Source organism: Heterocephalus glaber, unplaced genomic scaffold (genome assembly GCF_053883595.1).
Source record: "Heterocephalus glaber isolate CG9 unplaced genomic scaffold, H.glaber_assembly_v1.0 deba00001764, whole genome shotgun sequence".
NCBI lineage: Eukaryota > Metazoa > Chordata > Mammalia > Rodentia > Bathyergidae > Heterocephalus > Heterocephalus glaber.
In genome coordinates, this window is record NW_028258461.1 from 10550268 (window position 1) to 10672163 (window position 121896).

General features: G+C 38.0%; 1 protein-coding gene, 1 non-coding gene and 1 pseudogene across 2 annotated transcripts; all 3 read right to left on the minus strand.

The window, feature by feature from the left end:
* Positions 1 to 7656: 7656 nt before the first annotated feature.
* Adgrg4 (adhesion G protein-coupled receptor G4) lies at positions 7657 to 121407 on the minus strand. The gene is made up of 22 exons (XM_087202093.1): positions 121327 to 121407; positions 103867 to 104481; positions 80607 to 86594; positions 75991 to 76085; positions 74093 to 74157; positions 72272 to 72311; positions 71096 to 71148; positions 69213 to 69376; positions 67636 to 67768; positions 65780 to 65898; positions 52668 to 52884; positions 51156 to 51318; positions 41556 to 41690; positions 37585 to 37704; positions 36343 to 36388; positions 34573 to 34676; positions 32485 to 32606; positions 30017 to 30285; positions 25236 to 25314; positions 21875 to 22155; positions 16387 to 16488; positions 7657 to 7823 (listed from the first exon to the last, which is right to left on the minus strand). The coding sequence occupies exons 1-22, from the start codon at positions 121394 to 121396 to the stop codon at positions 7660 to 7662; spliced, it is 9144 nt and encodes a 3047-aa protein (XP_087058219.1). The 5' UTR covers positions 121397 to 121407; the 3' UTR covers positions 7657 to 7659.
* LOC147821105 (U2 spliceosomal RNA) lies at positions 99280 to 99458 on the minus strand (annotated as a pseudogene).
* LOC147821106 (U6 spliceosomal RNA) lies at positions 117882 to 117988 on the minus strand. The gene has a single exon (XR_015447685.1). It is a non-coding gene; the product is annotated as a U6 spliceosomal RNA (small nuclear RNA).
* Positions 121408 to 121896: the final 489 nt, after the last annotated feature.

Below are 121896 nucleotides of genomic sequence, written 5' to 3' on the forward strand. Positions count from 1 at the left end.
TTTAAGCCCATCTTGGTTAATTGCCCATCAGATGGTCAAAACTTTTCAAGTGACAAAGATGCATTAATGTATGTACTACAATTATTTATTGTACATTGAGTCACATTAGCTGAAACTTTGTTATCTAAATATTGTTTAATTCTAAAGCTGATCTAACTGTCCTATTTAATTACAAACTGCTTTTATCTATACCAATATTCTTCTTTGTACTTAAATTGCCCACTCATTTGTTGATGTAAGCAGAAATTGTTTTTTAAAATAATTTTTAAATTTTTAGTTTATGACTTTTGCTTAAGAATAGCATTTGTTGCTGGCGGGGCTGTGGGGAAAGAGGAACCCTGCTCCACTGCTGGTGGGAGTGTAGACTGGTGCAACCACTGTGGAAATCAGTGTGGAGATACCTCCAAGAACTAGGACTGGAAGTCCCATTTGACTCCGATATTCCACTGCTGAGGATCTTCCCCAAAGAATTAAAAGAATCATACCACAGTGATATATGTGCACCCATGTTCATAGCAGCGCAGTTTGTAATAGCTAAAACTTGGAAACAGCCCAAATGCCCATCAACTGGAGACTGGATAAAGAAAATTGTGGTTTTTTAATAAAATGGAGTACTACTCAGCCATAAAAAATGAGAAATTAGAGACATTTATAGCTAAGTGGATGCACATTGAGGCCATACTCTTAAGTGAAATAAATAGGACACACATGTATAAATACCGAATAGTTTCTCTGGTGTGAGAAACTGAAAGTGTAAATAAGGACTAAAATGTATAATAGATAATGTGAACTAGGAAGAAAAGGGGCAAAGGGGAAGGAAGTGGGAGGGCTAGGGGAAAGGAAAGAAGGGAATGCGATTAATATGAGAAAATGGAAAAATAGGAACAAAATCTTTGTAAATAGGGAGGAATGGAGGGGTTGAAGGGAGGGCTGGGCAAGGGTGAAAAATAAGAAGCAAGAGAGACTATGTAAAGGTGCAAATTTCCAATGATGAATGTCATTATATTGTATACCTAAAATGTACCAATGATTAGAATGAATAATCGATAATGCAAAATAGGAAGAAAAGGTCCAAAGGGGTAGGGGTAGTGGGAGGGGCAGGGGAAAGGAAAGAAGGGAAAGGAAAAATGATGAGAAATGGAAAAAATGGAAATAAAGTCTTTGTAAATAGGGAAGGGTGGAGGGCGTGATGGGAGGGCTAGGAGTGGGGAAAAAATAAGAACCAAGATGCATTATGTAAAGGTACAGTTCCCAATGGGAAATGTAATTGTGTTGTATACCTACAATGTACCAATAAAAGAATTTAATACAAAAAAAAAAAGAATAGCATTTGGCAAGCAGTTCCCCAGTACAACATCTGCTTTCTTGTGAAAATGCCAGAGAAGACACTGAAAAGTGAAAGTGTCCTCCCAATTCCAGCTAAGGAGAGGGAAATATCTGTCCATTGACAGAATTTGGCAGGAATTAGTGAAAATAGTGGTTTCACCTTGCACCCCCTCATTGAAACGCAGCAGCAAAGAGAGTATTAAATGTCATGTGTCCCTACCTCAGAAAATGTCACAGGTCCCAAACTCCAGAATCTGTAAAAAAAAAAACAAAAAACCCCAATAGCCTTCCCACTTGGAGAAATACTGCTTTTTTGAGATAGCGATAACATTACTATTTATTCTTCCCAGGAGTGGTACACTTATGAGAAGTTTCCCTGCTAGGAGACTTCTAGCCTTTTAAAACCTTGTTCTACTCTCTCCCCTCATAATTTTGAACTATTCCTTCACTCATGCATATCTTGGTATCCATGTGACAAATATGGAGTGCCTCTGAAGTGCCAGGTGTTAAAAATATGAATTTCATCCATGTTCACTTGTGTTGCCTGATAAACTAAGGTCTTTCTTCCATTGCCTCAAACTCCTTCTGTCCCCTGAAATGCTTGAAGGCTAAGACCAGGAGTATACCAATCAACCATAGGCCCGAGCTATGAAGATACGAGCCATACTTCCTCTGATCTTTTCACCCTCTCCAACCTTCCATAACCCTGGGTGCAGGGGAAGTGGGACATCACACATGATCACGGTCACCTTTGGTATTTCTGATGAAACTGTAAAGATTAGGAGCCTCTGAACTGCCTTAGAGAAAGTTTAGTACGATTCAGTTTGGGCTGGCTTGCCAAAGGACCATCAGAGAATAAAAAGCCAGAGCTTGAGCCTGAAAGGCCCAGCAGGTTTTGTAAATTTGTTGAGCAATGCTTAATAAAAAACTTTTACCTGTGGTATTGAGAAATGGATTTCTGCCTTACCCAAGCTGCCTCCCTCGGTCTCACTGTTTCCACCTGGAATACCACACTTCCTGCCTAAGTTCTGCTCAGGAAGCCTTTGCCTTTCTCCATATTTTTGTATTCATCATTCACTAGTTCAGTGTGTGTACCTGGTCTTCTCAGCTAAACAGTAAAGCTGCTGGAGGTAGTAGACTAAAAGTGATGTGTCTATTGTCTATCTTTCCCTTCATGTGGAAGCTTACTGAATACCTGGGTATTAATTGTTTATTGAAAACAGTCCAAAGACATTAGGGTTTCTTTTCCATAATTACTTGGATCTGTCTTCACAAAAGTGTCAACCATTTTGAAGGACCAGGAAGAATAAACCAGAGGATATCCTAAAGGTATTTAATTTCTGCTCTCCCTGCAATTTCAAACTGTCATTTAATTTGAAGAAACCCCATGTTTTACTAATTAACAGGAGGAGTTATGACAGGAATCATGAACTTTTCCATAAAATAATGCTTTTGTTCATGACAGCATGTCAGGTCACTAGAGACAGGCTGTACATGCATCACTCCAACAGCAGCAGAATAATCAGGGTCCTGCTACTTGTTGAAAATGAAGTCATGAGCATTGTAACAGCCAAAATGATCCCCCCAAATCAAGCCATTTGCAGAAGGCATATTTGTAGATTTGCCAATTACAAGCAAGTCTTGTTCTTAAATCTTTTAAAAGTGATGGTGACTTAATGGTGTTAGTTCAAAGACATGTAACATTCAAGACACTTTGGCCATAATTTATGTTAGTACCCTTCACACACAAACACACACACACACACACACACACACACACACACAACTTCCCCTACAAAAAAGTGCGCATGAAACCATATGGGTTACAATGGATGTGGGATTTACATAAGATAAAATTTCATAGGAAAGAATATTAACTCTGATAGCAGATATTCTACGACTTAAGGGCCTACCTACTTTTTAAAATATTAGATGAGCTCATAGAAGAGATATATTATGGTTTAGACATAACATACCCCCCCCCCAAAGGTGACACACCTTGGCATCATCCACATAGTCCTGGTTCTGGAAGCATACAGAATGCAAGAGTTATGGGGTCATAGAGGCTTCCACAAAAATTTTAGAAAAAGATCTAGGAAGTCAGACAACGTTGAGTGACAGGGTGACAGACCCTGCAGAAGCCCAAGAGAGGGCAATACATAAAGCTGTAAGAGTGAAACCAAAACTGCCATGGAGACCCCAGCAAGTTGAAGTTGAGCCTGTGCTGTAGAAAGCCACGGGCAGTGACTAGAGTCAGCTCAAGAGAGGCTATGTGGGCTGCAACCAGCAAGGCCACAGGGGCACAGCTGTCCAAGCCCTTTGGAACTCACGTCACCACAACCTGTTGCAGGTGTGGACATGAAGCTACAGGATTTAAATTTTGCACTGCTGGGTTTTGGTTCTGCTTTAGCCTGATTCCTTTTGATCCCCCTATTCCACCCTTTTGGAATAGAAATGTTTACCATGTGTCATTGTACATTGGAAGTGTTGAACTTTCATTCGATCATTACAGGGGCTCACTGCTAAGAGTTTGCCTTGAGTCTCAGAGGAGACTTTGGACTTGGACTTTTCATCAATGCTGGAACTGTTAGAACTTTGGCAAGACTTTGGGATGAACTAAATGCATTTTCCATAATCAGATGGATAAGAACCTTTTAGAGGCTCAGGGGTAAAATGTTATGTTTTAAATTTAAAATGTCCCCCAAAAGTCTCATGTGTTTTGATGTAGGGCTTCTGGAAGGTGATTGGATCACGGGGGTGCTATACTCATCAGTGGATTAATCCATTGGTGAATTCATGTGCTGTTAGATGGTGGGGCCTGGTTGGAGGGGTGGGTCACTGGGGGCCTGACCTGGAGGGGATATTCTTATCTCCAAATCCTTCTCTCTCTGCTTCCTGGTTGCCATGGCTTGAGCTTTGCTCCACCATACCCTTCTAGCACACTGTGGTAGCTGGCCAAATTCACTTTTCTGCCTTGCAGCTGACCATGGTGGGTGGAGCCAGCAGACCATGGACTGAACCTTCTGAAACTCTGAGCCAAGATAAATTTCTCCTCCTCTGTGTTGTGGGGGTTGGGTATTTTTGTCTCAGCAATGGGTAAATGACTAATACAGGGCAAAAAGGTCCTAAGAGTTTTATAACAGGGACTGGCACCAGCTAGTCTGTTTAATAGTTAGCATTAAATTTTGCTTAAAGGATTCAATGTGATACCTTTAATAGAGTAGACATGGAGCTGAGAGGTGAGGAGTAGAAAGAAAGAAGTTAAGCAGTACTGTCTTTTACTGCGCTAGAAAACATTCAGATCTCATCTCCTATAAGCTTCATTTTAGTTACTTGATGAGTGTATGATTATTGTTACTTCTCAAGATCACACTTCTAGGAAGTGAACCCACTCTGCTGTCTCCACAGTTCCATCATACACATTCACAAGGGTAATAGGGAACTTGACTTATGGTCTTGAAACCTGTTTTTCTTTTACATTGGAAGGGCCAGATTAACTTTATTTATGTCTTCATTTATTTATTGCTAGAGGAGGTAATACATTCTCTCAGTACAAGTTTCAAAAGTTACAAAGAAGCATAGAATGAAAAGTAAATCTCTCTTTCTCGCTTACTGCCAGATATCCAATTCCCCTTTTTGAAGGCAATTGCTGGTATTAGTTACTGTGTGTCCTTCCAGAACCTTCTTTTTTCTTTTTCCTTCCAGAATCTTCTTTCTTTACTCATTTTTCCACAAGGCCAAATTTGAGCAGCATTGCTTGGCTGAGAAAACTTAGTGGTGACATTTGGAATGAGATTAAGATGGTGTATTATGCTTAGGCACAGAAGGCAGAGTGGGCCAAATTCATCTTCTTTGCTCACTCCCTTGCCTTTGAGTGATCCTTCTCACTCCTGTTCCCTTACTGTCCTGCTTACCCTGACCTATCCTTCCTTTCACCTTAGCTCCTGTTCTGATACATTCTTCAGAAACTTCCTTGCTGTTTCTGAGGGGCTGTCTCGACTGAGAAATTAGTCCCCACTAAGGCATTCAAGTGTATCTGGGGATTGATGAGCCACTCTTTTCAGAAAACATGTTTACATTTTAATAAAGGGCTTCAATCAAAAGTATGACTTGAATAATGGGGATTTGGGGAACTTTGTTGTGACAGGCAAACAGGACGATTTTTTTTCCCAAAAAGTATAACCTTGTGGCTCTTCCTACTTACTTCTCCTGTAACTGTCAGGCCAGTGGGGATCCTGAGATTTTGGCCACCTGTAATTGTTTGGTTTCAAGGACAAAGCAGTAAGATCCTTTGTCTTGGTTTTGTTTTTCTTCTAAGATGTGTACACTTAGAGTTTTTGAAACAAAACCTCCATGTATAGACCTTTCTCCCATGGGGTAACATATAGGCTGTGATCTTACCAAAAAAAAAGAAACTGTGAAAGTGAATAGAAGGATTATTTGATTTTAATATTCACTAAATATTATCTCATTCTTTTCCTTCCAAAACAATACTTAGAATATGAGGTTGGAGCAGATTGTTTCAGAAATTCAACATTTTCTCCAATCCAGGGGTGGGGGGCGGCAGGCATCTCTGCTGAGACAGATTGAAAAGAAATTCTTGTTGTTGAATGAAATTCACTTTGATTTCTGCAGGTAATATTCTTCTTACACAATTAGGCATAACTTTGCAACTCAAGGAAGATGAAGAGTAGGGATCTTCATCAAAGTCATCAGCATTAAAGAAAAAAAAAGAACATTTTCAGCTGGGGCATTAAGAACTTTGCATATACTGGAAGCATAAGAAAATTGTGTCAAGTGATGGAATGAATAATTAGAAAGGAAGTGAAGGTTGTGCTGCTTCCTTTGCATAGCTTAATATAAATCTGAGGTGAATTAATTCATTCTGACAGCACTGCCTAAGCAACAAGTTTGTATGTTCTTCCTGCATTGTGAATAGCTGGCAGTGTTACTGACCTTAATCTAAACCTAGGGGAGGATATTCATGGCCAAATGAATGGCCATGGAGGCTCTCAGGAAGAGGAATAAACATATCTAATATCCCCTGTAGATTTACGGTTCTTATACTGACAGTTTGGTTGTTTCTCCAGGTTGAGAGTGTCTGGTGGTACAGAAAGCATGATGCTTCATTCTGAGTTAATGGAACCAAGCTTCTGGCTGCCACAAATCTGATGATAGCATCCAGATTTCAGTTTTAGAAACTGTGGCTCTCGACTTGCTCCACTGGCTGAGTTATAGCTACAACTCACGAGATCTTCGAGACTAGCCCCAGTCCCTTGGCTCTCCAACATCTACTGCTTAGTACAACATTAAAATCTTTGACACATATTTGTTACTGCTTCTCTGGAAAAAATATACATATTTGGGCTGTGTGCTTGCTAATGAAATGGTATATGCCAGGGATAGTAGACAAACCAATATGACTTAAACCCTTTACAAAAATGATACTTCCAAATCATCCCCAACTAGTATCTACTAAGGAGCTTCCACAACCTAGGCCTTCTCTATGCCATGGCTCCCCAGTGCCTTCATATAAGCACTAAAACATATCTACAAATTAGTTGGCTAATCCAATAGATGGTGGTTGTGGCCAGGGAAAGTTTTTTTTTTTTTTCATGTATATCACTAACTTCCCCATATGGAAAGATGGAGACTGAGCAACTCCTTACACTAATCAAACAGCCTTAACTGGAAAGATACTTTTGCCTCACTCAGGCTTGAAGTTGATAGGCCACTTGGAGAGTATCAATTCTAGCCCTCTTTTATTAAAGATAGAGAGAATGTAGCTCTAAGCAGGGAAGTGAAGTGCCTGAGATCACAGAGTCAGTGATAAAGTTAGGACTTGAGCCAAAGCTCTTTGACTCCAAGTTTGGCATTTTTTTAACCCACCATGCTGTTTGAAGATTGCTTCAGTCCTGAAAAAAAGAAATGGTTTTTGCATCAACCATAATTAAAAAAAAGTACAAGTCAATGAGGCAGTTGACTTTGGTCTTTAAGAAAGCGAGAGAGGAATAAAGGAATGAAAAATTGTGAAGATATTTTATATAAGTGTACCAATTTACCAAAAGCAGCATCACTGTTATGTACTATAAATAGACACTAATAAAGTAAAAAAAATACAATTAAAACACCATATGATTTTAAAATAAAGAAAGCCAACCAAAGATAATTAATAATAGCTCAGACAAGAATGAGCCTAGATGTGTGTGTGCAGGCACTGGTGTGTTTGTGTGTACACAAGTGCATTTGGTTTTGAGAGGGAGGTATTGTTCACATTAATTCAGTATCTCTGCCTTGTAAGTGTAGGCAACACAACATTTTTTTCTCACCATTTCAGAAGCTTATTTCTGAAGGAGTGCCTTGTCCAGAGCCTAAAGATTTGAGAGTGGAGCTAGTTGCAGTTGACTGGAGGGATGGCGTCAACAATTTGTGCTCAAAGGTCTTCTTCAGTTGCTCTTGTTTATACCCAACATTTATCCCACATCTGTTGCTCCCATCTGAAATGACACCAAAAATGTTACAAATACAAAACTCATCAAATTCTATACTTAAAATGAGTGAACTTTATGATATGTAAATTATGCTTCAATAATCTTGTTAAAAATATCAAGCTCAATGTGCAGAGTTAGTTCATTCTGGGAGTCACCTTCTGCGAAGTCATGAGAGGTAAGTTTGGCCTGTCATATGTGGTCCAGGAATAGCCAGTGCCCTTCCCAAGGATACCTGCTTTCACTACAGTATAAAGACCAGCATGTTACTGATATACCCAGCATAAAGGAGGGGAACCTTGGTACTACTTACAGACTCTTGTAGTTGAAACACTGCCTTTCCTTAAAGGAAACAGACTGGGCTTTGTATTGAAACTGAGTAAAGGTGCCTGAATTGGATGGATGAACTGTTTGATATTGAAGACCTTCTCAAGGGAAGCACCAGTGTTAAGAGGTACCATTAGAGTTCACTAAATCATCCACTTTGCAGAGAGGGCCATCAGTAGGGCTGTCCAGACTGTATACCAGCCAGACAACTTAGGAATGCTGGTGTGTTCTCTCCATGGCCTCCACCACTCCTTGCTTTTCACATTGACTCAACCTACTATTGGCTACTGGCCAGATGTCTCTGAGACCCAGAGCCTGAAACACAGTAGGGAATCAATCAATGTTCTTTTGATTGAATCAAAGGTGAGGTGACACGGGAAAAAAATCTATCTGGTCCCATCCCCATGTGAGAGAGCAGACCCATGCTAGTGGAGCAGTGCCCCATGCCAGAGGAGTGGCACCTGGACCACAGGGGAGCATGGCAAGGAGCAGCAGAGGGAAAGACAAACCAACCAACTTGATCCTGATCGAGAACAACACCTGGGGAGAGAAGGGAGCAACCAGACCTCACGACTGTCTACAGAAAGTCCAACAGCCCACTCAAACCCCTACCTTGAGACCTACATCGAGCAGAAAACAGGGGGATGATCATGTTCTCCATCCATCTTCCAATAGGAGCAAGGAGATATCTTGGCTTGAACAGTTACCACAGTCTGGGTGAAACATAAGGAGGGACCTCTATTGCAAGGGGTGCATCTCAAAGAACTCTAGGCCTCAAAGCTAGGCAAAGAAAATCACGCCTGGCTGGATCCCAACACTGCATATCATGGAACGAAACCACTCATTCAATAACATAGAAATTTTTTCTTTGACTAAATCTTTTTTTGATTTTTCTATTTTGTATTATTTTTATCTTTGTTTCATTGGCTTTTTTGGAGTTTGAGGTTTTTCATCCACTTACATTCTTTTTTTGCCTATTGTATTTTCCCCTTCCAATATTTTTCCCTTTCTTATTTTTCTATTGTCTGTTTTTTCTCTTTATGGTTTTTCTTATTGTTTTTGTTTATTCTTTCCAATGACCATTCTCTATCATTAATTTCCTTCTACTCCTCAAGAGGACACTATATCTTACTTTTCTGTCCTCATTTGCATACCCCATCAATTAAATTTTCAAATTTTGCTTTTTCCATTCTCCAGTTCCCTATACTTTCCACTTTTACTAGTATAACTATTAAGCTTTATATATCTCTAGATAAATAGTTAACTTTATGCTATTGCTGTTGAATACTATCTTATTGTTAGTAGAGGTAAAGTTGTTCCACTTAGTAGATATTTACTATAATTCAATATTTGACCTGTCTTGGTCTTCATATTATAATAGATCTCTTTTGTAGACAGGGGTGGTACTTTATCAGCCCTTTGGATTTGTCAATGTTCAGTTTATATTAATGCTATAATTGATACTGCTTTTATTACTATAGCCAAGGAGACATAGCTGCTGCTGTTAATTGGTTTTCTTGAGATCCAAATATCTAGATCTCCTTGAGGTCATTAACAATACTATAGCCCATGCCTTTCGAACAGGGTACTGAGCCAAGCACAGTGCAACCTCCCATTTGAAGTAATAAAAGGATGGGGTTGGATCCCGGGACAGAGGCAAAGGCCAGCTGTTAGCCATGCCCAGAGCACATCACTGAAAAGTAGACATTAACTAAAGATGTCTCCCCTCTAGAAAGAAAACTTTCCGCTACAATAAGCTCACAAGCTTCAATACAAAACAAACAAACAAAAATAGCAGCTTTAGAAGACAAGCCAACAAAATTCCTCCAGAAACTCCCAACTGCCCCAAAGCTGACTCGTGGAGCATTGAAAGGGAGAAAGTCAAAAGCCTCACACCTGAATTATTGGAAATGGTACCAAGAAAGATAACAAAACAGTTCAATAAGGCAGTTGAAAAGCTTACAGAAGATATACCTAATAAGATATTTGGCCAAGGGCTGGGGATTTAGCTCAGTGGTTCCACAGCCTGCCCCGCAAGCACAAGGACCCGAGTTCGATCCCCAGCACACACAAAAAAAGATATTTGGCCAAGTAAACAAAATCATCAGTGAGTCTAAATATTACACTAATAAAAAGATAGAAGAGCTAAGCAAAATTATGCAAAACATGTATGATCCACATAGAAAATATTTAGAGTCCATAAAAGGACTCCAAATAGAAATTCAGGAGATTAAAAATTCTATTGAAAGTTTAGGCAGCACAGTTGACCAATGTAAAAACAGAGTCTCAGAACCTAAGACAGGACTGTGTTCAATGACAAATTAATGAGAGATACCTTCAAAACAAGAGAACATGAAAAATGGATCCAATTGGTCCTAGATGATGCCAAGAAGACTAATCTAAGATTAATTGGAATCAGTGAAAAATGAGAAGATAGCACAAATGGTATAAAATACCTGTTTACTGAAGTAATAGACAAAAATTTTTCAAATAAAAGAATTTAACATATAGATAAGTGAGGCATATAAAACCCAAATAGCAACAATCAGAAAAGAACCTCTCCACAACACATTATAGTCAAAATTCCAGAAGTGCAACACACAAACAGAATCTTAAAAGTGGTTATAGCTAAGTGGATGCACATTGAAGCAATACTCTTAAGTGAAATAAATAGGACACACATGTACAAATACCGAATAGTTTCTCTGGTGTGAGAAACTGAAAGTGTAAATAAGGACTAAAATGTATAATAGGTAATGTGAAATAGGAAGAAAAGGGGCAAAGGGGAAGGAAGTGGGAGGGCTAGAGGAAAGGATAGAAGGGAATGGGATTAATATGAGAAAATGGAAAAATAGGAACAAAATCTTTGTAAATAGGGAGGACTGGAGGGGTTGAAGGGAGGGCTGGGCAAGGGTGAAAAATAAGAACCAAGAGAAATTATGTAAAGGTGCAAATTTCCAATGATGAATGTCATTATATTGTATACCTAAAATGTACCAATGATTAGAATGAATAATCGATAATGCAAAATAGGAAGAAAAGGTCCAAAGGGGTAGGGGTAGTGGGAGGGGCAGGGGAAAGGAAAGAAGGGAAAGGAAAAATGATGAGAAATGGAAAAAATGGAAATAAAGTCTTTGTAAATAGGGAAGGGTGGAGGGGGTGAAGGGAGGGCTAGGAATGGGGAAAAAATAAGAACCAAGATGCATTATGTAAAGGTACTATTCCCAATGAGAGATGTAATTGTGTTGTATACCTAAAATGTACCAATAAAAGAATTTAACAACAACAAAAAAGTGATTGGAGAAAAGCAATGGATTGCTTATAAAGGAAAACCCATTAGAATTACAGCGGACTTCTCAACACAAAACTCAAAGGCAAGAAGGGCCTACAGTGAAGTGTCTCAAGCCCTAAAAGAAAACAATTTCTAATTCGGGGGAACTTATTCTACAAAACTTTCTGTTGAAATTGATGGAGAAATAAGATACTTTCATGATAAAGAGCACAAAAGAAATTCATGACCACCCAGCCAGCACTCCAAAAAATTCTCATGGATACCCTAGAAAGAAACAATGAAAGTAAAATGACAAAAGATCTAATAGAATGAATAAAACCAGTTAGGGTGAGCAGTTAAGTAGAAGGGAAAGACAAGGAAATCAACAACAGAAAATTAAGGCAAGTATAGGAATAGGTAATAGCTATCAGTAATAACTCTCAATATGCATGATTTCAATTTCCCAATCAAAAAACAGACAGGCAAAATGAATCAAGAAACAAAATCCAATGGTATGCTATATAAAAGAAACACATTTGACCCAAAAAGAATCTCATAGACTATAAATCAAAGGATGGAAAACAATACTATATGCAATAGAAACCAGATAAAAAAGCATGTGTGGCTATTTTATATTCAGACATAGTAGACTTCAAGCCAAAATTGATCATAAGAGGCAATGAAGGTCACTATACGTTGGTTAAGGGATCTAACAGGAAGACGTAGCAATTATTAACAAATATGCACCAAATAAAGGTCCACCCAACTTCATAAAACAAGTGCTACTAGACATAAAATATCAGATAAACATAAACACAATTATAGTGGGAGCCCTCAATACCCCACTATCAAAAACAAACACATCTATTAGAGAAAAAAAATCAACAAAGTAATATCAGAATTGAAGAAAACCTTCAAAAATGGACTTAATAGATATATACAGTGTTCCATCCAACAACAAAAGAATACATATTTTTCTCAGCTGTACATTGAACTTTCTCCAAAATAGACCACATACTAGCCAATAAATCAAACTCAAGTAAATATAAATGAACTGAAATTATATCATACATGTTATCAGGCTATATTACAATGAAATTACAAATCAAGAACAAAAGAAAACAGAAATTATGAAAATGCATAAAAACTAAACAATATATTAACTAAACAATTGGTTACAGAAAAAATCAAGGAAGAAATAAGACAGTTTCTGGAACTAAATGGCAATGCCAATGCAACATAGCAGAACTTATGGGACACAAGGAAAGCGGTCCCAAGAGGGAAATTTATAGCTGCAAATGCCCACATCACAAAAACAAAGCAAGCCCAAATAAATAACCTAACAATGCACTTCAAGGTCCCAAAAAGCAAGAATAATCCAAACCCAAAGCTAGTGTAAGGAAGGAAATTTTTAAAAGCAGAGCAAAAATCAATAAAATTGAGACAAAAAATACAAAGAATTAATGAATCTAAGAGTTGGTTCTTTGAAAAAACTAAACAAAATGGACAAACTCTTAGACAATTTAACCAAAAAAGGAGAGAAAAGACCCATACAAATGCAATTAGGTATGTAAAAGGAGAAATCACAGCAGAGTCTACTGAAATAAAAAACATTATTGGGCCGGGGATTTAGCTCAGTGGTTCCAGCGCCTGCCTTGCAAGAACAAGGACCGGAGTTCAATCCCAGGTACCAAAGGAAAAAAAAAATTATTAACAACTATTTTGTAAACCTGTATGTCAATGAATTGGAGAAGTTAGAAGAAATGGATAGATTCCTAGATACATATAAATTACCAAAACTGAACCAAGAAGATTTTGAAACCCTGAATAATCCAATAATAATCAATTAAGTTGAAGTAGCAATAAATAACCTACCAACTAAGAAAAGCCCAGGTCTGGAGAGGTTCACTGCTGAGTTCTAATACCAATGCTCCTCAAGCTCTTTAATGCAACTGAAAGGAAAGGCCTACTCCCAAAGTCATGCCTGGAAGCTACCATTAAACTGATTCCAAATCAGATAAGGCTCCAATCAGAAAAGAGAACTATAGACCAATCTCTTTAGTGAATATAGATGCAAAAATCCTCAACAAGATACTGGTAAACAGAATGCAGTGCATCATCAAAAAGATCATACACCATGGCCAAGTAGGCTTCATCTCAGGAGGGATGCAGGGATGGTTCAACATATGCAAATCAATAAATGTTATATATCATATAAACAAAAGGACAAAAATTACACAATCATCTCAATAGACACAGAAAAGGCCTTCGACAAAATCTGACATTCTTTCATGTCAGAAACACTGAAGAAAATAAATATAGAAGGATCTTATTCCAATCTGATAAAAGCCATTTTGGGCAAACCTACTGCCAACATTGTATTAAATGGGGAGAAACTGAAAGCTTTCCCTCTAAAGTCAGGAACAAGACAAGGATGTCCACTATCACCACTCCTGTTCATCAGAGTACTCAAAATATTAACAAGAGAGTCAGGGATTTAGCTCAGCAGCACCGCGCCTGCCTCACATGTGCAAGGTCCTGAGTTCAATCCCCTGTACCAAAAAAAAAAAATTTTACAAGAGCAATTAGACAAGAAAAAGAAATAAAAGTGATATGATAGGAAAGGAAGAAGTTCAAATTATCATTATTGACAGATGACATGATCCTCTACATAGAAGATCCAAAAAAAATCCACCAAAAGACTCTTAGAATTAATAACCAAATTCAGTGATGTAGCAGGATACAAAAGCAACACACAAAAACCAATAGCGTTCCTGCACACTAAAAATGAACCCACTGAGAAAGAAATTAGGAAAAAATACCATTTATGACAGCACCAAAACAAATTACATACTTAGGAATTAACCTAAGGAAGTGAAAGACCTCTACAATGAAAATTATAGTACTCTGAATAAAGGAAATTAAAGAGGTCATCCGAAAATGGAAAGATATTTCCTGTTCCAGGATAGGCAGAACCCATATAGCTAAAATGGCTATACTTCCAAAACTATTATACAGATTTAATTCATTCAACTTCAATCAAAACTTCAACAGCATTCCTCACAGAACTGGAGAAAACAAACCTAAAATTCATATAGAATCAAAAGAAATCGAAAATATCCAAAGCAATTCTGGGTAAAAAGAGCAAAGCAGGAGGCATCCCCATACTGAACCTGAAATTATATTACAAAGGTACTGTGATAAAAACAGGATGGTATTGGAACAAAAACAGACATGAGGATCAATGGAACAGCATGGAAGATTCAGAAACAACTGCAAGTACATTCCACTATTTGATCTTTGACAAAGGGGCCAAAACACACACTGGAGGAAAGAGAGCCTCTTTAATACATGGTGCTGGGACAACTGGCTGTCCACAGGCAGAAGATTGAATCTAGACCCATATCACTCAACGTGTATTAAACTAAAATCAAAATAGTTCAAAAAACTAAATGTTAAACCAGAAACACTTAATCTGATGGTAGACAAAACAGGTAAAACTCTTGAAGTTATAGGTATAGGCGGACTTTCTGAACAGAACCTCAGTTGCACAGGAAATAGTACTGAGAATAAACAAATGGGATCATATCAAATTAAAAAGCTTCTAAAAAACAGCTTCTGTACAGCAAAAGAATCAACCAACAGAATGAAAAGACGAGCAACAGAACATTAAAAACATTTGCCAGAGAATCCTCAAACAGAAGACTCATATCCAGAATCTATAAGGACCTCAAAAATGTGACCTCCTCAAATAAATGACCCAATCAAAAAATGGGCATGTGAAACGATTAGATACTTCACAGAAGAGGAAGCACAAATGGCCAATAAATATATGAAGAAATTCTCAACATTGTTGACCATTAGAGAAATTCAAATTAGAACAACACTGAGATTCCACCTTACCCCAGAAAGAATGGTCATCATCAAGAAATCAAATAATAACAAATGCTGGTGAGGCTGCAGGAAAAAAGGAACCCTTCTACACTATTAGTGGGAAGGTAAACCAATGCAACCACTGTGGAAATCAGTATGGAGAGTCCTCTAAAATTGGAAACTAGAAATTCCATTTGGCTCAGCTATTCCCTTTTTAGGTATCTTCCCAAAAGATTTAAAGGCATCACATTACAGTGATACATGCATACCCATGTTTATAGCAGCACGATTCATAATAACTAAATCTTGGAACCAGCCTATATTTCCATTAGCAGATGAATGGATAAAGAAAATGTGGTATTTACATACAGAGAAGTACTACTGTGCTATGCAGAAGGATAAACTTGCATCATCTGTAGGAAACTGGATGCACCTTGAGATCATAATGTTAAGTGAAATAAATCAGACACACAAGCTTAAACATCACTTGGTTTCTCTTATATGAGAGACTCGGAGTAAAAATTAAAGAGCAAAATAAAAGATAGATAAGAGGAAATAGGGAGAGAGATCTTTCTCAAACGGGAAGGTGAAAGAGATGGAAGGAGCAGGGAAGGAAGGTAGTGTTAGGGGATAAAAAAAGGCATTGGGATGTGTTGTGTACTCCACATGTGGAAGGTAAACATTATGTACTGCAAACATGTACAAAAAAAGGAAAGGGACCAAGAGATGGCTGGAGGGGGTAGAGAGGGAAGGAAAAGCAGAGGAAAAATAATTAAGATGTGTTATGTACATCTGCCAATTTCCCAGGAGGAATGTAAATAGTATGTACTATACACATATACTAATAAACTAAAATAAAATTTTAAAAAACAAAGAAAACAAGCTATCCAAGGAATTTGGGCCAAAATAAAAGCTCCACTAGGTTCAAATATAGCCCAAGTCATTCTTCATTTAACTTTATTCACCTTGGCACAAAAGCACAAATCATTTCCACGGCCTAGAAACAGACTATACATTGATACTGATGCTGTATAAACTCAGATAGGTGAATCTGGTCAGCTTTGTATAATGTGTAAAATTCAAAACCTTACCCACACTTACCAGAAAAGTTATCCAGGTGCAACCACCCACAACGGAGGTGTATGTGCCACTGCTCCCGCACACTCTCCTTCATCACGCAGTAAAACACAAAAATGAGGAATCCTAAGCCAGGAGAAGGAAGTCAGTCTTTTTGAGTTCTTTCATCAGCTGTCACCCAATGCCCAGATGCAGGCCTGCTCTTGTCGCCATAAATACCACTTCCAAGGAACCGCAGGGTCTTTCTAGCCTCCCGAAGGCAGTGATAGCAAAGAGGTCTGTGTCAAAACTTCATGGCCACTACTGTTTTCACTCCTGTCTATCCTAGAGCATGACAAATAAGGGCTGCAATGGTAATCCTCCAGGATCATTCATACCCTTGTGCTGTCTCCTTTCACATTGTACCAATAGAATGTGACAGAAGTTGTGGCATGTCTCTTCTAAGATTAAGTTATAAAAGACATTGAGGGCCAGGGATTTAGCTCAGTGGTTCCAGCACCTGCCTTGCAAGTGCAAGATCCCGAGTTCGATCCCCGATACGAACAAACAAGAAAAGATATTGAAACCCCCCCCCCCGCCTCATTACTCATTCAAGCATTTTTTTCTTCAGGAGGCCTACATAGTGAAGAATTGAGGCTTCCAGTAGAAGCCTGGAAAAAGATCCTCCAAGCCCACCCAAGTCTTCAGATGACGGGGACCTAGCCAACAGCTAGACTCCACTTTATGTGAGTCTCTAATTCACAAACGCCCAGCTAAGCAGCTCCTCAATTACTTACCCTCAGACACTGTGTGAGACAGGAAGTGTATGTTGTTTTAAGCTGGTAAATGTGCTAGTAATTGTTATAGAGCCATAAATAACTAATGCCAATGATCATTAGCACAATTCCATTATGTGAAAATTATGTACCTGGTGCCATCAGTTTCCACTGCCAGCCCTGATTTTATCCTGAACAGGGATGAGATTGGGTGCTAAAGGTATCTATCAGCAATATGGGCCATTTTTTCCTCCCAGTCATCTAGATATATATCCCTGGGAGTTAACAGTAGGACTCATGATGATTCTGATTGCAGGTTCCCTGGAGGACCAATTGGATTTTCACAAGTTAAGGGTAGAATTGGCAGAAATAACTCCTGTTGATAATCTGACTTGTATTTATAGTCCACGTGAAAAGACTTTACCCATAAAGCCCTACAAATGCCTCACACTGAAACTCATTTTCCCACTTCTGAATTCACATATTTGTTTCTCATAATATTTGCCATATTTAGCCATATAATTCTCTATGTATTGCCCATCTCACTACCCATCTGTCAAAATCTTTGAAAAGCTGACCTAAGTTTTCTTTTCATCTTTATATCAACTTTCCCTTTGTCTCCAGTATTATGTATGGCAGCTCAATAGGTGGTTATTGACTTGAACTCCAGGACACTTGATGCATAAACTCTCATAGTCTCCTACAACCTTAGAAATACCTGCATCAACCTCATAATGAATATCCTGGCCCAAATGCAGCTTAGGAACCTTTGTTCCCTATACAAGGTTCAGCCTCTACATTGGCAAGTTGTCCTGTAGAACAAATAAATGATTAGTAGCAGAATGATCTTAACTCATTGCAAATTGAGCACAAGTCAAAATAGTAAATGCCTTTAAAGCTAATTTCAGCTATGGCCTTAATGGGAATAGAGAATCTTGACTGAGTTGTGTGAGAGTCTCTTGCTATCTTCCCTGGTTTGACCATACCTTTCACAAGTTCATTTTGGGTGGCTTTGTTTTAAAAGAATGATGACAAACAGAAGTATTGAAGAACAGAGAAAATAAGGATAGCAATGAACTTGACAGAAAACTGGGATGTTGTAGCTGGATAAGAGAAAACTTGGAATAAGAAATATTCAGTGAGGAGAGGTGGTAGCATTAGTCACAGATCTGAAAGAGTTGTCATGAAAAGGACAAAATACTCCTTTTCTGTATGGTTGCCAGGTTAGAATCAGAAGCAATGGGGAGAAGCTACTGAACAACTGTGTAGTAACAAATCACAGCTAGCAATGACTATGCAATGATTCCTGATAGGCATTGTGTATTAATCTCATGTTTATAGATGAGAAACCTCAGAGTCCAAAAAGTCTAGTAAACTCAACCAAGGTCGCAGAGCTAATATTGAGCCGGCAGCACCAGGATTGAGCACAGTCAGCTGGCTATAGAGCCTAAGATCTTAACCATAGTACAGTCTTACTATCAGGTAAGGAAGACTGGTATAAGAATCAGAGCTGACTAGAAGTTAAATTCTTGCTTTGCAGAATGGTAAGCATCCTGTTCCTGGAAAGTTTCGGGCATAGGCAAGTGACTGCCTGTCACCTGATGAGTGGGGAGTTGCTTAGGGGAGATCTTGGTTCCCTGGTCCCAGCCATGAGATTCTGACTTCAGGTGAGAAGCAGCAGTCAGGTGGCTAAAAAAAAAAAGCACGTTCCAGTAATTCTCCGGAGGGCTTCACCCACGTGTGTAACCAAACAACTGTGAGAATCCAGCAGTGTTCACTCTTTCTTGGCAGCAGCCGCCTGGAAGGTGGTATAGTAACCCGAGGGGCACAAGTCCCAGTCTCAGAGCAGGTAAAACTCCTCTAGATCCAGCACAAACCAGGGATAACAATGATATCAAGCACTTATTGCTGTTCCCATTTCTTGCATGGAGTTTAGTTACTTCTCAGACTTAAAGGTTATTCTGTGAATTCCAATGAGCTGCCTGCCAGCCCTTCCTCGCCTCCTGACAGCCTTCCTTTTTCTTTCCAATAACAGATTGATCTACTTACTCACTAGAACAGAAGCATGAAGGAAGATGTCAGGTTTTTGTCACCTGCATTTTTATTTGTATACCCTTCCTTCACAAATGGTGCATCATGGGTGTAATTTTGTCCCACTTGACCACAGGGCAGCCCCCTTTGTGCTGAACCGCAAACTTGTCGATTTGTCATTTAATAGTTCACTTGTTACATTGCATTCTTGTTTTGGGGTTATTTAGTGTGCGTGTGTGTGTGTGTGTGTGTGTGTGTGTGTGTGTGTGTATGTGTTTAAAATTTGAGTTTGAAAATAGGGCTCTGAAAATGTCCTTGCTACAACATGGCACATTCCATCTTGTAGACAGCACTGGGAATGCTTGGTGCTTGATTGACACAGCATTTCTGACAGAGACAGCTTGTCTCTATTGATGCTGGATCTATGGAACTTCAGTTTTAGTCTTTAAGAACACAGCCAATTACATTCTGGTTCTACCCATGTAGGCTTCCTACTTAGATAATGAGTTCCCCTTCCACCATAGGAATGGAGTACTTGTTCTGAAAACACCTCTACCCTTTTCAAGTTCAAGACTGCTTTGCTTTCTTGTTCTTTTGTCAGCTTTCTTTTAACTCCTCTTTGGATAGAGTTAACGTATTTCTCCTCACATTAGTGTGCCAAAGAGAAGCCTGGAGTTAGCACCGAGAAAGAAGTCTGTACAGGTGTCTGATTCCTAAACTACTTCTGTGGACATTCCACAGCAAGACTGACTAGTTCTTGAGGTTACAGCATCATGGGAGAGATCGGAGTGCGAGTACCTCAGTGTGGGCCAAGTGGTTTTGTTGAGAATGAAAGTGGAGGACCATCACTAGGGCTGCAGTCAGCATTGTAGATTATAGCCAAAGGACGGTAGCCTCAAAGGGTACCAAGGGATAGTGGTGTGGAGAGCTCCTAAAAAGTCCATCTATATTACCAGACATGATGAAAATGGCACATGGAGGATGAATAGCATATTTTGTGTCTTTACACATCCCAGGCAATACATGTCTGTATAGTATTCCCCCTTATCCAAGGGGAATGAATTCTGAGACCCCCAGAGAAGGCCAGAGAGTACCAAACCCTACATAGAATATGTTTTTTCCTGTACATGCAGACCTGTGATAAAGTTAAATTTATAAATTAGATACAGCAAGAAATTAACATAACTAATAATAAAATAGAAAATATGACAATATACTATAACAAAGTTGTTTAAAGGTTGTAAATAGTTTACTTCTGGGGTTTTCCATTTAATATTTTCAAGCCATGGTTGACCAGATGTAGCTAAAACTATGCAAAGTGAAGCTCCAGGTAAGAGAGTAGGGAACTACTATATAAGGTTGGCAGAATCTGGTGGGGCACAAAATCCCATTTGATTCACTTTACTACTATAAAGTAAGATGGTTTCTTAAGACATGAGCACAAAATTATGCTTTCTACCACATTTCTACCTGTCTCATGCCTGCACGGGTTTGCATGTGCCTAGCACATAATAACTACACACCCAATTCATATTTCCAAAGGTTTCTTGGAGGTTAACAACCACAATAATAAAAGGTCCAGAAGTTTTTTAAATGCTAGGGTAAATAAAACTTTAAATATTTTCCCAATAGTTTTGAGAATTTTTTCTATGAGAATATATATTTCTGAGAATGAGGAAATACGGTTGGCCATATTTCCCCACCTTCTTTGACTATAGTGAACTTTTCTTGCTGGAGCATTCATGGAAACACCAGTGGACTGCATTTTGGAAAAGAGAAGTTATTGAATGAAAAAATATAGAGAGCAGAAAAGGAGACCTTAACTCAAAGGAATGCCAAGTTGACTCCCTACCTGCCCCATTGGCCCAAATGGACTAGGTCAAAATTGAGGATAAAAACATGGAATGGAGTTTTAGATTCCCATAAAATTATTCTCCCCATCAAGATTTCTTAACAAGAAAAACCTGATTAAAATGAACATCAATAAATACTCAGAGGTATATTAACCAGTTTCTATGCCATCTTTTGTCTAATTAATTTAATCATTTTATTGATGATTTGTTCCTTTTCCCAGAATATAAGAAAGACATAAAAAGCTATAGAGTCCTTAGCTTGGGATCATCCAATTCAATCAGCTGTGGTGAATTTCCTAATGGGATTTATAGCAAAACCAAGACTAGAACATTGGCCTATTCCCTTGGCCCATAACTCTGCTCTTAGCCGTCATTCCTGTATGGCTCTACAATTTCCTAGCCTGGATCTTTCCCCAGATATTAAGATGTATGATGTAAATAGAGTTTTGGGGACTAAAAGTTTAATGTTTGTACAGTGCAGTAATTGCTATGTTCAACCAGATTATGAACTTTAAAATGTCAATACAAGTGTGAATCTATACATTGACAAGTACAATGTGTTGATGCAAGGAATACGTAAGAAGGATTGCCAATCCATGTGTGATACAGATGTTGCCAACTAGATAAAGTTAGGTTACCTCACCAGGGCTGCTACTTACATCCCTGAGGAAGAGAGTGGGCTGGGTATTCATTCAGAGGGATAATATCTAGCTAATATTTCCAATGGTTCCTTGTCAAGTCATTGTGAGCAGAGGCCTCCTGTAGTATTTTCTCTCCCTTCGTGTCTCTGATACATGACATTATTTTACAAAGCAGTGACAGCTTTGCTAGACATCTAGCTACCCACAGAAAGGTCAAAAAAACAGTGGTTACCTTGCAAAGTATTGCAAATGGCAAAAAGATACAAGAAAAAGATCCTCACAGGTCCCCAGGCAAAAAAGGCAAACCCCCAGGTGAGGCCAAGTAAGAATGTCAGGCTTAGTGTGCCTTTGAGGTCACGTAGGATCATCTTCCGCCGAGTCTTCTGCCTTTGGGATTTCATGGAATTCAGTTGAGCAAGAACAATGCAGAACATGGAGAGATTCACAAAAAATATGAGGCAAAAATAAGCCACTACCGAGATGTAAAAGACAGAATCATCCTTAATCCAACAACTGTAAGAAAGAAAGAAGAAAAGACTATTGTGAAGCAGGGAAACAAAACTCCTATTTTACAGACTCTGAGGATGAGCTAGTCAGTTTCATTTAACCCAAAGACACCTCGATCCAGAGAGATGAACCAACTTGACAGAGCTCATTCACACCCACTGGAGGCAGAGCTGGGACTAGAACTCCAAACTCCTGAGCCCCATATCAGGGCATTTCCAGGTGCCAACTTACAAATCCTGGAGGATATTTCTGCTCTACATATGCAGAAACCTCTCAGTCTAATTCCCTAGGAAACGATTGCGTTCCTCAACAACAGAAAAGCAAATTATGCATTTTCCCCCAAAGTGGCTCTCCTCCCCCCACCTTACACCTGAGCTCATATTTGCAGGATGAATTCTGTGTTGCATAATGAATATCACAGTCCAAGGAGAAAAGCAATGAATAGCTTTTCTGAATGCTATATCAAACAATGATGAGATGATCAGAGTTAATGAAAATGCAACAAAAAGAGGACAGCTCTAGTTGTACTGCTTTAAAATGTGAGGTATTTGGGTTACAAAAGGCAACCTAGCCACGGGATTGATTAATGTCTCTACATTTTCTATTAAAGAAGAAATATACAGGGTTCATATGAACAGATACTTCACTTAATAACATTTCCAATTATGGAAGGCATTGTCTCTGGTTTTTCAAAACACACAAGCGACTAATTCAACTGTGTGTCGACTTAGCTAAGACCTCTTTTCTAACAGCAGGAAAATACCTTTGGGGCATGATATTGATGTGGATAGTTTCATGTCTGTGTGTGTGTGTGTGTGTACATACATACATGCATGTGTGTGTACATGTGTGTGTGTGTGTGTCAGAGAGAGAGAGAGAGAGAGAGATGGAAGGATGTGAAAAATTTCTTAATGGAGTACAATACTTACGGTTTTCTGAATATCATCTTTAGCCTTAAAGAAAGCTGCAGAATTCTTTCTTTTCCCTTTCTTCCCCTCCTCTTCCCTCCCCACCCCTTCCCCTCTCTCTCCCTCCCTCCCTCCCTCTCTCTCTCTCTCCTTCCCTCCCCGCCCCAAGGCCTCAAAGCCTTCACACTGAACTTTATGCCCAGCCCCCCTTTTCTATTTTGAGATAGGTTCTCACTAAGTTGCTAAATTGTGCAGGCTGTGCAGGAACTTGCTATCCTCCTGCCTCAGCCTCTGTAGTAGCTGCATTTACAGATGTGCACCACCACACCCAGCTACAAAATATTTTAAAATGGAGCAGCACTCTATGCTTGGCTAGAAAGTCATCTCAAAGATCAACTTAAAAGTTGATCTTGTAGAAGCAGAGAGTAGAACAGTAGTTATCAGAGGTGGGGGGGAGTGCTGTGGAGGGAGAGGTGGGGAGAAGCTAGTAAATGGGTACACAGTTACAGACCGGAGGAGTAAGTTCTGAAGTTCTAATGCACAGTAGGGTGACTATAGATAACAATGTATATTTTAAACTAGCTAGAAAAAAAGGATTTTGAATGGTCTCACCACAAAGAAATGACAAATGTTAGAGGTGATGGATATGCCAAATACTCTGATTTGATTATTACATGATGTATCCATATATCAAACCATCTCAGTGTACCAAATAAATATGTGTAGTTACTATATGCAATTAAAAATAATTTTAAAACAAGCACATAAGAGATTATCTGTACAAATTTGATTATTGCCTATAAGAGGTACCTCAAAGAAGAGAAACTAACTAGCTGAGGGCTAGGGTGGGGCTTACTTTTTATTTTGCTCTTTTGTACATTTGCATTTTGTATCACGCAGTGAATTACCTTTCCAAACATGATTATTTAAAAAACAAAACCCTTAGAGCCATCTGTTTCTTACTAACAAATTCACAGGTGAAAAGGCTCTTTTAGGGGAGAATGGAGTTGATTTTGTTCTGGTTTTACTTCCGTATTTGATCACTGCAGAAGAATCACCGTTAGATAGTGGGACCATTTGAGTCACAAAACAGGCAAAGAGGGAGGACAGAGGGGAAGATGAGAAGGGAAGGGAGAGGAAGGAGAACAAGGAATTTTAATTAGAAAGCATCTGCTGCAAAGGGCAATATAATTCTGACCCTCTGGAAGCTGTCATCTTAATATGAAAGAGAGAGGAGCCTGGGAGCAGGACCTCCCACATTTGACCCCAGTCCGGTTGGAGAGGCAAACCATAGAGGGTGTGAGCTCTTGAGGCAACGCTAAAGAGAAAGGCTATGGGTAAGTAAGTGTGAAACGAGATTGCACCACGGAAAGGACCACAATGTAACCACGTACATGGCTGTAAAAGAAGGTTCAAAAGAGATGGGGTGGAGTGAATGGCTACTCCAGTGGCTGTGCTTGAAAGCCAAAGAGATGGGCTTACACCTCAATTGAAAAGATATGGAGGAAGGAAAGGAACGGAAAAAGGGAGGAAAGGAGGAAGGAAGGAAAGAAAGGAGGGAGGGAGGGAAGGAAGGGAAACGAAACTGAGCCAGTTTACAAAAGAAGGTTTTGCAATCTTATTCAGGGAAGACCTTGGTTGTTAAAAATGTAGAAAATGTGGCCGGGGATTTAGCTCAGTGGTTCTGCCGCCTGCCTCGCAAGTGCAATGACCGGAGTTCGATCCCCGGTGCCAAAAAAAAAGAAGTAGAAAATGTTTTCCAGTTTATCTCAGTATTTCCTTATATTGCTCACCAACTGTTCTAATGGTCTCTTTGAGATTTGTAACATTAATGGCCTCCAGTAACATAACATTTGCCATGGACAAGGCAACAGACCAAACACTTTATATACATGATATCATTTTAATTTGCTCATGACATCAAGAGCAAACATTATTATGCCCATTTTCCAAAAGAAGAAATAACGATTGAGAGGTAAGATACTTTGCCCAAGTTTAGAGAGAGCCCAGACACCTATCCATTCCCTGAGTGTAGCAGTGACTGTGTTTAGGGAGAAAATCTGAGGCTGAGCTCTCCCTGAAACCAGTATCTGGACCAAATCCCTGGCCAGGAACACTCCACCAAACCCAGCCCCACCAGAGCCACACCGCCTGAGAAGCGGGGATGCTGTTACTTACAACAGAGTTGTTGGGCTCAGCGTCCCATATAGATCTTTTCTCACACTGAGTATGACTGCCACGGTGATCGCTGGGACTCCTAGAGCGGGAAAGCGAGCCAAAAGATCCCATTACATGGTGGGAGAAAGATCTCTGTCAATGACTGTGGCGCTGATACATTAAGATACTGTCGAAATGAGCCACAGATGTGCGGGCATCAAAACACCATTGTTTGCAAAATGTTTGTGCATTCTTCCAAGTTAAACATTTCTAGGAGTTCTCCAATCTGCTAAACTAAGCAGCATGCCAATGGCTCCAATACAACACCCACTGGTTATTAAAAATAGCTCAAGTACCAAAAAATCAACTTGGCAATAGAAGTGTCTAGTTCATCACAATGCAAGTTTGTATTGAGCATTTCTTCTTAGATGATGAGCCGCCGGTATTTTTCTCCCTTTCAATACTGACCCTTAGTTCCCACTATCCTTTTGTCTAGGTCACCTTGGAGGAAGAGCACAGGCAATCAGTTGCAGCTTTCAGTGCTCTTTTGACAGGGAAGCTTTTTCCGAACTCGTTACTAGTTTGACATTTTGACTAGATCGACCAGTTAACGACCAGTCAATTCAGCCAGACTGTAATAAAGCAATCAGTTCAGTCCAAATGGTCAAACATGATGTGAGCATAGACATAGGGCTTAAAAATCCAATTTCATGTACATTTGCAAAACTTAAATGATTTCTTTATTTCTAAAACTATGTTTCTCTTAAACTAAGAGCATACGCCCATGCACATTTTATGGTTCTGTGAGATACGTTCCAAAGTTGTTCCAAACCCTAGAATGACAAGCATTTTGGAAAGTCCTCCATTGTCTTATTCTGTGATAAACATCAGTCCCTTTAATCATACAGCCTACCCCTAGCACAGTGCCTAGCATAATGAAGATGTTTCCCACAGAGACCCCTTGGAGGCGGAAAGCAAGGCAGGGAAGGAGGTATCATTTAAGATGGAATTTCATGGCAGCCATCAAATTTACATGTTCATATTTTTAAAAAATTACCCCTATTGGTTATTTGTTCTTCTTAAAAATGTGACAAATCTACTGCCTTGAACGCGGATTTTAAATAAACCTTTACAACAGGCTGCTTTGGCATTAGGAAGGTAGAGTTTCAAACCTAAACAGATGCTAATATTTATTTTCCTTACAGTTGATTGCATTTGTCTAATGGTTAAATGCTCCGAAAGTCCCTGCAGCAGCTCAGCAGTGGCTCCCTGGTGGCCTTGTGTGTATCCACATAGGCCACACAAACAAAGGCTTGGATCTCTGCTTATCTGCATTTTGGCAGAATGCCCTGTGGATCTGCAGGAAGGGGAGCCAGCGGGAGCCCTGTGAGGAGGTGTTCCAGCGCTGTCTCTTACTCCCCTCCCAATGTCCTTTGGGAGGCTGTCAGGAAGACTGTTTTCATCATTTCCCCGAGTTTTGCGGAGGTGTGGGCTTTTCACCCTGCCCCTTCAGAATGGAGCTGCCTAGCATAAAACCACACCACTTCCCTTTAGAACTGGCTCCTCAGCAACAGGGAATCCCACAACTCCTGCCACAGTCATCTATTCCCTTTTGTTTTGGCGTCATTCTTTTTAGCATGCAGGGCAAGAACTTGGGAGCTGGCACTTTTAGCTACTCTTCTTTTAGCTGCTGTCTTTGTAAGTAATAAACTGAATCTAGGAGTGGTTCATTGCATCTTTCTATACTGGTCAAGGTAGTCAGGCCATGGCCGTGGCTTTGCCTTGGCTGGTGTGTGGACTTGATACTCTTCAATACTTTCCTGTCTCCAAGTTCCAAACATTAGCCTTCCCTGCCGATCCCTCCACCCCAGTACTATGTGGGAATGAGAAAATCAGAGAGACAGGAAGCAAGCCTGGGGAATACCACCATGTGAGGAGCAAGTGAAGGAGGAAGAATCTGCGAAAGGAGCAGAGAATGCACGGTGATGAGAAAGATGGAAAGCCAGGATGGAGTGACATTTACAACCCTTTCACAATTAGGCATATGTGGGTTATCCAAAGCCTCTTCCTCAGTATCTTTCACTCCTCTGGTTGAATCAAGATGACAGATGAGAGGGCCAGGGATGTAGCTCAGTGGCACCGCGCCTGCCTGGCAAGCGCAGTCCTGAGTTTGATCCCCATGACAGGCACAAGGGGAGTGTATTGATTGCTTTGGGCACTGTGTTTCTGATAATTCTGAATTGTACTGAAACAAGTTTTTGGATTATGCTTTGTTTAATATTGCCTTCTCTGCTCCTTACAATAGCATATTTAATAACACTGACTGTGTATCCAATAAAAGCATGTGTTATGTTAATTAACTCATTAAAAAGATGAGTAATAATTAGGAAGCTATTGTCTTCACAAAGGCAGTGAAAGATAAATTCTCTCTTCCTATGTATCCTATTTCATACATGTCTCCTACACATGCAACACACTTCCTAAACCCCAAATCTGCTTCTTTTAATTTTTATTTGTATTAGTATAGGTTTGCAGCACATAATGATTATACTCATCATGGGGAGTTGGTACATGTGCATAACACATTTAATTCCCTTAGACAAGGGAGGGAGGGAAAGGAGTTGAGCTGGCCGTGTCAGTTAGAAATATCGGAAAGCAAAACAATAAAGTGGCATTTATGTTAGGAAATTCTCCTGCCTTCCTCCAAAAGCAAACAGTTCTGAGGTTTGGTGAGAGTCAGGTCATGGCTGAGCAGACATGCTGTTATAGTTTGTGTCTAGATCCCCCCCTCCGAGCCTCATGCAGTCATAGGTGGGGCTTTTCGGAACTGGCTGGAAATAGGGTGTGTGATGCTGGGATAAGGGGTGTGATACTAAATTTGTCCACTGATTAGAATTAGCAAAGTTCTGGGTATGGCTGAATGGATTTACTGAAGACAGAAGTCCTTCTCTGGGTGTGTCTGGAGCCAACCAAAAGGCTTGTAGCCTGGATGGAATAAAAGAGAAAGGCAGGTTTGCTGCTGCTGCTGTTGCTTGCTGACTCCTACCTGCACTGCTATGAATGGTATCTCCTCTGTGATGCTTCTCTGCCATGCCACCCTGCCTTAGAGCCAGCTGACTATGGACTGAAACTTCTACAAACTGTGAGCTAGATAAAATTTCCTCTTTTAACTTGTGGGTGCTGGGTATTTTTCCTCAGCAACAAGAAAAGTAACTAACACACACCCTTTCACCCATTTTAAATTCTCTCCCTGTTCCTTAAGCAATATGGCAAGATCATAGAAAATGAAAGTCCTAGCTATGGAGACAGACACTCTGGTTCAAGTTGCAGTTCCTACTAGCTGTGTAAGTTTGAGCAAATTATCTTCTCTCTGAACCTCAGTGTCCTCTTCTATTAAGTGGGAATATCTCCTATAGAGATACTATAAGGACAAAATGAGTATATTAAACACTTAGAATAGCATCTGTCACATGTAAGGACTACCTAAGTATTAGTTGTTATATCAGTAAGTATGTGTTGTTAACTGTAACTTCTGTAAAAGAAGAACTAAAAATCTGACAGGTTCACTGGTATAGATCTAGAATTTCACACAATGAAGTGTTCAATAATTATTTGTGCACCAACTCTGCATCACAAAAATTAAAAGTTAAATTTATAGAGCAATATATAACGAGACGATGCATACCTTAACACCAGCAAAGCAATGAATTCTTTACCTATGATATTAACAGATTTTGGTCCCAGCCAATTTGTCTAATAGAGCTTGCTGTAGGGTAAATGTGCTCCCCAATGTCTTAGCTACTTCTTCGTCACTGAGACACAATGTCAGACACCCACAGCCCTAAAGAGGAAAGATTTATTTTGGCTCAGAGTTTGTAGAGGTTTCAGTCCATAGTCAGCTGGCTCCAAGGCAGGGTGGCATGGCAGAGGAGAAGCAGTCCATGGCATGGCAGGCAGGAGGCAGAGAACATGTGAAGGAAGAGGGAGGGAGACAGACCCTTCCAGGCCATACCCCCAGTGACCACCTCCTCAGACCAGACTTCACCTCCCAACATCACATTTAGCTATAAATTCTTCAGCGGATTAACCCACTGATGAGTATCTACCCCCATGATCCAATCCCCTCACAAAAGCCCCAATTATGAGCACATGAGGCTTTGAGGGGACATTAGATATAAAACAAAATACCCAAAGTCCATGTGGGGCAACTTAATTCTCAGTGCAACAGTATTGATAGGTGGACTCTTTATGAGTTGATTAGGTAATAAAGGGCTCTGCCCTCATGAATTCATTAACATAGTAATACATGAATGCTTCTGTTTGCAAACAAACAGGTTCACAAAGAAAAGCATTGGGCAACATTTTGCTTCTGTTCACAAACTCTGCATTGGGTGACAAACAACCATGGCCACCTTCCCCACACAAACACAAGTGCAGCCCTCTTCCCCAAAATCATAAGACAAATTAAGTTCACAAACTGAGGCACCACTGTACAGTTATTGCAGGAGTGGTTCATTTTTGCAGAAGTGGATTTCTTATAAAAGGATAAGTTCTGTCCCCTCCCTCTTATCCATATGATGCCTCCCACCATATTATGACAATGCAAGAAGGCTGACAACAGACGCACGTCCTTAATCTTGACCTTCCAGCCTCCAGAATTTTAGAGATAAACCTCTCTTTATAAATTACCCAGTCTCTGATATTACGTTATAGCAGCACAAAACAGACTAACATAGAGCTAAAATTAGAAAGATACACAGGCTTAAAACAGAGACGTCAAGGACAACAGCAGATACACTTACCCCAACCAACCAGGCAAAATTTAAAGATATAATTTGGAATGTACATGTTGAAGACTTTGACTAGAGCAAAATACATGTGGACTGCCTCCAGGCCCATCCATGTTAAAGAAACAAGCAGGAAGTAATGAAGTGCCACTGCGGCTGTGATACAAAGGCCCACATTCTGAAATGACGACAACCACGAGTTGATCAGAAATGCTAGGTTTAGCATCAGTAATGCTGTGCACAGGTTGATCAGGATTTTGGAAGGATAATCTTTTCTAAGTTTGCTGGAAGAAACAGCACAATGTTAAGTTAGCTTGGGTCTCTTTTTAAATTAAATATTGCCACATCCTATCTGTGTAATACAGGAATAGAGAACTGTCTATTAAGATTACTCATCAAACTTACATACGCTGAAGGGCCGGGGATGTAGCTCAGTGGCACCACACCTGCCTTGCAAGCACAAGTCCTGAGTTCGATCCCCGGTACCAAAAAACCAACCAACCAAACAAACAAACAAAAACAACTTACATACACTGATATTTAGAGTCTCTCCACCATCTTTCCAGGTAGAGTCAAAGTATTCCAAGCACAGTGACCTTCACTAACAATATTAGTACTGTAATAGCCTCTTACAATTCTATCATCAGTTTAACAGGCTGGATCTACATATTACCAAATGGCAAGGTGACCATGGAAACCACTTCAAGTAGCATTACATGGATTATTTCCAAAGATTTCAATGTTTGGGATCGTGGAATTATGACCTAAAGTTTCACTAATTGACTACAATTTGACCTTGGGGAAACTGGCCTCATGTTTTCCAAATTTTAAAACATATATTTTTCTCTTTGATTCTTCCACAATTTTGATTCAATTTTTACTGATTTAAATTTTGCAATGTTCATGCTGTATAAATGCACAGTTTTTAAACTGAGGTAAACTGTAAGGTGCACAGGTCTTACGGAGGTACTAAGGGGTCGTTATATGTCTACACACCTGTGGGACTTCCACTCGGATCAACCTTTTAGCATCTCAGAAGGTTTGCTATGCTTCTCTCCCAACAACCCCACCAGAGGTAACCAATATTCTAACTTCTATCCCCACAATTTCCGTTTTGCCTGTATTTGGAACTCAAATAAATGGAACCATATAACATGATCTCCTCCTCCTCCTCCTCCTTCTCTCCTCCCTCTTTCTTTTCCTCCTCCTCCTCCTCCTTCTCCTCCTCCTCCTCACCCTTCTTCCCTTCTCCTTCTTCTCCTTCTTCTCCTTCTTCTTCCTGTATGTGGTACTGGAGATTAAACCCAGGGCCTTCACACTCAGCTACATTCCCAGCACCTTTTATTGTTTTGAGACAGGGTCTTGCTAAGTTGCTAAGTTACCCAGACTGGGCTTGAAGTTGTGATCCTCCTGCCCCAGCCACCCAGAGTGCTGAGATTACAGATGTGCATCACATGCCTGGCTATGATATTTTTTCTGGCTTCTGCTCAATTCTATGTCTATGGGATTTAGGTATCATGTTGCGCTGTATAAAAGTAGTTCATCCCTTTTTACTGCTGTGTTCACTCTATTTTACAAATATATCCCAGTTTATTCAGTCAGACAACTGGTAATATATATTGGGGTTGTTTCTATAACTGAAGTTACTATGAGTATTTTTGTATATATCTTTTGGTGGACACAGGCACTCATTTCTCTTGAGTATACATCTAGGAGTGAAACTTATGAGTCAATGTCTAGATATACATTTGTCTTTAGTAGGTATCGCCAAATAAATTTCCAAAGTACCTGTGCCATTTTATATTTTCATCAGCACTATGTAAGAGGCCCAGTTGTTTCACTTCCTTGCTAACACTTGCTATCATCAGTATTTTTAATTTTAGCCATTTTAGTGGAGACATAATGATATATAATTGTGGTTTTGACTAGCATTTCTCTGGAGAGTAGTAATATTGAGAACCTTGTCATGTGCTTATTGGCCATCTAGGTAAAAGTTGGGTTCAGGTATGGATAGCCTCTTTTGTGAGGTGCCTGTTCAACTCCTTTGTCTATTTTTCAATTGTATTGTCTGTCTCTCTTGGTTTGTAGGAGTTTTTTATATACTTGTAAAAATCTTTTGTCAGATATGCATTATAAATATCTTCTTCCAATCTGTGGTTTGCCTTTTCACTATCTTGTGTCTTTTGAAGAAAAAAGTTCTTATTTTTAATGAAGTCCAAATTACAAATTTTGTACGCTTAGTATTCCTGAATCTTGGTAGAGAAGTCTTTTTCTATTGCAACCCCTTGCTTTTAAAAATCCAGTTAAAATCATCTTTTAGAGGTGACAGTTATTTTGTTTTGTTTTAACTTGACCATTTCATAATCTAATGGATCTGACATCCTCTTATTGTGATTTTGTTCATAAAATTAACAAGGTTACAAGGACAACAACATCCATCAAACCAAATTAAACTTACTCAGAGAAAGGTTGTATCAACTTACTAGAAAGCTATGTATGTCACCATTGCAATTCCCAGGAAAACGGAGGAGATGCCACATCCAGTGTATGTTATAATCACTAATATCTGTTCATTCACTGGATCCACTGTTGACCTGGATAAATCCTAGGGAATGTAATGAAATGTGTTGTCTTTTTCTAGTTACCAGCACAATTTAATGGGAAAATATTGCCAGTGCTAACAGGTGGTTTTTAGGACTTATAACATCTCTGCTTTAGCTCTTGCAAAACCAGATTATGTGGATGGATATAGGATAGGACCATGTTTTGTTTGTTGTCTATGTCTAATACAACCTCCTGTGTAAAGGACATGGAAAGCACTCAACAGCATCAGGAGAACATTTAGTCCTTGGTTTTATTGTCGTTAACTTAAAATATAACCAAGCTAATAGATATGAATTTGGGATGCAAAATGAATCATTATCTGAACTGAGCGTCAAAAAATATTACGCAGAACATCAAAAATGTTCCTTCTCCTTAGACCTTAAATAACTTTCACAAAATTAAGTGGACCTTAAAGATTATATCATCTACTAATGTCTTAACCTGAGGACCAAAAAAGACCTGAAATGTGATGCAAAATTATTTGACTATGTAAGTGTACTGGTTCTGGAAGAAAGCCCATAACTTGCATCAGATGGTTATGGAGATTTATGATTAGGAAGTACTGGTCTACTCTGGTAGTTCTCAACTGGAAATAACTTGTCCATCCCTCTGGGACATTTGGCAGTATTGGGAGACATGTTTGGTTGTCACTGCTGGGCCAGGTGCTACCAGAATGTATTGGGTCTAGAGGCTCAGGGTGTTGCTGAATATCATATAATGCACAGAACAGTCTCTCAAAGCAAAAAGTTATGGGACTACAAGATCAGTAGTGCCAAGATTGAGAAGCCATGGTCTTCTTCAATCGTTCACATCTCATTAAAAAAAAAAACAACCTATGTTTCAAAAAAGTAAAATAACCCAAACAAGATCACAAAGCTAGTTACTGACAGAGCTGGAACATGAACCCTTTTGGCTCCTATGTAGTGCTCTAACCAGTTTGGAAGGAGCTAAACAAAATCCTCACAATGTGAGAAGTACTAATTGAGCACCTTTTTGTTTGTTGAATTGGTATTTTTAAAGAAAGAAGTAAAAGAGACTTTCAGCCCTCAAAAAGCTTACCATTACTTGGAGAAACAACTCACACATGGCATATTCAGATAACAGTATATAATATAGTAATTTAAGAGAACTAAGAAAGTATTCATATGTGGGTAGAGAAGCCATCTGGTCGAGACCTATTTGAAAGGAAAACTCAGCAAATCCTGACGCTAAGGAGAATCTCAGGGAGTGCAGGAACCAGGAGAAGTTAACAATGATGCTGAGCATTTAAGCTTGGGTATGCAAATTGATCAGATAATTTTTATTAGGTTAAACACTACAAGAATTTAAACAATGTATCTTTCACATACTGCAATTTTAAAATACCAATTAACATTTTAAAAATTTAATATCATACCCTTTATTACAGCAATTCTGCTTCTGTCAATTAATCCTACAGGAATAGTCACAGTGGAGGTAAGCAGCTAAAATGTTCACCTATCAGAAGGGGTTGGTTCAGTTCATTGTGTTACATCCACATAATAGCATACCACCGAAGTATTTTTAGAATTGAAGTAGATGGATACATATTTAACATATTTTAAGAAAGTTGTACAATTTATATTGTTAGGTGACAAGAGTAAGAAAAATTTAATTTCATTTTATAAAACAAAAACTTATACTAATATACACATAAGAAAATAATCTTGATGAATATATATCAGACTGTTAAAGGTAGTGATCTCTCAGGAGGAGATTAAAGGGACCTTTCCTGTATTGCTTGAAATTTAAGAAGCAAGCATTAATTTTATAAAAAGAAAAATCAACATTTGCTTCAACTTGCTCTGCTCTGGATGAAGACAATGGGATAAAGAGCTTTTTTCCACATCGTCTCATTTTCCATGACTTAGTTCACATATATATGTTACTGTTCCAAGTCTCATAAAAGTTTTCAGAATTGTTGGAGGAGTGATGAAGATACAACTCACCATTAAAACTCCAAAGTGGGTGAGATGGTCACAGTGACAGATTGTGTAATTTACGTTTGTTTCTTTTACTTTGCAGCCGGATGAATTCCATCCACCTAGCCCATCTGCAGGAAACAGAAGGGAATTTCAATGCAATTTTGCTTTTCTCAGAAATGTTTAACTTTTCATTACATGCACCATCCAAACGTGTATCATAATTAGCATTGTCTGTTAAGACAGCAAGATAGAGGTATAACTGAACACCAAAATTAAATTAAATCTAATACACCAAATTGACGTTGAGGGAACTTCATGAATGGCATAACTTCTTTGATTTTCACTTTTCCTGTTTTTGTAACATACCTCTGTGGATGGTGACATACTCTAATCATGAGCAATAGTTCTGCCACCCTGCTGGAGTGACGGCTTTTTGTTTTTAAGTAGTTAACAGACAGAACAGGCAGATCTAGATTTTTTGAAGGATATGGACCTGAGGAATATACACTGATATTTGAACCTACTTGGTGGGACTGTAGTAGATATCTAAAATGATCAGTTCAACACAGTATTTAGATGGTCTCAAATATTTTATGCCCAAGCCAGATCATGGACTGGAGCTCCTTGGGGCAAATTAGAGCATCGGGACTACTTGACACATACCCACTTTCTCCTGAGCGTGCTCAGGGTTCTGGAACCTATTCTCATTGGCCATAATCTATAGATCTTGGGCCCTACAGCAGATTTGGGGTAGAATCTCTAGAGTGACATTAGAATGGAAGGGTTATCCCAAGGCAGATAGCCAAGTGTAGTCAGAATGTGTCCATCTGGAATAACTCCCATAGACTCCAGAAGTTCTAGATCAACGAGGCCCAGAGGCAGGGGCACAGGGTATCCTGGGGGTATCCCAGCAATTGGCATTAATGACCACACACAGAGATGAACTGATTAAAGCTGTGGAGAACAAAGCTCATGGCTTCATAGGATTCCTTTCCTGAGAGACTTGGAGGGGACCAGCAAAGGACGTGTTTTTTTGGTTTGTCACAGAGGAAAAGTCTTCATTCTTGCACCCCAGAGAGCCACAAAGGAAGAGGATTTTCCTTTTTTTCTGAAACCCTGAGGATATTGAAAAAGGGAAAGTTCTCATGTAGAGCTTCCACAAGTCGAAAGACTTACAGCCAGCCCTGGCATTTCAGGGGAAATTGATTCCATGTGGGAATTCTCTGAAATTGGTTTTATCTCTAGAGATTCCAGTGGATTTGGCAAGCCTAAGAGAAACCCAGTCAGCAATAATCATCCCTAATATCTTCTCATACTGTAATCAAAGATTCATACTTATGCAGGGAGGAAGGGCCCATAGGTATCAAACAAGAAGTCTCATTTCTTCAATGAAAGATAAAAAAGGTTGAAAGAGTAAATGGTCGATCCAGGTGAGGAGAAAAAAGAAGGAAATAGTTGACATTGTAAATCCCCATGAGAATGCACAGATTAAAGAGCCAGGGATTATTCTTCCACTTGCTTTAATCAGCTCAAAACTCTGCACCTGGCCATCCACATTTTTTTCTTCTCACTTCACTTACCCCTGAGTTGCATGTTTTTTCTGATCTTCCCAATAAGTCTTATGAAAAAGGACTTTTTTCATAATTTCCATGCCCTAACCTGATATAAAAATCATATCCTGTATCTTGGTCATTCAGGGTGCTCTGTAGAATCTGCTAAGGCTGGAGCTTCAGCACAATTTCCCATTTCAACTGCCAAAAAGGAAAATTATGGGGGCAATTGAAAAATACTTACTGTTAGTCTCAAAATCCCAAAAGGCACAGTGAACCTGATCATAATTCTGGAAAGAAGAAATCAGAGGTAAAGCAACTTTTCTTGTGAGGGTTGCCACACCATAACAAATACACATAAGATTTTTTCAGTATTTTTTCAGACAGTAGATACACACACACACACACACATACACACACAGACCACAGTAAATTGGTTGTAAGACTAACTCCATTTAACTCAAGTGAAAAAACAGCATGTTGCTGCATGATAATCTGGTATATGTTCTTTTCAGATATTTGGTAGCATGTAATTTTGCCATAGTGGCCTGGTGCAAGGCACAGGAGGAGGCTGTGGATAGTCAGTGCAGGGCTGATGTATAGTGGGTGTTCTCCTTGGAGCTTTGGAATTGAAGGCTCATAGCTGAGTACATGCCTTATGGACACAAGACTGGATTGCCTCCTCATTAGTCCTCAGTAGAGCATTCTTAAGACCTCATCAGCCCCTACAGTGTCCAGACACTGGAGGCAAGAAAGAATTGATTACTGGGGATGGTTTGAGAGCTGTAGCTGTAGCCTCATTCCAAATAGAGAGATCTTATCCATCTAACACTGTTTCATTTGGTATCTGTATTTTTTAAATTCCTTCTCCCCCCTTTCCTTTTCTTTTTCTCTTCTATAATCAAGACTAGTGAAAAATATGTTGTACCATATGGTCTTTAAATTAGGAATGAAGGAAGATATTAAGACTTCACACTGGACACACATTAACATCAAAGAATGGAATAGTAATTCATTCTTATACTAAGGCTAAATTTGATCATTTAGTAATATATGCCTTATGTTATCCCATATGACTGTGGTTTTGGTCCTTTGGTGATAATTAATACACATTTTAATGCTCTTCATGGAAATTCAAAGTACACAAATGTTCAGTTATTTTGAATGAAGTTGCTTGCCTCGCTCAAAAAGAAATGGAATTAAATGTCATTTAGTGTGCTGGGACAACCAAGAGATCCATCCGCCTATGTTCAGTCACTACCTTGCCAATCTGTCACAGCACTGGAATGCTCACCTTTCACTATGCCTTTAGCATAAGGAATTATTTCTAGAAGTCCCCAGTTACAACACACCCCTGCTACATGGAGTAGGACAATCTTCATTAATTCTTTGACTCACATCTGTTAATAAGCCAATTATTTTCAATAGGAGAATCAAAGAGGGATTCTGAGGCCACTGGATTCTGAGATAAAAATGGATATGTTACCCAGTTTCCTTCAATATGCTGCAGAGTGATAACCACTGGATCAGCCAAATTTTGAATGGATGTGTCTGAAATGCTGGCACTCACAACATATGAGGTTAATGCTTTAGTGACATTTTTGGTCTGTAGATGAAACACAAAGGAGTTCAGGTTCTAAATTTCTCATTTCTTATATGCTTATTTTCAATCTAGAATTTCTGAAATGTTATACATGGTATTAGGTAATGAAATGTAGAAAAAATTCACAAGCTAAGAATGAATTTTCAGAGATCATTCAGCTCATCTCCTGTCTTTACATAATGTCTCAATTACACCGAGTTAAAACAATTCATTCATCCATCCACATCCAAATATCTATCCAACCAGCAATGGTCTTGCACATGTTACTCAGCACTGCACTAGCAACAAAATAAAAATAATTTTCTACCTGATAACTCTCCAGATCCTGACAATGCAGGGGTAAGGAATCTAAATCTATCATGGGTTAATTATAAACCACTTCCTCTTCTAGCCTCACGGGGAAAGAAAGAAAAAAAAAGCAGGTTGCTCAACAGTCAGCTTGGAAGAAATCTGTAAGGATAATCCTCTCCTCTCTAGAAGAACATGAGCTCTGAGGCCATAGTCCCAGCCTGTGTGTCCTGGTGTTCACTGCACAGCCTAGCACACAATAGGTATTTTATCTTGTGCTCACTGTAAGCCAATACTTTGCAAAATGCTTTCAAAACAGATACTGCCTTGGTCCTCACTGATATCACATAGACATTTTTCAGATAAACTTAAGGCTTTAACAAGCTCAATGCCTGTATGCACAAAGATCACACAGCTAGAGAGTGGCAGGGAAGAGATATTTAATGAATGTTGGTTTAAAGGCAACAACAAGAATACACCTGTCAAGATATGGGACTTTCTAATTGTAGTACCAAAGGCAAAGCCTCTAGAAGGTGAGCCAGCTGAGAGCCAGCCTCTTCTTGGACACACATAAAGAGTCCAGAGATAGGAGTGGCATGAGACAGGAGGGAGAAGAGGTGAATCTGCTAAGGGCTTGCCAAGTAAGCCTGGAGGATGTAAACCTAGACAACATCCTTTGAAGAGCCTGATAGCCACTTTTAGAAGATGCTGCACCTTCATATTCCTGAAGAAATAGTGTGTAGCCTCCACTCCTTACCCCACTTGAGCCCTGCAGTCTCTGACCTGGGGGAATTGTGAATGTAGCTTGCAGACTACTAGGAAGCTACTCAGTTCCTGTTCTGGACCCACTGTGTTCATGCAAAACCAACCTGATGACTCAGCGCTCCCTTCCCAGTGGAATTATCTGAGACAGTGTGATATAGAGGTGAAATCAGCAGTTGGAAAGGGCCCTGGCTGATGCTCAAAAGACCAAGTGCTCGACAGAGTCCTCTTGTTTCTTAAAAAAGTCTTCTCCCCCCCAAAAAAGTCTTCTCCACCTTGGTCATTGATGACATCAGGAAAGAGAGTGTACTATGTCTCCACTGAACCTCCCAACTTAGTCTAAGAGAAACAGTTTTCCATGGTGGAAAGGCCAAAGGTGGAGACATCCACGATGGTCCAGGGTTTAATTAATCTCTTCTCTGGCTTCATTTCTCTTATTTACAAATGGTTGCCATGCTGGGGAAGGATCAAAACCATTCCTTACCCCTCCACTCTTTTTGCTCTAGGCTCAAGTTTTTCCTGTTATGCCTCTGACCTTTACAGAAGCTGTTGCCTCCGCCTGAGCCCTCCTGCTTCTTCCTTCCTCATCCTCTCCCATCTTGCAACTCCCTCAGGCCCTGTGGAGTCTGCTGAGAATGCTCTTACACAAGGCCACTGAAGCTCTACCAGTGAGAGTAGAGACCCTCATCTACAGTCCCAGAGCCCCTATGAACGTTGCTCTTGCCTTGTGTCTTTTCCCCTTTCTGAGAACTGCAGCTGGTGGAGGAGTACAAGAGAAGGTACAAGATGTTCAAGAATGGTGTCTCACCAACAGTTCCTAAGGTAATACATTGTAATGACAGTTAAGATTTTGATGAAAAGGTGTTAGAGGAAGCAGTGTGAAAGCAAGGCTGTGAAACTCAGAAAATGAAAAACAAAGGTAGTTAAAGGGCGGCGTATCTTGTTAGCACTCATTCCTCAGCAGTCAGTAGCACAAATCCAAGCCTCAGGTCCACCTTTAAGTGTTAGAGACTTTAGGTCTCTACTCTCCCCCATCACTCTGCAAGTTCCTTGATGACAGGCACTGTATTTTCCTGGCTCAGCATTGGATCCCCAGCATTAAACACAACATAAGACACAGTAGGAATTCAATAAATATTTGCTGAATGAATAAATGATTAAGTGAATAAAATATGCCACCTTCAGCAAGTGCCTTCCTCTGTCTGGGTGTCAGTGTCTTTCTTGGTACCATGAGGAGATGGGGCACTATGAGTTATGAGAGACTTTCCAGCTCTGAATTGGATGGCAGACTAGTTCTAATCCTTCTTCATCTGGCACTATGTCATCCATAGGCTAGTTTTGGCAAAGATCTTTAATCTATTTTAGTGCAAGGCGTTAGTGAATGAAAATTACTTATTAAGTGAGAAATCTATGCAAAGCAAGTTTATCTCTTATTCCAAGAGACAAACACAACCCTCTGAAAAAAAGGAAAGCAATTAAGATCAAAACAATGGCATCTCAGATGTTTACAGAGAAATGACAAGACTATCAAAAGGGTCAGACAGCTATAAACCACATTTTTAACTTTTATTAAACATTTTTGTCCACTAAAAATTATTTTCTGGGGGGCTGCGAAGAGAGCAGGGGCTTGCTAACCACAGGTATGCACCTTGGATAGAATTTAAACTAAGCCCACAAGAATAAATTTAGATAGAAAAGTGGCTAATGGAATGTGAGGGGAATATCATATGAACATAAGTGGCAAGGAAATGTGGTATATTTTAAACTGACCCAGTACAATCTCCCCCAAATAACTCTGTGAATATTTGACCATTAAAAGTTCTTCTGTTTGGATCACCTCTTTATAAATGCAACACATCTGAGAAATTAGCTCTTAAATACACGAACCTTGAAGTCAGATGGCCTGGGTTTGATTCCTAGCTAGGCCACTTCCTAGCTCTGTGACCTTGCGTAAAATTACTTAACCTCTTACAATTATTGCGTTCAATATCATGCAGGCATTGCTGTCTTCCCAGCAGCTAGTGGTCTGGAGGAATGGGCCTTTTGGTAGACAGAGACCCCCAAAATATAATTAAAATAGCAATGCAAATATTCATTGCAAGCAATTAATACATATTGCCTCTTTTAGTCTTTGAAAAGCTCTATAATATACTATTCTTATCCTATTTTGCCTAAGAGGAAACTAAGGCACATGGACATTGAACAGCTTGCTCAAGTTTGCACAGGTAGAATATGGCAAAGCATCTTCAGACTCCCCCATCCTGACCCCTGAGTCTGTGGACTTCATCATCATATCATACTGCCTATTTTAGAGAGGGTGAGGGATGGAGTTCTCAGAAAGGGTTCTGTGCAGGTGGGGAGAAAGAGCAAAAAATGTTCACAGGGAAGTGTCCTGCTGGACCCTGCCTAGTTTCAAACGAATTGGCCCACAAGAGTGTGCATGTTGGCTTTGATGAACCAGGACAGAATTGGGGGGAAAGCACTGGCAAGCCCAAAGGGCATTTCATCAGGAGAACATGCTGTTCTTTTTTGGCTTTGAAACATTTTGAGGTCTCTGTTTGGTCACTGGATAATCCTTAAGTCCCCATCCAAAGCTGAGAAACTGTAAAAATTAAAAACTGTGAAACATCATTAAAGTAGATGATGGTTCATGTTGCAGGGCAGGGGTTGTGCTGGGAGACTTGTAGAATCAATCAGAGAGTGTCTTCTAAAATAAACAGAACACCGTGAAAATAGCAGGAACTCATAATTACAGTGAGTCACCATATGTCGGTTCGTGACAGCTATTAGAGGCAAGAACTTACCTTAAAGAGTGAAGTTTGGCCAAAAAAACTAAACAAGATGGTTTGTAAGTTGTTAAGAGGAATTCTCTCACTCAGTGACTCGGGCAAATATATGGAAGCCAAGACCCTCCCCAGAGGGACAGCACCTAGGTAAATCTGCCAAGAAAAGCCAAGAAATGAAAACTGGAGTCTTCATGCATCAGCATGAAATTCTACCCCCCACCCCAGAGCATCCCACTCAGGACTGAGGGCTGGAAAGTAACTTCATAAAGCTATCATACCCCTTTTGCACATTCTCAGAATTACAGGCCAAGACATTGTCCTGGTGCATATAGACACATACACACACACACACACACACACACACACACACACACACACACACACACACACACACCACCTCTTCCTTTCCAAGCCTATATCTGAGGTTCTCTTCCTTTAACCTGGTTCTACCTGGTTAATAATAGCTGTCAGAAGGGGAATGGCAAATTAGACAATTTTCCCTAATTCTCAGAAATAAAGGCTAGTCTTGGAAATCATGCTACCTTCCCCTCATATAGTTCTGAAAGTGGGAAAAAAACCAAACTAAAACAAAAACAATTAAAAACATGCAATAAACTTACCTCACATTTTATTGAGCAATGTTTTCATTAAAAGTAGGGCAAGGAAGTGAGGCATTGGTCTTTAATAATTCTGCTAAAGGCTCATGAGCAGAAGAATTTACTCATTTGATTGGTAATATTATTTGATGTTTACTGGAATATTTTTGAAAGTGGAAGGTTATTTTATCAAAAACTACACTGGGACCAGAGTCATAACCTGGCCAGTGCCAGGCAAAAACAGAGTATAGAAGCAGACTTCCCTACATTCTCTCACTTGGTCCCTTTATTAACCTTGAGAATTGTATTGTGATACCAGGAAACAGAGGCTCAGAGAAGTTAAGTGATTTATCCAAGGTCACCAAGCCAGGAAGCTAAACAAAGATATCTGTGGCTTTGGTCTATGCTTTTTCTATTACCCATGTTACCTCTCAAGGAGCTATTACTTAGTTAGGTGTATGGTGAGGGGATGCAAGTTTATAATATTTCTAAAAATAACTTGTAAACCCCAAAACCATGTGGCATTTCTCCTAGTAAAAATGAACTTCGCTTGAGCAACTGAGTATCATAAGAAAGGTCATGATTTAGTTTCAGTATGCAGACAGTTTGGCAACAAGAATGTAAGTGAGGTTAGTTGGTTGGTTGGTTGGTTGGTTGGTTGGTTGGTTTATCCACCAATGTTTATCACAGAAAACCCCATATGTAAACAAAATACAATAGGAAGTCAACATCTGCTTCAAGTACGCCTAAGTTTCTCCTGAAGAATTTGACCTCCCTGCACATAACAATAATATGAGCTAACAATGACTTGAAGACACTGAAAAATGAATGAAAGTGGACAGATTCTGGTGAAGAGTAGACATCTGGAGAAAGGTAACATCAAAGGGGAGTTACCTGTTTTATAACTGTTAGTCGAATGGTAGGCTGAAACTAATGCATTGAAGGATATCTAAACTCTAAAGGAGAATCTGCAGGCTTTCTTGTGTGAAGAATCAGAAAATTAAGGTCAGGAGACCCACAGCTACTGGAAGGAGAGGGTAGGGGCATCTGGAATGGAGAGAGCTAGAAAGGAAGAGCCCAAATTCTAAGTATAAGCTCTGCACAAATATCTGCCTGACCTATTAATCATGTATGTATAGTACAGACCCCTACTAAGAATAAAGGAACTTAATTGAGATTTTAACTGCCACCCAGGAAATGGAGTTTACAGTGTGATTCCAGCCAAGTTTATTGCCTAGTAGAGTAAAAATCAATAGTCTTCAGAGAAATTGAGTCCCCACAATACAAAATTCACAATATCCAGAATATAATCCAAAATCACTTGATATGTGAAGAAGGAAAAAATTCTGACACATTTTAAAGTGAAAACAATCAATAAAGATCAATCTGAGATGACTCAGATATTAGAATTAGCAGGCAAGTATTTTAAAGAAGTTAGTATAACTATACCTAGGTATCTAAAAGAAAATACACTTGCAATTAATGCAAAGTGGAGAAACAGAAGTGGAGAAACAGAAACCAAAAAAAGGAGGAGGAGAAGGAAAGGGAGGAGAAGGAAGAGAAGGACAAAGTAAAAGAGAAGGAAGATAAGGCAAAAAAATTCTAGAACTACAAATACAGTATTAGATTTTTTACATTGCATTGGATGGGTTCAATCGCAACATGACGATGACAAATGTCAGCAAATTTGAAGATAAATTAATAGAAATCATCCCACCAGCAGAGTAGAAAATAAAATAATTAACATTATGAACACAGTCTTAAGGACTGGTGGGGCAGTGTTAAAAGGTCTTATATACATGAAATTGGAGTCTCATCAAAGGTGAGGAGACAGAATGGTGAAGAGATAGTATTTGATGAAATAATGGTGGAAATACATATATTACAAGTTCAAGAAACTCAGCAAACCCCAAACAAGATTAAATACAAAGAAAAACATGCTTAGCTACGTCATAGTCAATCAGCAGTAAATTGAAGCACATACGAAAAGCAGTTGGAGAAAAATGACACATTACATACCACACACAGAGAAATAAAAATTCAAATGATTACTCATTTCTCACCAGAAAACATGGAGACCAGAAGAGAGTAGAAAATTTTCAAACCAATGCGGGGGGGGGGGGGGGGTCATGCCAATCTATAATTTTATAGCAAGCAAAAATATCCTTTAAGAATAAAGAAGAGAGCCGGGGATTTAGCTCAGTGGTTCCCCCACCTGCCTTGCAAGCACAAGGTTTTGAGTTTGATCCCAGGTACCAAAAAAAATTTTAAAAAGAATAAAGAAGAAATAAAGACATTTTCAGGCATATAAAACTAAGAAAATTCATTATCAGACTTAACTATAAAAAATGCTAACTGAAGTTCTTGAAGCCAAAGGGAAATGATACCAGATGAAGGAAAGAAATCATCAGAAATGATGAGTACCTAGATAAATATAAAAGACTATTTTTCTCTCAATTTTAAAAAATTACATAGTACATTTAAAGCAATGATTGTAACACTGAATTTGGAGATTTATGATCTTAGATTAAAAAATATGAAATTATAGCCTAAAGAAGAAGGGGTATAAACAGATATTTATGAGTCAGAATTTCTACATTTCATATGGAACAGTAGAATATTACTTCTGAGTAGACTGTGAAAATACAGTAAGCATTAAAAGACAATGTAAATAGACATAATTAAAGGATCTGTAAAATATAATTGTAATAAATATTAAAGTAAAGCAAAAGACAACAGGACAGGAGGAACAGAGAAGCAAAAGACAGAGGGATAGACAAAAATTAAATAAGATGGTAGTCCTGACTCTACCCATATCATTAAGCATTATTTGACTACACACTCAAATTGAAGATAAATATTATCAGGATGGATAAAAAAGTGAAGCACAAGCAAAAGCTTGGAAGCAGCCCAAGTGCCCATCAACTGGAGACTGGATATAGAAGATGTGTTTTTTTAAATAAAATGGAGTATTACTCAGCCATAAAGAACGAGAAACTAGTCATTTATAGCTAAATGGATGCATATTAAAGCCATACTCTTAAGTGAAATAAATAGGACACACATGTGTAAATACCTAATAGTTTCTCTAGTGTGTGAAACTGAAAGTGTAAATAAGGATTAAAGTGACTAAAATGAATAATTGATAATTTGAGATAGGAGGAAAAGGTCCAAAGGGGTAGGGAAGTGGCAGGGGAAGGAGAAAGGAAGGAAGGGAAAGGAAAAATTATGAGAAAAGAAAAAAATGGTAACAAAGTCTATGTAAATAGGGAAGGGTGGAGAGGGTGAAGGGTGCACAGGGAATGGGGAAAAAATAAGAACCAAGATACATCATGTACAGGTACAAGCACCCAATGATAAATGTAAACGTATTGTATACCTAAAATGTACCAATAAAAGAATTTAAGAATTTAATTTTAAAAAAAGTGAAGCACAAACTACATGCTATCTATAAGAACTATGCTTTAAATATGAAGCCACACAAGTAATTAGAAAATAGCAGATACATATAGACAGCAAGCATAAAACAGCTGGGAGGGCTATATTTAAGTCAGAGAAAATAGTCTATAAGACAAACTATTGTTGCAGATAGGGATATTTATATATATTTATATATAGTATTATATATAATATATATGTTATATAAGTATTTATATATGTATATATAAATATTTATATATAAGTATTGTTGCAAAGAGGGATATTTCATAATGACAAATAGATTAGGATTAGAGTTCAGATTAGAAAGACATAACATTATAAATGTTTATGCTCTTAATAAAAGAACCTCAAAAGAAACAAGGCAAAATTTGAGAGGCTTAAAGGGAGAATGATAATATCACAATCAAAGTTAGAGATTTTAGCAGTCCTCTCAACTAGGAAACAGCCAGGTAAAAATCAGTAAGGACAAAAGATGACCTGAACAACACTATCAGCCACCCTGACTTAATTAATAATTATAACACATATCAAACAGCTATAAAATGCCCACTTTCAATAGCTCATACATTGTGTCATAAAACAAGTTTCAGTAAATATAAATACACTGAAATTATACCAAGTACTGTATATTTTGTGATCAAAATAAAATAAGCAAGAAATCAATTGTAATAAGATATTTCCAAATATTTTGGATTTTAACAACACACTTCTAAGTAACCTATGCCTTAAAGAAGAAAGAAAATATTTTGAACTGATAGCTAATGAAAATACAAAATATAAAACTTTGAGTACTATTGCTAAAGGAGTGCTTAGAGCGATATTCACAGTTTCTTGTGATAATATTAGAAAAGAAGAAAGGTCTAAATCAATGGCCTATGGATCACATTAAGAAGCTAGATAAAGAAAAAAAGTAATCCCAAAGGAAGTACAAGATGGAAAATGAAAGATAAGATTAGATATCAACAAAGTAGAAAACAAGCAGTAGAGAAAATTAACAAGGCCAAAATTTGGTTCTTGGAAAGAATCGATAAAATTGAAAAAATCCCTTGCTATACTGACCAAGGAAAAACAAGAAAAGAAATGATCGATATCAGGAATGAAAGAGGAGTTATCATATAGATCAGAGGTGGGCAAAACTAGTCAGCAGACCAAATCCTACTCAAGGCTTGTTTTTGTATTCCTCTGAGGTAAGAATGGATTTTACAATTCTTTTTTAAAAGGTTGTGCAAAAGAGAATTAGGAGAAGAAGAAAAAATGAAAACAAAAACACAAACACAAGAACATGCAGCACACAGACATCTGTGTCTAAAATATTTGCATCTACCCTTTAGGGAATAAGTTTGCTAACTTGTGTTAAAACTCCTGTAGATGTTTTTTAAAAATTAAAATATATGAACCAACCATCAACAAGCTTGATAAGATAGATGGAATAAATTTTTAGAAAAATACAGCTAACCAAAACAGATACAAGATGAATTAGAAAAATGGAATACCACAATATTTATTAAATAAATTGATTAGCCATCCCATAAAGAAATTCCAGACCCAGAGGGTCTCCTAATGAACCCTATCAAGCATTTAATGAAGAAATAACATTAATGTTACACAGACTCTTTCTGAAAGTAGAACAGGGACCATTTTCCAACTCATTTTTATAAAGTTGGCAAAATCTTAATCTAAAGCCTGACAAAGAAATGACAAATAAAGAATATTGAGACCAATACGTTTCATGAAGAGAACTGGAAAAATACTCAATAAAATTTAAACACAATGAAAATAGAAATATAAAAATTATACCATGACCAATAGTTTCTTACAGAAATGTAAGAGTGTTTTAATTTAAAGTGGAAAGACAAGTGATTATTTCAAGAGATACAGAAAAACCACTTGGCGAAGTTCAACAATTCAGAACAAAAATTTTCAGCAACTAGAAACAGAAGGTATCAGAGCATGTGCCTGAAATCCCAGTTACACAAGAAGCTGAGGTAGGAGAACTGCTAAAGCGCAGGAGTTCAGGGCCAGCCTGGGCAACTTAGTGAAAAGCTATCTCAAAACAAAACAAAACAAAACAACAAAAAAACAATGTATCTTCCTCCAATTAAAGATTTCTTAAAAATAATATGGCTAACAATAGTAATGGTAACTAGTGAATATTTTTCATGTAAAATCAAGAATTGGACAAGGATGCCTACTTTAACCACTTCTATTCAACATCTTACTGGAAGTATTAGACATCAAAATAAGGCCAAAAAAGAAATAAAAGAAATAAAGATCAGTAAGAAAGACATAAAATTCTCTATTGTTAGATGATAATGGCTTATACAAATTCCTAAGGGATTCCCGAAACAGCTAGTAGAATGAATAAGTGAATCTATCATGGGCACAGACTGAATAGCCCTTATACAAAATGCATGGAACCAGAAGTGTTTCAGATTTTGGAATGTTTGCATAGACTCCATTAGTCAACCATCTCTAATTCAAAACTCTGAAATCTGAAATGTGCCAAAATCCAAAACTACAAAGCAATTTGGATTTTGGATGTTTGGATTAATCATGCTCACTCAGATATATGTTATATATTTTATATATAATCAATTTTATTTGTACATGCTAGCAACAAATAATTTTGTGTTTCCTCCCAAATAAGACCTAGCTGGAAAATAATCAACCATGCAAACTAGAGATCAAAAATGCCAGCCCTCGTCAGCCTGTCCTTGCCTTACCTGCCTTACAGAGTAGCCACCAACCAAGAGAACAGTGATGGGGGTGGTGAGATAGGCCTACTGGGGCTGGCAGTTTTGATCTCTAGTTTTCAAAGCTGATTAGTTTCCAACTAGGTCTTATTTTGGGGGGAACAGGGTTGGAAAATCAAATGTAAAATCTATTCCATTTGCAACAGCATCCAAAAATATAAAATACTTGGGAATAAATTTATCAAAATATATACAATAGGGGCCGGGGATTTAGCCCAGTGGTTTCGCCACCTGCTGTGCAAGTGCAAAGACCCAAGTTCGATTCCCGGTACCAAAAAAAAAACAAAGAACTTATCGGGGGGCCGGGGATTTAGCCCAGTGGTTTCGCCACCTGCTATGCAGGCGCAAAGACCCGAGTTCGATCCCCAGTACCCCCCCAAAAAATATATATATATATACAATATCTCTCCAACTATGAAACATTGCTGACAGAGATGTAAACAGATACAATAAATGTTATTGGATTAGAAGGCTCAGTATTGCTAAGAAAGAAATTCTCCCAAAATTGATCAACAACTTCAATCTTGATCATAATCTCAGCGAAATTTCTGCACAAATTGATAAGCAGATGCAAAAATTTATGTGGACATAAAAAAGGCTTAGAATAGCTGAAGCAATCTTGAAAAAGAATAAGTTGAAAGGCTCACACTGACTAACTTCAAGACTTCAGCACCAAGACAGTGTAGTAACAATAGAAGAATCTACAAAAAAATAAACAAAACAGTGGAGAAAGTTTAGAAACAGACGTACATTATACAACTATTTTAAGTTTTAAAATTTTATTACTATTTGATTGTCAAGGGTACCAAAGCAAGACAATGGGAGAGGGAAAGTCTTCAATTTCTGGAAAATCTAGAAATCCACATGGAACAAAATGACTCTCAACGTCTACCTCATGCCATACAAAAACTAATTCAATTAATTTGGATTATCTTCCTAAACATAAAAGGTAAAACCAAAGAGCTTTTAAAGGAGAGCATAGGAGAATAGCTTAATGGCTTTCTGGTAGACAAAGGTTTTTTTAGACATGCTATATATGGTTATTCATAAGAGATAAAACATAAAATAGATCTCATGAAATCTCAAATCTTCTGCTTATCAAAAGATATCACTGAGAAAATGAATAGGCAAACTACACAGAAAAGATTTTCAAAACATGTATCTGATAAATGACTTGCATCTAGAATATATAAAGAATGCTTACAACTCAATAAAAAGAAAACATTCCAATTTAAAAATGAGTAAAAGATTTTTAGCAATTCATTCACTCAAGAAGATAAATCAATGGCTAATAACATGAAAAATTATTCCATATCAATAGCTACTTTAGGGAACAATATGACAGTTTCTATTAAATATATATCCTATGAGCCAGTCATCCTAAATCTGGGTATTTGTCCAAGACATACAAAAAGATATGTCTGCATGAGAATTTTACACAAATGCTTGTAGCAGCATTATTCATAATACCTAATAATGAGAAACAAACTCAAATGACCATCAACAGGAGAATAGACAAACAATATGTGATACGTGGAATATTATTCAGCAATGAAAAGAATAAGCTATGAAAACAAAAGGATGTATCAAAAAAACCCATAATGCTACATAAAAGAAGTATTACACAAGACAGTACATATTATATGATTCTATTTGTATAAAGTTCTAGAAGAGGAAAAAGATACAATGGAAAATATCAGAAGCATGATGGCCCTGGTGGTAGTAGTTTCAGGGATTGCCTGAGGGAGCTGAGGGAGTTTTTAGAGGTAGTAGAGATATTCCATATCTTGATAAAGCTTGGGCTTATAAAGGTGTATGCAGTTGACAAAACTCAGAACGTATAGACTTGGGATTTGTACATTTTCCCATAGGTAAATTTTATAATTTTTTAATTTTAAAAAGACTGTATAATTAATTTTGTGAATATTCCTTTTGTGAAATTGGGAGGAAATGTTCAAACGGGAAGGGGAACTAGGAAGAGGGAGAGGGAAAGGAAGTAAGGGAAAAGAAAAAATAAGAGAATGCAAGGAATAGATGGCAACAAAGCTTTTGTAAATAAGGGAGGAGGAGGGGTGGAAGAAGGGGAGGAGACTGGGAAAAAAAGAAGAATACATCATGTACAGGTACAAATTCCCTATGATGAATGTGACCATTGTGTATATCTAAAATGTACCAATAAAATTAATTTTTAAAAGAAGACTCTGGACCCCCAAATTGATCAATGTTGGTAGCCTATGATCTGCTAAAGTCTGAGGTGGTGTGACACAGTGGGAAAGGATCAGAATTCTTTTTATAATTGATATATAGTAAGTGTACTTGTTTATAGGGAACAATATAGTTTTGTAAGTGTATAATAACCAAACCAGGATAATTCCCATATCTATCACCTCGAACATTTGTCATTGCTTTGTGCTAAGCATTCTGGGCTACAACTTTAAAGCCAGCCAAACGTAAGCTTGAATTCTGGCTTAGGCATTAGGCAGTACGTCCTTGGACAAATTACTTAACTTCTCTGTTTCCTTATCGGTACAAAGGAGACAGCAGCACAACACCCAACATACAATAAGTGCTCCAGATGTCAGCAAGTAATAAAATGACATTTGAAATGATTTCAGGTCGCAAGGCCAAATGTGGCATGGCTGCACATCTCATAGCCACCAGGCACCATTCCAATCAAGATGTTCGCCTGCTAAGAGTTACATGACTCTTCCCTGGGACATTTGTGTTTTCACGAGGTCCCCTAAGGACAAACGCTTAAGGAGTGTCCTCTGGCCCTCCCCAGAGGCGCGTCAGTGAGTCAGTGATGACGGCTTCCCATCCTCACTCACCTCCGGGGCTGTGCCATCCTCGGAGGAGTGAATGCTGAAGGCCATGCCTTCAAAACTGTGGCCCACCCGCAGCACAGCTAAAGCCAGCCTGGACACCGTCAGATTTGCTGTCCTCCCAGAAAACTCCATCTTGTGGCCAGCACACTCGATTATCCTCAGAATTCTGCCAGAAACCACAGGTGAAGAAGGGGCTGACTACTTGCTCCTGTAAAGCCCATCCTTCTGACAGGATTTCCTACCTGGAAGACTGTTTTTCGTCTTAATCCCTGTCTTTTTATAGTTTAGAAATCATTAGCTAAGACCATTGGCTTAGAAGGAGACAGGCGTAGGTCGATGTCTTAGTGCTTCTCATTTCTAACTGTGTGGGAAATACAGTGGCCTCCCTGAGCTTCGGTTTCCTCACCTGCAAATTGGAAGGTAAAACTGGCACACATCTCAAAAGATGGTTTTGAAGATTAAATAAAATTGTTTGGAAAGTCAGATCCTTCGGGGCCTTACAGGCCTAATAAGAAGTTCTGAGGCTGGCATGCCTGCAATCCCAGCACTCTGAGAGGCTGAGGCAGGAGGATTGTAAGTTCAAGTTCAGCAATGTAGTAATTTAGGGAGACCCTGTCTGAAAATAAAGAATAAAAAGGGCCGGGGATGTAGCTCAGTGAAAAGGCTCGAAGCTCAATCACCAATAGCCCCCCCAAAAAAAATAAGTTTGATTTCACTGGATGTGCAATAGAATGCCACCCTGTGGTTGTAACAGCAAGAGAATGCCATGATTTTACATATGCGTTAAAAGAGCACTATGGCCACTATGTAGAAGATGGACAATAGAGGAGCAAGAGTGGAGGCAGAGAGATCAGTTCAGAGGTCAATGAAGATGGCCAAGGGAGAAAAATGAGGCTGGAACCAGAGGGGTGGAGTTAGAGAGCAATAGATGGATTCCACTAGAATATTTGAGAGACATTTAAAACATGTATGCAGTGCCTCATACAAAGTTGGTTGTTGATTGGCTATGAGCTAGAGAGAGGTAACTAGTATGATTCCTGAGGTTTTGCATTAGCAGTGCTTAGGTCATTTTATAGAAATGCAGAACTCTGGGGAAGCACCAAGTTTGGGGAAATAGGTTGCAGGTTTGGCTTGGAATGACTATTCCTCCAAAAAGTCATTCTCACTAGGATACAATTCAAGTGTGAATGTGTTCTTTCACAACAGGATTGGAGTAAAATGACCCCATTATACCGGACAAACTAGCATTTCAGTGTGCAGTGGGTCCTCAAGTTACGACCCGCCTGACAATCTGCCTCTTGTTATCTATAGCGTGTACTCAGGTAAACATCCAGATTTCAGCTGTATTGACTTAGTTACAATGAGCCCTCAGGAACCGAGTGAGTTCATAAGTCAAGGGTCCACTGTATGACTACCTGACCTTTACAGTTGGTGAAGACTGTTATGCTAAGGGAGTCATCATATACAATTTAAATTGTATGAAATAATTTCTTTTACCAAAGTATCAGTACTTACTCATTGCTTACTTGATGCAGATTGGAGGTAGAATCAGTTTGCTTTTCTGAAACAGCGCTGATTATTTGTAATATAACCTGGGTTAGGTTCATACTTATCTCATCACACTTTGAAATTTCTGCTACTTTAGAAACAATAATCCTGGTCTCTTCTTCATCCAGAGGTGGAGATTCATTTATCAAAATTAAAATGTGCTCTGCAACTTCATCAGCATTGTCTAGGGAAACAAAGCAGAAATGTACAGGTTGTATAACTATCCTTAGTTTGGGGCCATGCTGGTCTGCTTCCCTCTCTTTAAAAAAGTAAAGGGTATGAAATGGAAATTCATGTCAAGATAACACAGTTTACAGAAAGCGAACATTGGACCTCAACTTCTACAGTACATGTAGTCCCAGAAGGTAGCTCTAAGTCAAGTTTTTATTCATTAAGCCCCTTGAAAAATACACCACAGAAATCTTTTAGTCACTGAAGAATTATCTTGAAATTTGATTCTAATTAAATTAAGGCTGGTTAGTATTGGATTGAGTTAAGTAGATTCCACCTGTGCTCAAATATCAGCAAACACACAGCCTATGTTTTCACAATCAAGGGTGATGATTATAATTTCCTGTCAAGAACCAACAACCCACAGGAAAAAAGCAAATATGGACCACATAATAAAAAGCAATTAATTTAGATGTTCTAGACAGTAAGAACAATAGACATTAACTCGCCCACTTTTTTCTGCACTTTTTATTATGGAAATTTTCAAGCATCCACAAAAGTAGAAAGAATAGTGTAATGAACCCCGAGTACCTCATGAATCACCCAACTTCAACAAGTGTCAATAAAAGGCTAATATTATTTTATCTTCTATTTCACCTACTCTTGCCCTAACCCCAGATTATTTGAAAGCAAATCTTAGACATATTATTTCATCTATAAATACATTAGTACTATCTTTAAAAGAAATGACTTTAGTCTTAACCACAATCCTGTTTAAATTAAAATGAAGATGAAAAATTAGCAATGGTATTCATAAACATCAAATATTCAGTCTTTAATTGTCCCATAAATGTCTTTTAAAACCATTGTTTGACTCACTCCTCTCCCATATTTAAAGCTAAGAGTCTTGTTAAACAATTACAATGCAAATTAGATTTTAGTTCAATGTAATCCATATAATGCTTAGCTTCTTTGTGTTTTCCTACTTAAAGCTCTTAAATTCAAGTCCAGTAAGCAAAATGAAAAATACAGTCTGTTACTAAGAAAACTTCTGGAGAGAAATTACATTCATGACACATTTAACCAAGCTTATGAGTAGACAGATTTAAGGGAAAAATAATTTTGCATAAATCTCTCTTTCTGTCTCTCCCTCCCTCCCTCTCTTTCGCTGTCAGTAGCATCTCTCCACATCTCTTTCCTACCTTAATTTACCCCCAATTATATCCCCTCAAAGCCTGCAAAGCCCTCAGAGTCCCCCCTTTATTTTCTTCTTTTATTCCTTTTTTCTACAATTCTGCCCTCATCAGTGTAAATTAAGCAATCTTAACTGAGAGCCTCTCAATCCCCCTCTTAACCACTACCTGGATCTGCTAAAAAATGGCTTAGATAGAAGCCCAATTGGCAAAGATGGGCTCTCCCTGAGGAGATGGGGAAAGGGGGAGAGACTGACTAAATCTGTAATTGTTTGTAAGTAGTATTTTGTCCCTGTTAATATCTATCCTCTGGTTGGTTAAAGAAAACAAGAAAATGGTAAGACTAGGGATGGGAGAAAAAAGTAGTGAGCTCATCCATGAATCTTTCTACTGCTCGTATTAAACTATTAAAGCTTTGTTGAAAATGGAATAGCCGAGCTGCCTAGTCATGATGCTTTAGGTTTCAGTGGTGCGACCTCACTTCATGCCCTCCCTACTGTGGCAGAAAGAAAATAAACGACAGGCCCATGGGAGACTAACTATACTGTGGAAAGTAATTATGGAAGTTGCACATACATTTTAAGGGAAATTCGGGTTAAATTATATTCATTATGTAGAAATTCTAGGCTCCCAAGGGAAAGCAATAAAAGGAATCTTCCTTTATTGCCAGTAGAATGAATAGATCCTCATTGCTTGAACTACTGTTACAATTAACTGGTCAATAATTATAATAATCAAAACAATATCTGTTATTTACTGAGCAATTTCTGTGCATTAATATTTAGTTACCTATTGCTGCATAACAAATCACCTCAAAGCTTATAGCTTGGAACAACAGTAAATTATTATTGCTCATGGTTCTGTGTGTTGAGCAGGCTCAACTGACCAGTGTTCATTGGGGATCTCTCATGAAGTTGCAGTCAGATGGCAACCTCAGCTAGACACATCTGAAGGCTAACCTTTGCTGGAAGTTCAAACATTGGAGCATTAGGCACAGAGGATGTAGCTCAGTGGTAGAGTGCTTGCCTAGTATGCACAAGGCTCTGGGTTGCATCCCCAACACTGCAAAAACAAATGTCACACTCATATGGCTGGCAGTTGATATTGACCATGTGCTGGTCAGTCAGGGCTGGGGCCTGCACCTTCTACATATGACTTCTCCCAGTGCCTTAGGCTGAGTGGTGTGCTGGATCTGGCATGTGATATACTAGAGCCAACTTATACCAGTTTATGACAATCAATTACAAATCTCAGGGAATTTTGTGAGCTGGATGTTAAACAAAGCCATCATTATCAATTAAATATATATATATATATATTATTAAATATCTTAAGAACAGTGGTAATACTCAAAACATCACTCCCTAATTATTTTGCCATTATATTAACCCATGCTTTGTGATTATTTACATCCATTGTCTCTGTGTGGACAACTCTTACTAACTTCATAGTTCAGTGACTACACATAGTTTATATTCAGCCATGGAAGGAGTATTGCATCATGAAAATTGGCAAATGCTACAAATTAGTACCTTTCTTCAGTAAAGATGGCTGTTAAATATTTTGTAGCATACTTCTAGGATTCTTCCAGCATGGTATCTGGGTTCTGAGAAGAAGCATCCCAAAGGAGAGTGTATCAAAAGAAAAGATATAGAAACTTCCAGTCCTCTTAAAAATTGATCTCGTAATTGGCAGTGTCACTACTTCCACATTCTAGTATACTAAGCCAGTGACAGTGAACCTTTTAGAGACAAGTAGCAAAACTGCAACCCAAAACCCACAAAGTGCCAACACTGCAATTAAACCTGAATACTGAGGTTTTAGTTTAGAAAAAAAACCAGCTTATACATTAACATCTTTTGTCTTAAAAAGAAATACAAATAACACGAGTGCCAGAGGTTCGCTACCACTGTCGTAAACAGTCACATACCAGCCCCAATTGACAAAGAGGGAATGAGTCGATATTTAGCATTTTGGAGGGCAGATTGAACAGCAAGGCATTGTACAGGTATTTTCCCATTTATGCATCACAATAACCCTAGGTCAATGGTGGCGAACTTATGGCACCTGTGCCACAGCCAGCTGTTTGTTATCATTGAAAACTCTAAAAGGTTCACCATTACTGCCCAATATGATGAGTACTTATATATTATCTCCCCATTATACAAATGAAGAAATTAAGGCACTAAGAAATTCTAATCCATTCTGACTCCAAAGTTTGAGCTCTTCATTAACTTTTTACTGCACGCCTTTACTTCTTTTCTCCATATTGTTGGGGGCTGGAATGGCAGCCCTTTGCAGTTCTTCTACTTGATCTCCTGGGGACAGATGCAGGGTCTAGTGCATATTAGGCACACACTCTACCACTGACCTGCCTCCCCCACCCTATCATTCATTCTTCATTACTCATCATCCTGCCCTGATGGTGAGTCACACATACAAACAGGAGAGAAGTTTTTGAAAGTCTTAGACAACTTCATTAGATCCTGGTGCATCTTCCATGGGTGAGAAACAAAAAACGAGTGCAGAAAAGAACTCAAAGAACTTTGAAATGAGTGTACCATTTTGAACCTTATGGTATTAAGGAGTTAAGAAAAATCAGCATGTGAGAGAACTGAAAAATTATTCTCCAACCAAGATATCTAATGTTTGTCAGCGAGATTTAAAACTAAATAAAATTAATTAAGCATGAATACACTTTTCTGAGAGAAGCTCAGCCGGTCCCAGCACCCGGAAGGAAGCTCCCCGCCTCCATCCCAGGCTCCTAGGGCAGAGACGCTCAGCTGGTCCCAGCACCTGGAAGGAAGCTCCCCTGCTGCCATCCCAAGCTCCTAGGGCAGAGAAGGTGAGCCGCATTGGTGCCAGAAGCACGACCCCCTCCAGTGGAAATGAGAAAACACATAAACAAGCCTCAAAAACAGACTTCTGGATCACCTACAGCAACCCCAAAGGGAAACAAGATGGAACACTCTGATACTCAACCACCTGGACTCCCTGAACTGGCAACAAAAGAGGATCTGGGAAAAAGGAAATCAGAAATAATTACTCAGATAACAGCAAAGATTTTGCTCATGGTGCAAGACATGATCAATAAATCTAGAGAGGACACAGATAAAAAAAATAGAGGAGCTGAGGAACATGATGGAATCCCAACATAGGAAACACATGGAATCCATAAAACAGATACAAACAGATTTCCAAGAGATTAAAAACTCCATCGAAAGTCTGCATAGCAGAATGAACCAATGTGAGGATAGAATTTCACATATAGAAGATAAGATTGCAATTAGTGAGGAGGAAAAGAAAAATTGCTTTAAAATTGTAAGGGAACATGAGAAATCAATCCAGCAGCTGCTAGATGATGCAAAGAAGAATAACATAAGACTGATTGGAGTCAATGAAAAAAGAGGAGAGAGTGCAGATGACATAAAAAACTCTTCACATATGTGATGGCAGAAAACTTCCCAAGGGGGGAAAAGAACTTGACATATAGATAAGTGAGCCATATAGGACTCTAGCTAGCCTTAATCAAAAAAAATCTACACATAGGCATATAATAGTTAGGATTCCAGAAATCCAACAGAAAAACAAAATTCTACAAGCAGTGAGAGAAAAGAAACAAATCACATACAAAGGAAAGCCCATCAGAATTACAGCAGACTTCTCAATGCAAACCCTCAAGGCAAGAAGAGCTTGGAGTGATGTATTTCAAGCCCTAAAAGAAAACAGCCTCCAATACAGATTGATGTACCCTGCAAAACTATCTTTCAAAATGGATGGAGAAATAAGATACTTTCATGATAAAGAGCACCTCAGGAACTTCATGAATACCAAACTGGCACTCCAAAAAATTTTAGACAATACCCTAGGAAAAGACAATGAGGATCACAACCCCAGGAAACCCAGCAGAATGAATCCATTGGGTGTGACAAATTAAACGCAAAGGGGGAGAATCCAACAAAAAGAAAAAGTCATGACAAAGCTTTTAAAACTTTGAACTTCACCTCCCTAATGAGTGTATAATTCAATCTTGTTATACTGATTAGTATTTTTCTGATTCTAGAGTTGCACACCATTCCTTGTGCTATACTGGCTATCATCTTATGTCTACATTTTAATTGGGTTGTCTATTAATGAGCTGTAAGAGTTCTTTATATATTCTGCTCATAGGTTATATGCATTGGAAATATGGTCTGTTTAAGGACTACTTTTCATTTTAATGTGGTCATTTAAAGTTCTAAATTTTGATGGAATCTCATTTATCAATTTTTTTCTTTTATACATCATGTCTTTTGTATCCTAGGTAGTCCTTGCCTACCCTGAATTCATAAATATTTTCCCTTATAATTTCTTCTTAAAGTTTCATACTTTTAGGCTTTTTTATTTAGGTTCATAGATCCCTTCAAGTTATTTTCATGTATGGAAAACAAGGGTTGAGGTTAATTTTTTATATACGGATACCAGGTATTCTAGTGCCGTTTGCTGAAAATACTCTCTCTTCCTCGGCTCTTGAATTGAGTTTATATTCTATAAAATGCTAATGTTAAATAATCTTTCAAAACTCAGTGGACCATATATGTGTGGTTCTATTTCTAGATTCTCTGTTTTATTCCAATGATCTATATGTCTTTCCTTACACCAACACAGCCTTGATTACTGTAGCTTTAGAAGAAGTCTTAAAATTAGGTACTGAACGTCTTCCAACACTGTTTTTGTTTTTAACTTTTCTAGGTCCTTTGTACTCCTCATAACTTTTAAATTTCAACATCCAATTCTTCATTTGTAGCAAGTATACACAGACCTGAATTTTTATATATACCTTGTGTTTTCTAATCCTGTTAAATTCAAGTACAAGTTCTAGGGGCTCCTAGAGATTTCTTAGTATTTTCTCTGTAGATGATCATTTCATCTACATATAAAGATTTTGCTTCTGCCATGCCAATTCTATCCTAGTTGTGTCATTTTATTGCCAGGCTATTTTGGTGGGGACTAGGTTTCAAAGTTTAATGGACAGATAAAGAGTAAGCATATCTGCCCTTGTTCCCCACCTTAGGGAGAAAGCAGTGCATCTTCTCCATTCATATAAAGTGTTCTCGCTGGAAGTATGGAGTACATGTCTTTAATCTGTTGAGAAGGTTCTGTTCTACTTCTAGTCTCCTGATAGCTTTTACCATGAACAACTGTAGAATTTAGTCCAATACTTTTTCTCCAACTAGTGACAGGATCATATGGCTTTTTCCTTTCCTCTGTTGTAATGATGACTTTTGGGAGTGGATCTTCCAATGCTGAACCAACACTGCCATCCCTATAACAAAACCACTCTACATACTGCCAGATCTGACTTCTAATAGTTTGTTTTGTTAAACAAATTTCTATCTATGTTCATACTTTTTTCTTCTATTATCTTTATTCAGTTTTAGGATTAGCACAATATTGAGTTCCTAAAATGAGGGGGAGAAGTGTTCCTTCTTTTTTCTGCTTTAATTGTTTGATATATTTATCAGTTAAAATGTTTATGAGCCTGCTGTTGTCCTATAGGTAGGTTTTCAAACTAGGAATATAATTTCTTTAATAGGTGCTATTCAAATTTTATATTTCCTCCAGAGTTAGTTTCATTAATTTGTCTTCCAAGGTACTTCTTAGAAGTTGTCAAATATATTTCCAAAAAGATTTTTGTAATATGCTTTCTATATCCTTTTAAATTCTGTAAAATCTGTGGTAATGTCTCCTCGATCTTAATATTGTAATTTAAAAATTGTATAACTGATATTGTGTAACAAGAAGAAAAGGTCTAAAAGAGCAGGGGAATTGGGAGGGGTAGGGGAAGGGAAAAAAGGGAAAGGAAAAAATATGAGAAGAGGCAAAAAATGGAAACAAGGTGTTTGCAAATAGGGACGGGTGGAGGGTGTGAAGGGAGGGCAAGGGAAGGGGAAAAAAAGAAGAACCAAGAGACTCATGTAATGGTACAAGATCCCAATGATGAATGTAACTGTATTTTATACCTAAAATGTTCCAATAAAGTTAATGGGGAAAAAATAAATAAAATAAAATAAAATTAAATTAAATTAAATTAAAAAAATAAAACAAAATAAAATATACACTTTTCTTTCCTTTACATTGTACTCATTGTTGGTTAAGATTGTAATTTACAAGATGAGGATTCCTCCAAAGTTAAAAAAAACTTGATAGCTTACTTTTTTAGTTATATACATTACAATCACCATCCAATGATTGTCTTACCCCACAGTAGTTTATATATTATTACCCACATTATATATAATATATACATTTTATATAGTATATATACATATATTTATATAGTGTTCATAGGTATTATATATGTATAATACATAATTGATAGTTTACTTACATATTAATGTGTATTTTTAGCTATATATTTCATAATTACCATTCATCTGTTCTCTTACTCCATGGTAGTTCTATACACATTATATATTATTGTATATGCATCACACGTGTATATATGCATATATATTTGTGTATAATATCTATATGAAATATATATATGTACACGGATATACTATAATATATATAATGACTTCTCACAGTCAATTTTCTAAAAGCCCCAACCCAATGCAGTGTTTTTGTTGTTGTTATGTCTGTTTCTTAACTTTTTCTCCCACAAGAGAAAATTCTATTAGCATGTCTGAAGAAAATGTGTCACTTAGAAGGAGAGAGGTCAACGTGAGACACAGACCTCTTCATCTTGCCTCCCACTTGCTACAAGCTATAATACTCCCTACTGCCCTGAATCATGAGTTCCAATCTAGGAACCATCAGGGTTGGATTTGCTTTTCTTTTTTTTAATTAATTATATTGGTACATTTAAGGTATACAATATAATGACATTCATCATTGGAAATTTGCACCTTTACATAATCCATCTTGGTTCTTATTTTTTTCCCATTCCCTTGCTCTCCCTTCAACCCCTAATCCTTCTAGATATTCCTTGACAAGGACCTCAAATTTTTATCTTGTGCAAGGAAGACAAGTCTGAGAAGTCCATTGCCTCCAAGCCAATTCCCTGGCCTTACTGCGAGGCATTAGAGTACCTGTGCCTCCATCTGACAATTTATTATGGCAGAGACCCAACCTATATAGTAGAGCCATGCCTGAAGAACTGTGCAGAAACTGAGATTCTATGAGGAAAATAGATTCAGGGTCTGGTGAGGTTCTGGTTCCTGGTTCATACACAGCTATCTTCTCACTATAACCTCACATGGTAAAGGGAAATAAAGATTCTTCAGGCCTATTTTATAAGAGCACTAATCCCATACATGAGGGCTTCACTTTCACAACCTAACAACCTCCCAGAGACCTCATCTCCAAATATCATCACATTGTGATTAGGATTTCAACCTAGGAATGGGGGGTACATAAAAATCCAGTCTATAGCGTATGCCTCACCGAAGAAGATACACAAGGGACAATTAAGCATATGAAGATATTCAACACCATATGTCATTAGGGAGATGTAAATTAAATAACAATGCAATACTCCTACATACCTGTTAGAATGGCCAAAATCCAAAGCTTTGACAACACCAAATGCTACCTAGGATATGGAGCAATGGGAGCTCTCCTTCACGGTTGAAGGTAATACAATGCGGTACAGCCACTTTAGAAGATAATGTGACAGCTCCTTACAAAACTAATTATGCTCTTATCATGTATTTCAGCAAACATATTCCTTGGTGTTTGCCCAAATGACTTTATACTTGATCTTAGCCAAAAGGCTGAGAAGCGATTGCCCAAATGAGTTTAAAACACACATCCATAAAAAAACCTTGCACATAGGTGTTTATAGCAGCTTGAGTCATAATTGCCAAAACCTGGAAGCAACCAAGATTGCCTTGAGTTGATCAATGGATAAATAAACTTTGGTGTATCCAGACAATAGGATAATATTCAGTGCAAAAAAGAAATGAATTATCCCGCCGGGGATTTAGCTCAGTGGCACCATGGCTGCCTGGCAAGCACAAGGTCCTGAGTTCTTGGGGTACCACAAAAAAAAAAAGAAATGAATTTGCAAGGCATGACAGGACATAGAGGAACCTTAAATGAATATTACTTACTAAGTACATGAAGCCAACCTGAAAAAGCTACATACCATATGATTCCAACTATATGACATTCTGGAAAATGTAAAAACATGGAGACAGTAAAAAATGATTAGTGGCTTCCAAGATTTGAGGGAATAAAGGATGAATGTGTAGAACACGGAGGAGTTTGACAGCAGTTAAATGGTTATGTATAATACTTGGTGTTGGTGGATACATGCCACTATACATGTGTCATAACCCACAGAATATACAATGAGCAGTAATGGAAACTCTGGACTTCGGGGGATAATGATGTGCCAGTGGAGGTTCATCCATTCTAATAAATGTATCACTCTGGTGGGGTGTCTATAGTGGGGGAGGGCTGTGCATGTGTCAGGGAACACATATAGGAACTCTATAGTTTATGTTCAATTTGCCATGAACATAAAATTCTGCTAAACAAATACACTCTATTTAAAAATCAACAAAAGTCAAAACCTTTTAGCCACTTACCAAGACAGAAGGCACAAGTTACTAGAAGTGGGAATGTGGGAGTGAAGGTGTATGATGTGTTAGTTGGGGCATGGGTTACCACCAACCATAATTCTTAAAAGATGGACAGTAGTAAGTGTTCAAGCAGATGTAAAGAAACTGGAACCTTCTTACAGTGTTAGCAGGGGTGAAAAATGGTGCCACTTCTGTGGAAAACTGTTTTGCAGTTCCCCCATAGCTATATATAGAGTTACTATACAACTTAGCAATTCTACTCTTTGATGTTATATATAAAAGCCGAAAACATACATATACACAATAATTTGTACATAAATGTTCACAGCCAGATTATTAATACTACCCAAAAGGTGGAAAACACAAATGTCCATCGATTGATGAGTAAACAAGCCAAATGTATTATAGCCACGTAACAGAATATTACTCAGACACTAAAAGAAATGAAGTGCTGACACACACTACACAACATGGACGAACCTCAAAAACATTAGGAAATGTCCAGAATGTCATAGAAATAGAGAGCAAATTCATGTCTGCCAGGAGATAAGGGCAAGAAGAAATGGAAAGACTGCTAATGAATCAGAGAGTTTCTTTCGGGGGTAATGAAAATGTTCTGGAATTAATGATGATAATTACACAACCTAGTGAATGTGCTAAAAAAATCCACGAAAAATCAACCCACTGAATATTAAATAAATGACATGTGACTATCTCCATTAAAAAGTTTTAAAACTACATTAAGAGATCAATTTTTGCTAGTCAAATTTCCAAAGATCCAAAGTCTGAAAACACCTCACGTTGATGAAACCATTCTGAAACAGGAACTTCGATGCCTTGCAAGTGAGAGTGTAAATTGGTACAACTCCTACAGAGGGCATTTTTGAAACCATCAAAAGTATGATTGACCTAGCAATTTGGCTTTGAGAAATCTGTGCTTCAGGTGTACCCTACTTGCACAAAATTGTGACATATGTGTGATATCTATCATAGCAGTGTTTTTTTAATATTCCCACTTGCAGTTTCAGAACACCCTCATCAACACAATATGTTATCTAATGGGCTATTGGATCTTTCATGATTTGATCAGCAAAATTGGTCTCTCCATGTAGTTTAAATAAATGCACCTTATTTTGAATCCATTTTTATCTAACAATATAGAATATGATAACAACTTGTTATAAAGCATAATGAAAGCTAGCCTGGCCTCTAAGTTCTTTTTTTTGTTACTGTTGGTGGTAGTGTTGGTACTGGGATCGAACCCAGGGCCTTCACGCTGAACTGCTCCCCCAGTCCTTTTTATTTTTTAAATTTAAGACAGGGTCTCACTAAGTTGCTAAATTGCCCGGGCTGGTTTGGAACTTGTGATTCTCCTGCCTTAGCCTCCCCAAGTTCTGAGTTTACAAGCATGTGCCACTCCACCTGGCATGTATTTTTAAATGAAAGACAACTTTTTTTATCAGCTATTTAGAGAATGCTAATATGAAATATTTTACGCACCAATAAAAATGTTTTTTAAAAAGCATGCTGTACGCTATTCCCCTGCTGGGTATCTTCCCCAAAGAATTAAAAGAATCATACCACAGCAATATATGTGCACCCATGTTTATAGTGGCACAGTTTGTAATAGCTAAAGCTTGGAAACAGCCCAATTGCCCATCAACTGGAAACTGGATAAGGAAGATGTGGTGTTTTAATAAAATGGAGTACTACTCAGCCATAAAGAACGAGAAACTAGAGAAATTTATAGCTAAATAGATCCATATTGAGGCCATCGTCTTAAGTGAAATAAATAGGACACACATGTGTAACTACCAAATAGTTTCTCTAGTGTGAGAAACTGAAAGCATAAATAAGGATTAAAATGATTAAACCAAATAATTGATAATTTGAAATAGGAAGAAATGTCCAAAGGGGTAGGGGTGGTTGGAGGGGAAGGGGAAAGGAAAGAAGAGAAAGGAAAAATTATTTTTAAAATATGCTGTACTATTTTCCTTATAATAAAAGATATAAATAAGGGCCAGGGATTTAGCTGAGTGACAACATGCCTGCCTCACAAGTGCAAGGTCCTGAGTTCAATCACCGGTACCCCCCCCAAAAAAAATATATATATATACATATATATGTGTATATATATATATAGTTTTATAATAGTATTGTTAATGAAAATGCTAGCAAAACCTAAATAAACATAGGAAACAGCTCAAATAAATTGGAACATTTCTCAGGGAGAAAAGAGCTGGGGGAATGGTGGGCAATGGGTACTACACTGCCACTGGACAGGTATAAGAAGCTCTGGTGCACTACTGCACAGCAGGGTGACTCCACAAAACAGTTACATACCGTGTCTTTCAAACAACTAGATAAAATGATTGTGAATAATTTCTCCACAAAGAAATTATAAATGTTTGAGGAGCCGATATAATTGCCCTGATTTGAACATTATGCAATTACATGGTGTGTACTCCATTGATATGTACAACTTTTATGTTTTTGTGGATCTATTAAAATTGATTTAATACATAACTTATGAGTAAATAAATAAATTGGTGGTACATCCATGTAGTATAATACAATCAGGGAGGGGAATGAAGAAGCTCTTTACTTAATGACATAATAATCTCTTCAATATGTTGTCAAGAGAAAAAAGTAAGATGCTTGGCGATTTGTGCAGCATGCTCCAATTTGTATGCAGAAAGGGATGGAGGGTGTGTATGCATATACCCTCATAAATGGGTCCTTTGTCTCTGTGGACAGTACCTGGATGATGGGGTCACGTGTGGGAGGAAGATGTTCACTATATGTCATCTTTGCTTTTTTTTTTTTTGCTTAAATTCTTTTATTGGTACATTGTAGGTATACAATACATTTACATTTATCATTGGGTGCTAATGTTGAGCTATATAAAGTATTACTTATTAAACCTTTTAAAAATTGAGATGGGAAATAAAAATTAGTAAAATCTTATAAAACAAAACAAAATTCCCGATAGCCCTAATTCATGCCTCCCATCAACTCCACCAACATTAACTACTTACTTTCTAAAACCAGATTATTATTTGCCTGTATTCTCTCTGGTCTCGGGTCAACTGGGCAATCTAACTGAAGTTTCATTGTTTCTCTAATGTGTACGAAACAATCTTACCGTCATTTATGGTAATATTAGCAAGATCCACAATCTTATCAGGAAGTCCTTGAAGCAACTTGCATTGCTTAAATCTTGGCTTTTCCCACTGAGATTTGCCTGTTTGGATGTTGATTGAACTGAAAAAGAGAGAAGGGACTAATTATAGGCATCCCTCAGCTTTCTCATTGCAGGAGGAGGCAAGGATAGTGTTAAAGCAAGTAGTGAAGAAGTAGGTCTATCTTTTGTAGTCCTCCTCCTTTCTCACCCCAGCCTCATTCCCAGATAGCACAGTGGGAGCCCAGTCCCTCTGTATAAAGTGCAAAACACTTTGCTCCTGGAGGGCAGGTGGATCTCGGGTTAGAATGTGGGGTGATGAACAGACATGAATGCTGGGGAGGGGGCATGGCAACATCCAGCTGACCAAGAGCCAAGGCAGAGGTATTGGCTCTCTAGACATGACTCTACACCCTCAGTTTCCCCTTATGCCGTCTCTCGCTCAACATATCAGTTTTGTCAAGGTGATTAGTATAGAAACCGCTGTAGCTCACGGCCCCCATAATCACCCCTCCCCTGTGCCTCATCCAGCTCAACCCAGTTCAAGTCTGGCAGCGAGCTCCTCGAGTACCACTGTGCTCCCAAACAGTGACAGACAGCACAGGAAAACAGGGCAGGGTCCCAGCCCTCCTTGGGGAGCTTGCAATCCAGTGGCTTTAGTCTAATTGTGACTTCTCTAAAATTAGACAAAAAGTGAGAAGAAAAGCTATAGAAACAAAACGGAACCTATCAACCCACCAAGCAAGGAGAACTTACTTTCAGAAATATTTGAACTGAGCCTAGTGCCCAAAGGACAGAGACACCTATCCCTCACCCCACTCCTTGCCCCCTCTCCAAGCAGAGCAAACTGCACAAGCAGAGAAAGAATCAAAGGAAGTGCCCATTGGGGCTGGAATAACAAATAGTCTTTTAGGCTGGAGGCTTGAGGACTGTATTTGGGGGCTTGGACTTCATTTTTGAGCAGATGAATGATGAGATGGCATCCAGACCTTTGGAAAATCAATGCTGGTAGCAGCGTGTAATAGAGGGGGGTAGTGGATGGGTAAAGGGCAAAGGGACTGCTCTAATTGTAGGTAAGAGCTAGAAAAGGGCTTGCGCCAGGTAGTGAGATTGGAAAAGAGAGGCTCTGTGTGAGCTCCAACTGTGGCCGCCAAAGCTGCCTGCCTTGCTGGCTGATTAGGTGCAGGCAGGGAAAGGTGGGATGCAGTCGGCAGCGTGGCTTTCTAACGGAGTGCTTTTAAGCCTCTTTCAAAACCTGGGGCCTTCTGCTCTTGCCCACTTAAGTTAATGGCATAAACCATTAACAGCAGAGAGTAAGAAGAGAGGGCTGATGATTTTAAAAAGGGAAATGACAAAGTCAACAATAGAAGAATGATTTAGTAAATTATTATGGCCCATCAACGAGGTAGCATCTCAGGCTGATTTTTGAAATGATCATTAAAAAGATGAATGCAAAACATGGAAAATGTTTGATAAACCATTGAGTGAAAGGGTAAATTACTTTATTGGTATGAGAACCATGATTCCCGCTGCAGAAAACTTAAAAGCACACAGACAAAGGTTAGATGGGGAAAATGCCAGCCTAAAAATAGCTGTGTTCGGGTAGTGAGATTAGGGGTGACTTTTCTCTTTTTGCTTTCTTTAAGTTTTTTCTTACTATTTTGCATGTATATGCTTAAGTCCAAATGGTGAAAGAAAAGCTAACAGTAGAGGTGGAAGGAAAGGAATATGCTCAGACAAATGACATAGACACATATTTCCAACAACTAAGCAGATCTTTGTGTATGTGAGCTAGCAATTAGAACTTGGCCAGTACATACCAGACTCTAGTGGCGTTTGCATCCTCATTTTTTATGCATCTAGCTTCAGCTGTCTCAGTAGGGTTGGTTAATAGCCACTTATATGTCCCTTTGTATTTAGAGGGTGTTTCATCGGCTTTGCACTTTCCTGGCTCTACAGAGAAAATGTATGCACATTTTCAAGGGCAAAAGATACTTAAAAATATCATGAAAATCCATTATAGACCCATCATTATTACCCTGCACACAAACATCAGCAAATACAAGAGGAAACTATTTCCAACAGGCTATATAAACCAGGCTTCACTGAAAATATGGAATCTTTTTGTTTAAAAATCTTTTGTTTAAAAGACTGGAATCTTTTTGTTTAAATAAGCTACACAATATAACCACAAGCTAGATTCTTTTCATTAAAAGCACTAGTTGACAGGAGAGTATTTTTTTTAATGGTATATATTCTTTGGGGAGAATTCCAGCCACCCAGAGCAGTGTTAGAGGAAAACATTAGAACCTGGCAATTTCCCTTCTTCCAAAGTACCCACTATTATCAGTTTGATGTGAATACACAGGAGACTCTAGGCCCACTTCTCTTCTTGAATGGTCACCTCCTGCTTAATGGACTCTGGAATGAGTGTGGCTTTAGTAAATTCAGTGACCTGCCATGACCAAAATAGATAAGGAAGCTCTATTTCTGATATGGGTGCTGAAGAACCAGACTGATTCCTCCATAGAATGCTGCTAGGCCAAGGTTGCGGTGTGAGGCATTGTCACATTGCAAGAGACGCACTCTGGGCTAAGTCTGTGTGATAAGTTCCCAATTCAACAGAGCACCCAGTGGGTGTGTGACCCTGATCCTGAAAATTCCACCTTTAGGTGTTGACAGAGTGGCCCAAGAAGAAGCCCAGCCATCCCACATTTTTTGGTATCGTTTACATGGTGGGCTCTGCCTGTGGCTTCCACACTTGTCTGCATTCGCCACACTCTCACACTCATGCAACCACAGCCTGCCCTCTGCTACTTATTTAGCTTGCTGCAGAGCATTAGAAATGCCTATGCATGTTGTCTGGGCTTACGCAAAGTGGGGAAAAAGAACAAAGCTGACAGCAATGGGGAGGAGGTGGAGTGGAGTGGTAGCCTACCTTTCTCGTTTACCATTAAAGGCCTTCTAATCAGAAAAGAAAATGCTCATGAGAGAAATCTGGGACAGTTCTAAATCACTTGCCAAGATAAATAGGATGGCTGAAAATCAATCAATAAAATAGTATCTGTTGGGCAAGTATTTTGTATAAGGAAGCTCTCCAGCTCTTTGGGTATTTATGCAAGAGAAACAGTCCTCCAACTCTGTGGATGAACTTGCCACTGCTAACAGGCACTATCCACAACTGGCCAGCAGTCTCTTGTAAACTCTCAGACACTGTTCTTTTATGAGCCCTTAAAAGTAGAAAGGTCATTCAGTGCAGTCATAACTGTGAATGTGGAAAGGATCATAAAGACCACTTCTCTTCCCTCTGAACTTAGAATTCCTTAGTATGAATGCATTATGAGTTTAAAATAATGGAAATAAATTCATACTGAAATAACCCCACCAGAATAATTACCTAGCTTTCTCACTACAACGTGATCAGACTTTACCAATAATATCAGTTCATCTTGTGTGAAGTTTCCATGTGTGAGGGTTCCATGTATTTTATTTCTGACCCTTCTGATCAATTCCCTGGATGCCAGAGAGGAGCTAGCCTTTATGATGGCCTGACAAGCACAGCTAAAAGAAGTAAGACAAAAAAGAAAATGTTGCAGTTACGTCAACAGAATGCAACTTGGCCTACAGTTTTGAAATTCTGTATAGTTGCCTTAACTAGTAGCCCATAAATGTCAAAAATTTTATGCAATTAAGAAGCAAGTCTGAAGAAATGATGATATTTGGATCTTCTGATGAATTTTCTCATAACAAAATTAGACAACTCAATACCTATTTTCAAAAGAATGATCAGCAACATTTGTATTATGTTGAACTGACTAGCCATGAGACTTCTCTAGGAGTTTGTAATAATTAATAGAGAAGCTGAAGTATTCAAGATTTATTATTTCAGAGAAAATCTTTTATCTTTTTAGTCTCCAATTTCTTCATCATTAGTGCAATAAGGGAAATAGGCACATGCCAATTAGTCTATAAAGATGCGTTCTGAAGAAGGCTTATTTCTATAATAGAATACTAATGACAATAATGGTAACTAACATTTGTAGGGCTCTTGCTCCACATACTTTGATTCATTTTATCTTCATGACAGTAAGTAGTTAGTGCTCTTACTCGCATACTACAGAAGCGGGAAATGAATTTTAAGGAGATGATGTTTGCCTCAGTCACAGTGACCCACCCAATATTTCTATCACTAAAAGCTATGTTATAAAAGAAAAAATATGAGAAAAGGAAAAAATGGAAACAAAGTCTTTGCAAATAGGGAAGGGTGGAGGGGGTGAAGGGAGGGCAGGGGAAGGGGGAAAAATAAGAACAAGGATATATCACGTAAAGGTACAAGTTCCCAATGATGAATGTAACTGTACTGTATACTTAAAATGTACCAATACACTTAATGGAAAATAAAAGAATAGAGCCATCCTTGACCTAAACCTCTGTAGTACAGTCCTTAACATTCTAAATTCCTCTAATACTTATTAGGCAGAAGCTTCCAGATTCACAAACTTACCTATATCTTTTTTTTCCCCCATTTCCATTTGTACATGCAGCTTTTTGAAGAAGACACTTGAGTTTTCTGCTGATTGTTGAAAGTTAAATATCCTTATTCAAAACTTCCCTCTTTGTCCAATTTAAACCCTTCCACACTCTCTCCTGATCTATATGTGGTGAAGTCCCTCCCCATTCTTACCCATTCCTACCCATTCCATTTGGAGCCTATCTCCTCTCAGCTTTTGCATTTCCAATCTAAAGAGAACTCCTCTTTTTAAACCTCTCCTCTTGTTTACAACAGAGCCACTGTCCCAGAACCTTAAACATTTCAGTGACCTTTTTATGAGCCTTCGTTAGTTATACAGTAAGTCCTTCATCATGTACCACCAACAGATCAACAATAAAAATCAGTGTTCAAGGGAGAGCTGGACTACAAGTCTGAACAGGACAGGGGATGTTATCCATGTTGTTGTTGTTTCCAATTTCCCTGCTCAGTATTTCATGGACTTTATTGATCACAACAAACACTTTATTCCCCTCTCCCTAAATTATAACCACTTAGGACCCTATTTTCTTTTCACTACAAAGAGGCAACGGGTAGGCTGCCAGGCTGTGTTGTGACCAACTGAAAAAACTTACTTCATAAGGCAAGGGCCTAATTGCAGCATCTGTAAACTAACCACCAGGTGCTTTGATCTCCTTCTAACAACTCTGACCAACAGGCTGCATGTACAGAATTAAATGGAAAGAAAATCAGAACTAAATGTACGAGCTATGAATAAACTCTGCTCCTACCTGTATGGTACGTGGGAAATTGTAGCCATTGCTTGCCCTTCTCTCTGTTCCAACTAATGCAAAAGAAAAGCAAATAGTCACCGAAATCTTTAAACAAATGTCAAAATTGAGTACAGGGCTTTTTGTGAACAACAACTGTAATGATACTTTACATTTATATAACCCATTGCCACCTGCAAACCACCTTCAAAAATATCAATGCACTTAGTCTTCTCTCCAAGCCTATAGGATGAGCAAAATAAGGATTGTCATCCCATTTTCTAGCTGAGTCTCAAAGAAGTTAAATTATTTCCTCAACATGATACAGCTGATGAATTACAGATCTGGGAGCAGAATCTAAGCATTTTGGATATGGCTAGTAACATGGTGGTAGCAACAATAAAACTTAAATATTTAATGGTTCTGAATTCTGTGCTAAGCACTTAACGTAAAGTATTTCATTCTATCCTTCTAACAGTACTCATTTTACAAATTAAGGTCCACCAGGTTTCCAAGGAAGTAGAGAAGCAGGGATGCTTGACCAGATTATTACCAAAAAGAGTTTTGCATCTATTATGTGAGAGAAATGTTATCTATAATGTGTTAAATATAAATATTCTGACAGCTGTTTACAGAAAATACTTTAAATGCTGACAGATGATTTGAAATGCATATAGCCTTGGTTATATTCTATATAGTCAAAATATTTATCTCCTACTTAAAAGCTGTATGCTTTCTAATCATTTTAGAGTACACCATTTTAAAGTTATGAGGCACCGGAGTAAGTACTAAGATTTGGGGCAAGGATGATAGGAGATAGTTTTGTCACACTCTTACTTCTAACGTATACAAATAGAGAGTGGATTTAGATTTACTATGTGAATGCCAGTCTTGCAAACAACTGTGTCACTCTTGCAAGAGTCAGGCTTATTTGCAAGAAATTTCACTCACCATTTCCAATCCCTAAGACGGCTGTAGCCCACAAAATGAGACTCAAAAACTTGTCACATGGATAATTTAGTTTTCTTGATAGATTTTCATGCCAATCCCGAAGGAAGTAATGTAATTTGACCCGTGGTTGTCATTGTTGAACGTTGCCTAATAATATTGTATACCCTTGGATAGAAGAGCTATTCATTTATATCTAATCAGGTATAGGATGGGTTGCAAGTAGATTCATTTTGACAAATTACTTACAATATGCTGGTACATGGCCATTTCTTCCTTAGAAGTGTCTCTGTATCAAAAGCATCACAAAATTATATAAAAATGAAACATAGTTCCAAATATACAGGATACAAGACCAGGATAAAAACTGAAGCAAAACAGTAGAATTGAAATTCAAATATTGCTGGGACTCCAACTGGACCCTTGAAATCAGCTCAGTCATTATTTGGATACCAAAATGATGGTAAGCCTTTGACTCAGGAATTCTATTTCCAGGAATCTGTCTCATAATGATAGCAAGGTTGCATAAAAATACATATCCAAGAGTAGAAATTACTCTTGATAATTGCTCACTAGATAATTGAATAAATATATCATATCATAGCTGTAAAAATGAGTATTTACAATTAAAATTAGTGAGCTGGATTTATATGTATTGGCCTAAAAAGATGTATATGATTATAAACCAAGAGCTTTATAATTTATATACTGTTAAACAGTATATAGAGTAGAATCCCATTCTCTTAATAAATGCATGAAAAAAATCTAGAGGAGTATGTAAAACAAGCTATCACAGGAGACATTTGTGGGGCTAGAGATTGAACCCAGGGCCTCACAATGCTAGCCAAGGGTTCCACCACTGAGTCACATCCCCAGCCCTATACCGGAATCCTTGAAGGGCTGGGAAAGGTACATTTTCAGAGACTTTTTCCCTATCCATGTCTTATATTTCTGTAAAGCTCTAAGATTTTACAATTGTTGCTGCCATTAGTAAAAACAATGGACAATTTTAAAGAGAATATTGTACACCCCGCATATCTCAAATTTTCTTTTAATATGTGTTGTGGACTGAATTTTTGTGTCCACTCAGAATTCCTATGCTGAAGCCTAATCCCCAAGGAGATGACAGTAGAAGGTGTGGCCTTTGGTAGGTAATTGGGTCATGACAGTGAAGCCTTTGTGAATGGTATTAGTACCCTTATTAGTAGAAACAGGAAAGCTTCCTCTCTGGTTTTTGTTTTTTGTTTTTGCTTTTGCCATGTAAGGCCAAAACAAGAAAATGGACTTCAGTATATGTGCAGGCAAGAGCAGAGGAAGTATTTCTTAGGTAACCAATTGTCTTTGCCCTGCTTTACAAGATACTACTCGGGGCTTACCCATTTCACTGCAATCACCTCTCAAAATGTGTGTCCCAAGCAAGTCTTGGAGTAGTTGACATTCCTCACATTAAACATTTCAAGTTCCCTTTGGAGTTTCCAATTCCCAAAAGTGCATTGTTCAAAAATAAAAGGTTCTATAAATCCTCATGCATTGGCCATCTATAGCATTCTGTCCCTTAAAAGTATGCCCCCCCTGCAGTACTGGAGATTGAACCCAGAGCCTTCACACTGACTTACATTCCCCAATTCTCTATTATTTTTTAAAATTTTGAGACAAGATCTCACTAAATTGCCCAGGCTGGGCTAGAACTTTCGATTGATTCTCCTGCCTCAGCCTCCCAGAGTACTGGGATTACAAACACATGGCACCACCCCCAGCTAGGGCATGATTTTTTTAAAGTCACAGAATTATGAAACTTTAGAAATTAAAAAAGCATTAGAGATAACTCAGTCTAATTTCACTGCTTCCTCTTTCCTTTTCTTTTCCCTTCCATTGGCTTGATGCCCTACAGTAATAACACAAATCTCTTCCTCATTCCAAAGTGAATTTATACTCAGAAAAGAAGGTGCAGCTACAAGTGTGGCAATCCGTAAATCTCAGGCATAAAGAAAGGAAATCTCCTCTGGATAGGAAGGGACCTGGAATACCCTCAAATTGCCCTTCAACCCATACAAGATGTTATTCACATACCTGCTTTTAACTTGGACAGCTAGATTAGCAAGACAAAATTCACTGTCCTCAAATATAAAATTCAACTGCAAAAGAAAAGAAAAAAGAAAATCAATTTCCATATTCCCACTCTTCTATTTTAACCAAAGTCACCTGGGACAATATGGTCATTAAACAGCATTCATTATTTCAGCTGGCTCAACATTTCGGTGTTCCACTCTGTGTTTCAGTTTATATTTTGCCCATTGCTATAGGCTGAACTATTTCCCCCCCCAAATTGTAATATTGATGCTCTAACCTACAATCTGATTGTATTTGGGTGATAGGGTCATTAGGGAGGTAATTAAAATTAAATGAGACCATACAGCTACAGCCCTAATTCAATACAACTAGTGTTCTTATAAGAGAAGACCAGAGATGCATATGCAGAGAAATACCACATGAGTACACAATGAAAAGGTGGCCATATGCAAGCCAAGGAGAGAGATCTCATCAGAAATCCAACCCTGCCAGCATCTTTATCCTGGATTTCTACCTACCAGAACTGTGGGAAAATAAATGTCTGTTGATCAAGCCACCCAGACTGGGATATCTTTGTAAGGCAGCCCGAGCAGACTGATATACTCATGCATTTTTGAGCACTTATAATCATGTTTCATATACGTGAAAATAAGTACTGATGGGGAGAGAGGAAACCAATATGATCATTCACTGTTAGATGAAAGGTGTAAGTTGGTAATCTTCTCTGGGAGACCATTTAATGATAATGCTATTTTCCTGTTTTTCTTTGAGGTGAAATTCACATAACGTAAAATTAATCTTGATGTCTATACTTCAGTGACACTTAGTGTACTTACAATGTTGTGCGCCTACCGCTTCTCTTTACTTTCAGGCTTTTTCATATCTCATAAAATATCCCATACCCATTAAGTAATTTCTCCCCATCCCACTCCTATTCCCTAATAACCACTGACCTGCTTTCCATTTCTGTGGATCTGTCCATTCTAGGATATATTCTATTAACAATAATATAATATATGATTTTTAAGTCTGTATGCTTTCACCTAGCATAATATTGAGATATTCAAAATGTAAAACTTTTATAACTTTTGATCCAGCAATTCCTATTCTAAGAATTTATCCTATAGAAATACTCAAGAAGTGCCCCTAAATTTATTGTAAGGGCACTATTTTCAGAATTGTTTTAAAATAGAAGCAAACTAAATGTCTACCAGTGGATGTCTAAATTTGAAAAAACTCAAAACACTATGTTACAACCATATAGTGAAATCCTATGCATCTGTTAAAATATATGAGGCATGATCTATATTTACCACTATGAATATGCTCAAAGATTCATGGTTAAGGGCTGAAGATGTAGCTCAGCAGTAAATCACCTGCCTAACATGCACAAAGACCTGAGGTCAATCCCCAGCACCACAAAAAAAGAGTTTTAGATGTCAGCATCTGAATTTTTATGGAATGTATATATTAGTCTTATTATCAGAAAGAAACATAAGGATAAATAAAATACTCATTTTGTTGGAAAGAGAGAAAAGTTTAAATGCAGAAGGCAAAGATACTTAAATACAGTGACATAGATGTTATCATTGCTCTTCTATTTTCCCCAAATAGGAAAATTGAGCAAAGACTCACAATTTATGTCAATGGAGAGAAATGTACAGATCTAAACAAATGAAAATAACATTTCATAAAAGCTCTCAACATTGGCACTGTGAAGGAGAGTTTGCATAGATCCTCCCAGTGTTGCTTACAGATAGATTTGCAGTGAAAAAAATCAAAATTAGTTATTTGTGAAATGGATTATCAGTAAAAGGAAAGTAAGGTTTAGTTTCAAGCTACTCAGTGTTTGTCACATATATTTACATGTACCATAAATATTCAAAATAGTATTTTACCCAATTTTTCACAAATTCGTGTATAACACTGGTAATAGGGACCCTTGACTCTTCATCAAAGACAGAGAAGCTCATTTCAATATTGTAGAAGGAAACTGTAATTAAAGATAAGGAGGAAAAAAGAAAAGGAGGTTAATTTTATTTATTTAGTTCAAGAAATTTGACTTTTGTACATTTGATCAAAACTGCTCTCCATGTAAAGAAAGTAAAACAATGATTTCTCATTCTTAAACTTTGTTCAACTCCAAGTTCAAAAACCAGCACTTTGGGCTCTGTATCCAAAAGTAAAAGAAGATGTTACCATCTCATTTTTGTTATAATTATTTAGGCATTTTCCTGATTTCTGCACAGTTGATGGATGTGCTATAATCACCCAAATTATCCACTTTCATTGGCCAATAGATTCCCAGTCCATTCAATGGCCAAATTGAACATTATCTCTCAAGACCATTTGTCCTGAGAAAATAACTAGGGTTTGTTTGTTGTTTGTTTTCTTCCTGTGGCATCCTTTCAGCTTCGGGGTTTTCCTTCCTTATGTCCCTCTTGCTCATACATATCCTACAATATTTTTATTTTGGAATGTTAAAAGTTGCAGGAACATTCAAACTTTGAACAATATTGAAGCCAAATACTCCCTGACCATGGATAAGTATTCCCGGCCAGACGCGGAAGGAAGCTCCCCGCCTCTATCCCAGGCTCCTAGGGCAGAGAAGCTCAGCCAGTCCCAGCACCCAGAAGGAAGCTCCCCCGCTGCCATCCCAAGCTCCTAGGGCAGAGAAGGTGAGCCGCATTGGTGCCAGAAGCACGACCCCCTCCAGTGGAAATGAGAAAACACATAAACAAGCCTCAAAAACAGACTTCTGGATCACCTACAGCAACCCCAAAGGGAAACAAGATGGAACACTCTGATACTCAACCACCTGGACCCCTGAATTGGCAACAAAAGAGGATCTGGGAAAAAGGAAATCAGAAATAATTACTCAGATAACAGCAAAGATTTTGCTCATGGTGCAAGACATGATCAATAAATCTAGAGAGGACACAGATAAAAAAAATAGAGGAGCTGAGGAACATGATGGAATCCCAACATAGGAAACACATGGAATCCATAAAACAGATACAAACAGATTTCCAAGAGATTAAAAACTCCATCGAAAGTCTGCGCAGCAGAATGAACCAATGTGAGGATAGAATTTCACATATAGAAGATAAGATTGCAATTAGTGAGGAGGAAAAGAAAAATTGCTTTAAAATTGTAAGGGAACATGAGAAATCAATCCAGCAGCTGCTAGATGATGCAAAGAAGAATAACATAAGACTGATTGGTGTCAATGAAGAAAGAAGAGAGAGTTCAGATGACATAAAAAACCTCTTCACAGAAGTGATGTCAGAAAACTTCCCAAGGGGGGAAAAGAACTTGACATACAGATAAGGGAGCCATATAGGACTCCAGCTAGTCTTAATCAAAAAAAATCTACACATAGGCATATAATAGTTAGGATTCCAGAAATCCAACGGAAGAACAAAATTCTACAAGCAGTGAGAGAAAAGAAACAAACCAAATACAAAGGAAAGCCCATCAGAATCACAGCAGATTTCTCAATGCAAACCCTCAAGGCAAGAAGAGCTTGGAGTGATGTATATCAAGCCCTAAAGAAAAACAGCCTCCAACCCAGATTGATGTACCCTGCAAAACTATCTTTCAAAATGGATGGAGAAATAAGATACTTTCATGATAAAGAGCACCTCAGGAACATCATGAATACCAAACCGGTACTCCAAAAAATTTTAGACAATACTCTAGGAAAAGACAATGAGGATCACAACCCCAGGAAACCCAGCAGAATGAATCCACTGGGCGTGACAAATTAAAAGCAAAGGGGGAGAATCCAACAAAAAGAAAAAGTCATGACAAAGCTTTTAAAACTTTTGACTTCACCTCCCTAATGAGTGTATAATTCAATCTTGTTATTATACTGATTAGTATTTTTCTGATTCTAGAGTTGCACACCATTCCTTGTGCTACACTGGCTATTTATCATCTTCTTATGTCTACATTTTAATTGGGTTGTCTATTAATGAGCTCTAAGAATTCTTTATATATTCTGCTCATAGGTTATATGCATTGTAAATATGGTCTGTTTAAGGACTACTTTTCATTTTAATGATGTCATTTAAAGTTCTAAATATTGATGGAATCTCATTTATCAATTTTTCTTTTATACATCATGTCTTTTGTATCCTAGGTAGTTCTTGCTTACCCTGAATTCATAAATATTTTCCCTTATAATTCCTTCTTAAAGTTTCATACTTTTAGGCTTTCTTATTTAGGTTCATAGATCCCTTCAAGTTATTTTCATGTATGGAAAACAAGGGTTGAGGTTAATTTTTTATATATGGATACCAGGTGTTCTAGTGCCATTTGCTGAAAACACTATCTCTTCCTCAGCTCTTGAATTGAGTTTATATTCTATAAAATGCTAATGTTAAATAATCTTTCAAAACTCAGTGGACCATATATGTGTGGTTCTATTTCTAGATTCTCTGTTTTATTCCAATGATCTATATGTCTTTCCTTACACCAACAAAGCCTTGATTACTCTAGCTTTAGAAGAAGTCTTAAAATTAGGTACTAAATGTCTTCCAACACTGTTTTTGTTTTTGTTTTTAACTTTTCTAGGTCCTTTGTACTCCTACATAACATTTAAATTTCCATATCCAATTCTTCATTTATAGCAAGTATACACAGACCTGAATTTTTATATATACCTTGTGTTTTCTAATCCTGCTAAATTCAAGTACAAGTTCTAGGGGCTCCTAGAGATTTCTTAGTATTTTCTCTATAGATGATCATTTCATCTAATATAAAGATTTTGCTTCTGCCATGCCAATTCTATCCTAGTTGTGTCATTTTATTGACAGACTATTGTGGTGGGGACTAGGTTTCAAAGTTTAATGGACAGATGAAGAGTAAGCATATCTGCCCTTGTTCCCCACCTTAAGGAGAAAGCATTGTATCTTGTCCATTCATACAAGGTGTTCTCGCTAGAAGTATGGAGTACATGTCTTTAATTTGTTGAGAAGTTTCTGTTCTACTTCTAGTTTCCTGGTAGCTTTTACCATGAACAGCTGTAGAATTTAGTCCAATACTTTTTCTCCAACTAGTGACAGGATCATATGGCTTTTTCCTTTCCTCTGTTAAAATGATGACTTTCGGGAGAGGATCTTCCAATGCTGAACCAACACTGCCATCCCTATAACAAAACCACTTTCTACATCCTGCCAGATCTGACTTCTAATAGTTTGTTTTGTTAAACAAATTTCTATCTATGTTCACACTTTTTTCTTCTATTATCTCTATCCAGTTTTAGGATTAGCACAATGTTGAGTTCCTAAAATGAGGGGAGAAGTGTTCCTTCTTTTTTCTGCTTTAATTGTTTGATATAATTTATCAGTTAAAATGTTTATGAGCCTGCTGTTGTCATGTAGGTAGGTTTTCAAGCTAGGAATATAATTTCTTTAATAGGTGCTATTCAAATTTTATATTTCCTCCAGAGTTAGTTTCATTAATTTGTCTTCCAAGGTACTTCTTAGAAGTTGTCAAATTTATTTCCAAAAAGATTTTTCTAATATGCTTTCTATATCCTTTTAAATTCTGTAATCTGTGGTAATATCTCCTAGATCTTAATACTGTAATTTAAAAATTGTATAATTGATATTGTGTAACAGGAAGAAAAGGTCTAAAAGAGCAGGGGAATTGGGAGGGGTAGGGGAAGGGAAAAAAGGGAAAGGAAAAAATATGAGAAGAGGCAAAAAATGGAAACAAGGTGTTTGCAAATAGGGACGGGTCGAGGGTGTGAAGGGAGGGCAAGGGAAGGGGAAAAAAAATAAGAACCAAGAGACTCATGTAATGGTACAAGATCCCAATGATGAATGTAACTGTATTGTATACCTAAAATGTACCAATAAAGTTAATGGGGAAAAACAAAGTATTCCCAGCCAGCTGGATGGACAGAGTGGTGAAGGCTGAGACCTACATAAGAGGAATTCAAATGACAGAGTTGGACATGGTAGCACACTTCTGTAATCCCACCATTGTGGGAGGCTGAGGCAGGAGGATCATATATTAGAGTCCTCCCCGATTTAGTGAGATCCTGTCTTGAAATTTTGTTTTAAAGAGGCTGGGGATATAGTTTAGTATAAAAGCCCTAGGTTCAACCCTTAGTACAACAAAAAAGTCAGGATAGGATATTTCCTGTTTCCTCACGTGTGGTAAACATGTTTAGACCTAATGTCATATGATTCTCTTTCTGGGTCACAGTGATGTTCCTTATCTGTGTTCACGTAGGCAGAGGCAGAGTCAGGACTTGGAGACAAAACTAGGAAAGAGGCTTAGAAATGTCATACTGAGTGAAAACATATATTTCAATTATGCTTCAATAAACATAGGGAACAAAGCTATGGAATTCTGAGTTTGAACAAGGTATTCATTGTACCAAGTGTCCCAAGAAGACAAGAAACACCTGGACCTTTCTTCATGCTTCTCTGCCTTCAGAGAACTGACCCTTGGAGAACACATGGCCCATTGTTCAAATATTCGAATAAAGGAACAGTACCTATGGACTCACCGGCAATTGATGAGGTCAATGCTTCTGTAGTTAGAAAGGAAAACATAGAGTCTGGCCAAGTTGTCTCAATAGAGGACACAACAGCTTTAGAAGAATGTGCCAATCCTGTGGATATGAATGGAAATGAGGTTCCAGTAGTGGTAGATGTAGTCGTGGTTATATTTATAAGAGAGTCCAGTGTGGACTTGGGAAGAATTAAAGTAGGAGAAGCTGATGTATCTGGGATTTTACTCCATGCAGATATTTTTGTAGGACTAGGTAGAAGCGTGGAACCAAAAGATACACTGTGATCAGTTGTAGAAGGTGATATACTCATTCTACTAAAGGATGGAGATTGAAACACAGTCCTGGAATTGTCCATCATAGTAGTTCTGGAGGCTATCTCAGGGGATGTGAGAATGTACATGCTGTTATCTGTGATTTTTGTAGACATAGGGAGAGAAGTTGGGGAGCCAGTAGTGATACTTCCTAGTGTAGGTGTAGGAGTGATTTTGGTGAGTATGGTGTTTCCAGTAGCAGATGGTAGTGTTGTAAAGTTAGTGAATGTATATGCTGAGATCATGTCAGAAGTAGGAAATGTGGACTTTGACACCTCTACCATAGAGGATGTTACAACATTAGGAGCATTAGATACTGTTGTCAGGGGGAGACCTGATGGAAGACTAGATAAAATACAAGTCAGCATGGGTGAAGTGGTGGTCTTGGGGATTAGAGGAGGATTTGGTGGGAGTGTAGTCCCAGGAATTACAGATGCGGTTGTTTTCTCAAATGTGTGCTTAATATCAGGCCAACTAGTAGGGATAGCCCTTAAAGATGTTGATAATGAAGGGCTCTCAGAAATCCCGAAGGTAGGAAAAATTCCTGATGTGGGACTGGATGATGCTGCCGTAGCATCTCTAGAGACTAGACTAGTCTGAGAGGCTGCAAACGTTGACAAAAACCCAGGAACAGGGTGTAGAGTCTCTGTTTCCATCTTGTTGGGTGTAGGCATGTGAGTCATGGTGGAAAGTGGAAACTGAGAATCTTCAGCTCTATGTGTGTTCCAGGAAGTCACAAGCAAAGACTGGGTGTTACTTGATGTGAGTCTTGTTCCCATAACTGGAAATCCAACCACTTGGGATGTAGGAGAAATCTTTGGAGTAGAAAACTTGGTTTCAGTACCACGAGGTGAAGGAAGAAGTGATGTCAAAGAGGGTGTAGTTTCACTGGATGGGGTCAATGAAGGGTATAAAACAGGAATATCCTTAGATGTGGTGCTTTTCGTGAACTCAGCTGTTAAGGAAGTATTTTCTGACAAAGAAATCATCTTTCGTGTTTTAGAGGAAAGGTAAGTGGTGGAAGCTTTTATACTTTCTGTAGGTCCAGGTGTGCTTGTAAAGTTAGTCCAAGATGGGGAAACCTGAACATTCAAGGAAGTATGATGATTATCTGAAGGAGTAGATGAAAGCACTGTTTTGGGGACAGGAGTTCTAAAATAAGTATTTGTGAGAGCTGTCACTCTAGCATTGCTCACAGTAGATAGGGAGCTGTTAGTAATCCCGGGTAATACTCCCAGAGGGATGGACTCATCTTCTTGTGGTGATTGCTGAGTTGTTGATAATGATGGAAAAAGGGTGGCCTTTGGAATGGAGGAAATAGCTTCAGTGTTCTTAGAGCTGAGTAAAGAAGAGGCAGCTCTGTCTACAACTGAAGTCACTGTCCCAGCCATAATAGTGGTTGGAATGGTTTTCATGGACAGAAAAGTTGTCTCTGTTGGAGAGGAAACAGATGTAGGAGTGATCCTGGAGGGCACTTCTGTCATTTCTGAAGTAGCGAAAGCAGAGGAAACCACCATGCTTTTTGAAGTCAGCCCACTATATGTCACAAGTGTGACATTCAATGTAGACGTTTGTGCAGTCATAGTAGTCCTAGGGGTAGTTGGAGACAATAAAATAGAAAAAGACTCAACTGTTGTGGAAGTGTCAGAAGAAACTGCTGCAGTTGAGAAAGTAGAGTCGCTAACTGAAATTGAAGCTATATCAGACATAGGTCCAGAAGTGGCTATCGAAGAACTTTTCAAACAACCTGGGTATGTTGTTTTGGAAGATTTAGTCATTAGTATTGTGAAAGGAGCAGAAACTTTTTTGGAGGTGAATGCAGTGACATTAACTGGAAATGGCGACGTTTGGGGAATTGGAATTGACATTGTCGTATGTGTTTCCCCAAGAAGTGTAGGTACATTTGGAACAGAAAGGGCTGTAGTGATCCCATCAATAGAGGGAACTGTAAAATTGGCATTGGATGGTCCAGTTGTGGAAGGAGACAAGGACTTAGGGAAACTTTGTATGCTTTCTGAAATGGAAGAGGCAATTGAAGTCACCTCAGGTTGAGTCTTAAGTGAAGAGAACTGTGAAAGAGTTGTGTTGATGAACTCGGGATTTGATATTCTGGTTGTCCTGGAAGTTGTGGTATCTACAAAGGAAGCATCCTGGCGAGTCACAGAGGAGGAATTTACTATCATTCCCACAGTCCTGGGAGTACATATTGAAAGGACATTTGTACTTTCCTTTTCAGGAGGCAAAAAGGTAGTTCTTGTCAGAGATTGTGAAGGGAATGTTGTTTTCCCAAGGCTGTTAGACATCTCTGAGATGTGAACATCTCCTGTGTTACTTGAAGTCAAGGTAGGTGTAGTCTGGATGCTCCTGGAAGTGGTAGATAAAGTTGAATTCCTATCAGTTGGAGTTCCAAGTGGAATCTCTGAAGGTGAATGTGTTTGGTGGCTGGAAACTTTTGTGGTCTCAGAAATTCCTGAATCAGTCATTTCCAAAGATGAAGTACTCTGGGAATAGGAAATAAAAGAATTTTTTGATGGGGATATCTCTGTCATCGCCAAAGTTCTAGAGGTTTCTCCCAGTGGGATAGTCATCTGCTCTTTGTCAGAAGATAAGGTAGAGATGCCATTCACTAATTGGGTGGAGGCTGACATGTTTACAAAATGTGTGGAAGACTGAGAAATGTGGACATCTACTGAGGCAGTACGTTTCTTGGCAGAGGTGTGCAAAGGTATGGTCTCAGCAACATTAGAGATATCTGTGGTGCCAGTACCCAAACTAACAACATCTCCACTGACACTGAAAGTAAACGGAAAGCTAAGAGCAAAGGTAGACATTTCCTCCACTTGTGATATGGGTTGAGTTGCTACTGGTGTAGATATAGTTGAGATCGCATGAGTAGAAGACACAATAGGAATGTTGTCAGGAGCTGGTTTTGAGCAAACAAGAGTGTGTGTGGATAGAGTTACTGTGTCAGCTGAGGTGGAAGGAAGGGTGGCCTTAGTCTTACTTGTAACAGGAATGACGGATCTCAGTGAGGGGACTACAGTTTCTGTCTGAGAGAGAACTGCCATGGGTGTCATTGTTGTAGAGATCATTGTGGCCTCTGAAGTGGTATGAAATGAATCTGTAGGTGTAGGCATGGTATCAATGGTCATAGAAGCTGTTTGATTCGATGGTGGCACCAATGCTGTAGTCATTGTAGCTGATGACAGATTTGAAACATTTGAGGGGAGAGATGTGGAAAAATCCTTGGCCAATGCAGAATGGTTAGGTGTAATCACCTTAGTTTCATCAGACACCACTATGGAGGCGACAGGCGAGACAGTAACTGGCAGTGAGAACGTTTGAGTAATAGGCATAGGGCTGGCTGGTGAATGAATATCTGCAGTCTTTGGTGGCAAGATACCAGAAGACAAGGACATAGCTGTTCTGTCTGTAGGGGTTCCTATTATCCTTGTGGTGGAAGTATACAGGGGTTCAATGAATGTCTGGGTACTCTCAGGAGTGGGAGATAGAGCTGTATGCCCCTCGGGTGTCTCTGAAGTCCGGTGTGCTATATAGGTGTGGGTCAAATTAAAGATTTCTGTAGTTCCATTGTATGAACACGTAGGTGTGGTTTTCATCAATGTTGAAAGCAAACTCCCTTCTACCTCAGTAGTTGCAGTTTTATTGTTCAATGAAATAGTCAATTTTTCTACACTGGTGAAAGGGGAAACTGTGACAGAAGCTGTCACTGTTTGTGATTCATCTGTCAGTTCCAGCACTGTCGAAAACAAAGAAACCTCAGACACTGCTGCTATAGTTGATTTTCCTTTAAGATGAAGGGAAGATGTTTCTTTAGTTGTCATAGTACCATTGAATCTTTGTGTTGTTGCTGACTTCGGTGCAGGGGCTGTTGTATCACCAAATACACTTGTACCATCTGTTTCTCTGTGTTTAGTCTCAGAAGTGCTCTCTTCAGTAGAAAAATTCAATTTAATGTCAGCAAGGGTAGATACTATATCTACTGGTGAGACAACTGTCTCCCTTGGTGTTGAAGGAAGTTCATTTGCAGCTATCATGGGTACAGGGATGGTTTTTAGTAAGGTGGTGGGTTTAAATTCAGGCAGATTAGTTACAGATGTGGTTCCAGAAATGGTGGAGAAATTAGCAAGCCATGGAGATGTCAGTTTGGATAGAGTTGATGTATATCTGACTGCAGTAGCATCAGTGCTAGTGATAGCCTTGTTTTCCATGGATGATTCTGGTGGGGTGACAAGATTAGTAGTTTTGGATGAATTTTCTGTGTTAGTAGTATTCCCATAGAGTGCTGGCGTGACATTTTCATTAGGCACAAATGTAAGTATGGTAGTTGTATTAATAGATGTCAGCAGAGTCTGGCCTGACCTAGAAGTCCATGCTGTCTCCTTGGAGGAAAACCAATGGGCAGTTTCGTCAGTTAAAGATGTGGGGCCTGATTCAAATGCCTCAGATGTGGAAGCTGATAGAGTGGAAATCAGAGTGAACATGTGGTCACCAGCTGTGGGTGTATTCTGGGTATAAACTGGCCCTGTGAGTGTGAGGGAGGGCATAGTTTCAGTCACTGCAGGTCCAAGTGTGATTCCAGGAGTTAAGGTTGTATGTGAACTCTCAGCATCAGTGCCCGACTGTCCACTCTGAGTTCCAGGATTTGGAAAGGATGTCATGAGAGAAAGGGCCATAGAAGAGGTCTCTTGCGGCATAAAGGTAGATATGGCATCCTCCACATGGAATGAAGAGACATTCTGGAAGTTTATAGATGTCAATTCTGTTTCTGCTGTAATTAGGGCAGGCATGGTCTCAGTAGGCATCACTGAATGAATTGTAAATGGTATTGCCTTGTCAATTGTTCCCAAGGTAGATGCTGTCTCATTTCTAGGAAATACAGAATCCACAGAAGTAGTTGTGGAGATAAGCAGTGGCTTGGGTGTGAATGCTGATGTAGTCCTAATGCTGGTACTTTTAGCTGAAGTCCCTCCTACTGTGGACCGAGGTACAGTCCCAGCAGCTGAAGACACAAGAAACTCTTGTCCAGATGTGGAGATAGGAAGTGCTGCAATATCAGTAGATTTGTGTTTGGGCCAAGATGCTGTAGACATGGATGTTGACTCAATACTTGAAAATAAAGATGTTGTCTTCATAATGACTGAATGAGTTTCAATCACTGAAGTTTGGGATGCAATTGAATTCTTGGTAAATCCAGATGTGGAAAGGAAATTAGTAGCTATACTTGGATGAAAGGTCTTAGTGGCCACGGCTTCCACTGTTTTTGTTGTCCTTGTGATTTCTGAAGATGGAGATTTAGTCATTTTCATGGAATCAGTGGCATTGCATATGGATGTATTCTGGGTAGGCAGGGTTGTGGCTGCTGAAGTAGATAAAGCACCTCCTGCGGAAGTATCTGTTTTAGCTATAGATGTTCTTAAAATTTTTGATGTAGTTGTTTCCGAAGGTGGTAATGTTGTATTGGAATATAATATAGTCATATAATCAGTTGCAAATACAGGCATGCTTTTAGACTTCACAGTAGAGTAATGTAGAGTCTTTTGTGGTTTTAGTCCAGTAACTTGGGAAGGAGTTGTCAACTCTATTTGGTGTGACAAAGTTGTACTCATTTCTTGAACTGTCATATTTTCTGAAACAACTGAAAAATCAGAAAGGGTGTGTTAATCTGGACTCAGTGTTAGAAATAAGAGCTAATTATTTAAGAAATGGGAGTATAATTTCTTTTCATTTTTAAGAGATAAATATCACAGATAAAATCAAGTTGCTTGATTACTTAATTTCTCTTGGAGGATGTTCTACTTTGTAAAATCTCTATATACTTCTCATTATACCCTGGTTACATAACTAGTAGGACAAAATCTATTTCTTAGTAACTTTGTTCAAAATATGAGCATTCCCAGAAGTGAGATACATACTAGAATAGTATACTGATTAAGAGGATTAGCTTTAGGAAAGGAACTAAGTCCTTGAAAGACATAGCTATCAAAACTACTTAAGAAGAAATAACTTGATTAGTTTACACCTATGAAAGAAATTGAATTGCATAGTTTAAAATCTTCCCAAAAAGATTAGCTTTGAATTCAAATAGATGTAATTTTTGATCTTGGCTACATCACTTGCTTAGCATATAACCCTGTACAGTTATTTACCCTCTCTGTGCTTCAATATCCTCCTCTGAAATGTAAAGGTTATAATAATACCTACCTTAAAAATTGTCATGAGATTGAGTGAGTTAATATATATAAAACATTCAGTGTAGCTTCTGGCACAGAGTAAGTGCCTCCAAAATGGTAGACATTCAATTTGTCATTTTTTATCATTCATTTGAACACTATAGCTTGAAAATATTTTTATCTAGAACCTCAAAATTAAAATTTCTTGGGCTGGGGATTTAGCTCAGTGGTTCCGCTGCCTGCCCTGCAAGCACAAGGTCCCAAGTTCGATCCCCGGTACAAAAAAAAAAATTCTTGAACATGCACCTCTCTCTCTCTCTCTCTCTGTCTCTGTCATTGCCCATGATGTATATAGATAAATACATATTTATCAATAACATACGCGTGTATATTATAAATTTGTATCATGTACATTATAAACATACACAAAAATAGAAATGTCAAAAAGATGTGATGAAGTAAATATAAGTAATATCTTCCTTCTGCACTCTAACAGATTGTCTGTGCACCCCTTGGGAATGTGTGACCCCAGCTTGAAGGCCAGTGGAGCCCAGCTTATGCCTCCATTCAAGTCAACTAAACTTAACAAGTATCATGAATACAATTCTAAGTCCTGGGCCGGGGATTTAGCTCAGTGGTTCCGCCACCTGCCTTGAAAGTGCAAGGTCCTGAGTTCAATCCCTGGCACCACCAAACAGGCAAACAAAGAAACAATTCTAATTCCTGTGAGAAATGAATAGATTTATAGCATGATTCCTTTCCTCAAAAAATGCATGCTTTTATTGGAAAAGATTTGTTTTACTGAAATATTTTTAAACAGCAGTTAAAATAACACTTAGAAGGAAAATAATGATAAAATTTACAATAAAGTGAACAATGGGATATAATCGGGCTCCACGTATCTTCAAAGTGCAATGGGAAATCAGTGCAGTGAAAGAGTAAACTGGCTTCAAGCTAGTGCAGAGACTTCATCTTAGAAGCTTCACACCTTTGAGGAAGGATGGGGTTTGAGTAGAGAAGGCAAGGACATATGGCCGAGGATATGGAGGCAATGGAAGATCAGTGTAGCCGGGAGTGGGAGGCCGTGTGTTGAATAAGGATCAGAAAGAATAATAGATTAGGGTGAGATCTGAAGGGGAAGCTGGGGACACAGATGAGAGAAGGTAATGCAGCTGCTTTCATGTATTGAGCACTTATTACAAGCCACACACAGTGCTGCAAGCTCTCTCATTTACTCCACCTAACTTTGTGTGGTAAATACTACAATCATCCCCATGTTAGAGTTGAAGAAAATGGAATCTCAGAAACTTCACATGAATTTCTCAAATTCTTACCTGGAATTCAAACCAAGGTTTATCATCTGTATTCTGAACCACCACACCATCTGAAAGACTATGGATTCTTCAGTAAGAAAAATGGGTTGATAAAAAAGCAGTCCTTAAGGAAAAGGAATTTCATGGCAGTGAACAGGATGGGTAGGAATGGGAGGAAAGTAGAGGCAAAGAGACTTTAAGATGCTGGTAGTATCCTCCTTTGCCAATCTTCTCCCATCAACTCTGGTCAGTCCTACTGTCCATCTCCATACATGTGCTTGAGCAATCAAGCATTGCTGGCCAGTCACACAAGAGGATAAATTAAGTGTTTCTATAAATTCATGCCCACTAACCTCACATAAGCTTTTCTCTCTGCCCAGCCACCCTACTACTTCTCTCTAGTCAGTTTGTACTCTTACTCTGCAATAATTTTTTCAAACCTTCCCCGTCCTCAAACTCCACCTCCATATGTTTATCAGATAATCATGCCTCCTACTTCAAAGGAAAAAGTAATTGAAAGCATCAGATAGAAATTCAACTGTGCTTTAGATCTCATAACCTCCTGCCCTTTCAGAAACCTTACACCATCAATTATCAGCTCCTTTCCCTAATGAGCTTTTCCCTCCTGTTTTAAAACATATTTCAGTCTCTTGAAATAAAAAATCAAAACTCCACATCTCCCTGCAGGCACTTCCATCTTTTTCCTCCCATCACAGTCAAATTCTTTCAAGAAAGTTTATCTATACTTACTGTCTTCACTTCTCTGGCCACTCCTTCTCTATTTCTTTTGCAGATTCTATTCTACTGGGCTAAAGGCTTTGACCCAGCCTCCTGTTCTCTTCTCACTCTATAGTTTCTCTACAACTAGAGTTTCATGAATTTACACCTATGCACAAATGAGTCACAAACCCCTGTCTCTAGAACAGATCTCTATTTTGAGTTCCACATTTTTATAACCAATTGTTTACTTGACATCTTCTCTTAAATAGTCCGTCAATGTCTCAGAGTCAACATGCCCCAACTTCTTGAATTTGTCATATTCTCTCCAAGTTGGGTCTTCTATTATTTTACTAAATTGCCACAATACATTCAATTATACAAACCAACTCTCTCTCTCTCTCTCTCTCTCTCTCTCTCTCTCTCTCTCTCTCTCTCTTTCTCTCTCTCTCTCCTCTATTCTTTCACTCACCTGCCATAACTAACCCATAATCTTGTCTGATGGAAATTACCTCGATACGTCTCTTGACTCTATCAATTTCTCACTATCTCCATCATTTACCACCCTGACCAAATCACCTTCATCTCTCACCCAAACCGTTGCAGTAGACTCCCAACTGAGCTGTCTGCCACTACTCTTGGCTCCCTCCAGTCTGTTCCATTACACGACCAGAATGATCTTTTTGAAATGCAAATCTGCCCATCACATACACACACACACACACACACACACACACACACACACACACACTCACAGATCCCTCTAGTGGTTTTTCTTTGTTCATAGGATAGAAAGAAAGCATTTTAATAGAACCTATAAAGCTACCCATGCTTGACCCCTACCTACCTCTCCAATGTCAATTTGTGCTAAATCACACCCTTAACTTCTCAGCCCACAGCCTACCAGTATTTAACATTTTTAGTCTACCAGTATTTAACATTCTCCTTCTACCCTAAGTGCATTACATGTGCCATTGCCAATACTTGGAATATTTTCCCCTCCTTTCTTCATTTGATTAACCTCTATTCATCCTTCAGACCTCAACTCATGCATTATTTCCTCAGGGAGGCCTACCTTCTCCCACCCCCATAACTAGCTCAAACTAATCTATTTGAGATTATTATTATTACACCTCATGCCTCTTCTTCATAGCACTTGGAACAGCCGCAATTTTACATGTGTGCATATGTTTATTGATGTCTCCTTCCTCACTAACTTGTATGATCGAGCACCTCATCCTTCGTTGCTCACCATTATATCCTCAGTCTCCAGTGTGGGGCCTAGCACATGGTAGACATTCAGTACATATTTTTTAGGCTAAATAAATAAATGGCTATGATGAGAGCTATGTGAGTTCTCTGATCCTACAGCTATCAGAAAGAGTGGACAGGATATGGTAACAAAGAAGTTTAAGAGGTAAAGAAGACAGAGAAACCTGGAAGAACTCAAATTTTGCTTTTGGGAATAGATAATAGTGGTGATATTCACAGAATGGGAAAATTGAGAAGGCAGCCTCATTCAGAAGAAAAACACCCAGTTCAGACTTGGATAAGTGGAATTAAGGGTGAGGATGGAGCATCTAAGCAAAAATAGTGCATAGTAAAATTCAAAACTGAGCCATAATCTTCCTCCAATTCAAATCACCCAAAACAAAATCGTGCATATTTACCTTAGGGAAATTAGCATTTTGAATTTATCCATCTGAGAAATGCATTACCTATTGACATAAGAATAATTGTAGTAGTAGACAATCTACTAACTTACTTCACTTTCTTGCACAGTAAAATTACTGTTAATTTGCATATCAAGAGATTCTGAAATGTGTGTAGGATGTTCTTTAGGATTCTGTGGTCATTAGCAAGTAAAATGAGTGATACTCAGAAGCCTGTAATTGACTGTACAGGCGAGTTGATAAAAGTACCCACATTTATAGGAGCAAAAGTCAAAGTTATATAAGCAGGAATTTTTTTAACTTTTACAGCATCGTTTCAATTACCAGAGATCCACATTCTATTAAGCCTTCTTAACAAACCAGTGTATTTCAGCTTCCCAATATTGATTTCAAGTTTTCTGCTTTTAAATATGCACATAAGTGCAACTAAAAGGAGAGTTACTGTACTGCTATCTCAGTTTCCATTTTTGCAAATTGGTTTCAAAAAAATCCCAGCCAAGTGACTTTGCAAACCTCTATTAAAGTGTTGCTTCTAGCACATGAAAGAAATGTGGAATCCCAGAGCCTGAATCACTCTCTATGAATGTACTAATTATTAATAGGAAAGCTCATAATTTCCACTCCTTTACAAATGATTAGTCACTTTTTGGGAAACAATAAAACACTAAATATCACAGAAGCCTAAGTTATCTTCTTTGATGCAGCATTTCAAGAGCACTATTGGAGTGAACTGTAACAAGTAATGGGAAGGCTGGGGATTTAGCTCAGTGGTTCTACTCCCTGCCTTGCAAGCACAAGGTCCCAAGTTTGATTCCTGGTACCAAAAAAAAAAAAAACCCAAAAACAAATTATGGGAAACCCTATTAGAAAACAGAGGCTGGGAGTTAAACACACATTTTTTATCAGAAAAGGCAGAGCCATAGATGGAACAATTGGTAACAACATTTCTAGTAAGCATCTTTAAAAGGAACGTGAGATTTAGATAAATAAAAATAAAGGAGTTAAATGAGTTAAGAGGTGCTTTTTATGTACCAGAGATCTCTTAGGAAATGATGCATTTTATATTGCTCCATTTTAACCCAGAGCCTCGGTTCGTATATTTTAGAATAGCTTTCTACTGAATATTTCAGATGCATGGATTTTTCCAGAAGGATTGTTATGTTAAATTTTTCCTCCAAAGTGATTCCTAATAAAGATTCAACTCTTCATTCATTAAAACCATATAATTTTAGAATCAAGTTTTAGAGATTGCTTTCAAGCCTTTCATTTAGAAGTGAGGACCAGAGAACTGTGATGTTGGGAAGATAAGAATTTGACAGACGAAATGTTTAAGGAAGAAATATGACAATATGTGTAATGCCTCAGTTATCTAGCTCCCATAAATGCATGCCATTGATTTGCATGGAACTACCCCATACCAGGAAAAAGAAATGAAAACCCACTTCCCAGAATAACCAAGGAGAAACAAACTTTGATACTAAAAGCCAAGCTCTATAAATACTGAACAGTTCAAGAAGCAGCAGTCATCCAAATCAGTTTGCATAAACTTGAGGGGAGAACATCATCTTGGTAACCTAAACATTAAGTCAAACTTGCTAGCTTTGTTTGAAACTCAATGGGGATCTGAAATTATGACCATTCCCTGAAACAATATCTACCTTAAGGAATCATTCCTATTCCAGGTAAAGACAATCCAATCAAACATCAGTAGCTTCTTAGAACTAAGACCTATAGGAATTAGAGATTTTCAGTCACCTATCTAACGATTCATTACCATGGGTTAGCAAATATGACCAAAATCATCAGTCAGGCTGGTAGTGAGCATAAACTTCTTTGATAATTTAATTATTGGTGTGCTTTTTATCATAATCTATATGTACTTTTGTTTTTCTTAGATTCAGTATGATTTCTAGGTGGGGGTAAAGATTTTTTATGGTCCCTAAATGTTATACTTATCCCCATTGAATATAATGCCTCTCTTGCTTAAAAACCAAATGTTGTTAAATGATTGGTATAGCTACAATGCTATCCATATCATCTCTGTCATTCTTCTGCATCCTATTTGTACACACACACACACACACACACTTCTACCACCCAAAAACTATTAAAAAAAAGACTTCTCAACTGAACAAAATGGCATGAATCCACTTTTCCCTGCTCTTCTTTATTAGGTACAATTATAAGTCCTGAAAATAGCTTAAGAGACCACCAGAAACAGATCTATTAAAGATACTAAAAAGAAGGCAAACTTATTTGAGACCCTAGGAGTGGAGGAATGATACAGTGGCAGGCATTTTGCCTCCCCTATCCCAGCATAAAAAGGCACCACAGGCACTTTGTTTCCCAGTCCCTAACCTAACAATATAAGATAATCTAATTAAGCTCTTTCCCCTTCTGGGTCAAATAGGAGTCCCTCTGACAACATCAGATAAGCCTAACACCACCAGCAAAGGGAAATAACTTGGAGCCCTGCTAATATTAAGAACAAGAAGCAGCCAAGAGAGGCATTCTCCATCCCTGCCAGGCCTAAGTGTTCTCTCCCCACCAAGATGTTGGCTGAACAGAACCTGTCTGAAAACACTGTTTGTTCCTATCTTCCCAACAGTCTCCTTGCCCACTCAGAACCACTAAGGCAGACAGGCTAAGAGGAAAAAAGGAGCCAGTAACAGCAAGTGACCTGGTTCAGGCAGCCATTTTGTCCCTGCAGTCCTGAGATTCTTCTCCCTCACTCAGAGACACCAAAGTAGGGGGTGGGTGAGAGTCAAGGGAAGGGGACCCCATTAGCAGCAGGTAGCCTGTGCAGGAAGTGTAGCCAAAGACTCTCATTTCCTGACCACACAGGGGAAGCCAAACCAAGGGATATCAGTAGAGGAATCCTACCACCCCTCCTCTCCAATGGAAGACCCTTTCCATTCCCTACCCAGGCAACACTAACAGGAACCAGAGGGAGCCCCAAAGGCAAAGACAAAATACTACGAAGACACTAAAAACTTTGTCTGTATTTGGAAGCACAACCCACAAAAGTGGACCAAGACCTGTGGGCTAAACCTAAACAGAATGTCTACTGAAATGAAAATTTTAAGTAAGACCTAGAATCTCCTAACATAATTGATAAAGTATCCAAGATACAATTGTATCAATCACCTATCATACCAAGAACCAAGGAAATCGTGTTTTGACTGAGAAAAGACCATCAAGTCACGGCAAAATGAACATGGATGAGATGTTGGAATTATCCTACAAGAATTTTAAACAACCATCATAAAAGTGATTGTACAAGCAAACACAAATTCTCTTGAAATGAAACAAAGGAAATCTCCAAAAAAGAAAAGATATAAAAAAGAATGAAATGGAAGTTATAGAGCTGAAAAATATAACAATAGATATTTTTAAAACTTGATCCATAGGCTCAACAGGAGAGTGGAGATGACAGTAGCATCAGAAAACTTGAGGAAAGAAAGATAGAATTCACCATCTGAAACAACAGACAGAAAATAGACTGAAGAACAGTTCCTCAGGAACATGTGGGAAAATAAGAAAATACTCAGCATTCCTATCATTGAAGTCCTAAAAAGAGAGGAGAAAGACAATGGAGCTGAAGATGTATTAAAAGAAATAAAGACTGAAAGCATCTTAAATTTGACAAAAGATACAAACCTACAGATTCAAGAAGCTGGATGAAACTCAAACAAGTTGTACCCAAAATATCCATGGAAAAACACCACAATTAAACTTTTGAAACCTAAAAGACAAAGAAAATTCATGAAGGCAACCAGAGAAAATTGGCATATTGCTTATAGGGAAGTGATAATTCAAATGAAAGCAGATTTCTCATCTGGAAGCAAAGTAAGTTAGAAGGAAATGTCATAACCTTTTTCAAATGCTGACAGAAAAGAACTATTAGCTGTGAACTCTATATCCAGCAAGCTATCCTTCAGAAATGAAATGAAAATAAGAACGTTCTCAGATGAAGTAAAAAGAAAAAAATTTGTCAACAACAAACCTACCCTTAAAAGCTTAGTGAAATCCAGGTATGGTGGTCCATGCTTGTAATTCCAGCACTCAGGAAGCCGAGGCAGGAGGATCGCAGTGAGTTTGAGGCCAGCCTAGCCTACGTAGTGAGTTCAAGACCAGCTTAAACTATGTAGTGAGATCTTATCTCCAAAAAGTAAAAGACAAAAAATAAAACAAAACAGTAAAAAGTTTAGATAAAGGGAGTACTTCAAGCAAAAAGGAAATTATTTTTAAAAAGAAATCTTGGAACATCAGAAAGGAAGAGGAAAAGAAGAGAAATATGAGGTACCTACAATAGACTACCTTTTTCCTCATGAACTTTATAAATCATATTTGATGGTTAGACCAAAATCATAACACCATCTGACATGCAAAGCAGTGACATTTAAAAGTGAGAAAAGTCAAGGGAGCAAAATGGAAGTGAGGTTTCCATGTTTCACTCAAAACAATAAAATGTGGCTACCACTAGATTGTGATGTCACATTTTTATATTGTAATACCAAAAACAACCACTAGAAAAACTATACAAATAGGGAAACCTCAAAACATCATGAATAAGTTAAGATAGAATCCCAAAATATATTCAAGTAACCCAGAGGTTGCTATTTACAACAACAAAAAAAGAAAATGCACTGGAAAACAAATCCCAGGGCCCAGATGATTTCCCTGGAGTTTATTACCAAAGAAAAATAACAGTGATCTTTCTTCCAGAAAGGGAAGAGGAATGAACACATTCCAATCTGAGGTCACTGTTATCCTGATACTAAAATCAGCAAAAATAATATAAAGAAAAAACTATAGACCGATATCCCTCCTAATCTTAAATGCAAAAATTCTCAACAAAACATTATCAAACTGGATGTAGCATGTATGAAAAGAATTATATACCATGACCATGTGACACTTATTCCAGATATGCACGAGTGGTTAACCGCAGGAAAGTCAATCTGCATAATCCACTATACCAACAAGCTAAAAAAGAAAAATCATACGCTTATCTCAATTGGTGCAGGAAAGGCATTTGACAGAATCTCACATTAACTCCTAATAAAATCTCTCAGCAAGTTTGGGATAGAGGGGATTTGCAAAAACTTGATAAAGAGGAACATCAAGAAATCGCCAGCAAATATCAACTGTAATGATGAAAGAAAAACTGAATGCTTTTCCTCTAAGATGAGAAACAAGGCAAGGATGCCTACTCTCACTACTCTTTTGTTTTGTTTTGTTTTTTGTTTTTTGTTTTTTGGTACCAGGGATTGAACTCGGGTCCTTGAGCTTGCACAGCAGGCGGCAAAACCACTGAGCTAAATCCCCGGCCCCCCTCTCACTACTCTTATTCAATGTAATACTGGGATGTCGGAGCCACTCAGGTAAGACAAGGAGATGAAATAAAAAGCATCACAGATTATGTGCTGTTCATGCAGCAAATTAGGTGGTTGTTCATACACAAAATCCCAAATAATTTCCATGAAAATAATCTTACATAATTTATGAGTTCAGTAAGGTTGCAGGATACAAAATTAACAAAACAAAATCAATCATATTTCTGTGTCCTAAACAAGCAGAACCCAAAAAGCTATTTATAATTTCTCCAATGAAAATGAAATACTCAGGGATACACTTAACATAATATGTGTATGCCCAAAATCATAAAACTCTAATGAAAGAACTAAAACCTTAAAAATTGGGAAGGCATACCATGTTCAAAAATTGAAAGATTCATCATAGTGACAATGTCGATTCTCCTCAAACTGATATGCAGATATACAAATTCCAGCCCAGTTTTATATCAACATGGTCAGGCTTAATCTAAAATTTTTATGGAAACAAACCTTAGAATAGCTAAGCCAATTTTTCAAAAGAATAAGGGGAAGGGAGTCACTCTTCCCTGTATTAAGTTTTGCTATATAACTATAGCAATCAAGCTATCGTGGTGTTAGCAGTGGGATAGACATGCAGAAGAATGAGACAGAAAGCTCAGAACTAGACCATACAGTTAGGATTCACTGAGTTTTGAAAAAGGTACAAAATCAATTCAATAAAGAAAGAATATCCAATGAATAGTATTGGCGCAATTGGACATTCACAGACACACATAGGAGACCTCAAACTAAACCTCACACCTTAAGCAAAAATTAACTCAAAATGAATAGCAGACTTACATGAAAATATAAAACTATGATACTTTTAGAAAAATAGGAAAAATCTTGGGGATTTAGGGAATTTTAAAAGTTCTTACACTTGACCCCAACAACATGATCCATAAAGATATAAATTGATAAATTAGACTTTTTAATTAAAAGCCTTTGTCCTGTGAAAGCCCATGTGAAAAGTATTTTTAAGAATCAACAGAGTAAGAGAAAATATTTGTGAAATACATACTCAACAAAAAATTAAAATAGGCGAAGGACTTCAAAACTCAATAGTAAAGCAACCCAATTCTTAAAAAAAAAAAAAAAAAAAGGGCAAAAGACAGGAACAGACATTTCACTGATGATGAATACATCCAGAGCGAGAATTAGCACAGGAAAAGATGTTCAACATCACTGGGCATCAGGGAAACGCAAATTAAAGCTGCAATGAAATATCACTACACATTTACAAAAATAGTTAAAATAAAAAAATAACACAAAGTGCTGGAAAGGACGCAGAAAAACTAGATCACTTATATGTTGCTGGTGAGAATGTAAAATGGCAAAAACATTTTGAAAAAAATTGGGCAGTTTCTTATTCAAAAGAAACCCAAAATGTGCAGCTACCAGATAGCTCAGCAATTGCACTATAAGCATTTATTCCAGAGAAATGAAAACGTGTTCGCACAAAAACCTGTACACAAATATTCACAGGAGTTTTTGTAATAGCTAAAAATTGGAATTGGGCCAGATATCTTTCAACAGATGAGTGGCAAAAAAAAATAATAATGACCGTGATTCATCCACACCATGTACTACTACTATTTACATGCATAAGAACGATGTCTCTCCAGATAATGGGGTTTTTTTAAGTTCATCTTAACAGGTCGCATACTGCAATTCTATTTACATATTATTTTTGAAATAACAAAATTTTAGAGATAGAGAGCAGATTAGAGGTTACCAGAGATTAGGGATTCAGGGAATGAATTTGGGTGGGAAAGGGTAGGAAAGAACTAAGTGTGTTTATAACAGGGCAGCATGAGGAATGTTTGTGGTATAAGAACTGTTCAGCATCTTGAATCTGGTGGTGGATACACAAGTGTACACTGGTGATAAAAATGTATAGAACTTAATATCCACACACAAATGAGTACAAGCAAAACTAGAGAAATCCAAATAAGATTGGTGGGTTGTAACAACGTCAATATTCTGATTGTTATACGAAAGCTTTGCAAAATGTTTCTATTAAGAGAAACTGGGCAAAGTGTACAAAGAATCTTCAGATGTATGTGGATCTACAATCATCTCAATAAAAATACGATTTAAAACCCAAATGTAAAAACCCACACTATCCGAGTAGTTGAGCAATAATAACCAAGTGTGCATTTGTACTCGAGGGACCACAGAAGTCACAGAGTCCAACCTTCATGTTTTGTCACACTTATTCTGTTCCCTTTTATGAACAAATGATCACTTCCACTAATTATTTACATGAGCCTTGCTGTTTCTGTTTGTGAAAGTGGGGATAATTACAAGGGCCTGTGGACTTGTCATTTGCTCTTTCACTCTTGACAAAGTTGTATTATTGGAAACTGGAGAACAAAGTTATAGAGTGGCAGAATATTTATGAGGCATTTTGTAGCAGATGTACTCGCTAAGGTACCAAATTCTGGTTGTGATTCTTGGTATATCATATCATATTAAATCTATGTGTTGTTCTAGCCTGCATATCACATCTGGCTTTTGTTTCAATAATGAACTTTGTAAATATAGTTCAATGTGTTGATTATATGTGTGAGAGATGATGGTGACCAAATATTGCCACAAGTAGATTGGCCTGTGGAGTACCAAACATATGAAGTGGCTATCTTTAAGATGATAAGAAAAAAAATTGGCTTCTGCATTCAGATTTTAAGTAAAGGCATGAAAGAAGAATGGATCCTGCAACACGAAGAAAAAGACAGGCTAGAGCTTCCATCTCCAGATCTATAGGAGAATGTCATCATGTGTAGGAGAAATCAAATAAGGAAGTTTTGAGCAAACTACATGCAGTTCATGCTTATATTTTCATGATGAAAAACGACGATAGCACAGAGAATTGATGCACAAGGGCAAGACCAAATTACCTTTCAGCAATAGAGCCCATTACCATGGAGCTTTTCATATGAGAGCTGATAATTGGATAGAGGTATTAGTAGTAGGCCAAAATAGACCTTTAGAAAGTACATAAACTATACAATCCATCTCTGCATATTTTTAAGTGTGATCAGTTCATAAAATAATTCAAAGCAGCTGGAGTATTTAATTAAGAAATGTCAGCAGAGTAATGACAGCACAAATAAAGGAATGCTGTGTTTTAATACAGTGTAGATTTCCCAGGATGGACTCCATTTATGTTATTTCATTCTTTTCAATAGAAGGGATTTCTCCAATGTACAGCACACTTGATCTTAACCAAAAGGCCGAGAAGCGATGTCCAGTATACAACAAAGAGTAATTTCATCTTCATGTCTTTGGAAAACTTTTCATCTTCATATACTCACAGTCAGAACAAATTCTTTTTTGGATCACGTGTCTGGGTTGAGATTAGGATATTATGCTCACCATACCTAAAAAGGGACTTTAGTTTGTGATCAGTCCTTAATGACCGTTCCAAGACATTTTTGTCGCCATCAAATACTTTAAAAATTCTTGTAAATTTTATCATAGCTAAAAACTGGGGAAACATTTAAAGTCCTTCAAATAAAGTTTTTGAAAAAATTATAGCATGTCCTTATTCTATAATTCTATTCGGCAACCTACCCCGAGAAATAATCAGATAGCTCTATATTTTCTGATATGGAAATACTTCCATAATGTATTCTTAAATTTAAAAACAGATGCTGAAGCCTGTGCATATAATGACTATCCCAACTGAAAAAAGAACATTTACAGGTAAATCTAAGGTTTACATTTTCCTTGAAATATGCCTAAGAAATTGTTAATAAATAATTTTGGCAAGAGCCACTTAAGGGATTGAAGTGAAAGGAAACTTTTATTTTGAATTTATATTTTTAAATGTTTTTCTGTATGTATCTATTAATTTTACTTTGCAGATTTTAAAGAAAAGTTAATAAAATAACTAGTAAAATAATAAATCAATTAAATTGCAAACGCTTATATGCTTTCTTTGAGAAATTCTACTTTTAGGAACGTGTCCTATAAAATTGCAAGTTCATGTATACCAAGACGTAAGTATGTATGAGGAAATTTATTGTAGCATTATTTGTAACTGCAAAAAATGAAGCAATTGAAATATTTATCAGTGGTAGGTTAGTCAAATAAATTAGGTTACATCTATAAAATGCAATATGGACAGCCCTAAAAATAGGTTTCAGTTTACTTATGTGTCCATAATAATATTGTTAAAATAAATCAAATTGTAGAACAATGTGTATGTGTGTATGCATATATGCTTTATTGTTGTTTAAGTTACACACACAAATGCACATACATCCACATGTACACACACTCATAAAATCATAAGAAAAAGTCCTTTAAAGTAGAGAACTCTATGGAGAAGATAGAGGAGGTGTTGCTATATACTTCATATACTTTTGTATTGTTTAAATCTATTTTATTCACAACCATATATTTTGCACTTGTGATTTTTAAAAATAAGGGAAAGAGGATTTTTTAAAAAAACCAAAATAAATTTCTAACAACCCCTTTACTGTTATTATTACTGTGCTGTTTAAATATCCCTGAGACATCTCGACTACAATGAGTATTTATTAAACCCAGAAAGGGTTCACATTTTTCAACAAATGCTCCCCAAAAGCCTTAAGTGTAAGTAGATTTATAGAGATTTGTACCTAGCAATGTGCTCAATAAAATTTATTTTTAAAGGTAATAATCCTTTTATGGGTTATAAATACCAACTAGGCAAAAGCTAAGCCTAGACACGTTATATAATTGCTCATATTTATTTCCATATTGCAACTCTTTTCTTAGATATCACATGGCCAGACAGAAGTAGAAGACGTATGGTGTTGCAGGTACTTCAGCGATGAGGCCAGCAGTAAGTCCAGCCAGTAGCCTAATTCTACACAGTGGGTTGTCAATGTCAGAAATTCCCTTCAAAGGAAGCTTCTAAGACAGAGGTTCAATACCTTTCGGGGCCACAGATTCCCTTCAGGTGATTCTTCATGGTGTGGGAGTGCAAAGAAGATGGGCCTTGCAAACAGACACGTCTTTGTTCAAACCCCAGCTCTACTACTTATTTGATTGGAGATCTTAGGCAATTTGCTTAACCTCTCTGAGCTTCTCTTTCCTCATCTATAAAAAGCTTGGCACATGGTAAGAACTTAGTAAAAGTTATCATATTGTTGTAATGTCATGGAAATTAGTATGGACTCTGTCCTCAGGGAAAAAAATCCACCTTGCAGTTTTAGAGTGTCGTGTACAATTTCAAGGGCTTTGTGAACTCCTTCTAGGCCATTCTGGCCCTCGGAGTTAGGAACTCCTGTTCAAAACCTGGGAAGAACACTCAAAGAAACCTGAACAGTAAAGAGAATGTTTTCTACCCTTTGGGCTTGATCATCACTTTAGGTAGCATTTTCTCCTGTTGTTCTGTTAGATTATTTGTGTATTATGTCCACAAGAACTGAATCAGACTAAGAGGATGGACTGTATGTTAAACAATGTACAAAAGAGCAAAATATATGAGGGTTGTATAGCAATGTAACACATCAATTAGATTTAGTTATTTGCCAGCCAAGTGGTAGAAAAGGCCACGGCCATTAGGTGGACATATTAGGTTTTTAAAGACCTCTGCAAAAGCATGTGGTTTACCAGGGCCATTACAACCAGCTAGAACTACCTCATTTATTTTCAAGACCACAAAAAGGGAGAAACCAAGTACCTTCAGGTAGTAGCATAAAGCAATAGCTTTCCTACTCCTTTGCTTTGGCCTGATCTCAAAGAGACAGAAATTCCTTGTGACGTGTCTCTGCCATTAACTCAAACAGCATCAAGATTATTGGTGAACACATATCCTCATAGGCTGTGAAAGCCCTCTTAGGCTTGGATCTAGCCCCTGTTCCCTCCTTAACCTCTCTTCCCCCAAAGCCATAAGAAGAATAAATAACGTTTCTGTAAGAATAAGTGAACACTTTCGGAAACAGAAAAATCCTATCTTGATGCTACTATTACTGAGTAGCCATGCTTCAGGATTGCTGTTGCTGCTGATGATGGAGGGGATTGAAAATGAGGGAACAGAGGAATTATACAGAGAAAAACAGTTCTTATTTCCTTCTAAAAGCTAGAGAGGAGAAAAATGCATGTATAATTCCAAGAAGACAGTTTGTTGTTTTTTTTTTTGCAAGAACTCCATTACAAACAGTTCTTCAATATCATGATGGTACTTACAAGAAAAATGAATTGCTGGTAAATGCTATTCCCCACCAAAAGGAATTAAGCCTCACTGGCAAAATGGCTGAACAGAAAAAAGTACACGTTAAGCCTAGAACATCCTGTTGTGCAAGAAAATAAGAAAATGATCAAAGAATGATGGGACGAGTCTAAAGAGCACAAGAGCCATATTGAAGAGTTCCCACTAGCCAAATCTCAGCCAATTTGAGTATCAAAATAAACAGTAACAGATTTTAATACAATGAATAAAATGAGTATGAGTTTCTTCTTATATAAATAAACACAGGAATGAATGGATGTATAAGTAAAAATGGAAGAACAGAAAGCTCTTACTTACAATAGAATTCCAACTAATAAATGTAGAAAAAATAGAAATTTTTTAAACAAATCACAATTCTGCTACCATTATAACAACAGTGATTCAGACAAAAATCATCAATAAGTATAAAAGTATTGGGTAAAAGTTTGATAAGAAGAAGATATTTACATACCCTCCAAATATCTCCTCAAAAATTATTTAATATGACAAAAGAAAAAATAGTAACTTTGCAGTGGGGAAATCTGACAGACATCAGAATCAAATGATAAACGTTATTATCATGAATAGTGGGACAAATTGGCACCATATGTGTACTGATGGGATACGCTGAGAATAATACGTCATTTCTGTGATGTTCTTGTCCAAAATACATAGCCTGTACTTACCTAACCTCGAGGGAAAATTACACAAATTCAAATTAGGAAAGATTCTACAAAATAGTGGGACTGCATGCTAGAAATGTCAAAGTCCTGAAGGACAAGGAAACTCTGAGGAAGGGTCTGTTTCAGATTAGTCTAAAGTGACATGGTAACTAAATGTAATGCGTGCTCCTGAATTAGATTCTAGACCAAGCAAAAAAAGAAAAACTACAAAAGAAATTATTAAGGCAATTGGCTAAATTTGAATATAAACTATGAGTTCGTCCTTAATATCATATGGATGTTAAATTGATTTTGATCATTGTATCGTGGTTAAGTAAGAGAGTTCATTATTCTCAGGGAATATGCACTGAGATATTTAATGATAAAAAGGAATCAGACCATTCCTGCAATTTACTCTCAAATGACTCAGATACAAAAATTTTGCTTGCTTGTGTGTGTGTGTGTGTGTGTGTGTGCGCGTGTGTGTGTGTGCCCTCATATGTGTAGACAGAGGAGGGGGGAGAGAGAAGAGAGAAATTCAGGTAGAGAGAATGATAAAGTATATGGGAAAGTGTTAACTTTTGGTGAATCTGAGTAAAGAGTATATAAATTCTGTTATTCTTGCAAATTTTCTGAGTACATTAAAGAGTACATGACAAACATTTGGCACCCTTGAACTCCTTGGAGGAAGACAGCCTTGATCTAGGAGTGGATTACTTGAAGTAGCAAGCAGAGGAGCACCATATCAATGTTGCCCTTGCTAAGAAGAAAAATGCATAAGTTACTCACAGCAGCGCAGTCTTCTGTCAACAGTTGGAACAATCTTATTGACAAGCCAAACATCTTCTTTCCAACTAACAACATTTCCATCTAAACACTTCATAAATTCTTCATTTTCCAGGATGTGGTCCCAGAGTTGAAAATAGTACAAGCTGCCAGTAAAGCGAGGTACCAAACTTTTAATCTGTCCAACTCCATTCTTAGGAAAGTGTCCTAGGACCAGCGTCCCATTAGGCGTCAGACTGTGTGGCCGATTTGTTATTACCAGTATCCGTTCTTTATTCAGGAAGAGCTCTAACCTGCCCTTTACACCATCCCATATCAAGCATACTGTATGCCACTGAAATGGAATTAGATGGTAACTGATATAAAAAGTCTTGCCCAAGTTGTATAGTATTAGCTGCTGATGGTCCCCTGCAAGTCCAAGGTCTATGTCGCTTCTGCCCAGGGAGGGGTTATTAGTAATATAGGAGAAGGCCATCCAATAACTTGAATAGTCACCCATGAATACCAGATCAATGCATGCTGTGTATCGGCTGAGTTCAGGAATGATGTTGGTCAGGCTTACATATGTGTCACGTCTTCCATAAAAATCCAGCCTTTTCCCTTTTAGTGAAAGTGTATCTGTCCAAATTTGGAGACAGGAGAAAGAAAATCAATGAAATTTCAGTTAGAAGTCTTTTATCATCTTTGGCAATATAGTCAAATTGTACAATATAATTATGAGTCAATGCTATGCAAATAAGCAAATAGTAGGAACACAAAAATTATCTGTATTTCACATTGGCATGTGATTTTTCGGCAGAAGAGTTTCTTCATAATTCTATTTTCCCTGGGCTAATATGAAAAGTTAGGTTAGCCTTCTAGGAGTGCACACCAGCTGAACAGCTTGGAGGGGTCATTACAAGTCTGTGGCTAGTGAGGGAAGAGGTCAAGGAAAGGCAGCCTGGACTTCCAATTTTCTACACATAATCCTCACACATATAATCAAAAGAGAATTATTTCCACCTGCCTAGCTGCCTTATTATATTCATGATGCATCAGTTAATTTGTTTCCCCAATGCCTTTTCCTGAGCCAAATTACCTGATTTATTCTGTCTCTGGAGACAGCTTCTCACTGAATGGCACTGACAAATGTCTGAAAGATGACCAGCTGGACAATCCAGAAGCTCCAAGATTTCTTCTTGGACTTAGAAATGGAAGAGATGCCACTGCTCTGAGTGCACCCAGATGCCCTCATTCTCTCTCCTAAGTGGGCCACAGTGGCATTAAGACACTCTAGACAGCTTTAGACACAGTGACCAATGGTTCTGGAGTCAGAGATCCTGGGGTGGAGTCTCCACTCTGACACTCCTAAGCAATATAACCTGGAGCTAGTAACTGAACTCCCCGATGCTTCAATGTTTGCTTCAGTAAAATGGGAACCCGGAGTCACAGTGTTGTATCTGACCAACGAAAGGGGTCACTTTCTCCCTCCATTCCTCTACTGGAATCCTCTAAACCAAATGAGCACATGTGTACACCTGCCCACACACACATGTCCAACTTGCACACATCCATGTGCAGAAATGCATTCCATCCATTTGCCAGAATTATTTCTGAACTGTCTATGGTGGATGAGCAAGTGCTTATTTTTGTCTCTGGCTAATGTGATTCTATTATCTTATTATGCTTCATGTGGCTAATAAATCAAGAGCTAATCCCACAAGACGGTAATTACTATGAAACAAAGTCTCGATTATTGTTGGTTTACACTGCTTTTCTGCTGAGCTCTCCAAAATGACGTCAAACACAACATTTAAGAACTGGCTTTATGGTGAGCATAAATCTCAGGAGTTTACTTGTTCCTCAAAAAGAATGTCTTATAGTCTCATATGCTCTGCAAGGGCCTCTCTTCTCTACAATATACTAACATAAAACCAGTGGCTAAATGACAGGAATGATCAACTTACAAAATTAGAAATATGAAATCCAATAGTGTAAAAAAATGCCATTTCACTATTTTAAGAAAAAAAAAAAACAATAATGAGATACTATTTTTGCCTATGAGATTGATAAAATTTAGGAAGACTGAGAATACCCAGCATGGGCAAGCCCAGAGGGAAATGAGTCACTTACTTGCTGCTGGTGGGAGTGCCAATTCTGTAGTATATTTGAAGGGCAATTTGCCAGTATCTATGACAATTTTAGTTGTGTATATACTTTTGACCCAGCAATTCCATTTCCATAAACTTATTCTAGACAAATACACATACACACAAAGCTACAAGTACAATAATATTTATTGCAGCATTGTTTCTAATGAAGAAAAATTGAAAAACTTGTGTATGTATCACTAGGTAGCTACTTAGGAAAATTACTACCTTTATATGATGGAGTATTAAAACATAAGAGATCAACCTATTATAGTCATGAAGAGATTTTCAAGGCTTAATATTAAGTAAACTGGGACTTAAGTGTAGATACATATTATCTTATAAAAATAAAATTAAAATGTGTGTTAGCCTACACTGAGAAAAAAGTCTAGAAGAACATGTATGAAACAGTCAAGAATGGCTATCTTTAGGTGTGAGATTTAGGAGGATTTTTACTTTCTATGATACTTATTTCGGTAAAATCTACATTTTTACCAATCATGTATTATGTTAATAACCAGAAAAATATAGACTGGTGGGTAGGTGGGTGAGTAAATGGATAGATGGATGGATGATAGGTACATAGATAGATAGATAGATAGATAGATAGATAGATAGATAGATAGATAGAACCACTTATGACCTTACTTGAGATTCTGCACACAGAGGTAAATTCTACTAAGACATGAGCAGAAGAGTGGTGTCATAGTGTCTGAAAAGCCAGATTTGTGTCTCAATTGTGTCTCTTAGTAGCTGTGGACTTGGGCAATTAATGCACATAAAGTGCTCAGGAAAGTGTCTGGCAGATAGTGAGCACTATATAAATGCTAAATAAATAAATTTGTGTCACTTCTGTGTACCTTGTACTTCCATGGAAAAATAGGAATAAGAATTGCCTACCTCACAGGGCCATAAAAAGAGAGGATGCCACAGCAGCTAACATTTAGTTTATCTGCATGAGAATGTTTATAAACCATGAGGCGCCATGTAAATGTCAGCTGCGATGTTTGCCAGTATCATTAGCAGAAACTTTTCTACTCCCACGAGCTCTTTCACACCCTCACATGTGCAAGTGCATCTGTGCTGAGCCCTGCTGCAGCCTCCAGGCCTCTGGTGGGGTTCCGAGGAGGCCGAGCTGCGACGAGGAAGAGAGGGGTTTGTCCCTTCTGTTTGGCCAGACAAGCAGCCTTCTCCGAGAGGCCTCTCAAGGGCCTGCTTCAAAGGCCACTTGTGTCTGCATATGATTTCGCTATCCATTGCAGATGTCTGCTTGGACACTACCATCTGTTCGCTGGCAATTTCCAAGTCCAAATCGCATGATTACTCCCCCAAAGTGTATTCTCTCTTGATTTTGGCTTCTCCATGTCTCTTTATCTCTATCCACTGTTTCTTTTCAGTTCAAGTCCCATTTATTATTTTCCCTACTTTAAAAAAAAGCAGTGTTTTATTCCCTTATAAAAGTGACAATGTACATTTTTCCTTTTTAAAGAAAAAGTTAAAAGTATTAGAAAGTAAAAAGATGAGAACAAAGTCAGAGAAAGAATTTTGCCACCTAGAGATCATCATGAACCTCTTGGTATGTTTCCCCTGATTTGTTTGTTTGTTTTTGTTTTTTCTGTGCACAGGTTTTTCTTGTTTCTGGGTGGCTGAGATCATATTGTGTGGAAAATTTGTTCCTTTTCTTTTTTCACTTAATATTATAGTGTAAGTGTGTGCCATGTTAGGAAAAACTCATCATAAGCCTCATTAAAACTTCTGTGTTACAGTCCCAGCAGCACTGAGCACCATTTATTTTGTACTGGGAAAAATTATATAACATTAAATTCCTTAGTTTAACAATTTTAAAGTGAACAAGTCAGTGACATTTAGTAAGTTCACAATGAAATCCTGTACCAACTAAGCAGTTATTCTGACCTTACCCCTCCCCCATCCCCTGACAACCACTAATCTGTTTTCTATATTCATGGGTGTGTCTAACCTGGACATTTCATGTAAATGGAAACATACAGTATGCAGCCTTTTGTGTCTGCTTTCTTTTGTGTAGCATAATGTACTTCAATGTTGTAGCATTTATCAGCACCTCATTCTTTGTGTGGCTGTGGAACATTCCACAGTATAGATACCTCATTTTATTCATTAATTCATCTGTTAATGTATATTTGGGCTGTTTCTGCTTTTACTTTTATGAACAGTGCTGCTATGATTTTTGCTACACATTTTGTTTCAATAAAATGTTTTCATTTTATGCCATTCATTTTGTTTCAACGCATGTTTTCATTTCCTTTGTATATATACTTAAGACTGGAATTACTGGGTTATATATAACTTCTATGTTTAAATTGTTGAATAACAGCCAAACTGTGTTTCAAATCACTGCACTATTTTATATCCCTACCAGCAATGCATAAGGGTTATAATTTCTCCAGATCCTCAAACACTTTCTATTTTCTTCTTTTACTACTGCTGCTGTTGCTACTGCTGCCACTACTACTGCTACTACTACTACTACTACAACTACTACTACTACTACTGTCATCCTAGAGGGTATGAAGTAATAGCTCATTGTGGTTTAGATTTGCATTTCCCTAGTGATTAATGATATTGAGCATGTTTTCATATTCTTGCTGACCATTTGCATATCTTCTTTGGAGAAATATTTCTTCAAGTTCTTTGCCCATTTTTAATTTGGTTGCCTTTTTGTCATTGAGATGTAATCATTGCTCATGCTTACATCTGGAACCTTATCAGATATATGACCTGCAAATATTTTCTCACATTCTGTAGGTTGTCCTGATAATATCTGTTGATGCACAAAAATTTTTTTAATTGTGATAAAATCCAATTTATCTATTTTGTCTTTGGTTGTTTGTGCTTTTGGTGTCATTTCTAAGAACTGGTTGTTAAACCCAAGCCAATGGAGAATTATTCCTGTACTTTCCTCTGACAGTTGTATAGATTTATGTGTTGCATTTAGGTCTTTCATCCATTTTGAATTAATTTGTGTACCTGGTATGAGTTGGCATTCAACTTTGTTGGCACACAGTAGTTCTGTTGTAGTTGTTTAATGCATAAATGTTTGAGCCCTGTTTGGGGGCACAGAGTTGGAGGTTGATAGGTGAGCATTTGAAGAGTGCTCTGTCATGTGAAGAGAGAGGGATGCGGATGAAGCACCTGCCACAAAATGAACAGACAGAACTTGTGCTCTGCCCTCTGTTTTAAGGAACTCTGCAAAAAATCAGCAGAGATCCCTTTCCCTACCAGGCCTCCAAAGTAATAAACACATTTATCTTAAAAATCAGAGAGGAAAATGTTTAGAATTCTAAGAGACTTGTAAATGATTCTTTTTCAGCTGAAGAAAGCATTAAATAACCATCAGACTTATTCTGTAGTAATTTCTTTTTGGTTGTTTCTTTGCAAATTTTCTTCTTAAAATGTTGCAGTGTTTCAAAGGTTGGGGATTGAATTCCAGATACACCATCTTACATGATCTTAGGGATAGTAGGCAAATGGCATTCTCCCATGTCAGGCACTGTGGGTATGTTCTGCTCAGTATTTCTCCCCCATGAGGGAACCTGCTTCCCTATTGTGAACTCAAGGTTTCTGAGCCAGTGAGCCTGCCAAAGAGTAATTTCTGTGTTATTGAGTCTCGAGGGCTACCTAAACAATGTACCACAAACTGAATAACTTAAGAAACATGGCCAAACTCAGAGCCTTGCGCTTTAGGAACGGAGTTTTAATATCCCTTGCTTGGGATTTTATTACCTATGCACTTTTGACTCCTGGGAAGTTTTGAGTAAAAGACTGACATGTTCTGCCTTGATATATTAAAGGATAGCTCTGGGTGCTGTGCTGAAAATGGACTGTAGTGGAAGCAGGGATTCTAGTCTGGAGGCTATAGAAGTGACCTGAGAGAAGATAATGGTGATGCACACCATCGTGGAGGCAGGAGAGATGGGGCAAGGGTTACATTTTAGACTCAATGCATTAGATGTGGAAGGTGAGAGAAAGAGGAGGATGCAGGCAGGATGGCTTCTAGCTTTGAGTAACTGCATATGTAGACTTAGCTCTGAAATTACCAGGCTCTCACTCTCCCTTCCAAGGTCCCTAAGTTGTGAGGTCGACAGCTCCCATAAGACTAAATCAAAAGTGCATAGGAAATAAAATTCCAAGCAAGGGATATTAAAACTCCATTCCTAAAGTGCAAAGTTCTGAGTTTGATCCTCAGTATAAAGAAAGAAAGAAAGAAAGAAAGAAAGAAAGAAAGAAAGACTCCATTTCTATCTAAGAGGCAAGTATAGGGATAAAACTGTATTTAAGACCTACTCTACAGCCTATTGACTTATCACCAATATTTTCACTGTTGATGGATGAAATTTCTGGAACCTACTGGCTCAATCTCTCAAAAAACTTGCTAGCGTATGAGCTTTTCTAATCTGTCCTTTACTGGCTACAAAAACACTGTTATGCCAACTCAAGGAAATATGTATCTAAAAAATCAAAACTGAAAAAATCATGTCCCAGAGTCAAAGGTATAATTTCCCAAGATGTCTGAGCATTGTTAGGTAAAATGTCTCTTCTGGCACACAAAAAGATGCTCTGAGTCATTAGCCACAGGGAAATGTGAATAAAAACCACAGTGAGGTATCACTTCATACCACTAGGATGTCTATAATCAAGAAGACAAGGAGGCCACCATAGCACTGCTCCTAGCTCAGAGGAGGTGAGCTGCTCAGGCACCAGCAACACCTCCATCCCGTGGAAATGACAAGACACATAAACAAGCCTCAAAACCAGACTTCCAGATCACCTACAGCAACCCCAAAGGGAAACAAGATGGAACACTCTGATACTCAACCACCTGGACTCCCTGAACTGGCAACAAAAGAGGATTTGGAAAAAAGGAAATCAGAAATCACTTCTCAGACAACAGCAGAGATTGTGCCCATAGTGTAAGACATGATTAATAAATCTAGAGAGCCCACACATACAAAAATAGAGGGGCTGAGGAACATGATGGAATCCCAACATAGGAAACAAATGGAATCCATAAAACAGATGCAAACAGATTTCCAGGAGATTAAAAACTCCACTGAAAGTTTACACATCAGAATGAGCCAATGTGAGGACAGAATTTCAGATATAGAGATAGGATTGCATTTAGTGAACAGGAAAAGAAAAATTGTTTTAAAATTGTAAGGGACCACAAGAAATCAATCCAGCAGCTGCTAGATGATGCAAAGAAGAATAAGATAACACTGATCAGAGTCAATGAAGAAATAGGAAGAGAGTACAGATGACATAAAAAAAAGTTCAGAGAAGCAATGGCAGAAAACTTCCCAAGGAGGGGAAAAGAACTTAACATACAGATAAATGAGGCATATAGGACTCCAATTAGCCTTGATCAAAAAAAAAATACACATAGGCTTATAATGGTTAAGATTCCAGAAATGCAACAGAAGAACAAAATTCTACAAACAGTTGGAGAAACAAAACAAATCACATACAAAGAAAAGCCCATCAGAATCACAGCAGACTTCTCAACAAAAACCCTCAAGGAAAGAAGAGCATGGAGTGATGTCCCTAAAGGAAAACAACCTCCAACCCAAATTGATGTACCCTGCAAAACTATCTTTCAAACTTGATGGAGAAATAAGACACTTTCATGACAAAGAGCACCTTAGGAACTTCATGAATAAAAAAACAGCACTCCAGAAAATTTTGGACAATATCCTAGGAAAAGACAAGAGGATCACAAGCCAAGGAAGCCCAGCAGAATGAATCCGTCGGGCACTACAAGAAATTAAATGCAAAGGGGGAGAATCCAACAAAAAGAAAAAGTCATGACAATGATAAGTCAATACGTATCAGCTATAACCATCAATGTTAATGGTCTCAGTTCACCAATCAAAAGAAATAGACTGGAAGAATAGGTCAAGAAGCAAAATCCAACAATATGCTACATACAAGAAACACACTTAAGAGCTGGGGATTTAGCTCAGTGGTTCTGCCGCCTGCCTTGTAAGCTGAAGGACCCAAGTTCGATCTCTGGTACAAAAAAAAAAAAAAAGAAACACACTTAACTCCAAAAGAAACTCATAGACTAAAAGTTAAAGGGCCGAAACAATACTCCATACAACAGGAAGCCAAAAAAAGGTAGGAGTAGCTATCCTCTTTGCAGATCAAGTAGATTTCAAACCAACACTGATTAAGAGAGACAAAGAAGGACACTACATCCTTATAAAGGGAACAATACAAGAGGAAGAGATAACAATCATAAATATATATACATGAAACACTAGTCCACCCAACTATATAAAACAAATACCCCACTGTCACAAATACATAGATCAACTAGACAAAAAATAACCAAAGAAACACTAGAACTCAATCAAACTCTGGAACAAATGAACTTAACAGATGTTTACAGAGTGTTCCAAGGCAAAAAATCAAAATACAGATGCTTTTCAGCTGCACACGGGTTGTTCTCCAAAATAGACCACACAATAGACCATCTCCCTCATAGAACATGTTTAAGTAAGTGCAACGGAATTGAAGTTCTCTCCTGTATATTATCAGACCATAGTGTGATGAAATTGGAGATCAAATTGTGTAACAGGAGGAAAAGGTCTAAAGGAGTAGGGGAAGTGGGAGAGGTAGGGGAAAGGAAAGAAGGGAAAAGAAAAAATATGAGAAAAGAAAAACAATGGAAACACAGTCTTTGCAAATAGAGAAGGGTGGTGGGGGTGAAGGGAGGGCAGGGGAAGGGGAAAAAATAAGAACCAAGATACATCATGTAAAGTTACAAGATCCCAATAATAAATGTAACTGTATTTTATACCTAAAGTGTACCAATAAACTTAATAGAAAAAAAAAGAAATTGAAGATCAATTGCAAAAGAAACTGCAAGAATTTCACAAACACATGGAAACTGCACAACACACTTCTGAATAACCAATGGGTCACAGAGGAAATTAAAGAAGAAATCAGACAGTTCTTTCAATTAAATGACAATGACAGTACAACATATTGGAATCTGTGGGACACAATGAAAGCAGTCTCATGAGGGAAATTCATAGCAGTGAGTACTCATATTAAGAAAACAGAGTGAGCCCAATTAAACAACATGATGCTGAACCAGAAGCTTCTAGAAAAAGAAGAACAGGACAAACCCAACGCTCACACAAGGGAGGAAATTATAAAGATTAGAGCAGAAATGAATGCAATGGAGACTAAGAGAATGATACAAAAAATCAATGAAGCCAAGAGTTGGTTCTTCGAAAGAATAAACAAAATTGACAAAACCTTAGCCAATCTTATCAGGAAAAGGAAAAAAAAGGCCCAAATCAATGCAATTAGGAATGAAAAGGATGAAATTACAACAAAACCAGCAGAAATCCAGAGGATCATCAATACCTACTTTGAGAACCTATATGCCAATAAGATGGAAAACATAGAAGAAATGGACAGATTCCATTCAATGTATGAATTACCAAAGTTGAATGAAGAAGACCTAAAATTTCTGAACAATCCAATATCAATCAATGAAATTGAAAATGTAATTAAAAACTTACCAACTAAGGAAAGCCCAGGTCCTGATGGTTTCACTGCTGAATTCTACAAGACATTTAGAGAGAAACTACTGCCACTACTGTTCAAACTCTTCAATGAAATTGAAAGGGAAGCAATACTCCCAAATTAATTCCTGGAAGCAAGCATCACCTTGATCCCCAAAGCAGAGAAAAACCCAACCGAAAAATAGAACTATCGCCCAATCTCACTAATGACCATAGATGCAAAAATCTTTAATAAGATACTGGCAAATAGAATACAGAAGATCATCAAGAAGGTAATGTGAAATAGGAAGAAAAGGGGCAAAGGGGAAGGAAGTGGGAGGGCTAGGGGAAAGGATAGAAGGGAATGGGATTAATATGAGAAAATGGAAAAATAGGAACAAAATCTTTGTAAATAGGGAGGAATGGAGGGGTTGAAGGGAGGGCTGGGCAAGGGTGAAAAATAAGAACCAAGAGAGATTATGTAAAGGTGCAAATTTCCAATGATGAATGTCATTATATTGTATACCTAAAATGTACCAATGATTAGAATGAATAATCAATAATGTAAAATAGGAAGAAAAGGTCCAAAGGGGTAGGGGTAGTGGGAGGTGCAGGGGAAAGGAAAGAAGGGAAAGGAAAAATGATGAGAAATGGAAAAAATGGAAATAAAGTCTTTGTAAATAGGGAAGGGTGGAGGGGGTGAAGGGAGGGCTAGGAATGGGGAAAAAATAAGAACCAAGATGCATTATGTAAAGGTACAATTCCCAATGAGAAATGTAATTGTGTTGTATACCTACAATGTACCAATAAAAGAATTTAATACAAAAAAAAATAGAATGCAGAAAATCATCAAGATGATCATACACTGTGACCAAGCGGGTTTTATCCCAGGGATGCAGGGATGGTTCAACATACGCAAATCAATCATTGTAATACACTATATCAATAGAGCCAAGGACAAAAACCATATGATCATCTCAATAGATGCACAAAAAGCATTTGACAAAATGCAACACGCATTTATGATAAAAACGCTACAATAAATTGGAATAGATGGTCTCTACCTCAATCTGGTAAAAGCCATCTAAGAAAAACGAACAGCCATACTAAATGGTCATGCTAAATGGACAAAAACTGAAAACCTTCACACTAAAATCAGAAACAAGACAAGGATGTCCACTGTCATCACTCCTGTTCAATATAATTTTGGAAACATTAGCCATGGCAATTAGACAAGAGAAAGAAATAAAAGGAATAAAGATAGGAAATGAAGAAGTCAAATTGTCATTATTTGCAGATGACATGATACTCTATATAGAAGACCCCAAGAACTTCACCAAACGTCTTCTAGACTTAATAACCAAATTCAGTCAAGTAGCCAGATATAAGGTCAACACACAACTCAATATCATTCCTCTACACGAACAATAGATTCACTGAGAGAGAAATAAGGCAAACAATTCCTTTCACAATAGCATCCAAAAAACTGAAATACCTAGGAATCAACCTAATGAAAGAAATCAAAGACCTCTTCTCTGAAAACTATAGCACTCTGAAAAGAGAGATTGAAGATGATATAAGAAAATGGAAAGACATCCCTGATCCTGGGTAGGAAGGATCAACATACTGAAAATTGCCATACTTCCAAAACTGCTATATAGATTTAATGCAATCCCAATTGAGATTTCAGCAGCATACTTCATGGACCTTGAGAAAACAATCCAATAATTCATTTGGAACAAGAAGAGACCCAGAATAGCAAAAGCAATTCTAAGTAACAGAGACCTGGAAGGGGGTATTAAAACTCCCAACTTGAAATTATACTACAAAGCTACTGTGATAAAAACAGCATGGTACTGGCAAAGAAACAGACCTGAGGACCAGTGGAACAGATTAGAAGATGCAGGAACAACTCTAGACACACTCAGCCACCTCATCTTTGACAAAGGAGCCAAACACCCTCACTGGAGGAAAAATGGCCTCTTTAATAATTGGTGCTGGAAAAATTGAGTTTCACATTGCCAAAGATTAAAACTAGACCTATATCTCTCACCATGCACTAAACTAAAATCAAAATGAATTAAAGATCTAAATATTAAAATAGAAATGCTGAACTGGCTGGAACAGAGGTTAGGTAGAACTCTTGAAGACATTGGTGTAGGAAAAGATTTTAGGAACAGAATCTCAGTTCCCCATAAAATAGCACAATCAACAAGTAGGATCTCTTCTTACTAAAAAGCTTCTGCACAGCAAGAGAATCCGCCAACAGTGTGAAGAGACAACCCATAATGTGGGGAAAAAATTTCACCTGCTGTTCCTTAGACAAAGGTCTACTATCTAGAATGTATAAAGAACTTAAAAAAAAAAATCAGACCTCTCAAATTTAAAGACCCAATCCGAAAATGGGCATCTGAAATGAACAGACATTTCTCAGACAAAGAAGTAGAAATAGCAAATAAACAAATGAAAAAATGTTCAACATCACAGGCCATTCAAGAGATGCAAATGAAAACAAGGCTGAGATTCCACCTCACCCCAGAAAGAATGGCTGCTATCATGAAATCAACCAATAACAAATGCTGGTGGGGCTGTGGGGAAAGAGGAATCCTGCTCCACTGCTGGTGGGAGTGTAGACTGGTGCAACCACCATGGAAATCAGTATGGAGATACCTCAAAGAACTAGGACTGGAAGTCCCATTTGACCCAGCTATTCCCTTACTGGGTATCTTCCCAAAAGAATTAAAAGAATCATACCATAGTGATATATGTGCACCTATGTTCATAGCAGCACAGTTTGTAATAGCTAAAACTTGGAAGCAGCCCAATTGCCCATCAACTGGAGACTGGATAAAGAAGATGTGAGTTGTTTTTTTTTTTTATAAAATGGAGTACAACTCAACCATAAAAAATGAGAAATTAGAGATATTTATAGCTAAAAGGATGCACATTGAGGTGATACTCTTAAGCAAAATAAATAGGACACACATGTGTAAATACTGAATAGTTTCTCTGGTGTGAGAAACTGAAAGTGTAAATAAGGACTGAAAGGTATAATAGATAATGTAAAATAGGAAGAAAAGTGGCAAAGGGAAGGGGAAGTGGGAGAGGTAGGGAAAAGGAAAGAGGGGACTGGAATTAATATGAGAAAAGGAAAAATGGAAACAAAGTCTCTGTAAATATGGAGGGATGGAGGGGTTGAAGGGAGGGCAGGGGAATGGGGAAAAACTAAGAACCAAGAGAGATTGTGTAAAGGTGCAAATTTCCATTGATGAAGGTCATTATATTGTATACCTAAAATGTATCAATAAAATTTTTTTAAAAAGAAGAAAATAACAATTATTAGCATGGATTCAGAGAATTCAGAACCCATGACGGCCTCTTTGGAGAATTATCTGCAAACTCCTCAAAATATTAGTCACAGAGTTATCATATGATTCTCCAATTCCACTCCTAGGTATATTCCTAAAAGAAATGAAAGCAGATAATCATACAGAAACCTGTACGCAGGCTGGGGATTTAGCTCAGATGTTCCGCCGCCTGCCTCACAAGTGCAAGGTTCTGAGTTCGATCCATGAACAACAACAAAAACAAAAATACCTGTATGCATACTCTCGGAGGTTGAGACGGGAAGATCACAAGTTTGAGCCCAGCCAGGGCACCTTAGTGGCTAATGCGATCCTTTCTTACAATAAAACAATTTTTAAAGGGGCTGGGGCTGTATTTCAGTGTAAAAGCCCCGGGTTTAATCCCCAGTAGCACAAAAGAAAAAAAAAGTTCACAGCACTATTATTCATAATAACCAAGAATGGAAACAACTCAAATGCCTACCAACAGATGAATGGAAAAATATGAGGCATATCCATGCAATTGAATATTGTTTGGCAATCAAAAGGAATGAACGGATGATACCATACATGCTACACAGAGATAGACCTTGAAAACAGTATGGTAAGTGAAAGAAGCTAAACACAAAGCACTGTATGTTGTATAATTCCATGTACATGAAGTGTCCAGAAAAGGCACAATCATAGAGACAGAAAGCAGATTAATCATTGCCCAAGGCTGCAGTGGGAGCACAGGATGAATAGGAAATTGGGGATTTCTTTGGGGGATGATGAAAATGTACTGGAATTATATAGTGGTGATAGTTGCACAATTCTAAATACATGACAAGTCATCAAACTGTATACTAAATGTGTAGATTTTATGGTATTTAAATTATATCCAATAAGACTGTTTTTAGCATACTTACCAGTTTTTAATTCTCAGGTATTAATGTAAACAGTGGAGAAGCTAGACATTTCTATTTATCCTCTGGAAAGCATTTTCTTTTAAAAACAATAGGAAACGCTTCCTGCATTTGCATATCATCCTTATACTGGGGCCATGTTAATCGTCTCTGTATCATTCTAATTTTAGTATATGTGCTGCTGAAGCGAACACAGTAAAACTGTTCTTTAGAAGGGCTTTTCCTCCCAGAACACCACTATCCTTTTCTGTGGTGATGGAAATTATTTTTTACTTTTATTAGTACATATTTGCAGTACATAATGGTTACATTCACTATAGGGAATTGGTATGTGTATGTAACACAATTCAATTCTTTTTATTTCCCCTTCCACCTCCTTTTATTTTTCCAGCATCAGATTCAATTATTTATCTTATAAGACCTTATAAAGTTAATTATCATACACAAAGATTAACAAGAAGACTAATAGGGCAAAGAACATATAAAACATATAACAATTTTACTTAGCATACATTTTTAGATGGAAATGTTTTTTATCTGCACTGCTCAATATGGTAGCAATGAGCCACCTCTAACAATTGAGCACTTAAAATATGCTTACAATACTTACAGCTGAATGTTTATCTTAATTAATTAAAATTTGAAGAGCCACATGTTGCAAGCAATTACCATATTGGACAGATCCACTCAAGAGTTTATACCGTTTAGAATTTCTATTCAAAGTTCATCCTCCATTTTTCCTTTCTCACCAAATGAGTTCTTTAAAAATGGGGCTTTTCTTGGCTACCCTAATACATTTAAGATGAAGAACTTCCTCACCTCTTCACACCTTTATCTAGACTCTGACCAAGGTGATGTCTACAGCATAAGGACTTTTTGACATGACTCTGGAGTCCTCCTATGTCGAAAGAATTCCCTGATCAAGTCATCTCTGCATATGTGAGGAGTTAGCAAGAAAGTTGAATCCAGCTTAGATTGACAATCTAAAGTAGGACTGAAAGGTTCTAAGGCACTAACTGTAGAAGCTGCCTCCAGAACCCTATGATCATGTGTCACAAAATTCCAACCACCCTTCTGCACATCAGAAGTGCTCTAAAACATATTACAAGTAGCAAAGCATGTCCTATCCACTTGCCGTATGGGGTGTGTGTACATGGTATAGGATGGACTTTGGGTCAACAACTCTAGCTCCATGACTTTTAACTCACACACATCCACCTATTATGCAAGCATCACATAGCCAATAGCTAGCACCAGTGAGAGGAAGGAACATGTTATACCCTGAATATTTGGATCCCTAAAGTCCATATGTTGAAGCCCTAACCTCTAATGTGGTGGTTTTAGAAGGTGTGACCTTTGGGAGATAATTAGATTTAGATGAGTAATGGGGTTGTAAAGATGCAGCCCCTGTGGTGGGATTAGTGCTTTTATAAGAAGAGGAAAACAAAAGATCTCTCATCTCCCCTCCTCTCTTCTCCCCTCCTCTCCTCTTGCCCTCTCTTCCTCCCTCCCTCCCTCCCTCCCTTACGGAGATATTGGAAAACGGTAGCCATCTGAAGACCAAGAAGAGAACCCTCACCAGGATCCAAACTGGCCAACGCCTTGGTCTTGCATGTTCCAACCTTTGTAACTGTGAAAAGAAAATGCTATGTAACCCACCCAGTCCATGGTGTTTTGTTATGGAAGTTCAAGATGACTCAGACAGAGCACCAGGAAACAAGTCCTTCTGACAGCCGAAGTCCTAGGCCCTCTCCACTCATTCCTGCTTTATTCTTTTTTTACCTCCTACTGCATCCTGCTGCTGCTGACCTCAGTCTTTATCCCTTCTTGTGGACCCTGTTTTCACCTTTAGACATTAGGGCAGATTTGGTTTCTTTTTCTTGACCCTTGGTGTTCTTCTGTGAACACAGTTCACTCCACTCTGGCTCCATCCAATTAGTAAATTTCTAAGTCACCTTCTGTTTGATCTAGCCTTAATCTCTCCCCCACAATGACCCTCATATTAGAGAGGCTGATGACTTGTCTGGGGCCCAAAGGGAAGTGGACCTCAGTTATACTATGGTTTCAAATACAAGAGGTTTTTTTTTTCCAGGAAGAAGTAATGCATTTCTCACCAATCAAAGGAAAGCTATATGTAATTATTTGATAACCTAAATCAAATATGCTTTTACTTATGAATTTGAGACTAAACATTCTGGAAAACCTTGTGACTGCTTTAAAGTGACGTCTGCATGTTTAAAATCTGTGCATTGATAATAATTTTTACTGACCAATGACATTCTTCAAAAAATATTCTTCAAAAAACACATCCAAACTTTTCAGTACCACCTTTCAGTGCCTTTTATTCTTTGCCTACAGGAGACTGCTATATCTCTGTTCCTAGATTCTCTACTCCATGCTTCCTGACCCTTCATGCAAAACCCACAAGGGTTTGTGTCATACACATCACCATCATACAGATGTCCAAAGTTTGATATTTTCAAGTTGCATTAATTGAATAATTCAGCACATATGTACTGAAAGTCTATGTGTCAAGACCTGGTTTGGATGTTTTGGATAAAGAAATAGAGACAAAGTTGCTTGCCTTTGAGGAAACAGGCAGGGGAAAGATAAATCAACATCTTAGCAGGTAGCCAAGCCCAGGTGATAAAGTTGCCACTCTGCTCCCTAGGTCCCATTTCAACCTTTATTATATGAAATGTAGTTTTCTGTTAGGCCCTGCACGCAGGAAGGAGCCAGTCAGTATTTGCTATTGATGGTGATGATGATTTGGTATTTTTCCAAAAGATCAGCTCTAAAATCTGAACACTGTTACAAATTGAACCCAGGTCAATTTCATTAGGAATTGTCACTCAGTAACTCTTATGACCTTTTAGCTAAAGACTGATGTAAATGAGCAATGTCATCAACTGAATTTATTTGATAAGAATGAGATTGCAGTTTTTCAAGACAGCCTTCTACTTAAATCTCCAAATTACCAGCTACTTCAGTGAACAGTCTTATCTTCCATTCACTGTAAAATGAAAACAAAGACTCTATCTCCACTCCTACCAGAGTATGGTTAGTGTCTGGGCCCTTTCAGACATATACCTGTGCATTACTGTAGCTTTTAGCACACCTGTTTCCTTGTCCATATTCTATGATCATTGCTATAAATATAGAATGGAGACAGGCAATATCATAATACATAGGGGAACTTTAATGAATCATTATGCATGATAGGAAATGGCCCCATAGAAAACCCACATCTTATGTGAAGGATACAGTGGCCGCCAAATAACATTTCAGAGTTGCAGTGAGAAGTATTAAAGGCAGTAGTCCAAGCTACAGCCTGCTTGAGGCTAGTTCTCCATTAATCATGCAAAATACTGAGTGAAAATACGCATTTACCAAAAATCTAGCTTGTCGTATAGCTATACTGACCCAAAGGAAGGAGGCAGCCCAGCAAATCTCAACTGATATTTCCAAATGGTTTCTTTCTCAAACCTACCATATATGAGACATTGGAAGAGATAATAACATATTTTCTTACCTGAGAGAAAGATAAAACTCAACATGAGAATCACTCCATAAAGCCTCTGATGTATGATGTGTTCTTTCATTGTCTAAACCTGTGTTCAAAAGGTCAAAAATATGTCCATCTCAGATTCAGAGCAAACAATTTCTCCTTCCCATTCCACTTAAAAGTTTCCTCTTATTGCTTCAAGCCATGTCAGTTGACCCCAGGATAGACTTGTTGGACTTACCCTGCTGGCTGAAATTTCACTGGTTGATTTGTCAGTATACTAGAGAAATTTTATGAGATACCTACTATGTTACTATCGGGAACATAGTACTGAGAAGACAAGGTAGAGATATCTGCCCTTATGGGGCAGCCCAGTGCATAATTACAAAGCGTGATGCATTCAACCTTAATGCACACAACTTCCACCTAACTACTAGTTTTAATGATCCTCAACTTTTTAGTTGTTCTTGTTTTTATTTTTACTTGATATATACTTATACATATTTATGAGTTATAATGATATTTGGATACATGTATATGTTATATAATTATCACATCAGGATTGAAGGAACATAATGAAAGAAGACTTTATTGACA

Excerpts from the sequence above, each read along its gene's own strand:
- Adgrg4 (XM_087202093.1), bottom strand. The coding sequence starts at position 121,396 with ATGAAAGAACACATCATACATCAGAGGCTTTATGGAGTGATTCTCATG. Across the intron at positions 74,158-75,990 it reads ACGAATTTGTGAAAAATTGG|TTGAATTTTATATTTGAGGA; the intron begins GTAAAATACTAT and ends TTTCTTTTGCAG. Across the intron at positions 7,824-16,386 it reads GCACCTGGATAACTTTTCTG|ATGGGAGCAACAGATGTGGG; the intron begins GTAAGTGTGGGT and ends GTGTCATTTCAG.